The sequence below is a fragment of the Papio anubis genome, chromosome 8 (assembly GCF_008728515.1).
Source record: "Papio anubis isolate 15944 chromosome 8, Panubis1.0, whole genome shotgun sequence".
Taxonomy (NCBI): Eukaryota; Metazoa; Chordata; class Mammalia; order Primates; family Cercopithecidae; genus Papio; species Papio anubis.
Window position 1 is genome coordinate 92,572,667 of NC_044983.1, and position 144,179 is coordinate 92,716,845.

The following is a 144,179-nucleotide window of genomic DNA, read 5'->3' on the forward strand; positions in this document are numbered from 1 at the left end:
AGAACAAAGAACCCAGATATAAACCCTTACATATATGGTCAAATTATTATATTTTTGCAATTAAAAAGCTTACATAAAATTTAGTATAACACAAAATTTACTATCTTAACCATTTTCAATGTACAGTTCAGGGGTGCATCACATTGTACATTCACATTGTTATGCAGCCATCACCACCATCCATCTCTAAAACTCTTTTCGTCTTGCAAAATCGAAATTCTACTCCTTCAACATAACTCCTCATTCCTGACTCCACCCAGCTCCTAACAACTACCATTCTACCTTATGTCTCTATGAATTTGACTCTTCTAGGTACTTCATATAAGTAGAATCATATAGTATTTGTCTTTTTTCCAACTGACTTATTTCACTTAGCATAATGTCCTCAAGTTGCAACCATGTAATAGCATGTGTCAGAGTTTCCTTCTTTTTAAGGCTTAATAATATTCTATTGTCTATATATACCACATTGTGCTTATCCATTCATCTACTGACGGACACCTGGGTTGCTTTCACTTTTTAGCTTTTGGTTATTATTCTGGTACAATGCTGGTATATGGGTGTACAAGCTTCTTTTTGAGACCCTGCTTTCAATTCCTTTGGGTATATACTCACAAGTAGGATTTCTGGATCACATCATAATTCTATTGTTAATTTTCTGAGGAACTTTTATACTGTTTTTCATAGCAGATTCACCATTTTACACTCCCACCAATAGTGCACAAAGCTTCTATTTTCTACACCTCCTAGCCAACACTTATTTTCTGTTGTCGTTTTTTTCATAGTCGCCATCCTAATGGGTATGAGGTATGTGAAGTGGTGTCTCATTGTGGTTTTGATGTACATTTCCCTAATGATTAGTGATGCTGAGCATCTTTCAGGTGTGCTTATTGGCTAGTTGTATATCTTCTTTGGAGAAATGTCTGTTCAAGTCCTTTGCCCAATTTTTAATTGAGTTTGGTAGTTATGTTATTGAGCTGTAGGAGTTTTTACAGATTCTGGATACTAACCCCTTATCAGAGATATGCTTTGTAAATATATCCTCCCATTTCATAAGTTGCCTTTTTATTATGTTGATTGTGTCCTTTGATTCACAGAAATTTGTAATTTTGGTCTAGTCAAATTTAGTTGTTTTTTTTTTTTTTTTTTACTATGCTTTTGATGTCATATCTAAGAAATCTTTGACAACTCTAATGTCATGAAGCTTTTCCCATATATTTTCTTCTAAGGGTTTTATAGTTTTAACTCTTACATTAGGTCTTTGATACATTTTGAGTTAATTTTTGTATATGGCATAAGGTTAGGGTCCAACTTAATTCTTTTGCATGTGGATATCCAGTTTGCCTAATAACATTTATTGAAAAGACTGTTCTTTTCCCATTGAATGGTCTTGACACCCTTGTCAAAAATCATTTGACCATATATGCAAGCGTTTATTTTATTCTGGGTTCTGTATTCTATTCCATTGGTCTGTATGTCTTTATGCCAGTACTGTACTGTTTTGATTACTGGGGCTTTGTAAGAAGTTTTGAAAACGGGAAATGTCAGATATCTGTTCTTTTTCAAGATTCTTTTGGATGTTTGGAGTTTCTTGATATTTCATATGAATTTCAGGATGAATTTTTCTCTTTCAGTTTTGCTAGGAATTGCATTGACTCTGCAGATCACTTTGAGTAGCATTGACATCTTAATTACTGTTAAGCCTTCAATCCATGAATAAGGGATCTTTTTATTTATTTGTGTCTTCTTTAGTTTCTTTCATTAATGTTTCATAGTTTTCAGTGTATAAGTAGTCTTTTTCCTCCTTGGTTAATTTATCCCTAAGTATTTTTTTATGCTATTGTAAATGTAATTGCTTTCTTAATTTCCTTTTCAGATATTAACTGTTAGTATATATAAATGCAACTTTTTTTTTGTATGTTGGTTTTGAATCTTTCAACTTTGCTAAATTTGTTTATTAGTTCTAACAGTTTTTTGGTGGAATCTTCAGACTTTTCTACATGTAAGACCCATGTCATCTGTAAATAGAGATCATTTTACTTCTTCCTATCTAATTTGGATGCCTTTTATTTCCTTTTCTTGACTAATTCATCTGGTTTCAATAATTCTGAATATTTTAGAAGAAAAATAAACTTTGGAAAACATAAAAAATGAACAAAAATGTTTTTAATTGTTTACATTCACTTTAATTTATATTTCTGTTAAATACATTCAAAGTTTTCTACATTAGAATTCAAATACTTTTTAATCTTTTAGAACATTATTTTAAACAGACTACAACTATATAATTACAAATTTGTAATCACATAGATTATAATTGTGTTCTGGATTATAAGAACACAATCCATGATTTTGCTGAAAAGAAGGCAAGAAAAATAAATTTTATAGAATACACATGTAATAATTTTTGAATTATGTGTCTTTATTATTCATCCAAATATTACTAGCCCATCAATAGAATATCAGACATCGGCAATAATTATTAAATTCAACTATCTTTGGTATTTTTTTTACTTTTAGTCATTATGAGTGTATATTTGTCAAAGTACTTAGTTTAACAATTTGTTAGTCGTCATGTATAACTTTTAAATATTTAAGTATACTTAAAAGTTTTTCTGTCACAGGCAGGAATCCCAGAAATAGCCAGTTTGGGCTGATCTGTAGCTCAATGCTCTCCTTGCCAGAGTCCCACCAACATTAAGGACTTGGGTTTGCAAGTACACTCTTACAGTAGGTTTCTCATTTACAGAAGTTATTCTGATGGGATAACTGCCCTTCAACATTGCAGCCAGGATGGTGTTTATGTGTTACAAATCTGTCCATGCACTCCCCTACTTGGAGCCCTTTAGTAGCTCCCCTTCCCACTTGGGATGAGTTCATGATATCAGCTTTTTCCTTCCTAGACTCACTTTGTACTGCTCCTCCTCTCTTCAGCCAACTCAGGCCATGTTGGCTTTTTACCAGTTCTTCCATCATTACCCCTTCTGTACCAAGACCTTTGACCATGTGGTTCCCTCTCCCCATAATGCTGTCCCTTTACCCCTTCCTTTGCCTAGCCTACTCCTGCCTATCCATGGAACTCATCTCCAAGGTCTCTCCCTCTGGGAGGCCTCCTTTGAATCTTTCAACTAGATAGATATCAATTATAGCAAAAATAATTATTATGCTGGTCATGTGTAAAAGCTAACACTGACTGTTTGCTGTACAATGAAGTAGTAAGCACTTCATGTGTATTAACTCTTTTAATTCTCGCAAGAGTCTCCCCTCCAATTTTATAAATAAGTAAGTTAAGACTTAGACCTAAGTTAGGTCACTTGCCCAGGGTCACATTGTTAATTAGAGGTGGGGCCAAGATTTTAACCAAGACTGTCTAACTCCCGAGTTTATATACTTAGTCACAGTGCCATATTGGTTTTCTTAGCAAGGGTCCTCATTCATAATTTGGTCATTCATCCCAAATGTTCATTAAGTTTCTACCATGTGCAGGCACTCTGAGGCACTGGGAGTGTGGTGTTGAGCAGCAAAGTAGATAAGGTCCCTGCACTCAAGGAACTTTGTTCTAGTGGAGGAAGAAAGACCACAAAAAGTAAAAATAAGCAAATAAACAGACAAGATATTCCCATGGTGCAACTGGACAAGTTCTGTGATAGAGAGTAAGTAGGGGAAACTTACTATTGACAGAAAAGATTCAGGTGGTCTCTCTAAATAGGGGTCATTTGAGCTGAGTCCTCAAGGATGATGAGGTAGAGAGAGATGATTGTTTTTCAAAAAATTACCCTTTTATGGTAATAGAGGCCCTAAATTTTAGCTGGAGTAAAGATACTATATTTTCTTGCCCCACTTTGTAATCAGGTGTAGCGATGTGGGTCATTCCTGGAAGTGGTATGAAAAACTTCCAGGAGGTTTCCTTAAGAAGAGCTAAGGGAATGGGAGTGCTCTCCTCCTCCCCATCTTCCTTCTTGCTAGAAAGTTGTAGCATCAGCAGCAGATTTAGACCATGAAGTGAACTTGGGAATGGGAGTCGCACATAGCAGAAACAAACAGAAAGACGTGTAGGTCCCTGATACTCTGAAATACCACACCAGCTCTGGACTGACTACCTCAGATAAACTTTATTAAAAGAGTGCTTCCTACTGTAAGACGACTGGACTTCTTCATCCTTCTGAAGATTTAACGCTGCCACTTGCGAAATGTGGGGAATAAGCATCATGCACAAGCTTTCACCCACAGTAGTGATAAATTAAACATCCTCAGAAAGTCATTACAGTTGCCTCTGACTCCCAATCACAGGAAATGGCTGGGTTCTCTTTCTCTCCAGAATGCATTTGGAAGGTGTTTGGCATGCCGGGAGGGCTACTCGATCAGATGGCACCTGCCAAACTGACATAGATAAAACCTGCCACAAAGCAGATCTCTGAGAAGTGCCTCCATGACACATCAGTGATTTCACAAACACATTCGAATGCTCAGATAAATCTTTGATGTCCCTGATCTTTGCACCTCCAGATGGTGGCTGAACAAACAGAAATCAGTCTTCTTTGAAACCCTTCAAAGCGGTGAAATTGCCTAATCAGTCTGTTGACTATTCTTTGACTTCCAAAGGTCAGGAAGGCTTTCCGTTTGTTCATCTTTCCAAAGACACGTTCACATTCTCTTCTAGGTACCTTTGTTCTGGGAAATTTAAATCCATAACTGATCTGTTTGATATACAACTTTAAATTCCACATGAAGACTTGGCTGTTTTTTCTAAAGACTGAACATGATTATTTTCAAAACAGTTGTACAAACATTCTATTAGGAAATGTAAACAGAACTTATCAGCATGGAGGTAAATAATTAAGAGGAGAAACTGATTGTTTTACCAACATATTTAAAGCTCATGAAATGACAAATGTGTTACTGTCATTTCACCAGAATATTCTGTATACACTCCAGTGTGCTGAGGTTGTTATGTCACCATCTATGTGAACCAGGCCTTGGTCATGGTCCTGGCAGTAGGAAGACTATGTGGTTTGTACTTGTTTTTCAACAATTGTTAACTAAGTAATCAGCTCTTGAGGATGACTCTCACCAGGTAGAAAACACCATGAAAATTACCATGTGCAGAGATGAGCTAAGAGGCTGATACTTTAGGGTTTTCTCTGTCATTATGACCCTCATAATCAGGACTCTATAGATAAGAGACAAAATACATGTAAACTAACTGCATAAAAAAAGAGGAGATACTGAGGTATCACGTGAACTCAAGGTCTCAGATATAGTGAGGTTGAGGCTTCAGGAATTGAACGGGAGACTGCTGCCTGCTAAGCAGTGCTTTTCAACCTGCTTCACCTCACAAATATTACATAAAATGATGATATGTCTATGACCCATGGGGATAAAACAATGAGACTGCTCCAATGCAATCGAAAGTGACTTACTCCTTGTCATACTGATCAGCCATCCAGATTCCAGATAAAGCCCTTTACTCTCCCAGTTCCCAAGCTCTCAGGAAAGCCATGGCAGATATTTATGGAGACCCTGTTGTGTGGCAAGGACTATTCTAAGCACTATACCTGCATTTCATCACTCATCAAATCCTCACACAATCCTTTAAGTCAGCTATTATATTTTCCCATTTTATAGATAAGAAACTTCATTACTTAGGAGCTAAGCAACGTGCCCAAGGTCATGGGACTAGTGATGGAGACTGAGTTTGAATCAGTTTGGCTCCTGTTTCCCCTTAACCCTCAGTTTCAGTGCCCCAACGTTGGAAGGTAGTAAAGCTTTCTATAACAGGGAGGGAATTGACTGGCTGAGCTTGAGTTAGGTGCCCACTCCTTGACCAATCAGCCATGAGAAGGGAATGGCCTCACACTGTAGACAGCAACTAGGTGCTCCTGCTAAGCCCTGTGGAAGTGGGTAGGGGCAAGTCCTAGCAAAAGAGTGCTCAACAGTCACTCATAAGGATCCTCTTCCTTCTCTCCCTCCCTGAGTCCCTCAGGGACTAAGGTTGACTTAATCATTCTTTCTGTTCACAGCAAGCTGTCATTCCATTGCATCTCTTGCTTTATTTCATCCTATTTCTGTTCTCCACTCCCATTCTCCTCCTCCCAACCCCAAAGGCAACCATCCTACTTTGTTTCATAGGAATCATTTTCTTTTTATGTGTTCTTACATAATGTGTCAATATATATTGTTTTGTGTGCATGCATTATTCATTTACGTACATGACATTGGGCTACAGGTCCTGCTGTGTGTCTTCCTTTTGTCACCCAGTGTTACGTTCATAAAATCTATCCATGTTGCTGTGTGCATGTCCAGCCCATTGCTTCTGACCACAGCATGGACTCTATGATGTGCCAGCAACACGTTTTGCTTTATCCAACCCATGTCCTGTTAAGTCATGTACTAGTGTGGTCTATGGGCTGGCAGAACTGAAAAGATCTTCCTTTTCATGTAGCTTCCCCCCCTACTCACAGCATTGCATCACAGGGTCAAGTGTTTCTCCTCCATTTCACGCAGCTTGGGTGCCCTCTTGTCTGGAAAGGCCCTTCCCTGCCTGTTGCCTCCAGGCTGGGCTGGTTGTTGCTCCTTTGTGCTCCCGAGGTCCTCAGTGCCTGCCTTTATCAGAACAGAGGCCACAAGACACCTTGGTTAAACGTACAGTCTCTGGGACCAGACTGTCTGGACTCACAACTCTGGCTCTGCCATTTACAGATGAGTCACATAACCTCTCGGGGCCCCCACTTCCTTGCCTGCAAAGTATTATTAACCACAACTACTCAGTGGATTGGTGTGAGGGTTCAATAAGAAAAATCTATGAGAAGTGCTAATAATAGTACCTGCCATCAAATTATAGTTGTGCCTATAAAAATAACGTTCGTTGTATGTAATGAAATTGTGTTTACTTGTGTGTCTCCACCATCAGACTAAGACATCCTCAAGTCTAAGGACCTTGGCATTTTCATCCCAGAGCCCCACACCTTGCAAGTGCCCAGAGCATGGTCATTGGATGATGCTGGTTCCCACTTACCCTCTGGTTTGACATGGCTGCAGGATTTGCATATGGAAACTGACTGGGTTGAGAACAGACTCAAATAGGGACAGATTGGAGATGTAGGCTTAGAAAGGAGAGATTTCCTGAAGCTTTAATGTCATGCAATAGAAATATACAGCATCAACTTCCTTATACAACTAGGCGGATCAGCAGGTCACCTGTGGCAGACCCAGGAGGACATCCTCACACCGACAGGTGAGCTCGGCTCAGAGCATGGCCAGGAGCCAGCCCATGGCCATATGCCACCACTTTCTGGTCTTCTGTGTGTTTGCCTTAGTGTCCTCATCTGTAAAACAGGACTAATGGCATCTACCTCACAAGGCTGATGTTAGGACTTTGTGAGGAAACAGTTTTCAAAAGCTTAGAACAGTGTCTGACATGTCCTCAACTGGCAAGAAATGTCAGCTCCTCTTGGTGTGATGATCACCAAACCCACCTTTTTTTTTTTTTTTTTTTTTTTACAAACAGAGTGGATAGACACCATGTCATTTTCATTCTTGTTTCAGGATCTTGGGAATTTCTGTTTGTCCATTTATGCATTTGTTTTTGTCTTTATTTATTTAGAGTTCTGGTGGAGATAATTTGTTAGCAGGATTTTTGTTGGAAGGTGCAAGGCTTCTTCACTAGCCTCAATAAGTGTGTCCCTGTATGCAGAGGGGAGCAATATAGCTTCTCAATCTTCGAAGCCTTCCTAAGGACAACATCACGCTCAGGTTGGAAATTCTATGAAATCCCAGCTTCCAGCAACCCAGTTAGGTATTCCTAGGGATATGAGAGGGCTTTGTTCACAGTCACGGAACACATATACATGGAGATGAACTCAAATGGTTTGTTGTTTTGGTTAAAGTAAATAAAAGGGAAGAAAGACAAGGAAATCAAATACGGGTCCAGTGGGACCATCCTCAGCGTAATAAGAGCCTTTCCCATTAGCTTTCTAAGCAACTTTTAGGCTGCTGCTGTGCCGCAGAAAGACTTTTTAAAAATGCTTTGGTTTCATACAGGGAAAGAAGCCCTCGGGGTGAATTGCTGGCTGCCCTACATTAGAGGCCTAGCAGTGAAAACCATTAGTTCTAAAGAGAGGTTAATTATGAGGAGAACTCCCTGGCCTAAGCGGAGGCAGTTACAGTGATTCCCAGTGAGAGGCTAATCAGGAGGCCACGTTGGGTGGCAACAGCCCTGTCCTGGGCAAGGGCTTAATGGGAGTGTCTAATACCATTTGCAGTGTTTGGGTTTATGTGGGGACCAGGAGTCCTGTTGTGTTTGGGTTCATTAGCTTCAGAGATTATTGCCTCTGGGGATTCACTAACAAGTAGCAGGGGAAGGGGGGAAGAGGCAAGATGAGCTGGAGAGATTCAGCAAGACCTCTTATTCTATAAAATTAAGACCTTAATGAAACCCCAGACTTTGTCCACTGCTGGCTCCTTGGTCTATCTGGATTGGCAAATAGGTATAGACAACGTTTTACAGGATCTTATACCCCATGTCATCTATTCCAGATGATTCTGCAATCAGCTGTGCCTTAAAACATGCTCATGAAAGCTACTCTTGATTTCCAAGGAACTGCATGAGATTTACTTTAGAAGCCCTTGAAAACAAAGTTTGTATTTTGTTAAGAAAGTTTGTTTAGAGCCAGCAACACAATTTCCAACCCATTCACAACCCTCCATCAACATTCTGAGGGCAAATAGAAATCCAGGATGTACAAAATTTAGGAACTTTTCTCCGAGAGATATTTTGGCAAAATGTATATAAGCATCAGATTTCACAGTTACTAACTGAGCACCTACTATATGCTTGACAGTATGCAGAGCACTTTGCTTTGCTCCACGATTCCCACAATGCTTATTACTCCACAGGACAGGGGTATGATCATCAGCTCTGCAGATGGTGACACTGAGGCTCCCAGACTCACAAAAGGCCACACAATGAGGGCAGAGCCAGCCTCTGTCTTCCAGTTCTTTAACTTTTGTCATTTTTCCGTCTTCTGCCCTGCCTCAACAGAATAACCTAAATAGTAACCGGTAATGGAGATCAGCACCATTGTAACAAGTATTTAGCTTAAGGGAAGAAACGTTAAAATGTCTCTCCCTGTGGGTTACTGAGTGTGACACCCCCCGACCTCACCCACCCTCTACATGTTGGGGCCAGGAGCCCTGTTGTGTGTTGTTGTTTGTCTTCCCAACTTTTGAGTGAATAAGTGTGCAGATAAACCGTGTGACAAATATCAGGTAAATCTGAAGTGGCTGTTTATGTTGATGTTTCATTTTTATATGTTTGCCATATCTGTGAAAATTTTCAATAAGTAAATTTTTCTTATAATATCTTCAAATTGAATTATATTTTAAGAATATCTACTTCGCTGTGCTGGCACTGGATGAAATTCTACCATTTTGAACTTCTGCTCTTCATGTCCATGTGACAATTAAGGTAATTATATAACATTCTTACTGAATGATGATCTTGTCACAGGTTAATAAAAATTAATGTATTTCTATTCTTCACTCTTTAGTTTCTTATCAGCATTCAGCTGAAGCATTTTTAGCTTTTAAATATTGTACATATGGCAATGTCTATAAGACATTTCCACTTGAGTTCAGCCAAGGCAGAATGCAAATGAGGAGCTGACACTGTTCTGTAAGTCAGCAGAATGCGGTGGCTAACAGTCTGGTTTCTGGAGCCAGCTTGCCTGAGTTTGGTTCCTGGTATACCAACACTTCTGCTGTTGATCTTGGGCAAGTTACTGCACCCAGATCCATCTTATGTTCTCTGTAAAAATAAGATTAAACATGCCCCTGCCCCGTTTGGTTCCTGCAAAACCATTATTTATGGAAAGTGTTTAGAACGATGCCTGGAATATAGTAACTCTATATAACTAATTGCTGTTATTATCATTACGTAGGAAAAACAATGAATAGGACCTAAAAAATTTGGAAGGCAGCTACCAGGACATCAGGAATCAGGACTTGTGTATGCTGGGCCTCACCACCACGACCTTCCAGAACTGAAGATCTTGCAGTACTAAAGCACTTAATGATTATCTTAGTCCATCTGTGCTGCCATCACAGAATGCCACAGACCGGGTAACTGATCAAGAACACAACTTTATTTCTTGCAGTTCTGGAGGCTAGGGAATCCAAAACCAAGCTTCCTGGCATTGGCGTCTAGTGAGGGCTGCCCTCTGCTTTCAAGGCAGTGCCTTGTTGCTGTGTCTTCACATAGCAGATGGAAGGGCAAGAGGGCTGAACACTGTATGAAGCCTCTTTTACAAGGGCCCTAATCTCATTCATTAGATCTCCACCCTCATGACTTAATCACCTCCTAAAGACCCCCTCTTAACACTGTCACATTGATGAAGTTTCAACATACGAATTTTGGAGGGGACACAACCATTCAAACCATAGCAGTAATATAGTCATGACTCTTCTCCCCTAACTCACCTCTCAGGCCTGTAATGTTCATGCTTTTTTGAGAACATTCAGTCTATTCAATAAATCAGCTCGTAGTTCACAAAATATAGGCAAACAATCTTAAGATGTGAAAGTATAAATAAGTAGCCACTTAGCAAAAAGTATGATTCTCATAGGCAGAATTTATGGGATGTGTTAAGCTTAAGATAAACAGCAAGCAGAACGTGTGTGTTATACCCAGATAGAGTAGGATGAAAGGACTGAGAAATAGCTAATATTTATGATGCAGCTGAGTATTAAATATTTGTAATGTACTACATAGACATTTAGACATAAGGCTAAACACTAAGAGGTACCAAATAGACACGAGCATTTTAGATACATGATCTCCTAATTTGGCAACCTATTGGCTATATCTTTCTGGTCCTATGTGTCCTCTGTCCCCAAAAACAAATAGAACTTATAGCTGCTCATCTGGCTAATTGGCAAGCCATAGCTGTCATCAGGCATACTTGTCCTTATAGCTCTAGTAGAGCAGGTATGTGACATCAATCCAGCATAATCCATCTGTGGGCCCTATCTATATCAGGGATTCCCAAGACCACCCTCATGTTCAATGATTTTCTGGAAGGACTCACAAAAATCAGAAAAGCAGTTATACTCATGGTTACAGTTTATTATAGCAAAGGCTATGGATGAAACTTGGCAAAGGAAAAATATGCAAAGGGTGGAGTCCAGGAGAGACGAGGTCCAAGCTCCTAATGGGGTTGTATGAACAACACTTAATTCTCCCAGAAATGATGTGTGATACTACATGCAAAGTACTGCCAACCGGGAAGTTTAACCATGCTTTAAAGTTGGTGTCCTGGGTTCTTACTGGAGTTTAACCACATAGGCATGGAGTGCCCATGTAACTTATCTTAGCCGCTCAAACCCTAGCCCCCTGCCGCCCCCTAGAGGTCAAACTGATAGCATATGGCCCAAGTCTACCACCTAAATCACATTTTTAGCATAAACTATCTGGTATGGCCCAGGGCTCTGGGCAAACAATAGCACTCTTACTGTGTCCAGAATTGGTGGGTTCTCGGTCTCACTGTCTTCAAGAATGAAGCCGTGGACCCTCGTGGTGAGTGTTACAGTTCTTAAAGATGGTGTGTCCGGAGTCTGTTCCGTCAAATGTTCACATGTGTTGGGAGTTTCTTCCTTCTGGTGGGTTCGTGGTCTCGCTGGCTTCAGGAGTGAAGCTGCAGACCTTCTAGGTGAGTGTTACAGCTCTGAAGGCGGCGCCTCTGGAGTTGTTCGTTCCTCCTGTCCAGAGTTAGTCATTCCTTCTGGTGGGTTCGTGGTGTCGCTGGCTGATTCAAGAGTGAAGCTGCAGACCTTCGAGATGAGTGTTACAGCTCATGAAGGCAGCGTGGACCCAAAGACCGAGCAGCAGCAAGACTGATTGTAAAGAGCGAAAGAACAAAGCTTCCACAATGTGGAAGTGGACCCCAGCGAGCTGTCCCTGGCTGGCTCTAGCAGCCTGCTTTTATTCCCTTATCTAGCCCCACTCACATCCTGCGGATTGGTCCGTTTTACAGAGAGCTGATTGGTCTATTTTGACAGAGTGCTGACTGGTATTTAGGATCCTTTAGCTAGACACAGAGTGCTAGACAGAAAAGTTCTCCAAGTCCCCACTAGGTTAGCTAGATACAAAATACTGATTCGTGTATTTACAAACTCTGAGCTAGACACAGAGTGCTGATTGGTGCGTTTACAATCCCTTAGCTAGACACTGAGTGCTAGACAGAAAAGTTCTTCAAGTCCCCACCAGATCCAGAAGCCCAGCTGGCTTCACCTTCTGGATCCCGCACCAGGGAGGCAGGCGGAGCTGCCCACCTGTCTGGCGCCATGCACCCGCACACCCGCACTCCTCAGCCCTTGGGTGGTAAATGGGACCGGTCGCCGGTGGTAGAGGGGACGGTGCTCGTTGGGGCCCCGCAGGAGCCCAGAGCAGGGCCGGTGTGGGGGAAAGCTTGGGCATGGCTGGCTGCAGGTCCCCGGCCCTGCCCGGCGGGGAGGCAGCTGAGGCGGTGTGAGAATTTGAGGGCAGCACCAGCGGGCAGCACTGCTGCCAGTGCACCCTCTGCAGCTGCTGGCCTGGGTGCTAAGTCCCTCCCTACCCCTCCGGCCTGCGCCCCGGCCGGCTGCTCAGAGTGCAAGGCCTACCGAGCCCACGCCCAGACCCGAATTCTCCCTGGCCCGTGAGCGCCACGCACAGCCCTGGTTCCCGCCTGTGCTTCTCCCTCCACACCTCCCCGCAAGCAGAGGGAGCTGACTCCGGCCTCGGCCAGCCCAGAGAGGAGCTCCCACAGTGCCGTGGCGGGCTGAAGGGCTCCTCAAGCGCTGCCAGACTGGATGCTAAAGCCGAGGAGGCACTGAGAGCGAGGGCTGCTAGCATGTTGTCACCTCTCATTATCAGTAAGGATATTCCAAAGGCTCAGGAATTATCTCCCTGAACTAGTCCAAGGGCCAGTGGGATGTACAGGTTTGAACACCCCAGACCCACTGAGTTAACCCTTTTCTGTACAGTGGAGTCCTTCCACTCTACTTGTGTCTGATCCTAACTGCATTAACTTACGCCGTCTCTCGCCTCTTGCGTCTTACTTAAGTGTTTTAAATTGACTTAATAACCTTGTTATTTGCAAATTTTAATTTGCCTTTTAATGAGCCTTTCTGGGGTAGCTTGTTTGATGGTATATTTGTAGACTATCATTTCAGACTTATCATTTCATGTACTTGGAGCTAACTTCTCACCAGACATGTCCAGCCTTCATCATTTGCTTTACCCACGCATCATTAGGTGGGTAAAGAGAGGTGGTATATTAGTGTGTTTTCCTGAGCTATGCCATGGAGGCAAACAATACCAATGCTTACAGTGACTATGGTTATAAATTAGGAATCTATACAACCTACTACAGTGGGATAGAGAGGAGGAGAAAGATAAAAAAGCAGATTTGTGAGAGTATTATTATAGGTGTGGTCTTGTTCATTGCTTCTGGGCACTGCTGACCACTATTTGCCTACAAGTCACATTTAGTGAGTGCTCACTACAGACCAGGCACCATGCTAACCACTATAGATGAATTAGCTTATCCTCACAAAAACCTATGAAGTAGGTATTATTTGTATCTTCGCCATTTTATAGATGGGTAAATGGAGGCACAAAGGAACTTTGAGCTTGTGTGCTTTGTCAATAGTGGAGCCAGAATTCAAAGGCTGGCAATAGAGTTCACACTCTTAACCACTCTGCTAGGTTGTTTGGGCTCTCTCATTGGTTTGTCTCAGCTACCTGGCACAGAGTAGACATAACTCTTTTAACTATGAGTGGCAGAAACTCAACTCAAAATGACTTAATTGAAAAGGAATACTTACTCCACAAGCTTGAAAATTTCCAGAACTAGAACTGAAGCAGTTGGATCCAGGAGCTCGATTAGGAAGTTAGGATTTGACTGCCCTCTTGCCACCTCTCAGTTCTGTTTCTTCTCTGTTGGTCTCACTTTTCTCTCATGGCTGTTGGCAACTTAAGGCTGACATTCCCAAAGTTTGGCAATCCCAGCTGTATGAGAGACATTCTTTTCCTCAAGAATTCTAACCACAAACCAAGGAGTAGGAGTGGCTTTGGTTTCCCTAATCACTCCAGTCACTGGAGTAGAGCAGTGGCCTGGTGTGGGTGATGTGTCCATTCTTGGTGTTGGGTGCTGTGATCCCACTTGAACCACATAGATTAAACATAAAAGAGAGCATTGCCCCAAAGGAAGAGGAAACAGCTCCAGGCAGGCAAAAATAATCAATGCTCTTATTGGGTTCAGAAAATATATGAATATTGGAAGATGGATGAATGGATGGATGGATGGGTGGGAGAGTGGGTGGATGGATGGATGGATGGATGGATGGATGGATGGATGAATGGATAGACAGAAGGGTATATGGGTAAATGAATGCAAAATGTAATGCCCAAGACAAGGGTCTTTGTGATGAGAAATGCATAAGAAAAATACTTCTTATGCATCCAAACAGTAAGAGGAGTCAAGGTTAGGTTAAGTCAGTCAAGGTTAAAGAAACTTTGCTTCTCTTCCACAAAAAGAGACACCAGGATATTTGGGGGAAATGGTAGAGAAAGACCATTGAAAAAAGGTATATGAAACAAAGAATGAGAACGTGAGGTGGAATTTCTCTAATGGAGACAATTACAGTTTTAATAGGACATCTGCTTCGAGCAGTGTGAGTTTCTGGGTGCTGCTATTGTTGGTATATCTCTTTTTCTTGGTGCAGTAACTAGGCTGCAGTTGTCATGGGCAATTACAGCCCAGTGTGCAAAGTCACACGTCCCATCTGGAGAGACCGGTCACCTCAACTGGCACAAACCAGCAGGATCCTCAGGAAATATGAACTCACTCCACAGGGCTTCTCAGATTCTCTTTAACTTCCTAACTCAAACTGTTCTTTTAGGTTGCTCTCTAGTTTTCAGCCTTGTTTGTGTCCCCGTAAAGCTGCTGTTTGGAAAGCTGAATTTTCAGAATGGGATTTGGCAAGGCAAATAGAGCCTCAGTTGGGAGAGATTATCTGTCCTGCTGAGAAGGTTATGAAAAAGGACAGGACGATGGATTCCAGCAGCAGGTTTAGAGAAAGAAAAAAAGAGCGATGTACACATTCACATACATAAGCATCTTGAACTGCTTTTACGCAGAGCTTGGGTTCAGCAAGTCCTTAGCATATTTCAGTCCAAAACCCTTGTCTTATTTTGTTTTTTACCCTATGCTACATTTCAGGAAAAAATGTAATCTGCATCTTTCTAGTTCATCTGACTTCAATTTTGTCCTTTAAAATTATTAGCTGATCTTGTATTTTTTAACTCATACAGCTACTCTTATGTAACAACTCCACTCTTCTATAGCTAAGTAGATGTTTATGTCTTTTGTGTTTATGTCAGGGATTTGTTGTGAGAAAGCAGGGGGAGGGTTGCTTCCAAGAATTGGAATTTTCTTTTTCAACACAGAAGTTTCCAAGAGTCATGAGCATCTGCTCTGCTAGGCCAGAGGGCTCAAGTCTAGGGCGCCTTTTGAGGTATGATGCTTCATTCCTTGGGCTCTGATGTGGGGCTGAGTTTGCTTGCAATCTGGGACCTAATATCCTATTTCCTTCTGCATCAGGACTGGTGATGCCCATCTTAGGCCAACTTAGGGTTAAATGTAAGAAAACGTTTTCATTGTAGAATGCAATTTGCCAACCAAAAATTATGCCAAAACTGAAATCTGAAGGGAGAGAGAACAAAATGTGGTCGCTTTTACGAACTTTTGCCAACCTGGCTGGGCTAAATGCAGCACAAAGCAAGAGAGCTGGTTTTCTAACTGCACCTCGGGCAGGCACAGTGACAGAAGTCCTTTAGGAACCACACATCACCTGCAAGACATGGAGAAAGTGGAGATTCGGCAAGGAGCTGGATTCTTTGTACAGATAATTTCAAACTTGTCCTTTCCCTGCTCTTTCAACTGGTGAGATACTCTGTAAGATTTTCTGCCTCATCCTATTTTATTGCCAGCCTATCTTCACTCACTCCAGTTTTGCCCAGATATAATGGCAACAAGAGCTTTCCAGCCTACAAAATTAATATGGAAATGGCTGAAACAGTGTCTTGATGGCAGAAGGAAGAAACATTTCCTTATAATTTGCCATGCAAACAATTCGCTACATCCGTGACTGTGCCTTTTCACATGCAAATGAGGGAGCCAACCTGACATGTGATCTTAATTGGGCCACTTTAGGAAAGGAAGTCACATCTGAACTTGGCTTCAGGAACTTCTACCCCCATTCACCTTAGTACATAAGGTCAAATGAATATTTTTTAAATGAATGCCTCACTGTATTTCTTTCCCTGCCTTCCCCAGACTCTTCATTTGGATTCAAATCTCATAGTCCAGGCATTAATACTGACAATTCATCTGACTGTTTAACAAAAAAGAGAGATAATTTCTTACATACAGAAACAGATAACCCACTTCCCCAGATTTGATGAATTTAAATGCATAACTTCGTCTTAGAAAGAATAAAGCCAGTAATAGTGAGAGGAAGTCAGAAGTGGGCAGGGCAGACCAGGTAGGCCTTTATAAGCCTTGCTAAGCACTTTGGATTGGAGGGTTGAAAGCAGGAAATGATATGATTTGAATTAATACTTCCTCTTTTTATTTTATTTTATATTTATAAAGTTAGGATTCAAATTCTATTTAGGATGCTATTTTAAAAAGAAAAAATGCAAGACCCGAGAGAACCAGAAATCACCAGTCAGGAGCTGCCATATTATTTTCAAATATTCTCCTCTACAAGTGGAACTACCCACACAATACCAGCATACTCATTGGTCTTGCCACACAAGGAAGAATTTGTGAGAAAAGTCAAAATTCAGTTTATAACATTCTTTCTCCATAAATGACCAGAGGATATCAACTTTTTCTTTATGATATGACTTAGGCTAAGAACCGTGATCTTGGATGCAACTTAGCTCCCTTGGCCACCCTGGTTTCTGCCTGTGACTTGTTATGCTTTGTCATTGAAAGGTCCTGGCTGACCTTGGTCAAGTCACCCACCTTGCTGGCCTCACTTTGCCTCTTTTGTACCATGAGCCCAGACAGTATGATCTCTGAGGCATTTCTATCTGCCTCCTCATAGTTCTAAGTCTCCACTTTGAATCTACGTTTCCAATTAAGTGAGTGATCTGCGAGTGATTCAGAAGCAACATTCTAAAGGAGTGGTTCTAACCCTGCCCTGCCCTGTTCTCCTGAAGGTATCACACCAGTTGCCTCTTTTAAGTAGGAAGTGTTTGCTTACTTGCATGTTTCCTTCCCTACCTTCCTCTTGTGCCTTCCATTACAGTTATCTTTTCCTCCCAGCCCCCACACCCAATTGTAGCAATTGCCATTTGCTGGGTAGATGTTCCTAGAGCACCTCTAGGTACAAAGAACAACAAGGCCCCAGTTTCTGACCATCAGAGAAGGGAAAGTTAGTGACCAAAGGCGGAAATGCAAGATAGAAAGTTCAGAGGAAAAGGAGGTCACACAGCAAAGATTTCCTGGGGAAACAAACAGAAGCAGGAGGAAAGGAAGCTGACAGAAATAGCCTCAGGACATTTGCACATGAAAGGCTCTCACAGCCTATCTGTGCTGCTCAGTCCCAGCTTTGGTTTCATAATAGGTAACTCTGGTAAAAGTGAGAGGCTTGTAAAACCAGATTTCAAAGCATAACTCTCTCCCTTCCTCCAAGAAACAAGCCTCTAGTCCTCCATACACGGAAACACTTTCCACAAGGCTTTGCTTTTTGGGGTTCAGAAGAGAAATGAAATACAATAGGCCATTTGGAAGGAAAGGGTAGCAGGAAAGAGGGGGACAGCTAGTGGAATAATAACCAATCATCATAAACTAGCATTGAGCCCTAAAGATTCAGACCTGCAAACAGGGAGCAAGATGGCCGAATAGGAACAGCTCCAGTCTCCAACTCCCAGCGCGAGCGAAACAGAAGACCGGTGATTTCTGCATTTTCAACTGAGGTACTGGGTTCATCTCACTAGGGTGTGCCGGACAATCGGTGCTGGTCAGCTGCTGCAGCCGACCAGCGAGCTGGAAGCAGAGGCGAGGCATGTCGCCTCACCTGGGAAGCGCCGGGGAAGATCCCTTTTTTAGCCAGGGGCCGGACACACAACACCTGGAAAATGGGGTAACTCCACCCCAATGCCTGCGGCTTTGGCAAACCCAGGCGCACCTGGAATGTATCCCACACCTGGCGGGGAGTTTGCATGCAGGCCTCCCTCATTGCTAACACAGCAGTCCTGCGATCTACCGCGTAAGGCGGCAACCAGGCTGGGGAGGGGCACCCGCGCCATTGCTGAAGGCTTAAGTAGGTAAACAAAGCCGGGGGCTTCGAACTGGGTGGAGCTCACAACAGCTCAAGGGAAACCTGCCTGTCTGTAGAGTCCACCTCTGGGGACAGGGCACAGCCACAACAACAACAACAACAACAACAAAGCATGGGAAACCTCTGCAGGCCTTAAGCGACTCTGACAGCTTTGAAGGGGCAGTGGATCTCCCAGCAGGAGGTTGAGATCTGAGAAGGGACAGACTGCCTGCTCAAGTGGGTCCCTGACCCCTGGTAGCCTAACTGGGAGACATCCCCACTAGGGGCAGTCTGACACCCCACACCTCACAGGGTGGAATACACCCCTGAGGAGGAAGCCTCAAAAGCAGAATCCAGACAGGTACACTTTCGCTGTTCAGCAATATTCCTCTTCTGCAGCCTCTGCTGCTGACACCCAGGCAAACCAGGGTCTGGGTGGACCTCAAGCAATCTCAACACCACCACAGCTGAGGGTCCTGACTGTTAAGAAAACATCAAACAGGAAGGACACCTGCAAAACCCCATCAGATGCGTCACCATCATCAAAAGAGACCAGAGAGGCAGATAAAACCACAAAGATGGGAAAAAGCAGGGCAGAAAAAGCTGGAAATTCAAAAATAAGGAGTGCATCTCCCGGCAAGGCGCGGCTCATAAGCCAGCAATGGATCAAGCTTGGCGGAGAATGGCTTGACGAGATGAGAGAAGAAGGCTTCCAGTCCATCAAACTTCTCAGAGCTAAAGGGAGATTACGTGCAATTACAAAGAAAACTAAAAGTCTTAAGTGGAAAATTGATGGCTAGAGTAATTAATGCAGAAAGATCCTCATGAAATAGAAAGAGATAAAAGCTCGCAACACAAAATATGTGGCTCAATGCATAAGCTTCAGTAACCGACTCAGTCCAACTGGAAGAAAGAGTATCAGCGATTGAGGATCAAGCGAATGAAATAGGCGAGAAGAGAAACCAAAGAAAAAGAAAAAAGAAATGAACAAAGCCACAAGAGTATGGGATTATGTAAGAAAAGACAAATCTATGTCTGATTGGGGTGCCTGAAAGTGAGGAGAAAAATGGAACCAAGTTGGAAAAACACTCTTCAGGATATCATCCAGGAGAACTTCCCAACCTAGTAGGGCAGGCCAACGTGAAATCCAGGAAATGCAGAAGGCATGCACAAAGACCTCCTCGGGAAAACAACTCAGACACATAATTGCCAGATTCACTAAAGTTGAAATGAAGGAAAAACCTTAGGGCAGCCAGAGAAAGGTCAGGTTACCCACAAAGGCCCATCAGACTGGCTGAAGCAGATCTCTCGGCAGAGAAACTCTACAAACCAGAAGAGAGTGGGGCCAATATTCAACATTCTTAAAAGAAAATTCGCCAAATTTCATATCCAGCCAAACTAAGTTTCATAAAGTGAAGCAGAAATACAATCCTTACAGATAAGCAAATGCTTAAATTTTGTCACCACTAGGCCTGCCTTACAAGAGACCCTGAAGGAAGCACTCAACATGGAAAGGAACAGCGATTCTGTCATTGCAAAAACATGCCAAATTGTAAACACCATCCCGAGGCTAGGGAGAAACTGCATCAACTAACAAGCAAAATAACCAGTTAATATCATAATGGCAGGATCAAGAGTTCACACATAACAATATTAACCTTAAATGTTAATGGACTAAATGCTCAATTAAAAGGCATAGACTGGCAAACTGGATAAAAGTATCCCAAGACCCATCAGTCTGCTGTATTCAGGAGACCCACATCTTACTGTCTGAGAGACATACATAGGCTCAAAATAAAGGGATGGAGGAGAGGGTGACCAAGCAAATGGAGAACAAAAGAAAGCAGAGGGTTTGCAATACTGAAGGTGTCTGATAAAATAGACTAAACCATCAAAGATCAAAGAGACAAAGAAGGCCATTACACTTAATGGTAGGGATCAATTCAACAGGAAGAGCTAACTATCCTAAATATATATGCACCCAATACAGGGCACCCGATTTCATAAAGCAAGTCATGAGACTTACAAAGAGACTTAGACTCCCATACAATAATGGGAGACTTCAACACTCCACTGTCAACATTAAGACAGATCCAGCAGACAGAAAGTTAACAAGGATATCAGGAATTGAACTCATCTCTGCAGCAAGCAGACCTAATAGACATCTATAGAACTCTCCACCCCAAATCAACAGAATATACATTCTTCTCAGCACCACATGTCGCACTTATTCCAAAATTAGGCCACATAATTATGATAAAGCACTCCTCAACAAATGTACAGAACAGAAATTATAACAAACTGTCTCTCAGACCACAGTGCAATCAAGCTAGAACTCAGGACTAAGAAATCCAATCAAAGAAACGCTCAACTACATGGAAACTGAACAACCTGCTCCTGAATACTGGGTACATCACAAAATGAAGGCAGAAATAAAGATCTTCTTTGAAACCAATGAGAACAAAAGATACAACATACCAGAATCTCTGGGACGTTAAAGCAGTGTGTAGGGGAAATTTATAGCACTAAATGCCCACAAGAGAAAGCAGGAAAAGATCTAAAATTGACACTCTAACATCACAATTAAAAAGAACTAGAGAAGCAAGAGCAAACACATTAGCTAGCAGAGGCAGAGAAATAGCTTAGATCAGAGCAGAACTGAAGGAGATAGAGACACAAAAACCCTCCAAAAAATCCAATGAATCAGGAGTTGGTTTTGAAAAGATCAACAAAATTGACAGACCACTAAGGCTAATAAAGAAGAAAAAGACGAAGAATCAGAATTGGCCTTAATAAAAAAGTGATAAAGGGGATATCACCACCGACCCACAGAAATACAAAAGAAACTATCATCAGAGAATACTATAAACACCTCATAAAATAAACTAGAAAATCTAGAAGGAAATGGATATTTCCTAGACACTTACACTCTTCAAGACTGAAACCAGGAAGAAGTTGAATCCCTGAATATGAACCAATAGCAGGAGGCTCTGAGAGTGAGGCAATAATTAATAGCCTACCAACGAAAAAAAGTCCAGGACAGATGGATTCACAGCTGAATTCTGGAGAGGTATAAGGAGGAACTGGTACCGTTCCTTCTGAAACTATTCCAATCAATGAAAAGAGAATCCTCCTAACTCATTTTATGAGGCCAACATCATCCTGATACCAAAGCCTGGCAAGAGACACAACAAAAAGAAGGGTACTAGACCAATATCCCTGATGAACATCGATGCAATCTCAATGAAATACTGGCAAACCTTGATTCAGCAGCATCAAAAAGCTTATCCACCATGATCAAGTGGGCTTCATCCCTGGGATGCAAGGCTGGTTCAACGATACAAATCAATAAACATAATCCAGCATATAAGCAGAACCAGACAAAGAACCACATGATTATCTCAATAGATGCGAAAAGGCTTTGACAAAATTCAGCAGCCCTTCATGCTAAAAGCGCTCAATAAATTACGGTATTGATGGGGCATTACTACTCAAAATAATAAGAGTATTTATGACAAACCCACAATATCATACTGAATGGGCAAAACTGGAAAAATTCCCTTTGAAAACTGGCACAAGACAGGGATGCCCTCTCTCACCACTCCTATTCAACATAGTGTTGGAAGTTCACAGCCAGGGCAATCAGGCAAGAAGAAATCAAGGGTATTCAGTTAGGGAAAAGAAGAAGTCAAATTGTCCTCTTGCAGATGACATGATTGTATGACTAGAAAACCCCATTGTCAGCCCAAAAATCTCCCTTAAGCTGATAAAAGCAACTTCAGCAAAGTCTCAGGATACAAAATTAATGTGCAAAAATCACAAGCATTAAGTATACACCAGTAACAGACAGAGGCAAATCATGAATGAACTTCCATTCTGAATTGCTTCAAAGAAATAAAATACCTAGGAATCAACTGACAAAGGGATGTAAGGACCTCTTCAAGGAGAACTACAAACCACTGCTCAGTGAAATTAAAGAAGGACACAAACAAGTGGAAGAACATACCATGCTCATGAATAGGAAGAATCAATATCGTGAAAATGGCCATACTGCCCAAGGTGTTATAGATTCAATGCCATCCCCATCAAGCTACCAATGAGTGTCGCTGCAGAATTGGAAAAACTGCTTTAAGTTCATATAGGGCCAAAAAAGACCCCGCATCATGAGACAATCCTAGTCAAAAGAACAAAGCTGGAGGCATCAGCTACCCTGACTTCAAACTATACTACAAGGCTACAGTAACCAAAACAGCATGGTACTGGTACCAAAACAAGAGATATAGACCAATGGAACAGAACAGAGTCCTCAGAATAATACCACATCTACAGCCATCTGATCTTTGACAAACCTGAGAGAGAAGCAGAAATGGGGAAAGGATTCCCTATTTAATAAATGGTGCTGGGAAAATTGGCTAGCCATAGGTAGAAAGCTGAAACTGGATCCTTTCCTTACTCCCCATATGAAAAGAAATTAATTCAAGATGGATTAGAGACTTAAATGTTGGGCCTAATACCATAAAACCCTGGGAAAACCTAAGGTAGTACCATTCAGGACATAGGCATGGGCAAAGACTTCATGTCTAAAACACCAAAACTCTTGACAGCAAAACCAAAATTGACAAATGGGATGCTTATTAAACTAAAAGCTTCTGCACAGCAAAGAAACTACATCCAAGAATTGAACAGGCAACCTACAGAGATGGGAGAAAATTTTTGCAATCTACCTCATCTGACAAAGGGCTAATATCCAGAACCTACAAAGAACTCAAACAAATTTACAAAGAAAAAAACAAACAACCCCATCAAAAAGGCAGACAAAGGATATGAACAGACATTTCTCAAAGAGACATTCATATAGCCAACAGACACATGAAAAATGCTCATCATCACTGGCCATCAAATGCAAATCAAAATACAATGAGATACCATCTCACACCAGTTGAATGGCCGATCATTAAAAGTCAGGAAACAACAGGTGCTGGAGGATGTGGAGAAATAGGAACCACTTTTACACACTGTTGGTGGGATTGTAAACTAGTTCCCAACCATTATGGAAACAGTATGGCGATTCCTCAAGGATCTAGAACTAGATGTACCATATGACCCAACCATCCCATTACTGGGTATATACCCAAGGATTATAAATCATGCTGCTATAAAGACACATGCACATTATGTTCATTCTTGACACTATTCACCTAGCAAAGACTTGGAATCAACCCAAATGTCCATCAATGACAGACTGGATTAAGAAAATGTGGCACATATACACCATGGAATACTATGCAGCCATAAAAGGATGAGTTTGTGTCCTTTGTAGACATGGATGCAACTGGAAACCATCATTCTTAGCAAACTATCACAAGAACAGAGAAAACCAAACACGCATGTTCTCACTCATAGGTGGGAACTATGAACAATGAGATCACTTGGACTTCGGGAAGGGGGACATCACACGAGGGCCTATTATGAAGAATTAGAGGAGGGAAGAGTTTGCATTAGGAGTTATACCTGATGTAAATGGTGAGTAGTTGGGTGCTGGCCGAGTTGATGGGTGCAGCACAGCAACATGGCACAAGTATACATATGCTTAACAAACCTGCGATTGTATGCACATGTACCCTAGAACTTAAAGTATAATAATAATAATAAATAAAATAATAAAATAATAAAATAAATAAAAACAAACAAACAAACAAACAAAAAAGATTCAGACCTGCATTTAGAGCACAAAACAATTAGTTCCCACATAGACTTAGTCTTTACAAATATTTAAGTTGGAAAGAGAGAAAAGAAACAAATCCTCATTTTGATATTTGTAGGAAATATATGTTTCAGCTTGGGAGGCAACGGGGTGCTCTGGGGTGGGAAATGTCTTGAACAATTAAGGTGCCTGCTCCTGCCCTTCATCCAAGCAGACTGCCTTCCCATCCACCCTGAAGCTATCACTGGGGTGTCTACCCACTGTGTTCACTTCTGCAAACTTCCATGACAGAAGAAAGGGGGACTTGCAGCTGGACACTGCTCCCTGGCTCTTTGGAGCGGGTTCTTTACACCGTGCTTCTCCACAGCATGGACCATAGATTAATTGCAGGCATGACTCACAGAGAGCTTGCTAAAGAAGCAGGGTCCTGGCCTCCACCCAAAACTTCTGACTTTGAATCAGTGTCTAACATTTATTTATTTATGTACTTACTTGTTTATCTGTTTTGTTCACTGCTACATCTTAAGCTCCTAGAAAAGTATTGAGCATGGTAGATGCTCAATAATTATGTACTGAATAAATGAGTGAATTCACATATTACATTCACTTGACCACACAATCAGTATGACAGAAGAAGACCCAGTTCGAGGGCTCTTCTTGGGAATGAGAGCTATTCTTTTATTGCTGGCATGGATTAAAAAAACAGCGGGGTGATTTTTGCCTGAGAATAAAGTCAACAGAGAGAAAAATGGAGCCAAGAGATTGAGTGAGAAAGATGGACCCGATGACACTAAACTTCTGGAGCCAGCTGTGATTTCCTTGGGGATGAGAGGCAATAAATTCCTTTCTGCTGAAGCTGTACTGACTGGGGTCTCCATCGCTCACTGAGACCTGCCAGGCTTCACGGTGCTTCCCTGTCAGGATCACACACTCAGGCTGGGTGACAGCTTTTTCAGAGCAGACTTGATGCCTTTTCGTGTTTCCTGTATCTCTCCTTTTCCAACCTCCTGCTTTTGGGGGTCTTTAATGTGGGGCAGGGCTTTCAAGGCATGGCTATGATTGTTATGATTATTGTAAGAAACTTATTTTTGAAATGACTTAAGAATTTGCAAATCGTTTTGTATTTATTACCTCATTTGATCCTTTCAAGGACCCATAAATCAGCAGTGGACATGTAATCCTCGTCCAGTTCATTGATGAGAAAATGGACACTCAAGGAGATAAAGGCTCCAGTCCTGGGGTCAGATGACTCGTATGCAGCAGGGTCTGACCTGGATTCTCACCCAGGCCCTCTAATCACATAGCCTTTGCTTTTTCATTTTGCCTTTATGTCTCCTTTTCAAGAGAAAAAGAATAGACCTAAGATTCAGTGAGTTTTCCCTAATGAATTTATAGACTCAAGCCATAAAGAACACTTGAGATTCCCTGGACCTTGCAGGAATGTTTCTGCGTCCCACTGTTGGATTTTGTAAATGGAGCAAGTCTCCAACAGGATCATACTCGGGCCATGGGTGCTTGCTGGAGCTTCCAGATACTTTATGATGAGTGATTAGTTGAGTTCATGTCAGTGACATCTTTGCAGCCCATTTCCTGGTACAGATGGTGTGGACTGAAACACAAGAGTGTGATGGAAATCCATCCTGGTAGAGTTCAGCAGATAAATGACATATTTTAGAACTTGTGCCCAGACAACATCCCAAGGTACAAGACACCATTTCCCCTTCACCAATACCTAATGCTCACTGTTGAGAAGCCAGTGCTGACTTCAGCCTGGACACACACACACACACATTTATAATTTATTTATTGGGTGTTTTAAAACTGTACCCTTTAGGAAATGACTATGGATGAAAGCCTAGAAATTATATACCAGTAAAAAACAAATATAAATATGATACTAATTAAAACTATAGCAAGATATAAAGTTCACCCCGAAAATATCACCTTGTTGAGAAGAGTCTGTTTAAAGATACAAGTCAGAATACAAAGGCTGGCACCTTGTCCTTAGTGAATTAAAAATTCCAGAGTCCTTCATGGATTTGAAACTTGCCATTGGAATTATAAATATTGCCATATTGATAGATATACCTTATGATAGATATAGTTATGAATAGTAGTAGTAACAATAATGATGATAAATATGTTATCTGAAATAAACAATGACTAATACTTTATTGTTAGCCAAGAACTCACTCTCCATGTATTATCTCATTTGATAGAACAGTCCTGATGAAAATGTGGAGCTCATCACAGGCAGTTCAGAAACAATCCCATGCATTATCAACGGATGTCCCGAAGCATCGGCTCTCAGAACAAGAGCGACTCATTGAGTCCAGCTGGATCATTCTACAGATGATAACAATAGCCAACATTTGTTAAGCCAGACCCAGTGCTACACATTTTATGTTCATTATCTCATTTAATCCTCACCCCCAGTTTGCTGGTCAGGAAACTGAGGCTTAACAATGTTAAGCGATTTATGATGGTTACTCAACTAGCAAATGAGAGAGCCAAGCTGTGTGGTTTAAAGATGGTATCCTCGTTGCTCAAGATATGCTGCTAGTTCAGTCCTACACAACTTCATGTTCTTTACTAGCAGAGCTAAGGTATGACAAACTTTCTGCCTTGGAGCAAGGGGTCCAAAAGAAGACAAATGAAAGAGAACCTATACTAACTAGCCATTTGCCCTTTGGAAAATCAGTATACCCCCAGCCTTGTCTTCTGCAAAACGAGACCCTTAGACTGAATGCTCTCTAAAGCATCATTCAGCTCTAACATTTGATGATACCATAAAATATATCATGTATGGTAATAGGCAAGTGTGTTGGGAAGGGAAATTTTGCTATTAACAAAAAAAAAAAAAAAAAAAAAAAAGGAAGACAGGAATAAGCATAGCTACTTCTGAATTCCAGAGAAGCAGCAGAATTCCTCCCAGGGGACTCTTAAAATGCATCCTATTAGGCCTTTTTGTTGTTAGTCTATTTCTTATAAAAGTTTTAAAAGACCTCTGGTGCCCATAAGTAAGTGATTTCTGTACTTCAGAATCCTTCTCAACACAGGGCCCCAGGCAGCCACCAATAAATGATCAAAGTGGGCTTGCAAGATAAAATGCATTTTATATCCTTCCTACAAAAGTATATCTTGGTTTTAAAAAAGCATATGCCTTACAGACATCTCACGGTTATAGTGTAGCGGTCAAATGGTGAATGGGTAACAGCCCGTTGGACAAGTGCAAGGCCTGCTAAATGCAGTTGCCAAGGACAAGGTTAAAATGCATCTGGAAATGAGGTAGTCTAATGACCACAGTCCAAGCTGTGGTCATTGGTTGGCTTTGACAGTGACATTCATAAACTCTCAGTATTACAGCCTAACACCTCTGGGATAGAAACTGATGTATCCACTTTCAGCCAGGAGAGAAAGAGAAGCTTCTCGGGGAGAGTCCACACTGCAGACCATGGGGCTCCCTCTCTGGGAAGACAGTAGCTAGTCTCAGCATGCTGGCTCCCACAGGGCTCACAGACAAAACATCATACAGATGAAAGTACCCTATCAATCTAGTTTACTTCTCTCTCCTTTGGGAGTGAAGATGAGCTTGTGGGATCATAGCAACAAGCTGTAAATAATGGTTGCAGGGACAAATGGAGGACGAGAGCATCTGGGCAGGCTCCTGGCTGCTGCTGCATTCCAGGTCCGCCTGCTTCAGTCACCAACACGCCCAACTCAGAGACACTTCCCGAAGGGAGTGTGTGTCCTCCTGGATTTTATTTCTGCTGCACTTTGCTTTCCTATTCCTGCCAACTTCTGTTTGTTAAAAGTTGAATGATACAACCATAGCTGAGTGAAAACACAGCCAGCAAATCTAGCTTTCTTCTCAAAACTGGGCACTCCCATGAGGTTCTTTGATTCTCTGTGAGAAGAGAAAATGGTATCTCCTGAGATATCCAGCTGGGTAGTCAGTCAAGTAAATGCATGGAGTGGCCACTGAGTGCCAGGCTCAGGGGATGCAAGTGAATACAAGGGGTGGGGAGGGCATGGGTCTTATTTCATGGTCCTAGCAGTTTAGATGGAAAGACAACTGAAATAAATAACTACCAATAACAAATGAAAAAATGGCTAAGTGTCAAGTGCTGTGAGGGAGGACAGTGGGCAATGGGAGCTCTACATGAGGACCAACCAGGTCTGGGTACTATGTGGTGAAAGTTCACACGCACTCACTGATGTGTGAATATCCACAGAGCTTTGTAGCCATAGCTGCACCCTTAGCATCACTCCCTCTCTGCATCAATTTCAGGCATTTCCCTAAAAATGCACTCCCAAGTCTAGGGATAAGCCATGTTTTTCAGCTCCTAGAAGCAGTGCTAGCAGCAGCGGTGGTTGGGTCCATCATGGTGGTCAAGGCAGGACTCACAGCAAGAAGACTCTGGTGCTACAGCAGCAGCAGCAATGTGGTTCTAATGGCAGCAGCCTCTGTGGTGAACTGAACTCCCTGGGTGCATCATTTTGCCTTTGTCTCCATGGCCTGAGGAGCAGTATCAACTCTGTGCAGTTACTAATCTGTGGTTTCCCTTACTCTTCTCCTTATGCCATCTAGATTTTTCAGTCAATTCCCCAAATAGATTTCTCTCTGATTGAAATCTCTGGCATGTTTCAGTTTTCCTGACTGGACACTGATAGACACAGGGTGCAAAGATGTGTAAGAGGTGGCCCTGCCTTCATGCTCTGCTGAGGACAAGCCCTCGGCCTTCCCAGCAGTAACATTTGAGTTCTCTTCTCACTTCTCTGAGACCGATGGGGTAAAGAAGAGAAACCCCTTCACTATCCCCAACTAAATGTGTCCTAGCTTGACTCGTTGCTGGGACTAAGAGCTTTCTCTCACTAAATGTAGGTACCCCAAAGCTTTGTGAATTGCTGGAAGTAACTGGAGAAAATAGAAACCAGTGGAAAGCATGTGCTGAAGGAAACTTAGCCAGGGAACAGAGAAATATGAATGACAGAAGGCAGCCTACAGAGAGGACTCAGTAGGTTAAGAGTGAGCAGGAAGTAGGAAGAAGCAGAATTCCAGTTGGTCAAGGCCACCTCAGCCTGTTGGCCAGACTGGGTGTCATAAAGGAGGAATGAGCTCCCAGTCTGTTCAGGGAATTGGGATATTTCTGCACAGCCAATTTCAGTCTAAAGCTGGATTTATATCTGCAAACTCTCTCAAACATGGTGGTTAAGGCATGGCTTGTGTGTCAAATCACACACTAGCTACATGATTTTGAGCAGGTTGTTATATTTTTCTGAGCCTCAGTTTTTCCATCTGTTTAACAAAAAAATAGTAGAATGGGGGGAATGTGATGGTCAATTTTAGGTATCAATTTAGCTGGACCATGGCATCTAAATGTTTGGCCAAACACATCTGGATGTTGCTATGAAGGTAATTATTTTTAATTTGAGGTTAATGTTTAAATCAGTAGATTTTGAATAAAGCAGTTTATCTCCATAAAATGGTGAGTCTCATCCAAGCAATTGAAGGCCTTGAGAAAAAGACTGACCTCTCTTGAGGAAGAGGGAGTTCTTAGCCTTCAGACTTGAGTGGCTTCATCAATTCTTCCTTGGGTTTCCAGCCTGTCCTGCGGACTTTGAACTTACCAGGCCTCCTCCAATTGCAGAAGCCAATTCCAATTCTTGAAATTAATCTAAATTAATCTCTCTCTCTCTCTCTCTCTCTCTCTCTCTCTTTCTTTCTCTCTCCCTCTCTCCCCTCCCTGAAGAACTACTATAAGGAGTAATCATTCCTACATTACCAAACATGGAAGCCTGATAACTTCCGAGGCCGTTACTCAACCTCCTACAACTTGGTTCCCTGGGCTGGGCTGATGCCCTGAGTTCACAGGCATTTACACTATGCCCTGAGTAACAGCAAAAATCAAAGCCTCACTGACAGGAAGAGAGGTCATACCATGAGCTCCTGACACAGCCCACTTCCAGACCCAAGAAATGAATGAGGCTTGTTTGCTGAAGGGGGGACCCCATAATCTTTCCAAAGACTGACTCCTTGGCTGCCTTCCAGAAACTTAGCTTAAATCAGAAGAGGCCTTGGCTGGGCTCATTCTTCTGGGGGGAATGGGTAGGGGGAGGAATGGCAGAGTCAGCCCCAGCAGAAGTTTATACTGGCCCAGGAATTCATTTGGGGAAAACAGTCTGACTAATAGACCAATTAAAAGGAGGACTCACAGATCCTTTTTTCCCTAATCTTTGGAACTTTCTGTGCCAAGAAAAGCAGCTTAATTTTTTTGACATAGCAAACTTTTTCTCCCATGTCCAGCTCCACTCTCAAGGAGGAGAAAACCATCTATCTTCATCTGTGCTAGCAGGCTGCACAGTATGAAAATATGGAGGACTGAAATGATTGAGCCTGACAGGCAAGTCCAGTTTTCCTTTTGCATGGGGAACGGGGGCAGTAGGCAGGAAAATTCTCAACTTTAGCTCTCTCACTCTCTGGTCCTCACTCTGACATAATTGGCCCCTCACCGAACCTGCTTTCTTCTCTGTAGCTGCTCTACTCTTGGTCTACAGCTTTAGTCTCTCCTTTTCTCCTACAGCCCCTGCTTATTTAGCCCAGTGTGTGCAGATATAAAACCATTACTCTTCAATCTTTACTTCCCTGGTGATTCTTCTGAGAGGTGCCCTGCACAGATGCTGGCAATGCCCAACTCTATCCCCTCTGCATTTACCATCACTGTAAATGTAGCCCAACTCTCACCTGCCAATCAGCACCCATGATCCTTTGCGCTTTGCCCACAGCCTCGCTCTGTTAGAGCCCCCTCTACCCACGGTGCCCACTGGGGCCCACCCAGCTTCCTCTGCCCTCAGATAGGATGACTCCAAGGCCTGTGCTTTACGCTGACTCCCAGCGTTCCTCAGTGTCCACAGCGACAACTTGCCTGATGAGGGACTTTACTTGGCTGCCTTCCCATCTCAGTCTTACTGCCCCACTCCTCACCAGTGCTTCCTGCAATCACCTCCCGAAAACTACAGTAGTCCCCTTGTATCCACAGTTTCGCTTACCAGAGTTTCAGTTACCCACAGTCAACCCAGTCCAAAACTATCACGTCACTATTCTTGTGCTTTGGGGCCATTCTGAAGTAAAATAAGGGGGACTTGGACACAAGCAATACCATGACAGTCTGATAACTGAGAGGGTGTATTAGTCTGTTTTCACACTGCTATAAAGAACTGCTTGTGGCTGGGTAATTTATAAAGGAAAGAGGTTTAATTGACTCACAGTTCAGCATGCCAGGGGAGGCCTCAGGAAACTTACAATCATGGCAGAAGGCAAAGGGGAAGCAAGACACCTTCACAAGGCAGCAAGGAGGAGAAGCACCAAGTGAAGGGGTAAGAGCCCCCTTAGAAAACCATCAGATCTCATGAGAACTCACTCACTATGAGGAGAACAGCATGGGGGAAACTGCCCCCATGATCCAGTTACCTCTGCCTGGTCTCTCCCTTGACACGTGGGGGATTATGGAGGTTACAATTCAAGATGAGATTTGGGTGGGGACACATAAAGCCTAACCATATCAGAGGGCTACTAGGTGACTCAAGGTGGGCAGTGCCACAATGTGGAGATGCTGGACACATGGAGGATTCATGTCCTGGGTGGGATGGTGCGATATTTTGTCACAGTACTCAGAACTGAGCCCTATTCAAAACGTATGCATTGTCTGTTTCTGGAATTTGACATTTACATCACAATGCCTACATCACTCACCTCACTTCATCTCATCACGTAGGCATTTTATCACCTCACATCATTATAAGAAAGGTGAATACTGTGCAATAAGATATTTAAGAGAGAGAAAGACCATATTCACATGACTTTTATTATAGTATATTTTTATACTTGTTCTATTTTATTATTAGTTATTATTGTTAATCTCTTACTGTGCCTAATTTATAAATTAATCTTTATCATATATAGGTATGTATAGAAAAAAATGATATATATGTATAGGATTCTGTACTCTCTGCAGGTTTCAGGCATCCACCGGGGAAAGTATCCCCCCCTAGATAAGGGGGCTACCATATTTGCACTTGAATTCTTGCCTCGGGGTCTGCTTCTGGGAGAAATGTGAGCTGGAACATCCTCCTGTCATCTCTGGCACTGCCTGTATTCCCCACACACCCATGGGCATGAGCCTTGGAGCAAACTTTCCTATCTACTGTTATGGCTTCATATCCTGAAATCTGCTCACTTTGGTAATAGTGGGAGAAAGCAGATAGGGCCCAGCATTTCCTTGCTGTTTGTTGTCAGCCGAGATTGTTCGCTCCTGTTTGCTTATTATCTCATTTTTACACCTTACTTTAGCTTCTCCCACAATAAACACACACAGGCTTCCTTCTAGAAGATATTCCAAGGTTGGCTTATGGTAAGCCTCAAGTTTTTCTTGGTATTTTGCTTGTTTTTCATTTTTTAACCTCTCTTTCTCTCTCTCTCTCTCTCTCTCTCTCTCTCTCTTTTTAAAAGAGATTGGTTCGCGACCTCTGCAACAATTCAAACTCATCACATGACCTCCTTCTTCTCCCAAGCCAAGTGCAGGCAAATGGCTCTCCTAAGGCATCTTCAGTCATCACTTGTCCTCATTGCAACTCTGTCAAATCAGAAATTGACCTTCCTGAATCAGCCCTTTCAAAGCTGTTATTATTTATCTTTCTGGTCTCCGAATTCCCTCAATCTAATTGACATCATTTTAGTGCAGACAGGCTTGAACTATACCCAGGGTGGCTCGGCATCCATTGACTCGCATCCTGTCATTTCCAGCAGTGACAAGACCCCTAAGTCAGCTTTGCCCCAAAGTGAGGTCAATGACCTCGGTAATTATTGCTCCATGCCTGGGTGTCTCTCGCTGTGTGTGGCCATTAATTCCTGGCTGATAGTAATGCTTGTTCAGTGTGATTTAAGAAACAAAACCTAATACAAATAACTATTCCTGTTGCTGGTAATTGGATCAAACTTCCTCAATGTTATCCCTAACAGAGCCCAACTCTCTGGAGAAACCCTTGATTGGGATTTGGAAGAGAGAGAGGTCAGTGTTCAACTCTGTCCCTACCTCTCCAGGTCTTCCTTTCTGCCTATCCCATAAGTTTCTAAATGACTGTGAGGTTGGTGGGTGCAGGGAAGCCATGAAGGTCAATGCAAAGCTCCTGGGCTTTGAAATCCTGACATCCCGGGTTATATCTCAGTTCTACCATTTGCTCGGCATGTGGCTTCTAAACCAATTAACCACCACTCTAAGCCTCAGTTTCCTCAAGTGTAAAATAGGAATGATAAAATCTACCTGCACATTAAAAGAGACACAGTGTATCTAATTCATGGGTCAATTATGGAGAGGAGTGTTGAAATATTTCACTATGATTGTGGATTAGTTGATTTCTTCTTGAAGTTCTGATAATGTACACAGAGAACTTAGCACAGGGCAGGCATGGTCGGCACTAAATAAACACACACATTTAACAGGCAGAAAGCTAAAGTAGGGTGATAGATACAATATTTTATTTTTCGCAGCCATAAAAAAGAATGAAATCATGTCCTTTGCAGAAACATGGATGCAGCTGGAGGCCATTATCCTAAGCAAATTAACACAGGAACAGAAAACCAAATATTGCATATTCTCACTTATAAGTGGGAGCTAAACGCTGGGTACTCGTGGACATAAAGTTGGCAACAGTAGACAGTGCGGACTACTAGGGGGAAGAGGTGGAAGGAGGGAAAGGCAGAAAAACTAACTGCAGGGTACTATGCTCAGTACCAAGGTGATAGATCATTTGTACTTCAAACCTCAGCATCATGCAATACACCCATGTAACAAACCAGCACATGTACCTTATGAATCTAAAATAAAAGCTGAAAAAAAGCCATATGTGCTATGTTTGAATTCCAGCTTATGCATCTATTAGCTGTGTGAGCTTTGAAAAAACAAAAAAACTTAAATGAGTACTAGTTCTTCATTTGTAGAATGGCGGTAACAATTCTAGCTATATGATGGGCATTCAGTATTTCCTATTTTTCCTGTATTTCTTTTCAGCTACTTCCAATTTGAGGTAGTTAATAGTGTGGACTCAGTATAATCGATTAGGGCAAAATGTGTTTGTCATTTGTTGTTGCTTTGTTATGATTTTGCCCCATGTCTTCTAATGTTAAACTTCCCAATTAAAAACAAATAAAATATGGCAAAGCCTGAGACCATGCTTAGTTAACAAAAAGGTAAAATCTAAAGTTCTCACTGTCCTGTGTAGTAATGCCCCAGGTGGGGATTAAGCCACATATAAAAGATGTGAACCTTATCTCCTAAGATTCAATAAATGTATTTTATTTTGTTAGAAAGCAGTTTCCTTCAGGCTTAGGTCAGAATTTCTCTGAAATAAAATGGCAACATATCTCTACTTTGTCACTATTCTCAGTAAATCATTAGAGCTGTGAAAAATAAATTTCATTTTTAACAAAACATCATTCTAGATCAGGGTCAGCAAACTATATGGCCCGTGGGCTAAATCTAGTCCACTGCCTATTTTTGTATGGCCCATATTTTACATTTTAAAATGTCCTTTTAGAAAAATTAAAAGAAGAATAATATTTTACAACACATGAAAATGATACGAAATTCACATTTCTGTGCCATAAATAAAGTTTTATGGGAACTCAGCCACATCTATTCATTTATGTATTATCTTTGACTGCCTTCACGCTACGAGAATCGAATAGTTGCAGCAGAGACCATATGGGCCACAAAGCCTAAAATATTTTCTACCTGGCCCTTTATATAAAAAGTTTTCCAGCTTCTGATCTAGATTCTAGATCAATGGTTTATTTAAACTGTTTTAGCTCTAAAAAACTGCCTCCAAGTTACCTCGAGTAAGGGGGATTTATCATCAGGCTCCAGGTTTCCACAGAAAGAGCTGGGACAATCCTAGAGCAAGGTGCTAGCATGCAGTAGGCTGCCGTCCTTGAGCGGAGGCCTCACTGACAGCGATGGAGTTCCAGCCATGCTGCAGTTGCTCCAGCCACTGACTTAGAGACAGCAACCTGTACAGGCACCAGGCAAGAGAAGAAATCTGGAGATCTCAGTTAGACTGGGAAAATCTCTCTTCGATATTTCAAACCTTTCAAAAGCCAAGTCAGTTTTCATTTCCTTATCTTCCTACTGTTGACTGAGTTCTAGCTACCAGGTGCTGTGCTGAACACTTACATCCATTGTGTCCTTGACTCTTCTTAAGAGCTCTGTGAGGTCAGTGTGATTATCTCCATTTGATGGCTGAATAATCTGAGACTGAGAGAAATTAAACAATATGTCTGCTTTGGTTTGTCCCCTCTAAAACTCGTGTTGAAGTTTGATCCTCAGTGTGGCAGTACTGGGCGGTGGGGGCTAGTGGAGATGTTTGGATCATGGGGGCTGATTTCTCATGAATAGATTAGGGCCCTTCTTCTGGGCTGAGTGAGTTCTCGCTCTCAGGAATGGAGCAGGTTGCTAAAAAGAATCTGGCTTCTTCAGTCAGCGCTCTTGCTTCGTCTCTCTCCATGTGATCTCTGCACAGACCCACTCCCCTTCCACTTTCCTCCATGAGTTGAAGCAGCCTAAGGCCCTCAGCAGATGCAGCTGCCCAATCTTGAACCTTCCAGCCACCAAAATTATAAGCCAAATAAATCTTTTCTGTATAAACTACCTAGTCTCAAGTGTTCTATTACAGCAACACTAAACAAAGACAATGCCCAAGGTCACCCACCTACAAAGTGTGGATTTGAGGTTTTAAACTGGATTTTTTCTGACTTCAAGAGCCCTGGTTCTACTCATTTTACTCTACTACCTCATCTATGATTTTTTTTCTAAGAAATGGACAGCAAAAGCGTATACATTTTAAAATAAAGTCTGAACTCTTATCTGTTTTTCACTTTATTAGGGCTGTGGAGTGGGGTACAAATCCATCACTGTGGGATCCCAGATGCAGTTGGTTGATTACACCTGAAAGGTGTAATAACTTGCTTAAGTGAAGCTTCATTTCATAACCACCAGTGTGCACCCTATCTCCCAAGATGTCCAGTGATTAATTTCTCACACACTTGGGATTTGGGAACTTAAATGTGAGAGTGAGTGGCTCGGCAACCCTCCAAACTGGACTATGATGTGACTTTTCCCCTGGAGATGCCACCACCATTGTGAAAAGCATCAGTAAGACTCAATCTCCATGTAGGAATACAGCCCATTTGGGTTGTGTAAGAAACACAGTCTAGGATGCAGGGGTGTCCTGGATGTCCACTTGGTGCAGACTCCTGTGCAGCCCCCCTGAGAACTCAGGAACTTAGCCTGTTGCAGAACATATGATGGGCCCCAGGGAGAGGGCAGAGGGATCTTCCCAACATCCCTCAAAAGACCTGAAAGGAGACATTGAGTTTTATAAAGAATGATTGTTTTCAGGTAGTGACTAAAACTTAATTTTGCATCCCTTGGAGATCCTGATAAGGATTCTGTCTTAAAATCCTAAAAGCCGTCTTTTGGCAGACATTCTCCAACCAATATTTGTTTAAGTTTCAAGTGTAAAATATGAATGGCATATGTATGCTCATTTATATTAATGTTATAAAACTCATCAAACATAAAAAAGATGAAGTATATGACCAGTATTAGCAATTGGCCTAATCTATTTTTTAAAGTAGAATACAATATATGTCAAACACAAGTATCAGAAATAGACCCTCCAAAACCCTGTAAAATAACTAAGTAACTAGCACAAACGGTTACGGGATGCTGATCTATGCCCAGGGGCTAATAGTGAGGTGCAATCACAGATCAGGTTGGGGATAAACAGTTTATGTCAGTGAGGCTGCTTTGGGTATCTGGGAAACAGATCAAGCTGACAGAGGGCAAACGACTCTATGGAAGGAAGGCCCTGGGGATCTAGAGTCTGGAAAATCAAGAATGAAAGCATAAATGGCAGAGAAGAAAAAGCACCTCCCATCCTCCTGTCAATGGTAGATGGCAGACTGAATCATGCATTTCTCTGTTCTCCCCTCCCATTCCCTCCCTGTCCCCTTCCCCTGTCCCCAGTAACAACTTCTCCAAATAGTATCAGGATTTGAGTCACCAAAACCATTTTTGTGGATCTTGTTCTTACAATCCTCTCTCTTTGATTTAAAAAGAGATACTGCCAACCCCCACTTCTTATGATCTGCCGTTTCTTGGTGACATGCTGTCCTAGCACAGTTCCCAGGATTCTGTCCATAGTGGTGCCAGGAAGTGGGCACACTTTGGCCCTCTGGGTGTGACAAGACATCATCTTTACTGGGAAAGCAAGTCAGTTGTGGGGGAAGAAGTTGACTATTCAGCTGATTGTTCTGACTGCATCTAGAATCTCAGGACACAGAGTGAGGCTGGGAGGCCAGGAAGTGATGAGGAGTTCTGAGGTGGGGTAGAACGGGAAGCTATCACCTCTCTTCCAAGCAGTGACATGGCATGAAGAAATACCACCTGTGAGTAATGAGAGAAAGCCCAGGATGATTCAGTAACACTGCAGCAGCAGAGGGCGAGTCTCCCATGCTAAGGACAGGCCATGTAGCCATCTTCAATAACTCCATCCCACCCATCACCCATGCTTTAGCACTTGCCATTTCCCAGCACTGTGCTCAGCAGAGTACATATAATGAAAGCAAAGACAAGTCACACAGCACATAACAGGCACTTAGCAAATATTTGTTGAATGGATAATGAATGAATGAATAACTAAAGACAGTCTCTGCTCTCAAAGTTTTCACATTCCAATAGAAGAGACACAAGCATGGAAAATGTAGTGCTAAAACAACAAAGGTGTGAACTGGAAACCATACCAGAACACAGGGGTGACTAATTACTTCTATTTGGGTGGGTCAAAGAGGACTGAGTCTGGGTTTTGAAAGAAGAATAGAAGTTTTCCAGTTGCAACTCAGGCAGAGAAAATACTATATGCAAAAGTACAGAGGCTAGTATATGCAAAAGTATAAAATAGAATATGCAAAAGTATGACACACTTGGGGAGCTGGAGCTGTTCAATATGGCTGGAGAGGTAAGTATAGTACTCAGGATGAGGGGAGGATCACGACTGAAAAGGTCAGGAATTGAATCATAGAAGGCTTGACGTGTTATCCCAAGAAGTATGAAATACCATCCTGTATGGGATGCATACATCAGCATCCTGTGACCATTCACTTTAGTTATTTGTTTTATAGGGTTTTTGGCATCTTTTTTAGTATTTGTGTTTAACATATATTTCATGCTACTTTAAAAAACAGATTGGCCGGTCGCCGTGGCTCATGCCTGTAATCCCAGCACTTTGGGAGTCCGAGGTGGGAGGATCACCTGAGGTCAGGATTTCGAGACCAGCCTGACCAACATGGATAAACCCTGTCTCTACTAAAAGTACAAAATTATCTGGGCATGGTGGTGCATGCCTGTAATCCCAGCTACTCAGGAGGCTGAAGCAGAAGAATCACTTGAACCCAGGAGGCGGAGGTTGCGGTGAGCCAAGATCGCGCCATTGCACTCCAGCCTGGGCAACAAAAGCAAAACTCTGTCTCAAAATAAATAAATAAGTAAATAAATGATTAAGCCCATCGTTAATATCTGAATATATACTTCACTTTTTAATGTTTGATGAGTTTTATAACATTAAAATATGCTGCTCATTTTTACATGAATGATTTCATTTTTTAAGAACTAGCAACTCAATTGATTGGATTGGGTGGACTATGGTTATTCACTGGATGAGGAGAAATTGAATTTAGGCAAAACCTTCCTGTCAGATTTGGGTAGGCACACACTCAGCCAGCCCTATCATTTCAGCCTGAAAGAACCTGTCCTGCAGCGTGCTGTGACTAAGGTGCCTATCCCCTCTGGGGGTTCCAACATGGGGGTGTGGCTGGACTCTGGATCCCCCACGCCAGGCTGTGTGTGGACAGTGGTGGCTGGTGCCTGGTACTGCCATGCTGTTTTTCGCACTGGCTCCAGGTTTCCTCTCACATTCAGTCTTGCCTCAAGACACAGGCCAAATGGAAATAAACTGTCGCAGTTGGCCCCTTTCCCAGAGAAATTATATTTAGCCTCCAAAAGCAGCAGGCTTCGAAATGGCATGGTTGTCTCAGCTAAAAATGGCCATCCGGAAGGAGCTGGATTATGGGAAGCCATCCAGGCATGAAGAACGGGCCACTTTGAGGCAATGATTATTATGTGCTTCAAGGAGTCCTGTTCTCAAGTCTTCATGGACTGGGCCAAATTAAAACAGATGGGCACATGACATTCAGAAGCAACCACAAAAAGGGCTTATCTGCAGGGTCCTAGGACCAGAGCCAAGGCTGGCCAGGGCGAATTTCACCCAACTTCAAATGTATGCTCCACGACATAGACAGCATTTACTACGTCAGAATATTAAAGGCCTTTTAGGGCAAAAGATGCAAACAGACACTATACAAAGGGAATGATAAAAATGGCAAATGTATGTGTTTTAAAGCTGAATATTTGCAAAGAAGCAAAATATAAAATAATACCATTTTTCAAAAATGTTTTTAAGATAATTATAGATAATATTAGTGAAGTTTTGGGAAATAGGCATTCTCATACAATGCTGGTAAGAATATACTTTGGTTGAACTATTTAGAGTTTTGTTTTAGAAAAAGCACTTTGACTAAAGGGTGGAGAATGGATTGGAAGGGCTCAAAACTCAAGGCAAGGAGACCACTTAGAAGATAGGACAAAAGCAGAGGGGAGGGTAGCCTGAATAGGGCAGTGGCAGAGGGACGAAGGACGTGAACAAAATCAAGAAGTATAACTCACAAGTCTTGGGAATTGATTGGATTGAGTACCTGGGTGGACAATGGCCATTCACTGAAAGAGGAGACATCATCACCACCATAGCCATCAGTGCAAATCTTTATAGACTGCTGAGTAGGGGGAAGCACTGTTTTGAACACTTTAAAAGTATTAATGTGTAGGGCAAATACCTAATGCATGCAGGGCTTAAAACCTAGATGACAAGTTGATAGGTGCAGCAAACCACCATGGCACTTGTATACCTATGTAACAAACCTGCACATCCTGCACATGTATCCCGGAACTTAAAGTAAACTAAAAATACATAAATAAATGTATTCATGTGTTCATTTCTCACAGTAGCCCTATGAGGTTGGTCCATTCTTGTCCCCACCTGACAGATAAGGAAACCGAGACACAAGAATTAAAAACTTGCCCAACATTTATACATTGGCATTATTCTCTTCACCTTTGTTTATGATATTGTTGAAAATGGAAACAACTTCAAAATACCACAGTAGTATATTGATTATATAAATGGTGGCCCAGTCACATGATGGAGTGCATGTTTTAGAAGAACATTTAATAAATGGAGAAAGACATAGACCATAAGTTAAAAAGTGAGTTATAGAATTCCAGGTGGGGGTGGCTGGTTGCGATGGCTCACACCTGTAATCCCAGCACTTTGGGAGGCCAAGGCAGGCAGATCACGAGGTCAGAAGTTCAAGACCAGCCTGGCCAACATAGTGAAAACCCATCTCTACTAAATACAAAAAAATTAGCCGGGCATGGTGGTGGGTGCCTGTAATCCCAGCTACTTGGGAGGCTGAGGCAAGGAGAATCGCTTGAACCTGAGAGGCAGAGGTTACAGTGAGCCGAGATTTCAGCACTTTGGGATGCCAAGGCAGGCGGATCAGCTGAGGTCAGGAGTTTGAGACCAGCCTGATCAACATGGAGAAACCCCATTCTACTGAAAATACAAAATTAGCCAGGCATAGTGGTGCATGCCTGTAATTTCAGCTGTAATTTCAGCCTTCAGCAGGCAGAGGCAGGAGAATCACTTGAACCTGGGAGGCAGAGTTTGTGGTGAGCCAAGATCTTGACATTGCACTCCAGCCTGGGCCATGAGAACAAAACTCCATCTCAAAAAAAAAAAGAAAAATTCCAGATGGGAATATATATATATATATAAGGCTCCCATTTTCTGATAGGAAAAGATCACTTAAAGTAAATCCACTTAAAATATAAAAAAGTGTTATAATGAATAAGCAAGAAAAGATTTGATTAGGGTTATGTCTTTAAAATTAAGCTAAAATTATGAAAATTTTTATTTTGTCTTACATTTAACACTATATAGATTACTATTAAAACTTTGAGCTAATTCTTGGAACCCAGACTGAAAGGAGGCTTAGATTTGAGCTTTCTGAGAAACTATATAGTGACCTGAGTACCCCACAAAGTGAATCCTGAGTCAAGGACTTGTGTGCTGCTGGTTGACTCAGCAGGAGATCCAGTAGCATGGCTGAGGAACCAAGGAGAGGGAGGAGAGGAAGAAATGCAATGCAGGGTGCATTATTATCAAGGTCACTCCTGTTGACAGCTAGGGTGTAGCCTCCCCAGTAACCTCTGAGGAGGGCATAGAATGCGTCTCAGAGTTATCCACCTGGGGACTGACTGGAGGACTATTTCTGCATCAGCTCTTTGTCCACATCGCTTATGGGTTGTTCCCGAGGCCATTATTGCTCCCAGCACTTCTGGGCTACTTGTGTCTGTTTGGGAAGCAGTGCTGGTGTCTACAGCATAGAGAAGCCCAGGAGGGAAGTGAAGAGCAGGAGTCCTGAGTGTGGAAGCCCACAGCGAACTGCCTCCCATCCTGCAGCCTTGGCTGTGATGAGAGCAAAGAGCACGAGCACATGAATCTGGCCATCAGAGGTGGGTGACTGACACGATAGCATGACATCATAGCATTCTCATTTGAATCACAGCATGATCATACTGAGGACCTCTGCAAAAGCGTTGCATAGAAATCTTCATCAGTTTTCCCAAAGGTCTTTTGCATCCTTTAATATTCAACTCTTTTAAACCATCTTCCGTGCTGTGCTGTTTCTCTTAATTGTTAACTGTCGCAACCCCGCCAAACAATGTTTGTTGATGACTTGGTATGTGTTTTCTGCAGTTCTCCAACTCACTTTAATGAGCTTCACAAAACAATACATCTTTTGCAAGATTTGAGATTTCTCTTTGCAGTGAACTTGAAATGCATTTGCAATGAGCAGGCTAACTAACAAAGATACTCATGTGAAGATTGGGAGTATATACAGGGAAGGCTGGCTGTTAAGACTGATAATTAATTTACTCAATGGTCAGTTTATTACTTCTAGGTAGTGTCCTTCACCCACATCCATACCCTTACCCTTCTCCCAGTTGGTTGCCTAATGAAAATATCCCTTGGAAAGCAGAGGTCAATGCCTAAAGCATGGGAAATTCCTACCATACGAGTGTATATTTCCCTCATAGCCACTCCCAGAAGAGAAAAGCAGTGCAGGGTGTGTCCTCTCAAGCATCCTCTGCACCTTCCCTACCACCTAGTCATGACTGACTTCATCCTTGCTGGACAATTTCCCAACATGGACTTCCTCTGCCAAGGACGTGAACTAGGATTTCTTTTCATATCACCTTAGCAATATCTCACCGATATACTGAGACCTCCAGACCCTTAACCCTAACTTCACTGTTACCCTCAAAGCCTCCTGACCCCATGCTTCATTTTCTTTCACATTAGGAGGGAAAATGGTGGTATTATAAAAAAATGGATTGGAAGGGCTTTAGCACATCAGACACGTACCCCCATTCATTGACATGTGTCTTAATCTGTTTTCTGCTGCTATAACAGAATACCTGAGATTGGATAATATGTTAAAGAAAAGAAATTTATTTGGCTCATGGTTCTGGAGGCTGGGAAGTCCAAGATAGAGGGGCTGCATTTGGTGAGGGCCTTCTTGCTGTGTCAGTGCATGGCAAAGGCAGAAGGGCTAGAGAGCATGTGTCCACATGAGATAAAATGAGGTCAATCTCATCCTTTTATCAGGAACCCTCTCACAATAGCTAACCTACTCATGTAACAACAGCATCAATTCATTCATGGAGGCAGAACCCTTATGACCTAATCACCTTCCTTTTAAAGGCCCCAGCTCTCAATACTTTTGCACTAGGGATTAAGTGTCCAACACATGAGCTTTGAGGAACACATTCAAACCATAGCAATGTGGGTCATGAACATGTTCTCAGTTTTATGTAAATTGTGAAAAAGCGGCTTTAGGGCAAGCCTCTCAGTCATCCCCTTTGCCCCACAGTTGCCTTTAGCTCTGCTTAAGTGGAAATTCTGGCCCTACTCCTGACAGGGAGGGGCTTTATATTGCTTGGTCATTGTTAAATCCCAAGCAATAATGATTGGCAGCTCAGTGCTCCAGGTAAAAGCGTGAGTTCTGGTGTTTGAGCACCTGGCTTTGGGACCTGGTGGCACCATTTACAAGTCATGTCACTCAGCTGCTCTGTGCCTCATTCCTCCATCTGCAAAGCAAATATAATCATATCAGCTACCTCTAGGTAGATGAGGATTAGTGAATTCATTCATGAGAAGTACTTAGACCAGCACCTGACTTTGAAAAAACATGCAAACATTAGCCAAAGCTATTCTCCTGCTTCCAGTTTGAGACACAGAAATAATACTTTTCATGTGGACCAGATCTAATGAAAGAAGTCTGAAAGAAGCTAAGAGGATGACCATCAATTAACAACCTTCTTGGAGGGCACAGCTTTCCTCTACCATGTCTGAGAATGTAGAGAGGGCTTATCCCAGCTCCCCTGGTTAGCCGAGCCTGACTCAACTGAGCCTCTTAAGAAGATGAACAGATCATGGAAATTTATTAGCAAGCACCAGAACCATCACTGTGGAAGCATTTCTCCAAAAGCCATAATTGAAGACTAGAATGTATGACGGGGAAGCGGCAAGGGCCTGAATTAAACAGGGACTTTGTCACTTCATTTTTCAAGAGTGATGTGAAATCTGCACAGCCTCAGAGATCTGTGTCCAGAGCTCAGCGAGTATTCATCCCTAACCTGAGACCAGAAGCATCTGGCTGAGTCAGGCTGTCATTAAGGGTCACCGGGGGTGCTGCCTGCAGCTTATCAAAGGCATCCTTCTAAACTGAGAAAGGCACAGATGAAATAAACAGGACCTTGACCCCACTGGAAATGGAGCTTTCTTTGCAGGGGGCTGACCTTGTTTTTGTAAAAGGCTTTGATTATCAGTTGATCTGACTCCAACAGGGTCATTCTAGGGCAGAGGGAACCACCTCCAAGAGAACCGATGCCGGTGCCAACACACGTAGTTGGGCACTGCCCACTTTTGCTTATGTAACCCTTCACCTGCCAACTCCCTTCCCACCTCTGACACTATGGGGAGGTGGCAGACACTCACTGACACACCCATTTCCAAGGCCAGCAGGCCAGCGTTGTGTCCTAACTAACATAAGCACAGTTGTGGGGAGCTCCATGTGGCTATCAAATGACAAGTAACCATTCGTGTCCTTCAAAAGCAGCAGCCAAGCCCAGGGTCACTTCAGGAGGGTGCAGCATATAGACCCTCTTCTCCCACCATGTGAAATAAGAACTGCTGTTCACTGAGAGCTTATCCAGGACCACACCACTTCATCCACATAGGGATCCTGTGAGATATGACCATCTCCATCTACAAATGAGAATTAAGGCTCAGAGACGTTAAGTAACTAGCACAAAGCAGCCCAGCAAGGAAGTATGAGTGGGGATTCATACTCGGGGGATTGAATATAATCCAGAGGGATCTTTTCCCCACTATCTCTGAAGATCCCCAGAAGCCTTATTAGTCTTTGGTAAAACTGAGAAGGCAGTGAAGTTTATTTTTGGTTGTCTCTTGCTTGGCATTCAGTGTTTCTCCCCCCAAATGAACAGAGCACCTCTCTTTGTTGGGTGATCCCCTTGCCCAAACATGTGTATTCCCCATTGTCTTCTTCCCACCTCCATTATTCAATACACATGCTCTTCGCGTTTCTGCCTTCACTTCCACCTGAAACAAAGAACATTGATGAATGAAACACATCAACTCAACCAACCAAGGTTGATGATGACTGCTGCCCACCACACCCAGAGTTACTCAGGGTTACTCATGCCTTCAAAACTTAACTCCAAATAATGAATTGTGATGGTTCTGAAATGTAGCCAGTACGGGCTAGAAAAGGGGACTATGAAGCTTTGTCTAAATAATCCAGGCCTTGGGCCGGGCATGGTGGCTCACACCTGTAATGCCAGCACTTTGGGAGGCCGAGGTGGGAGGATCACCTGAGGTTGGGAGTTCGAGATCAGCCTGACCAACATGGAGAAACCCCATCTCTAGTAAAAATACAAAACATGAGCCAGGCGTGGTGGTGCATGCCTGAAATCCCAGTTACTCTGAAGGCTGAAGCAGGAGAATCACTTGAACCAGGAAGGCGGAGGTTGTGGTGAGCCAAGATCGTGCCATTGCACTCCAGCCTGGGTGACAAGAGCAAAACTCTGTCTAAAAAATAATAATAATAAATAAATAAATCCAGGCTAAAGGGCTATCTGTGCTTTTTTTCCTCTCCTCCACATGGTTCTTGAGACTCTATGAATAATCCAACTATACCCAGCAATTCCGGGGGGTGCAGACCAGAGCCCCTCTGGTCACAGGACTTTGAGTTATATCCACTTCAGGGGTTCTGGAGCTGATTCCTAGGCATAAAAGGTGACTAGGCACAGTGGTTAAGCATCAGATGCCTGAGTCAGGCAGCCCAGTTCATAGCATGCTCTGCCATTAACTAGCTCGTTTGCCATGCACACATTACTTAACAGCTCTGAGCTTCAGCTTCCTTATCTGTGGAGAGGTGCCAGCACATAGGAGGCACTCTATAAATTGATAGATGAATGGCGATAATAAAATGACCTTCTTCGTATTCTTCATAGGATTATTGTGGGGGATATACGTGTGTGTGTGTGATTTATATGTGATATATATATATATGTATGTATACACGTGTGTGTGTGTGTGTGTGTGTATATATATATATAGGCAGTATTTGGCTCCTAGTAAGTACTCAATAGATAACCATTATACTGTCCAAAGGTGTGACTTGCCTCTGATCCTAGAGATCTGAATCATATAAGGGGACAAAGGGCATGAATTCGAATGGTGGGTGAGACTCAGAAGTGGCCTGCTATAGTTCTGGGCCATTAGTCCATTCCTGTTAGGTGCCCAGGTTATGTTCTAGTGAACAGGAGAAGATCCAGTTTCCCCCAACTCCCTCTCAGTGAGGGGGTGGAAGTTAGCGAGCCAGGCCCTGTCCTTTGATATGCATGTCAGGGCTTCAGTCCGAAGAGAGAAACAGGGAAACCTGTTGTTGGTTGATGTGCCTCCCGGTCCTCATTCCTCAACACCAGACTCATTCCAGACCCATGCTAGTGCACCATGCACCGTGAAGCTCAGCAGGGCCCTACACCCAGGTTGGGTCAGGCTGGCTCAGGAAGTGAACTAGACTAAGGTGCCATGGGAGACATCACTGCTTTAGCTGAGATTCTGGGCTACTCTGTGGTCCTGACCCCAGGGGGTTCTGGGGACCTTTGCCACAGCCCTGATCACATGGCTGAAGGAATCAGTCACTCCCATCTGCTGAGGTATGGAAGCAGGGAAAATTGTCACACCATCCAAATCACTTATTTCTTACTCACGCCTTTATTTGTCCATTCAAAAATAATTACTAAATTACTACCTATGCCAGCTCCTGTACCAGACAGAGTGAAAATAAAAAGCCCCTTGGAATTTACAATCTGTTAGGAGAGGCCCAACTAAATGAACAAGTACAGTAAAACATGATGAATGCTATAATGGAGCAAAAGCAGGTGCCATGGGAACACAGCAGGGCAGCTTACCTAGGCTGAGCCAGAGAGGCTTCCTGGAGGAAGAGGCACTTCCATTATGCTTAGTGATTATAATATTCCCTCATTCTTAAATATGAAATACTATATATACCCCCAAATAAAGTGAGCTCTTTTTTCCCAAAAAATTATCTTTTTAAAGAAAAAGGAGAGAGGAGTTGCCTTTATCTGAGTTTTTATAGTCACATTTTTCATAGCAAAGAACCTCTCTCTAAGATTTTACCTACACTAACAAAGTTCTAGTAGGAGGAGGTGTGTTAGGCTACATGACCTCAGTCGATATTAGTTTGGGATGTTTATACAGATGACCATATAAATTTGGCTACAAATAAAGAAGGCAAAAGAGCATAACACAACTGTAGTGATTATTCCTGCAGCTGTGCCTTCACAGTTATGTTAGATATTGTGAGCAAGCATGACAAAGACACTTATGATATAGTGATAAGTGATTGCCTTGAAATATTTTCATGCATGCTGTCTTTGTCTTTTGGGGCTGCTATAACAAAACATCACAGGCTGAGTAGCTTATAGAGAGCAGAAACTTGGTCCTCATAGTTTTAAAGGCTTGGAAGTCCAAAGTCAAGGTGCTGGCAGATTCAGTGTCTGTTAAGGGCTTTCTGGTTCATAAATGGTACCTTCTTGCCTCACACGGTAGAAGAGGTAAACAAGCTCTTTCAGTCCTCTTATTTTATAACGGCACTAATCCCATTCATACAGGCTCCATCCTCGTGACCTAATCACCTCCCAAAGACCCCACCTCCTAATACCATCACCTTGGGGGCTGCAATTTCAACCTGTGAATTTGAGAGTGAACACAAACATTCAGACCATAGCATATGCAATGGTAGTTTGCTATCAGTGTCATATATGGATTCAAAAAGGGCTCTAGCTCAACAGTGCTCTGAAAAACCACTGCAAATGCAGCTCTGCTAAGAAAAAGACAGTGATGTCAAAGACACCTGCAGTGTAATGAAGTATTTTAGTAAAGTGTACTCCAAAATAAAATGCTTTATGTACTATGTGATTTTTAAATACATGTGTATTCCTAAATTAATAGATTAAGTACTTAAGTAGACATTTGACTAGTCGACCTACGAAGAGACTTCAAAAAGTGCATGGGAAAATGGAATTAAAAATGTAAACTTTATTTCTCAACATACGCTCCATCAAGTTTAAGACACTTTTGTAAGCAATGATGCCAGTCCTTTATTCCATCCCGAAAGAACTTAGGGTCCTGGAATTTACCCATGTCCATGCAGACTTTCTTACATTTTAACTGAAGAGAAATGGACGCCCTTTACAGATGTTTTTAAGATTAGAAAACTAAAAGAAGTCAGAGGAGCCAACTCAGGACTGTAAAGTGGATGCCCAATGACTTCTCATCTAAACTCTTAGAAAGTTGCCCTTGTTTGATGAGAGTAATGAGCAGAAACATTGTCATGGTGAAGAAGAACCCTCTGTTGAAGATGTCCTGGGTGTTTTTCTGCTAAAGCTTTGGCTAGCTTTCTTAAGACACTTTTATAATAAGTAGATGTTATTGTTCTTTGGTCCTCCAGAAGGTCAATAAACAAAATGCCTTGAGCATCCCACAAAACTGTTGCCATGACTTTGCTCTTGACCAGTCTGCTTTTGCATTGACTGGACTCCTTCAACCTCTTTGTAGTCATTGCTTTGATTGTACTTTGTCTTCAGGATTGTATTGGTAAAGCCATGTTTCATCTCCTATTACAATTCTTCAAAGAAATGCTTCAGACTCTTGATTCCACTTGTTTAAATTTTCCATTGAAATCTTTCCTCTGGTCTGTAGCTGATCTGGGTGCAATGGTTTGGCACCCATCAAGTGGAAAGTTTGCTCAACTTCAACTTTTCAGTCAGAATTGTGTAAGCTGAACCAATTGAGGTGTCTGTGGTGTTGGCTATTGTTCCTACTGTTAATTGTCAGTCCTCCTCAATTAGGACACAAACAGGATGATCTGCTCCTGCAGGCTTTATCTTCACCACCATCTTCTCCCTTCTTAAAACAAGTTATCCACTTGTAAACTGCTGATTTCTTTGGGGGCCTTGTCCCCATAAACTTTTCATAAAGTATCAGTGATTCCATCAAACTCTACCATAAACTTAATGTTTGTTCTTGTTTCAATTTTAGTAGAATTCATGTTGCTTTGATAGGATCTCTTTTTAAACTGATGTCTTATCCTTCTTAGTGCCTCAAACTAGATCCTCCTCAGATATGTTATAACATGGTAGTACAAGTTTATCTTGGTGCAAAATTTTTTTCATAAGATACATTTTCCATGAACTTTTTGAAAGCCACTCGCATATGCTAGACTTTGTACAATCAGATTGACAAGGAAAAAAAAAACACTTTGGGAAAAATCGTATTGAGGAAATGAAGACTGCCTTAACTTCTAGCTTGTCTCCTATTTCGGCAAGATGAGAAGTCTCTTTAGTCACTTGGTCAACCAACAAGAATGTGTTGAGTGCCTACCTGAGTATTGTGGGGGCTACTAAAGGGAAAACAGAGGCCTCCCTGTCCAAGAGTTTGCCCTCTCACGGGGGAGACAGGACAGAGTCAGGGAAAGGATCAGAGAACAGGACACAGTGTGGGGTGGGGATGGGAATCCCCTGTAGAACTGGCATGACCCATTTGTGAAAGCACGTGCTCCAAACGCAGGTCCACTGTGTCACGAACGTGGAAGCATCCCATGTACCTAGATACTTGTCCACCGGAGCTACGGCCCAGGCGAAAGGAGAACATTAACCCTGAAGTGTCCTCTATTACCAACGTGGCCTCCAAAGACATGGAGAATGTTCATGCAGGGGCCCTCAATAAGCCAATGTGTGGCAGACAAGGCAAGGAATCACAGGGAGCCACTCACCATGGGGTCCCATCTGCCATATTGCCAGCCCCTAGCCATCCTCTAGGTTCCTCTGAGGTGCATGAGGTTCCCTCCAGGGCCAGATTCTGACAATCCTCAGGCAGTCTGACAGTGCCAGTCCCCTGCCTGTGCTACGGCTCCTGGCGCTCCTATGGCTGCATAAATGCCATACCCAAAGCAAAGCCCAAGGTGCAGATAAGCTGTGCCTTTTGCCTGTACCCACAGAGCACCTTTGACCAGGCCCAGACCCTGCCAGTGGCCCTCTAACACTACAATGCTTCATCCTGAGTTCGCCAGCAGGTGCAGACATGATCACCTAGCCATCAGAGGCAAGTGCCTGGGCAGAGCAGGCAGAAACAAATTGCTTTACAGTCACTACCTTGAATCCAACACACATCCCTTTTCCAAAGTATGCACCTCATTGGCAACTTCTAACTGAAATTCATGGGAAAGTATTTAGCAAATCACATGCTGACATATTTATCTTGTTAGCTGTCAAAATGAGTAAGTACGCACATTGAATGCCATCATTCAGCCTGAACTGAGAAAGGCTACTACTCAAGAAATCTGACAATATAAATACATTTTCTAACCTGATTTGTCAGATTTATATTAATCCTTTGTTCAGACCTTGTCCTAATTGACCTTAAATAGACCTATGATTACCCAGGTGACTAGAGACCAAGAGCCATCATATGCCCTAGATATTAAAGCGACATGCTGCCCACACGGCCCTGCAGAGGGTGTGACGGAGCAGCCATCCAGCCAGCACCCACAGATATGACTTGCCTTTTAGTACCTAATTACCCTGAAAGTTCTATCAAAAACCATAGGTTCAAGCCTTGCCACAAATGCAAGCAAAAAAGCCATGGGGCCGGTGAGGCCATGGTCACATTCTCAGGGGTTCTGTCCACCCTTCCGACAGCCAGGGCAGAGTGTGGAGGAAATGGTAAGCGCATGGACGCTAGGGTGGAAATACTAATACTTCAGAGCACTAACAGACTTCAGAGTAATGTCTGTGACTGCCCACATCCTCCCCTGCCCTATCAACCCTGGTCTGGCCTGAGGCAGTAGATTAATTGCTGACTCATCTGTACAGGTGGAGGAGTTCCAGAGAGGACAAGCCCCTGCCCCCTCCCTTTTTCTAAGCCTTCCCTGAGGACAGCCTTCTGAGTGGCTGCCTTCCTCTGGTAACTTGAGATTACGGACCTAGGAATCTGTATGTGTTAAAGCTCCCTGGTACTGGGGCCCCAGCGTGCAGATGTAAAGCCCCCCCTCCCCCCGCAATTAGAGGAGAGCGGGCTTTCAGCCATGTTCAGAAAGGGCAAAGCAGACATTAAAAGCACAATTTATTTTCTCTGAAAGCTCTCGGTTTATTTTTAAATGTATTTTTTAAAATGCATAATGTTCTCGCTTTATTAAGATAATCAAACTTCAAAACTCTTCCCCAAATCAAAATGATTTCCCAAAATGTACCCTATTTATCCTGTGATCTTATGTACTAATAATAGCTAGAATTTCTGGAGCACTTATTAAACACTTGGGAACATCCTAAGAGCTTTACCTATCCTAACTCACTTAACTCTCATGATTATACTATGAGGAAAATAGCATTATCTGTATTTTGCCAATGAGGAAGCGGAGGCTTGAGGAGATTGTGTGAAATCTCACCCAGCCAGAAAGAAGCAGAGCCGGGATTTATGTCTGGGTTTGTTTGAACCCCAAACTGGCACCTTTAATCATTATGATTGGCAGTCTTCTGGTATGAGATGCACAATCCTAGACCAGAGGTTATTTTCTTCCCCAGTTGAGGATGGACTTTTAATGACACTCCTCCTCCTCAAAGGAACAATTATAACAGCAATAACAAACAATGGTATGTGCAAGGCCACTAAGTGAGTGTGTGGAAGGACTAGAAGTCAGTTCTCCACCATTCTTTACAGGGAAGGTGTGAGAGGTTCAGTGTGAGATGCTATTCAAGAGACGTGGAAGGAGGCTGGTAAAAGACCCTCACACCCCAGCCTCTCTTCCTGCAGAGCACCGACAGAGGGGGCTGGCAGGGGAGTCCACGATGGGAGGGCTATACACAGACATGCTACAGACAGATGTGATCTAGAAAGGTCTACGCCTGGAAGCTACCAGGTTCCATGGATTTGCTTTTGCATCTGAAAATGTGTATGCTTTCAAAGGGCACATCTCAAAGGAGGTTTCAGTGCCTGCCATCACCAAACATTTTTCTTCAAATTATATTTCCTTGCAGGTTCCCTCAGAGGAGATGATGTCTGAGAAAAAGCCTCTGGTCACCCTGAAAAGGGAAGTTCCATAAAGGTCCTTCACAAAATGCTGACTTGAATGTGTAGCTCAGCTGACAACATGAAAAATGCAAGTTAGCCAAAATAGATTGCAGTAAACAGGGACTATGCCTCCTTGATTCAGACCGCACCCTGCCCTTAATTCATCCTTTCACCTATGGGATATTTACTGAACATCTACTGGATAGATGCCATGCACTATGGTAGATGCTGTGGATACATAGATAGATATGCCTTTTATGATTTCAAAGTCAAATAAAAAAATGACACAAATGTCTGTCTACACTTAGAATGAGGAATATAAGAACTAATGGTGGCATGGCAATAAATAACAAGAGCTAGTAGTTATTGAGCACCTACTATACATCAGAGGCTTACTAAACCTTCGCTGTGTACTAATGTGTTGAAAATTTACAAACCCTTTAGGACAGATTCAATTATCATGCCATTTTACAGATGAGGGTATCAAGCCTTAGGAATATTAAATAACTTGCCTAGCATCTATAGCTGGGGCATTTAAAACCAAGCTCCTCAGGCTTTGGTTTAGAGCTATTTGGCTCCAGAGCTACAATCTAAAGGGGCCTGGGTTTGATCCTAGCCTGGTCACTTAGCAGCCATAGCACAGGTTGCAGTGAGGACTAAAGGCAAAATGCATGTGAGGTGTTGTCACCCACTCTAGTCATCTAGCCATGAACTTGAAGGTCTTTGTGTTTTCTATAGAGGTCTGGACACATGATTCTGCATCTAGCTGTAGTTCTGGTGATAGGTGGGCAGGCAAGGAAAGCATCAAGGAGGTGACCTTAAATAAGATTTCGAAGGAGCTGTACGAGTTTGCCAGACAATGTGTTGTAGAGAACAGAGAAGAGAGGACACAAGAAAGGATACTGTAGGCATGGAAATGACATGAGTAGAAGCAATTAGATATGGCTGGAGCCTATCTCAGGGCTGGGCAGGGGGCATAAAAAGAAGAGGCCAAAAAGGCGGACAGGCCACAGGTCAAGAGACCATGAATGTTGTGCTACCAGGTTACATCTGACCAAAGGTGACAGCAGGGCAGTGGAAAGATCACTCTGCAACAACATGCAACAAGATGGAAGGTGGTCACAGCGGGAGACCTGGGTGGCAGCTGGAAGCTCAATTAAAGAAGTATTGACATAATTCAATGAGAGCTTCATTCATTCATTCATTCATTCATTCATTCATTCATGCAGTCTATTAGCCAGGTAATAGGCAAATATTTGAAGATTGTCTTACAGCAATTCTCAAATTATGACATGGGGACCCTTCGGAGTCCTGAAGACCCTTTCAGGGGTATCAAAGAGGTCAAAACTATGTTCTAATACTACTAAGACATTATCTGCCTCTGTTACTCTCATTCTCTCACAAGTGTCCTGTGGAGATTCCCAGAGGCTGCACAACCACAGATAAAAGAACATATTGAAGGCAGGAGCAGATAGAAGAATCCCTAGCCTTTTATTTTAAGTCAAACAGTTAAAGAGATTTGCAAAAATGTAAAACAAGGCCACTCTTCTTAATACATGTTTTTGGTTTTCAAAAATATAGTCATTTTTTCATAAAAACAGGTTCTTTATGTTAACATGTAATGGGTGTGGTTATTTTAATGAACTATTTAAGAGTATAATAAATATTTATGTATTTTTAAATAAGTATTTTTAGACATTATGCTTTAATTTCTAATATGAAAATCTTGATAGATATAATCCACCAATAAAAAAATTGGAGAGCGTAGAAAGGGTTTCTGAAACAAAAAGTTTGAGAGCCACAGGTATAGTACATACTGGGTACTGTCCAGGACACTAGGAGTAAAGCAGTGAACAGGCCTCAGTCAGTCCCTGCCCTGTGGGGTCTCTCATTCTAGTAAAGCAGCTAACAGGCCTCAGTCAGTCCCTGCCCTGTGGGGGCCCTCATTCTAGGTCCATAAATAAACAGTGAACAGCAAAGAGCAGGGTAATGGGTGAAGAGCAGTGAGTCACGCTCACCTTGCTGTCTTTGCTTGCAGGTAGCAAAGCCCTGGTCCCACACCTCTTCTCTTGCTTTCACTGAATGCCACAGTCCCCAAGGGCATCCATCCTCTGAGGGCATATTAGTCCGTTCTCACACTGCTAAAAAGAGATTTAATTGGCTCACAGTTCTGCAGGCTATACAGGAAGCATGGGTGGGGAGGCCTCAGGAGACTTACAGTCATGGTGGAAGGTGAAGGGGAAGCAGGCACGTCCTACATGGCTGGAGCAGGAGGAAGAGCAAAAGGGGAGATGCCACACACTTTTAAGCAACCAGAACTCATGAAAACTCACTATCACAAGAACAGTAAGAGAGAAGTCCACCCTCGTGATCCAATCACCTCCCACCAGGCCCCTCCTGCAACACTGGGGACTACAATTCCACATGGAATTTAGACGGGGACACAAATCCAAACCATATCAGAGGGCCTCTCATATGACGGCAGTTTCCCTCCCATGCCCCTCACAGCACAACCAGCCCTGGTGCTGGGGAAAGGGTTCCTCATGTTCCCACTGCCTCCTCCAGTCCCCCTCCCTCTTTCCTGCTCAGGCATTGATGTGTTGTTAGAAGCTTCCCAGAGCTGGGGTTCAAAATCATTCCTCTGATACACTCACACCATTCATCTCATAGATGAATTCCTCACACTGTCCTCCTCAAACGCCTCTTCCCTGGCCTCACTCACAGCTTCCTCATCCATGGGGAAAATGGAAACAATCCAAGAAGAACCTGCACCTTCACCCCTCACCCAGTCTACCCTAGTGCATCTACTGTCAGATGCTCTGGCTTCCCTCCCTCACCACTCTGTTACCAGGAGTGAACTCTCCTGCTCCTGCCACCTGCCCTGCTGGGCATCCCACTGGCTCCTACATTCTCCACTTGCCCCTTCACTCTCTCCTGCATCAGTCGTGTTTCACTCTTTACTGAAAATTTCCTACTAGCAAAATAATACAGTATTTCTCCCACTTAAAAAAAATATATTTACCCCACATCCCTCTCTATTCTGTATCCATGTCTGTATTCTCTATCCATGTCTGTATTCTCTCTTTTAAATCAAAATTTGTTAAAAGGGTTGTCTTTACTAGCTATCTCCAATTCCTCTCTTCTCATCCATTCCTGAACCCATTCTGGTCATAATTTCTCTCCCACCATCCCATTGAAACTGTTTCCCAATGACACCCAAGTCACTAAATCCAAGGTCAATTTCAATCCTCATCCTGCTTGACTCTTTCAACAGCACCTCACCCAGTTGATCATGGTCTCCTCTAAAGCACTTTTGTTTTCTTCCGTTTCTTGGGAAGGAAAACCTGAGAGTGTGACTTCCAGAACGTCCCACTCTTGGGTTTTCCTTCCTTCATGAGCTACTTATTCTTGGTATCCTTTGCTGGTTCCTCTTCATCTCCCTGAATTCTGTTAGAGTGTCCCAGGGTTTAGTGATCAAAACTCTTCTCTGTACTATAGTCACCGCCTGGATGATTTCAGTCAGGGTCAGTGCTTTAAATGCTCTTGGCCAGGTCCATGGGTCAGCAGTCTCCATGGAGCCAAAGCGTTATTGAGGACCATCAGGAGAAAGTAAGACACTTGCAAACAAGATTTCCACTTTCATGCAGTTGTTTTATACAGTATCATACACAGCAGCATGGCCATGGCGTAAAGTGTTGAAGTGGGCAGGAGGAAAGCATCACTGCAGGGATGCTGTCAGTGTTCTGAGCGGCCGAGGCTCTTGTCCCTGGATGTTAAAAAGGAAAACAGCCACAGTTCTTTGTGCATCCTTTATCGCCCCATTTTTGTTTATGTATCTGTCTCGTAGGCTAGAAAGCAAGCTCAACAAACACAGGAACCGTGCTCTACACAGTACCTACCACAAAGCCTGGTATATGGAGTTACTACATAAATATATTTGGTGCTTTTTGAAATCAAAATAAAATGATAACTTCTGAAGAGGCAGAGAGATCGCCAGATGTAGGCCTTCACCTTAAGAAAGGACTGATTGTTAAAATCTCCTAAAACCAAGCTGATCCTGAGTCCTGTGGCCTGCATCTCCTGCAGAGGGAAATGTCTCCTCTCAACTCTCTCAGTCATAATCTCAGTCTGCCCCTCATTTAGCCATTTAAGAAGACTGCGCCATGAGCTCTGCCCTGTGAACGTCAGCTATGTTCTCCCTTAGAACCACAAATCCAACTTCATTCTAATCCTCACATACTTATTGAGCAGCTACCATGTGCCAGATTCTGCAGTGTTGGGGACAGAACAGCTACCCACATTCCTCCCTTTCATATTGGTGAGGACTGAGAAACCCGGGTTCTAGCAGTAAGAACAGTGTTTTTCTCCCAAGAATAATTTATTGGGAATAAGTTGTTGTTTTGGACTGGGAGACTGTCTCTCTAAAATTCCAAGTAAGCACCATGCTTTGCTGAATTTCAGCAAATGGAGCCTGTACTGCCTTTTTAGTGAGGATTTTGCCTTACTAAGCTGGATTCCTGCTGGTTCTTTTTCATTATTGCAGCAGAACTGGTTCACATGGAGCACTTTCTTCCATGTAACATTGATCTCTTAAAGACCGAATCTAATGTGCAACCACTTGACATAATGACCACAGGAGAAGCACAGAAAATAAATGGAGAGCTTTGCATTCCTGCTGTCACTGGTCATCTCATCCAGGCTGCCTAAGCCTCCTTGGAAACCAGAAACCTTGGAAACATCAACCCATCGCACCCCCCACCACTGGTCAAAACTTGAGTTCAAGGTGTCAGACCATTCTCATTCATTCTTTCACAAATCTGAGTTTATTACAGCCCACATCTCAGAGGAAGTACTCCATATCCTGAGTTTATCACTATCTTTATTCAGCCTCCCAACAATTGTAGCTAAAGCTACCCACCAAGCCCTCTCTTAAATTCTGCAATGTGGAAAAAAGAGATACCATTCAATGTATTAACTCCATTCTTCATTTATTCATTCACTCATTCATTTCTGTACGAAGCTCAGTACACATGGTCAAGCAGGGAAGCAGAGATGTAAAGCAACTGAAAAACTGCTGAAATGGAGACAATACAAGGTTAAGTAGAGTATCTGCTCTTTCATGCCAGTGTTTTTGTACACGTTATTCTCCTTGTTTGAAATTATAATAGCTAAGATCTAAAGAGCACTTAGTAATATGTCAACAACCATGTACAATTTATTTTTCCTTAACTGAACAGAATAGCTATTTAACATCTTTTTGCCTTAGTTTCTCTTCTCAAAGACTGTGGAAGAGTCTTAAGTTGACAGGCATGAATCTAACGTAATTTTATTTTTTTAGGACCTGCAAGTGGCTATACTCTGTCATTTTAGCTATTAGAGAGTGTTTGTCTTCTCACTCAGGACTCTGTGCTATCTATTTTAAAACTGCAAGCTTCTATTTGTTTCAAGGTTCTCCTCCGACCATCCTGCACTGACTGGATTTATAGCTCCTCTAGTCCCAGGTCATGGGCAGGGGTGGGTTAGGATTTGTATTTTTACCACCTCCCCTCTGCTGTCTCTTCCAGGGATTTACCTTCTGGCGTTGGGCAGGGAGAAGAAAGGGGCAAGGCACCTTCTTATGTGAGTGCCCACGCTGAGGTTGTTGTCCTATTTTAATGTTCATCCAACTCCAATCCAACTCATGGTCTCCAGACTTGGGAAGTAATGATGGTGGTCTCACACACTCTAATGACAGGCCTTCATCTCATGTGACTCCTTATCCCTCAATGGTCACTTTCCTTTTTTTCTTTCTTTTTTTTCTTTTTGGCAGAACTCTCACTGCCTTCCTCCGATGCATAAATCTTTTTGGCCCATTCTGGAGCAGACTCCACAGTGAAGCAGTCTCATCCCATCAATCCTCTGCAGGGTGACTGGGGTTTCCCTTTCCACATGACTGTGCCCTCTGACTTCTTTTCCCAGTCCTCTGATGAGTTGAAGGAGCAAATCATGAACCCAGGCTGGATTGGGCAGGGACCAGGCCATGAAGGGCTGGTAATGGAGTGAAGCATTTATGCTTTAAGCCAGCTGGAGCCACCAAAGAATTTTGAACAAGGGAGTGATATGATTAGATGTGTATTTTATTACAATCCTTCTTAGAACACAGTAGAGAATGGACAGGAGAATATGAGACTAGCAGCAGGGAGACTAATAAGGGGCCAAATGCCATGCTTTTCCACTTGCATATTTTCTGCAAACATGGCCAATCTTGATCACTCTTTTTGCTTATGACATAATTTAGAAGGTGATTCAACATGACTTGGGTGAGTCGGTCCTTTCTGTCTATGGAAGGCTGTAGTGGGTTGAATTACATCCCCCTCAGAGGTATACTGAAATCCTAACCCCTGGTACCTGTGCCTGTGACCATAGTTGAAAATAAGGTATTTGCAGATGTATTGAAATTAAGGTCATGATGGATTAGGGTGGGCCCTAAATCCAGTGACTGGTGTCCTTTTAAGGACAGGGGAGGTTTGAAGACACACAATGAAGAAGGCTGTGTGAGGAGAGAAGCAGACATTGTAAAGATGCAGCTATAAGTCAAAGAATTCCAAGGATTGCTGGCAACCAATAAAAGCCAGGAAAGACGAGGAAGGATTCTTCCTGGAGTCTCAGAGGCAACGTGGCCCTGCTGATACTTTGATTTCCAGAATGATGAGAACATTACTGTTTTTTTTAAGTCACCAAGTTTGTAGTGATTTATTACAGCATCCCTAGGAAATGAACACAGGGCCAAATAATTACAGAACATTAGAACCATCTCCATCATCAAACAAGAAAGCTGAGGCCCAGAGATGTGACACGGATTCCCGAAGTACCCAGAGGATTCATGGCAAGTCCCGTAGATAAGGAAGGTATACTTGGGGAAACAGGGACCATTTACTCTGGTTGTAGTTTCTGACACTTCCTTGTTGCCCGCATTTGACTTCAGACCCTCAGTTCTTTGCCTAACCAGACCCTTCTTCTCATCCCCTACCCAAGCCGCCCTCAGTCCCCTCTCCCTGATCATCCAGTTTGCAAACTGTCTGCCCACTCAGGACCTAGCTAGAGTCAGCTCTGGGGATCTGACTCAACACCTGCCTGAGCCTGAGCCTGACCCATCCCTGCTGCCAAGTACAGCCACTGGACTCTCCAAGTCATCTCATGAGCTGACCCTGGGGGATCTCTGCAGCTCCTAGACCCAAACATTTATTACACTAAAGGCAAGTCCACATCATTTTCATGAATCTCTTCCCACTAGACTATAAGCTCCTTGAGGAAAGAGACCACTTACTTTTACAAATCTTTCTTTTTTATACCCAGCACAATACCTGATCCATGGTGAGCTCTCAAGAATACTGAATGACGTTATCGATTGAGTCATTTCTTTACAAGCTGTGTAACATGCCTCAGCCCTATGGAGAGAGACTGGAAGGGCCCCAGGGTCAGTTCACATGGGAAGTTCCCACCCCATGAAAAACAGTATGTGCAAAGAGATCAGGCAGAGTTACCAGCAGTTAACAAGTATTCCACAAAAAGAGAATATTGCATGTGCAAGTAAGTTTTGGGAGGGCTATGTCATAAAGAGTTAAACCTCTGTCTTTACTATGGGACCTAGAGGGGTCTTGAATATGCTAATATGCAACTCTCCAAGATGAGTATCAATAGGAATCATTCTTCCTCTGCATAACACCTGACTTGCACCAGGTGTCCCTTCTTTTCTGCTGATGGATATTTGGATTTCTAGTGAATTTGTTTTGTTTTTAAGCAGAATATGAGCCAAAGTCATCCTCTTGTGAGCTGTAAGTCTACCCGCTCAGTTTGGAGATGTTGACATGGCCCTAAATGTCACCACACGTATATTAAAATCTTTGGCTTCTTCCCAGTCCACAGCGCCTCTGGGCTCTTTTGCCAGAGCGCTTTAAGGGGGAAAATAGGCAGACGAAATAGAGTACCGCAGTGTTGCGTGGCAGTCACTAGGAGACCAGCTGTGCCTCTCAATTCGGAGTGCAGCCCCAAATAAATGAGACCCCGATGTGCTAGCTGAGCGGAATGCTCCTTGAGCATGGGGACTGTTGAGAACGGAAACACTTTGAGCCTCCACTATGTTAGAGAGGAAGAAAGTGGAGCCCAAAGAAGTGACACGGCTTCCAGAGCATCACAGAGCCAATGCTTGTCTTGTCAAATGTAACTCTCAACCAGTTAAAACTGTAACTCAACCACCAACCAGTATGAAGTGCTGCATTTTTAAAACTTGCTTCAGAAATAAATATATGCAGTCTGGGGTCCTAGTGTGGGCATAGTGGGAAGGCCAGAAGACAAAGAAAGCCATCGTTAGCCATTAGGATAGCAAGAGATTCCTAGGTAGAGGTGATGCAGGTGTGATTTGTCTCCTCCAGTTCTCAGCTGCACTTATTCCCACGTTTTGCTCACTCCCAGGCAACCACAGGGGATCTGGGAAGGAATCCTCCTCAGGTTCCCCGGGAGATTCCACCCCAGTTTCCTGAGCATTTATGGCTAACAATTCCAAGGAGAGACAGGCACCCGGCCTCCTCTCTGAGGGCATCTCTCTTCCCTGTGTTAAACCTGCAGCAGCAAGCCCAGCTGAGCACCTCCCACACCTGCCGACACAGTCCTCCAGGGGACACAGCATCAGGGACAGAAGGGGAAGGGAGAAAGTGTGATGGCTTTGTTCTCCCCTTCACACCCCACTCAGCATCCATTCACCTTCTCGAAGAGCACCCCGATCCCTGATTTCCTCCTGGTTTGAATTGTAGTGGGATGGTAAACCCAGGCATCTGCCCTCCAAATAAAGCAATCAAAATCTCCTTCCCCCAGAGCCTCCCTCAGTACCCCAGTGTCACAGGGGACAGGTATGGGACCACACTCAGTAGCAGGGGCTTTCCCATCTCTGCATCTTGAGTGGGTGTCCCTAGGAATGGTGATATGTCCAGAGTGCTACATCCCTGTGGTGGCACCCTGGGCATGCAGTCCTGCTAGAATTCCACTCCTGGGGCTTTGCTGCCTCATATTCTAGGGCTTTCTCACGTCTTGCTTGTCTCCTAGCCTAGTTTTCCAACATTCCCTCTGATTCTATAAGCACCTGATCTACCTCCCCATAACCCCATTCCCCTGGCCAACCAGAGTCACTTTGTGTTGCTTGCAATCAAAGAACCCTAAGGATACAAAATTCGTGCACTGATAATCCTCATCAGATGTAGTAAATACTTAAACTCTCACCAAGTGCCAGAAAGAGGAAAATGTTTGGGGAGAAGTGGGAATGGCAGGGGAAGAAATCCAGGAAGCCTTCGAAAAGGAGGAGATGTCTAGGGATTAGAAAGATCCCCTACAGGGTCAGGAAGTGGCCTAAACACTTAGGCAAGTGCCGACAGGGATGCTTGTGCACAGATGGAGCAGCTGCAGGGAGAGGAGAAAGCAGAGCATGTCCCAGGTGCCCCCTCTGCTGCTGCTTCTGCGGGACAGCCACAGCTGGGTCCCCCCACTGCACCTTCTCCCCAGAACTGAGATGCAAATGCAGCCACACAAACACTGGCACCCACCCCTTCCTTCCACCTCTGGGCAGGGGCCAAGGGGAAAGGGGCTGGGGTTTCTCAGTGGTGACAACAAAGCCAAGCCAAGGAGGCATCTGTGGCAACCTTGCATCCTCATAAGCGTCTTTCCTGAATGCCCAAGCCCAGAGCTTCCTCTGAGCACACCTGGGGGCCACTGCAGCATTGTGTTCTAGTAACTTCTTCCCCTCTCTGCCGCTCCCACCCCTAGCTTACTGGATAAGTTCCCTCTTCGTGTTTACAATTCTCCATTTCCCACTGGGCCATAATGGCCCATGCTCCATAAGCGTGGAGACTATGCTTATAATGCTCTGCATTAGTCATTTCCACAGAGATTCAAGCAAAACAGCAAATCCAAGTGAATTAATTCTGACAAAACTCTGCCAAAGAAAAAACAAAAAAAAGAAAAGAGGGCCAATTGCTTATTATAGTCCTCAAAGTCAAAACGAGGGGTTACGGCAACTTATCTGGTGTTCCCTGGTGTCAAGGACAAAGGCGAGATAGGACTGATCCTCCCTCATGCCTGCCTCTTTCTTCACGGGGACATTGGAAATAAGGAACGTCTGGGAACAATTTGTTCAAGGTTTGAGCTGTTGGCTCCTAAACAAGGAGCGATCTTGGGGAAAAACATTATAATGCAATTGTAACGAAAATCTCTTTTCAGTAGAAGATTTGCAGAACATTAAACACTATCCACAGACGGTTTCAGATGCAGTCCCTAGCTGACAAGAACACAGCGGCTTTTGAATCTCAGTTTTCTCCCTGCCGTACCTGAGAAACCTCTCCTTCCATTTGGGGTGTTGCATTTGAGGTTTTGGAATGAGGTGGCATTTCCTTAAAAGGAAAAGAAAATACATATTTTGGTGGCTACGGCTCAGGTAGCACATGTTTCCAGAGGAAATGAAAGTCTTTGAAAGGAATGTTTGCCTCCTTCAGTCTAAATAATGTTGATTTGTGGATGTCTTAACCTCTGTTTGGTGTTTAATGAGCAAAAACGTATCTTCTCAGACATGGAGCACACTGGATCCTTTTTAGTGGGCCACACTGGGGTCAGTAAAGATGGAAAGAAAAGCATCATTGTGACTCCAGTGAAATGCAGTGTTCTTCACGCAACTACTCTGAAGTTTGGATCCAGGCTGTTCCTAGGGAAACATCAGCTCCTTCACTGGTATTTTTCTTTTTCTGTTTTTCTTTTTCTGCTTGCAAATCATAACCTCTGGACATTTTAAATTACTTCTTTGTGCTTAACAAATTAACTAATTAGATGATTTCATTTGGACATTGCATAATATGGTAGAATTAGGGATTGGTCAAGTTCCTTGATTTGATTTGAGAACCAGTTCCAGGAGTTACTGGCTGATGGATCTCCTGAAAGCCACTTTTCCCTTCAAATCCTCAGTTACCACAGGTGTGAAGGGGGGTGATATACCCACCTGACCCCCTTCAGCTATTATGAAGATCAAATGAAATAATGAATTGAAAGTGCTATAATGCAGATCAAATAAAATAACAAATTGAAAGTGCTTTAGGAAGTACAAAGCACATCACAATTATAAGAGAGGGAAGGAAAATGAAGTCACAGTTTATTGTGCACCCAATGTGTACCAAGTCTTTTGCAAACTGACTCTCGCAATAGCCTCCTAAGCCCTCTCTATATCTCCAGTCTTACCATGCTCACCCCAATCCATCCCCTAATGTCAGCCAAAATGACAGAAATCATTTTCAGCTCTAAAATCCTCCTGTCTCCCATTGCAATTATAATAGTATCCAAGCTCCTTGCCATGGATTTATGAGACTCTACCTGACTGCCTCCTCTCTCCCCAGTGCCTGCTTCTCTACTTGGTCATACTGGTTCTTCTGGTTATTGGGCCATGCTCAATTTCTTTCTGTTTTGGGGCCTTTGCATATGCCTTAACCTGGCCGAACCTCTTCCTCCTTTGCAATTTGCATGTCATTTGCTCCCTCTCAGTCAGAACTGCCATATTGGCCAGACCTGTTATGTAATATACATTTCCAGGGGGTGCCATTCACATAGACTACAGTCTGCACAACAGCACATGGTGGCCCTGTTCTCAGCCTCCACCACCACTCCTGCTATACTCTTGACTTACACACTTCTCCTTCACAGCAATTTACACATTCATAATCATTTATTTGTTAAATGTCTATCTTCTCCACTAGTCCATCAGGGTAGGGATCATGACTTCCCTGTTCACCTAGAATCCTCAGCACCTACAACAGAAGGTACTCAGTAAATGTGTATGGACTGACTTTCCATGAAGTAAAGATGAGTACATATCACGCTGTCTCAGCACAATGTCACAAAATAGGCATAAGCATTGAGGCTTGGCAAGTATCTCAGCAGCTTCCCGTTGTCTGTCTCCATTCCCAGAGCTAGCATTGACCTGGAAGCTAAGAAGTCCTCATATACCACAGGCCAGGTGTAGAGGACCTCAGAGGAAGAAGGACAAGGGGTCACTGGGAACTGAGTCCTGCCTTCTGCTGCTAAGAGACACATCCCTGCCCACTAGAAGTATTTAGTGTCTCTCTCCGGAAATGAACTACTCCAAGGAAAAATGTGTAAGAGCAGACTCTCAAGTTCTGTAGATCTGAATTTTAATCTTGCCCTATAATGGGTGAGCTGATGATTATTGGCAAGTAATTATAAAATGTTCTATCCTTTATCCTTGCTAGGATATTTTTTAATTAAACAAGGCACTTTGTAAGTAGAACCCTGAGCTCTAAGGCAGAATGACTCTAATAATGTGATGCAGCATTGTTATTTTACAGTCGATTAATAAACCTCTCAAAGTATGTGGTTGCCATTGCTTCCCTCTCACCTGGGTCTTAGCTGTGTCTAGCTTCAGTAATAACTTGTTGATTAATCAATCACAAGGGATTTAGAAACAGAAGGTGATGCCTGCTCTGTGTTTTGCATAATATTAAAATAAATAACCCTAGCAAACTCAGTACTCTTTTTTGGTGAGACCTCATTCATTGATTCTTAGAGCAAACATTTATCAAATGTCTTCTCTGCACCAGGGGTTGTGTTATGTGTTGGAAAATATGTGTTTCCTGCTTTAAGAACCTCACCAGCTAGTGCAGGGGGTGAGGGGAAAGAGTGACCCAACGTGCAAGCAAACAGTTGCAAGTAGAAGGTCCAGTCTGTTCTGATGGAGGTATGGACAGCATCTCACAGCAGCATAGCAGGGAAGCTAATCAACTCTGCCTGGGCAAGAAGACAATTCTCAAGGACACCATCTTAGACAAAGCTACTCTAGGTCTCATGTAGATACTCAAGGGAGAAGAAGGTGGGAAGGCTTTTTGGAGTGTATTAGTCCATTTTCAGGCTGCTGATAAAGACATACCTGAGACTGGGTAGTTTATAAAGAAAAAGAGGTTTAATGAACTCACAGTTCCATGTGGCTGGGAAGGCCCCACAATCACGGCAGAAAGCAAAAGGTACGTCTTACATGGCAGCAGTCAAGAGAGAATGAGAGCTAACTGAAAGGGAAAACCCCTTATAGGACCATCATATCTCCTCAGACTTATTCACTACCATGAGAACAGTATGGGGGAAACCACCCCCATGATTCAATTGTCTCACACCAGGTCGTTCCCACAACATGTGGGAATTATGGCAGCTATAATTCAAGATGAGATTTGGGTGGGAACACAGCAAACCCTATCATGGAGCTACTCCTGGACAGAAAGAACCAATCAGATTCCTTCCAACTTCTAGTTATCCATTTCAAGACTCCCCATCATCTGATTCACATCATCTGAATGCACACAGACCCACAGGAAGGAGAGAACAAACAAGGAACTGTTTGCAGAATACCAGCCCCAGTCCTCTCCAGGTAGGCTTGTTGGCAGGAGGTTTGTGGGCAACAACATCACTCCAAATTCCTCTTGAATGAGGTTTGGCAGAGGGCACTCTGCCTAGTGCATTCTCCTCCTCCTCCTCCTCCTCCTCCTTCTTTTTCTTCTTCTTTTTGTAAATTTATGTATTTCTGATGAAATTTAATTCTTAGTAGTCTCACTTGCTTACATTCCAAAATGCCATTTTTTATTCAAGGTGTAAGAAGCCTCTACACATCCTTTCTTTCCAAAAATGTTAAATTTTTAAATTCCCAAAGTCCAGAATGTAGTCTCCTGATTTAAGCCTGGAAAGTCAGTGGAAGTTTGAGTTACAAGCGCTCCCATCTCTGACTCTTTGGGACTTCCACAGGGCTAGTGGTGACATGGTATAGGGCATTAAGTTCAGTGGACAGCAAGCTTGAGCTGGCTGTGACCATCACATCTAGGTTGGAGTTGGGGGCTGGCTTTTGTTGACCAACTGAAGTTCCATGGAGCTTTAGAAGGGTAGGATAGATCAGAAAATATTTTGATAAGTTTCCTGGAGGAAAGATGAGAGTCAAGGAAACAAAGGGAATAGCTAAAGTTGCCCACATCAGAAACATAAGTGACTAATAAACATATTTTAAAATGCTCATCATCACTAATCAGAGAAATGCAAATCAAAACCACAATGAGACACCATCTCACACCAGTTAGAATGGCTATTACTACAAAGTCAAAAAACAACAGATGCTGGTGAGGCTATGGAGAAGAAAGAACACTTACACACTGTTGGGGGAAATGTAAACTAGTTCAGTCACTATGGAAAGCAGTTTAGAAATTTCTCAAAAAACTTAAAACAGAGCTACTATTTGATTGAGCAATCACATTTCTGGGTAGACATACCCCCCAAAATAGATAATTCTACCAAAAGACACATGCACTCTTATGTCTATCACCTAGCTATTCACAATAGCAAAGACATGGAATCAACCTAGGTGCCCATCAGTGGCGGACTGGATAAAGAAAATGTGGTACATGTATACCATGAAATACTATGCAGCCATAAAAAAGGATGAAATCATGTCCTTTCAGCAACATGGATGTAGCTGGAGGCCATAATCCTAAGCTAATTAATGCAGGAGCAGAAAACAAAATACTGCATGTTCTCACTTATAAGTGGGAGCTAAACACTGAGCACACATGGACATAAACGTGGGAACAATAGACACTGCAGACTAGTAGAGATGGGAGGGAGGGACGGGGGTATAGGTTGAAAAACTACTTATTGAGTACTATGCTCCCTACCTGAGTGCATTATACCTATATAACAAACCTGCACATGTACCCCCTATATCTAAAATAAAAGCCAACATTAAAAAAATAGAAAGAAAGAAATGGGCAGAAACCTGGGGGCAGGGGAGTGAAAGGAAAAGACAGGAGGGAAGATGGGAACAGAAGAGGTGAGGACCAGGCAACATGAAGGGGTCCAAGGAACTTTTGGAAGCAGAATTGGATGACCCTGTGTTTGAGTCAGTTTCTAAGGCTGTGGTATAATTCCTTTCATCTTTCCAAGCCTTCAGTAAGGTCACCTACACACACAAAAAAATGCCTATGGAAGAGGTTTGTTTGGGGAAAGTTAGCAATTGACTTACTTGGCGAAAGCAGTACAAGGTCAAACACAGACTGAAATAAACAGACCTACCGAATCCCTCAGTCTCCTCCTCTGTCCATGTGAGCCCCAGGGCTGGTTTGTTTACTTTAAGTGGGAATTAGGATGGCATTTATCTCTTTGCTGCTTGGGCACCATATTTGGGTGAGACAATACCTAATTGATTAATTTAGTGGAAGGAGGAGCTCAAAACCCAAGGTGACCAACCACAAACATGTAATTTACCCCAAAACTCCTGTGACTCTGGAGGAAGTAACTAGAAGTTCCATAATCTGTAGTTCAAGGGTGCAATAGTTTGTCCCCTCCCAAACTCATGTTGAAACTTCATCCCCAACGGAATAGTGTTGGGAGGTGAGGCCTTTTGGGAGCTGTTTAGGCCACGAAAGCTCTGTCTTTGTGAATGGATTAATCCCACCATAAAAAGGGTTTGCACAATATGTCCACATCACATAATGGGACTAGCTTACCACCACCCCCACCATACAAAACAAAGACTGCCAGCACTACAACCAACACCTCCATTCGCCAAGCACCAACTGTGTTGTGTACCCAGCACCATTCCAGGCAATATGCAGATATCCACTACTTTCAGGTAGTTATTCTTACATGAACACATGGGTGCTTAGAGAGCAGACATAACCATATATAGAGATCACTCAACAATTCTCATAAACTTACCTTTTGGGTAGTCTATTCTTCTGATAGCAAAACCTGTTTATGAGTTCTGCCATCTGTAGCCTGAAGTACGGAAAGAACATAGGTTTTGGAGCCTACCTCTGACACTTGCTGTGTTAATTTGGGAAAATTCCTCAACCTCTCTGAGCCTCAGTTTCCATCACAGATCTAACACTTTCTTCCTTGCAAGATTAATATGATACATGTAAGGAACCTAACACAGCTGCTGCCATGTAATCAGCACTCAATAAATCATAGCTACCATTTTAAAAAGGCAGTGGCCAGGAGGTCTTGAGGGAGTTGAGAAAGTGGGTTGGCTCTCTTCCACTCTTCTACCATGTGAGGAAGAGTGTTTGACCCTCCTGAAGGATGCAGAATTCCAGGCACCATGTTGGAAATGGAGACCAGGTCCTTAGCAGATACCAACCCTACTGGTCCCTTGATTTTGGACTTCTCCGCTTCCAGAACTGTGGGAACTGAATTTCTTTTCTTTACAAATTACCCATTCTCAGGAATTCTGTTATAGCAGCAGAAAATGGACTCAGAGAGTTTGAACAATCTCTTTTACCCCTTAAGGGGCAAAGAGACCCCAGCTAAATCTAGGTCTAGAATTTTATTTTCTCATTTGATCATGTAATAAATAAAAATAATTGTCCTATCTTCCAAAGGAAAAGTCCCAGAGGGTCTTTTATTTCCCTAAGTCCCATACCTAATAATTTAAAAATCCAGAATTTGAATTCAAGTCTTCAGCTGCAATTTTAAAAAATGTTTTGTTTAGAAATTTTTATAGACTTACAGGAAGTTGCAAAAACAATGCAGAGAGGTCCAGTGAACTCTTTACCCAGTTTCCCCAATTTTTGGGAATTCTTCTGCAATTTAATATTCTTCCCTTCACCCACTGAATTTAGGGATGAAGAGCTGAGCTGCAGGGACGAGTTTTGTGCTACAGCAGCCTTTTTAGGTTTACAGATCATCAGGCCCTGGGTCTCTAGCTGGGAATCAGAAAGTAAGAAGACAAAAGAGTTCAACCTAAAGAAGTTCAAGTCCCAGAGCAGTGGATTTCAGCCCTAGTTGCACATAATCATCATCTGGAGAGCTGTTTAAAATATAGGTTCTCATATAATCTATTAGTTCTGGGAGTTAAGCTTCCATGTCTTCTGAAGCTCCTTAGGAGTTTCTAACAGGCAGATAGCGTTGACCTGTGCCATTGGTACTAATAGGCTCCAAAGTGAGGCCACCCTCTATTCAGAGCGTGGTGTCAAGCAACTCTCCTTCCTAGGATCCCATGGCTGACACCAAGATACCTATAAGAGGATCCTGCGAGTGGAGAGTCCTGGGGTAACCTGGCAGGGAAATTTGTCTATTGTGTTTACTGAAAGGCATTGTAGTACTGCCACTCAGAGCTGTGCTTCCCTTTCTGAAACAGTCAAGCAGTTCCGGGCACATCAAAGGAGATTATCATTCCTCTGGCACCGGCTTTGTTTTCTGCTGCCTCTAAAAGAAACAGGTCCACTTATCTCCAGAATGCTTTCCCAGAAAGCTCAGTCCCTGCTGGGTGAGGTCACCAGTTCACAATTTGCATCCATCACACCTTGTAGAAAGTGGGGAGAAATTGGCTTGCTTTGTTTTTCAGCACTGGGGAAACAGATTTCTTCTTAAGCTTCACACAATAAATTGTATTAAATCCTTTCAGCAGGGTTTCCATGGCTATGTGAAAGGAAAATCATACAGTAATTGTTTTAAATAATACAGCAAAGCAAGCTGGAGAGTACATCTTAATTTTTGTCATCTGTGCTGTGTTCCTGTTTGTATGAAAATGTTCCCAAGGCAGAGGAAAGGTTTCTGCATTCACTGGGAGTTGCTTGGTGAATGTAATGCAAGGTCAAATACAAAGCAAAATAAACAGACCTACAGAATCCCTCAGGTTCTTCCTGTCCATGTGAGCCCCGGGGCTGGTTTGCTTACTTTAAGTGGGAATTAGGATGGCATTTATCTCTTTGCTGCTTGGGCGCTAAAACTGAGCCTTCGACTGTGTAAGCTTGATTCCTGCTTCTCCCTCAGTCCTCCATAAGGAAAGAGAGTTAGATGTCTGCTCTAGACAAAGGTGATGCCTAAGAGGAACACGTGAGTATAAATCTGTCCCCCAGCTTCCTGGTACCTGGGGAATTCTGTAGGGTTAGGTCTCCACCAGTGTTAGAGCAGTGATTCGCAAAACATCACACATAAGAGTCAAGGTCCCGTAATCCCAGCACTTTGGGAGGCTGAGGCGGGTGGATCACCTGAGGTCTGGAGTTTGAGAGCAGCCTGACCAACCTGGAGAAACCCCATCTCTAGTAAAAATACAAAATTAGCCAGGTGTGGTGGCGCATGCCTGTAATCCCAGCTACTCGGAAGGTTGAAGCAGGTGAATCACTTGAACCCGGGAGGCGGAGGTTGCAGTGAGCCAAGATCGTGCCATTGCACTCCAACCTGGGCAACAAGAGCAAAACTCTGTCTCAAAAAAACAAAAATAAAAAAGAGTCAAGGTCTTCATAATGGACTGTCCAAGATTCTGAGCCCCAACAACCAGGCTGTTGCAAGCTGCCTACTCTCTCTGAGATTTCATTTCTTCATCAGTAAAATAAGGACGGTGAAACCTATGCACCCAGAGATTCTGACTCTCAAAGCAGGTAAAGGATATAAAGTCCTTATCCTAGTACCTGACAAAGCATCAAGGCTCAATAAACAGTAACAGTGTTTTGTCACCATTATCATTATTAGTATTTGAAGAGACGGCCTCTCTCATAACAAGGTGAACCGGAGAGCTGTTGCCTGCCTGGGTGGTATCCAGATTAAATTCAACAAATACTACAGAGCCCCTTCCAGATGTCACAGAGCTGGCCAGTGTTGGGAAATTGGCTTCCTGCCCTGAAGGAGCTCTCAGTGTAGAACTAGGACCCTCACCAACTGATGCTGATGAACATTACACTCAGATTGTACTTGACCATGGCTGGCCCATGTTGTACAATTACTCCAGGGAGAAAGCAATTCCTAACTTAGTCCTAGACAATCAGTTGGGTAAGGAAATAGAGAGCTCTACACTGTCACTAACAGAAAATGTCATGTTGAGTCCCAATCCTCTGTAGGCAATTCAGCTTCTAAATAGGGATACAAGTAAATTCCCTCAGCCAAACCCCAAACAGAGTCAGGGCAGACTGCACCCCAGGGCCTAGTCCTTTGACCACAATGATGCTGATGAGAACCTCATGTGGCCAGGAATGGGGAGGTGGAGGAAAGAAAAGACAGGGGTCGAGGAGGCAGAGGCTCACCAAGTAAGTATGAGATCACTTGGCAGACAAACCAACATTGAAAGGAAAAGGACATTGGCTCTAGTCACAGTCTGCCATTTTGAACTCTGGAAGTTTATTTTAGCTTTTTTTTAAAAAAAATGTTTTACAGCACGGACAATAAAAAGTAAGAGAACGCGTTAAGAAGATTCGCCCACACAGAAGTCATCTGTGGAGCCAAAACCAAGACATAATTGAGATACTTTGCTTTAATCTGTGCCTGTGAGAGACACTTGCTCTCTGCAGGCCCCACGGGAGTTGTGGAACAGTCCCACCAGATTCCAGGGCTGCCTTAGAGCACGCCAGTCTATGGCCCCTAGAGGCCAGTGTGGCCCTGTCCTTCAGTGCCTCTGGTCTGTGGCTTCTGCCTACAGCTCACTCAGTCAATCCCAAGCCTGTCCCTTTTTCCAGACGCAGCTCATGCCTCACTTGCTTCCCCGTTTAGAACTTTATCCCAAGGTGGAGTAGGTTGATGCCAGAATTGGAGCCCCTCCTCTGCACTCCCATGTTGCCCTCTACTGTGGTACTTACCCCCTGGCCATACTTCCTGTTTACCTGTCTGTCTCCTCTGCTGGTTCATGAGCCCCTCATGATCACAGGGGAGAAACCGTCTTTTATGTGTCGTGCATCCCCAGAGCATAGCACAGGGCCTGGTGCATAGAGGTATGCCATAAATGGTTGTTGAATGAGTGAATGCCTATATAAATAAATGAATGGGTGGCAAAGCTCACTGAACACATCAGTACAGTGATGTGCTGAACATCAAGACATTCCTTTAAACCTCTCGGCTTGGGTCCAGCCTCTTTAAGTTTGCCCTCACCCCATGTGGAATTCTAGCACCCACTCACCCATCCACATGCACACACAGTGGACAGCAGCAGCATCCTAGGCCTCCAGGGGGCTTTAGAGCCCCATCTCCTTCTCTCTAGGCTAGTGCCTCTGGTTTCACTGTAACAAGGACTGGGTCTGCTCAGCTGCTCACTGTGACCTTAATGAGCTAGGCCTGCTCAGCACATGTGGAGGTGGTAAGTGCTGTCTATGGAACCCTAACAGCCCCATTTTAAAAGGCCAAGTGTTTCTATTTCTTTTGAGCCCGGGATTTTTTTCAGAACACTTCCCCCATGAATCAAAATCCCCTATAGTCCATTATAGAAAAATGGACAGCAAATACAAAGATGCTAATGACCTAGCCTTACTCTCAGGTCCTTAGTAAAATGACCAGGTTCTTAAATTAATTCTTCCCACATGGCCACAAGCATCTCACCTACCTTTCAACAAAAACAGATGACTCACACTGATTTACTAACCATAGTGACTACCTACTGACCCACTTTCTCTCTGTCACTGTACTGTTGCTTTTCATACATTCTCTCTTTTAATTCCCATAACAAACCCATTAGGTGGATTCTGTTTTGATTCCCATTTTATAGATGAGGAAAATGAAGCTTAGATATTTTAGACGACTTGCCCACATCACATAGTTGATAAATGATGAACTTAAGATTTGAAACCATGACTGTTGACCTCTAATATTTAACCTCATCTGGTTTTCTCTTGTTACATAACAAACCATCATCAAAATTTAATGGCTTAAAACAATTTACTATGATCTCTCATGGTTCTGTGGGTTGACTGGGTCAGGTGGGAAGTTTTCACGTATAGTCTCACGCAGATGCAGTCAAACGGCAGCTGGGGCTGCAGTCATCTGAACGCTGAACTGGGCTGGATGTCCAAGATGACAACTCCTATGGCCACCAGTCAATGTTCGCTGAGGACTGGGAGTTCTTCTGGGGTTACTGATTGAGCATCTATATGTAGTTTGTGTGGTTTGGGCTTCTCACAGAATTTAGAATCCACAGAATGGTGGGATTCTAAAAAGGAGTATTCTATGAGAAAGCTTTTCAAGAGATCCAGGCAGGAACTGCAAGGCTTCTAATGCCCTACATTCACAAGTCCCAAACTTCACTTCTTGTGTATTCTATTGGTCAAGCAATTTCCCAGGGCCAGCTTGGATTCAAGAGAAGGGAGATAAGACAATAACTCTTAACAGTAAGAGGGTCAAAGAATTTGCAGTCATCTTTGTCACAGTCTGCTCTCTGATTGCATATTATTTTCATTCCTCCCACATGGTAAATACACATATCTCCTCCTAAGACCCAAAAGTCTCATCCCATTATGGCATCCACTCAAGCTTGAGGTCCAGGATTTTATCACCTAAGTCAGATCTTGATGCAGATGAGCCTCCTTGGGGTGCAGGTCCCTGAGTACAGCTCTTCTCAGTCTGAAGACCTGTGAGATGAAGAGACAAGTTATCTGTCCCACACACATAAATACAGTGGTGATACAGAGATAGGATAACTTCACTAAAGCTTTTATTCAAAAGGGAAAGAAATGGGAGGCACATCACAGTCACTGATCCATAGCAATTCTAAACTCCAGCCAGGTGCATGTTGCCAGATCCTTAATTAGTGAGTTCCCAGTCGTGCCTCTCTGGGAATGATTGTAGCTCTTGGCTCCCCACTCCTACTGGGATTTTGATTCTGCTCTCTGAATCATTCTTCCTTTTCCATAAGAAATGGCCATGTTTGCAGCTTAGTAGCCTACTTGTCCTGCTTCCTACCCATAGAAGGCTCTCTACAGTTTGAACTGTCTCTTTCCTATTTAGTTCAGGCTGATGGTGCTTTTGCATGTACAATTCTCTTAAATTTTTTGTAAGTTTCCTAAAGACTCTTTCAGGTTCACTCCATTAGTCAAAATACATACCTACAAATCTCTTCAAGATATGCCACTTTCTGCTTGTGCTGACAGGTGCTATGGAACAATGCCCTTCAGAATCCTTCAAAGTCTGTGAAATAGACTTTCGCCTCTCCGTGTGGCCTGGGCTTCTTACAGTATGTCACCTTCAAGGTTTTTAAAATCTTAGCGAGCATCTTAGAGCCGTATCTCTGAGATGATCATTACCTTATATCATGTCTTACTTTGAGAATTTTTTTTCCAGCTGGAGAGGCTTAGAATGGAAAATAGCTTTCTTTCTAAACCCAGTAAGTCTGGCTTCTTATATTCTATCTAAGTTTTGCTTGAAACTGAATAGTTCATTATGGTAGCAGGGAGTTCACTTCCCTATATTCATACCTTACCATACTTGCCTAAGAGAAACCATTAAGCATGTTTAGCATTCTGCCTGGAAGTCTCCTTAGCCAAATCTGCCATTTCCTAGATATATTTTCTGTTTTTCATGTTACCAAAAGCAACGGTATACCAAATTACCCATCATTACAAAACAAAGGATGCCTTTTTCCAGCTTCCAATAACAATGTCCTCATTTTCCCTCTAGTTCTCATTAATAGTTTCCTCAGGGACCTCACAGCTTCTTCCTGCTGCTTGGACGTTCCCAAAGCCAACGTCCCACATTTTAAGTTTTCATTATGGCAGCACTCCAGGTACCAAATTCTGTTCTAAGTATCCATGGTTCCATAGAATGCCACCCAAAACACAGTTGTTTAAAACTGCAATTTATTATTTATCATGATTTTATGGGTTGACTTGGTTCAGCTGGATGATTCTTATTTGGGCTTTCTCTTACAGTTGCAGTCAGATGTTAGCTGGGACTGCGCTCAGCTGAAGGCTTGATTGGGATCCGTGTCTATGATGGCACACTCAGATAGCTGGCAGCTGATACTGGCTGTGGGAGGGAAGCTCAGTTGGAGCACCTACTTCCGGCCTCTCCATGTGGCCTGGGCTTCTTACAGTATGCCACCTGGTTCCAAGAGGGACCGCTCTGAGAGGGAACGTTCCAGGAGACCCAGGCAGAAACTACAACACTTCCTATGACCTAACCACAGAAGTCCCAGAACATCATTTTCACTGTATTTTATTAGTCAAGCAAGTCACTATGGCCAGCTTAGATTCAAAAAGGGAGGAATTAAGGAAAGGAGAAGACATAGAGACTTGCCTCTCGTTAAGAATCCATCTCTTAACGAGAAGCAAGTCGGTGTCCTCTCCTTTCATACTATTCTACACAAATTATGGGTCAGCTCTGCATATCTGGTAACTCCTTCCTTTAAATATTGATGCTGATCCTGCTCCCAAGGCCATCTTGTCTCTTACCATAAAAAAAAAAAAATGCACATATCCTACAAATATATAGACTCAATCTGATATTCTTCTGAGCTTTATATTTGAAAATATGTTAACTTTTAGTGATCCTCCCACCTCGGCCTCCCAAAGTGCTGGGATTACAGGCATGAGCCACCACGCCCAGCCTTCTCTTCTCCTTAGGACACATGAAAGCTAAAATTGACAATGGCTCTGTCAAACAGCCATCCATGGAGAACCTAGATCAAGAATATTGCCTCTCAATCCCCAGAGCTCTCTCACTCCACTTGATGGGGCCCCATGGGGCCAGGTACTGAGGGGACTCCCCTCTCTATACCCCACCCATCACTAGCTTCCCCCTTCCCCCGGAGGGGCCCCTAAACTGGGCACTGGCTCACTCTCACAAATACTTTAAGGGGGAGTGGAAATGGAGGGGGTCATTGCTGTTTTGTTTAACTGGAACTAGAACAGGGATCATATCCTATTTTAGGACAGAAACGGGAAAGGATATCAGGATCTCACTTCTGCACTGGCCACCACCACTGTCACTCATCACATTGAGTGGATGTCCCTCGAGAGTTTGTATAAATTCAGGTCAGAGCTGCAGCTACACAGCCGTCCAGTGTCATAGAAAAGTAATTCACGGATGACTGCTCTCTCCATTTGGAAGGATGCAGTCTTCATGTACAGTGATGAGAAACTCTTATTTTATAATCTTTTCATTAAAAGCTTGGCTGAAAACCAAAAAAAAAAAAAAAAAAAAAAAGACTCTCTTTAGACAATTTCTTCATGAGCAATTAGCTGCCTGAAACAAAGAAGAAAACACCCGGATCAAACATGTTTATAACCTTCAATTAATTACCACTGCTAAGTGGCAGACCAAAGTGTAAGTCTATGTCCAATTACACACCTTATGGGCCATTGCTTTTGTTCGTGTAATAAGCCGTCAGCCCCCTTTTGCTATCTTCATCCTTCAGAATGGCTATCTGATGTGGGTGAAAGTGAGTGGTCATTCTCCACTTGTGCTTCCTCTACCTCTGTCAACAAGCATGACAGGTGGGAGGAGGCTGTTAGGGAAGAGGAGAGGAGGAATGGAATGCACCAAGGGCCTCTGCAATTTTATAACTATGACAGAGAATATACACGCCCCTGCTCAAATGATCATTTGGCAGTATCTCCCACCTTGCCAAGAGCCAGTATAGCTTGGAGAGAATGGGCACGAGCTCTGGAGTCAGGGAGCTTGTATCTGGTTCCTGGCCCTTCCATTTAAGGTGCAACAATGGACAAGTTATTAAGCTAAGCCTCTTTGTGCCTTATTTCCTCAGTTCTCAATACTCATCCCGTTTCTCCTGTTAGTCGCATGTAATTACCCAATCACTCCCTCCTTCTGAAAACACCCAGAGTGACTGAAGAGTCAGGGAGAGCTGACTTAACACTGGGCAATCAGGTGAGCACATCTGAGGAGGTGGCATTTAACCTGAGCCTTGAATGACAAGAATAACCCAGCAGACTTGTAACAGTCATGGCAGGTGTATTAGTTTCCTGCAGCTGCTGTAACAAATTACCACAAACTGGGCAGCTTAAAACAACAGAAATGTATTCGCCCATAGATTTGGAAGCCAGAAATCTGAAATTAAGGTGACAAGGCTGCCCTCCCTCCAAAGGTTCCAGGGGAGAACCTGTTCCTTGCCTCTTCTGGTGGCTCAGAAGTTTTTTAGCTGTGACCACATCTCTCCAGTCTCTACCTCTGTGGTCACATTGCCTCCTCCTCTTCTCTGTGTGTCTTCTTCTCTGTGTGTCTGTCTTACAAGGATGCTTGTGATTGCATTTAGAGCCTACCTGAATAATCCAGGATAAGTGCCTCTTGTCAAGATTCTTAGTTGAATCACATATTTTTGCTATGTAGGGTAATATTCACAGGTTCCAGGGATTTGTAGGTGGACATATATTTTGGGGGCCACCATTCAACCCACTGCAGTGTGGTCAAAATATAAAAAGAAAATCAGACTGGATGGGGCCTTTTCAGCCTGGTAAGGGGTATAGTATTACTAGCAATGAGAAGTCATTAGAGATCTCAGGCAGTTTATACTGAGATATGTGTGTGTGTGTGTGTACGTGTGTGTGTGTGTGGTTTTTTTTAATTTTTTCTTTTAGAGGCAGCATCTTGCTCTGTAACCCAGGCTGGAGTGCAGTGGTGCAATCCTAGCTCACTGTAACCTTGAAACCCTGGGTTCAAGCAATCCTCCTGTACCTGAAACTACAAGCACACACCACTGATAGCTAATTTTTACATTTTTAATAGAATCGGTGTCTCTATATGTTGTCCAGGCTGGTCTCAAACTGCTGGCCTCAAGTAATCCTCCTGCCTTGGCATCTCAAAGTCCTGGGATTACGGGTGTGAACCACTGTGCCCAGCCTATACTGAGATATGTCTTATGATGATCACTGATCACTCTTGCTGCTTTGTGAAGAACGGATTTGGAGGGAGAGTAGAAGTAGAAACATCAGTTCACAGGCCATTGCCAATCTGAAAACTTGAGTATGGGGCAGATCTGATATTCTCCATGTAGATTACAGCCAAATAATCCTTCATCAAAGCTTGCAACACAATATTGCTCATAAGAACAATTTTTTTGATAAAGCAACTTCTCATTCTAAATCCTACAAAACAGGTCTATGTCCTGGCCCCACTTTATTTTACCTTTAACCCAAATAATTTACTTCTGCTATTAACTAAAATGAACTCATGCTCTGTTTTCCACAGCATTTGGGGACTTCCTCCATTATACTGATGACATGGTTTTAGAGTCAGGAACTCAGAGTGGCCTTGAGAAGAAGCTAAAACATTTGGTAACAACAATCAGAAAGAGCAATCTCAGGTCAGCCACACAAAAGTGAAAATATTGGCAGCGGGGAGCAAGTGGGTAAGTAATAGACTGAATCCTTCCTGTCTCAGGCTGGTCAGGTGCCATAACAAAGTACTGTAGATTGCGTGACTCATCAACAACATAAACTTATTTTTTACAGTTTTGGAGGCTGGAGGTCTGAGATAGATCAGGGTGCCAACATGGTTGGGCTCTGGTGACGGCCCTATTCTGGGTTGCAGATGGCCGTCTTCCTTTTGTATTCTCACATGGAGGAAAGAGAGCAAGCTAGTTCCCTGGACTCTTCTTATAAGGGCATTAATCTCATTCATGAGGGCTCCACCCTCAAGACTTAATTACCTCCCAAAGGTTCCACCTCCTAATATAATCGTATTGGGATTAGGGTTTCAATACATGAATTTTGGAGGAACACAAATAGTCCATTGCACCCCTAGCCATGCCCCGCAGGCCTTTCTTTCATGACATGAAGGTTTCCTTGCAACCAACTCAGTTGATGGGTCCATTAGCTTACGGATGAGTCCAGAAATAGACTTTCTGCAGAGATGAGACTGAGCATTTTTGTGATTAAAAAGAAGCAGTGCTTTTATTAATGTTGCTTTTCAGGCCATAGTTGTCTATTTCATGCATAGAGCAGATATCTCTGAGGTCTTAACCAAATATACATGTTTTGTGTGATAAAACTAGCCATTGAAATAGAACACTGATTCTATTTCAAAAACAGATGTTGGCTCTACCAGCAGTTATCCCTGCAGCCACCCTCTGGTTTTACCTTGCCTCACAGGGAAAGGGAAGAGAGGACCAACCATTTATTGCCACCCACTTTGAGGGGTCTCACTTTGTGGCAGAGACTTCTGATTGTCCTTCAATGTTCACCCTTCCTCCCTGTGCCCCTTCACCCTCTATTAGTAATAGGATCCTTGATTTTTAACTAGAGTTGCCAGATAAAATATAGGACATTCAGTTAAATTTGAATCCCAAATGAACAATGAAAAAAATGTATGTTTCAAATATTGCATGAGACATACCTATGCTCAAAAAATTATTGTTTATCTAAAATTCTGATGTAACTGGGTGTCCCACATTTAACTGGGTTGTACTGAACAAAGACGACATTTCTCACCTTTCCCTGAGGCTAGGTGAGACCTTGTGACAAAATTCTGGCCAAAGGGATGTAGATAGAAGTGTTCTTAAAAGAAAATAATATGCCCTCTCCCTTTCTTCTTCCTGCCTGCGTGCTGCGATGTGAAGGTAATTCGGGAACTCCAGCAGCCATTTTGGACCATGAAGGGATCTTGGGAATGGAAGCCATTCATGGTACAACACGCTAGAAGGAGTCTGGTCCCTGGTCTGGAAGATGAGTGAAAAATAAACTTCTACCTTATTGAAGTCACTGTTATTTTTGTTTTTTTCTGCTACTTGCAGCTGCAGCTAATAGTACCTACTACACGACATCTTCTAATTCTCAGTTAACCTTGAAAGGCACATTATTCACATTTTGGCAAATAGAATCCTGAGGCTGAGAGGAGCACTTGGTCAAGGTGGTCACATAGTAATCACTGAGTCAGATTTTGAAACCCAGTCTATGCGAATGGTATCCTGGGCTCTTATTTTTCTACACTACATTACTTCTCTGGGTAATCCTTTTTATCAAATTCCTAAGGTTTCGTAGTATAATATTAAATTTGCTTCTGCATGTCTGCTATCTAAAGCATTTAGCCTTCTCCCTCACCAAAAGTACAGAATGAGACATTTCTGCTGTCAATGTTATAGGATCTAAAACTCCATCCCTAGATCTGATATTTGAGAGATCTGCACCAAACCACACATTATTTATTTACTCGTTTCCTTTGGGGTTGCTAAAGAAATGTTTCTAGTCTGTATTAGTTCCCTGCAAAAATGTCTTAAGTGAGTTATGATTCAGTATGAAGCGCTCGCTTTTATAGAGCATCAGTATGAAAAGGTCTATTTGTCTATAGCTTTTCAAACTTACTGGGTTGTTCGTTGTTCCTTGTAAAAGAGAATTTTCATGCAATAAATTTCACACTGAATTTAATGCCAGAAAAAAAAATTTTTTCAATATCTATTCAGGCATAATTCTTTGTTTGTTTGTTTGTTTTCATTTTTGTCAAATATCAAGAGAACAAGAGAGCTTAACAGTTACTTTTTTGCTTTGGTTTCTAGGAATCCTGGAGTTAAATCTCATGTTTATTTGTGGTCATTCAATCATTCCAGATACTAAAATATTTATTTCTGATTTTTTTCTTTTTTAAAATCCATTTTTTCTTTTTCTCCAACAGTTTTTTTTCTTGTCTCTATGTTTCCATTTTAAGATACATTTTTATTATAACTGACTATTTCAAATCTGCCTTCATTTATTTCACAAATGCTTATTCATTGCCTCCTTTGCATACCATACTTGCCTGAAAGAAGGTAAGCTGCAAGCTATAAATTCCTAACTGAGCCTTTGCTTATAACTCATGAAAACTATTTTCTTTTGAAATGGCCCTACAAATCTCTACCAAATAACTTCTTCCAGAATTAGATGAAGATCAACAGTAAACCCAATATTTTCCAAAATTTACATTCTTTCCTGTTTAAAAAACGAATATATTAGCCCCATCATTCTAGTCTTCTGACAGAAAGCACGTAGCAGTCACAAATTTCAGGTACCATTAATAGGACCAATCCTAGAGAAAACTGTGGAGGGAGCAGCGTTTTGACAGCGCCATCTCTTGTGCAAGTGGGGCTTTGCTCTGGGTTCCCGAACACTGAGTACTTCTGGGCCCTCTTTTCACCCACTTCTAGCTACCAACCCTCTTCTCAAAGGATGTCACAGGCATTCATTATAGCTTTGTGTGGATGTCACTCTTTTCTCCCCCAGGGGGAATGGCATCTTAGCCCTTATAGCAAATTAGGAAGTGAAGGGCTTCATCCCCATTAGAGGAACTGTATACACTGTTGAATAGGTTTGGAGAAGGGGGAGGGGCTAGGCGCGGTGGCTCAAGCCTGTAATCCCAGCACTTTGGGAGGCTGAGACGGGCAGATCACAAGGTCAAGAGATCGAGACCATCCTGGCCAACATGGTGAAACCCCATCTCTATTAAAAACACAAAAAATTAGCCGGGCGTGATGACAGGTGCCTGTAGTCCCAGCTACTCAGGAGGCTGAGGCAGAAGAATTGCTTGAACCCAGGAGGTGGAGGTTGCAGTGAACCAAGATCATGCCACTGCACTCCAGCCTGGGTGACAGAGTGAGACTCCATCTCAAAGAAAAAACAAACAAAAAAAAGAATGGGGAGGGAGGGTGAAAAGCAAGACTTGAGGGCTTTGGAGACAGTAAGAAGCTGGGGCCTTCCTGGTGTCTCTGAAGTGGCCATGCAGTCGGCATCCACATGTCTGCTTGTCCTGCCCAGCAAAGCACCTGGCAGGTGCATGTCTCCATGGTGATGCAGCCCATTCTGTCAAATATTACTGAGCTTTCAAAGGGTGGAAAAAACAGCCAAGCAGAAAATTTGAGCCTTTCTGCTAGACCAGGGAGGCAGAATTGGAATTTTTATTTTCTTGCCCCCGCCCCCAACTGTTAGAAATGGTTGACCTCATCATCTAGGATAGCCTGAGCTTTCTGCTCTTTCAAGCTGAAAAGAGAGACCAGCAATGGTCCATATTCCTAAAGAATCTGTTTGGCTCCTCCATGACATTCCCCTCCCTCACACATGGGGTTTCCCCTCTGCCCACAGTCTCTTCTTGGAGGAGGCTCCTGATCCAGTCCCCTCCGGCCTCACAGAGGGAAATCATGTGCAGTGATTCGCAGACGTGATGGCTCACAAACCCCTTTCACGTGCTCCGCCAGGTAGGTTTATGACCTCTGCATGCCTGCTGAAGAAACGAGCTCAGGAAAATTTAGTGGCTTGTATAAGATTTACAAAAAATGAGAAAGCAGAGCTGGGACTAACAGGTCATAGCTCTCACTCCAAGACAAGAGTTATTTTCAGTTCTCTTCAGCGAATGTGTCTGCGGAGAGCCAAGCAGGTTGGCCTCTTCTCAGAAGCCTCCCGCTAGCAGATGCTCGGTCCCCTTTCCTTCACTCCCCCAGTGCTTCACTCACACCTCTTCCATTCTAGGCGGCTGTGGATATGACTCTGTTCCTAGGCTGTGAGTCTGTCAATGGCAGGGACAATGTCTGATTCAACTCCAACTACCACATGCCTACCACCATGAATGTCAAATGAAGGAATGAACTCGGGGCTAGACCCTTACTGCTGTCACGCCAACATAAGAAGAATACTCTAGTCCTTGTGGCACTCTGTACAGAAAAAAAAAAAAATCATTTTTTTGACACAGTCATCCCCACTGTACCATTGTTGTGTTCCTTGAATAAAGGAGCAGGCTTTAGGTGCTGTGGGGCATTTTAGTGGGAAAGATTTAAGGCCCTGGAATAATATCTGCCTCATCAAGTCCACATCAGAAAATCAAACAAACCAGAATATAGTCTTCTTTTTCTGTTTTTGTCTTAACGGTTTTGGAATTGTGGTCAGTGGAAACAGCATAGTTTGCAGTAAAAATATTCCTGGCTAGCCAAGTGACACATCTGGTTAGTCAAGGACGAGGAAGAGAACAAACTCTTTCATTTCTCAGCAGCTCAGAAGAAGACATCTGGGTGGGTCTGCCCATGAGAATGTTTGTGAAGTGTCATTTGAGAAACTCTAGCAGAGCGAGGATGGTGAATTTCATAACTAAAATCAGGAATCAGGTCCAGAATAAAGTTTGGACAATTTTATAAAATTGTGAAGTAGATAAGATCCTACATGAAGACAATTATTCTGTCCCTCCCCTGCTCTTCAGGACAAGACTGAAATCATCCTAGAAAATTTACTATCTTTTTAAAAATCTCTAGAATAGGAATTTCTTAAAACTTTCCTGGATGAGCCTTTTAAATACCTCACAATCTTTATGGGAAGAAAAGTTTTCCTTCTTTCTAACCCAAATCCTTCTTGCTGAAATTCAAATCCATTCCCTCTTGTTTGAGGATCAGCCAAGCATTTAATGCCTTGATCAATTTGCGTCAATACATGCAATAAACTTATTGGTTTTTTAAGATGTGTAAAGTACACCTATTAGAACTCTTGGTTGCAAATAAACACCCAACTTACAGTAACTAAAACCATAAAAGAAATTACTTGATCCCCATAAGTGAAAAGTACAGAAGTAAGCTGAGTCTTGGCATATTAATAATGTCAATAAGGGCCTGGTTTATTTCCTATTATCTGCTCTGCTTACCACAGTGTCAGAGTCATCCTGAAACTATTTCCCTCATGGTGGCAAAATAGCTGCAGTAGTTCCGCACCTCGCAGGCTTATACTACACCTTCCCTTCTGCTATAGTTTGGATGTTTGTCCCCTCCAAGCCTCATGTTGACATTTGATCCACAATGCTAGAGGTGGGGGCTAATAGGAGGTGTTGCAATCATGGGGGCGGATCCCTCATGAATAGATGAACGCCCTCCCTCAAGGGCGAGTGTGTTCTTACTCTATTAGTTCCCTCAAGAGCTGGTTGTTTAAAAAGGACCCAGCACCTCCCCATATTTTCTCTTATTTCCTCTCTCATTATGAGATCTCTGCACAGGCCAGGTCCCCTTTGCCTTCCGCCATGAGTAGAAGCAGCCTGAGGTCCTCATCATATGCCCATGCCCAATCTTTAACTTTTCAGCCATCAGAATCATGAGCCAAATAAACCTTTTTTTTTTTCCTGTATAAATTACCTAGCCTCAAATATTCTGTTATCACAACACAAATGAACTAAGACACCTTCTAAGCAACAGGTGCTAAAATTTCCCCAATGAGACTTGCTTGGGGTATGTATCCACACTTGACCCAGGAAATGTAATATACTTGACCGGTTTGATTTAATCAGGGTTCACCCCAGACCTGGTAATAGAGGGTCAGCTTTCCAGCAGCACTTGGGCTTAGTGGGAAAGAAGACGAAAAGGAATTGAAATCTTGGTACTGTTGCAAAGGGGATGGGTAAGATGGACAATTGAATACTTGGTAGTTGTGCAAACAGAAATGCACCTAAGGTTGAAAAGCATGGTATGATTTGTTTTGCATGTAAGACATCTCCCCAGACCTGTGGCTTGTCCACTTAGAGATGGGTTTTATAATCCTCATATGTCAGTGTTTCCCACCCTTCCCTGATGATGAGAATCACTTGGAGAATCACTTGAATCACCTATGAAGCAAAGCCATAGCTTCTTAGGTTCCTCCTGTGGAGCTTCTATTCGATGGGTCTCGGATAGGGCCTGGGAAATTTTTAATTCGAAACATTCTCTAGGTGATGCTTATGAGACCAGTCCCATCCACAACCAATTCCAGTGCGTGCTCCTTCTACTCCTAAAAGCAGGGCAGGTACACTGTGGCTGCAAAGATCTTCGGGGTGAGGAGGGTATGCTCAAATCATGGCAGTTCAGTCTAAACAAGATTTTAGGAAGGTCTTTTCAGACTTGGTCATTGTATTGGTCATGAGTCTGTAAGTGGTGAAGAAAATAGTTGCTAATCCTTATTGAGTACTTAATCTGTGAAGGATGCTGAGCTGAGTGCTTGGCATGAATTATCTTCTGTAACTGATGCATTTCTTTCTCTGGAGGATTTTTAGCTAAAGCAGGGACTCTCAACCTTCTAAATCATTCTTATTAAGCATTGACACCCTTATCATGTATAAAAATCAAGATCTCCCACAATAACCATTTTATTTTAATATCCATTATTCAGAAAATATATAATATCAAGAAGTGACTTTTGTCAAAGTTTTCTTTTTTTGAAATTATGGAAACCAGCATGAGCTACCATGATCAATTTTTAACGTATTGGAAAGACTTCTAGGATACTCAGAGGCAATGCTGGGAGGTAAAAGCCAGAGCCGGAGAGCAGTCAGGGTCTGACTGTGCATTGCCTCAGTTTCTATTTCATGTACTCGCAACACTCTTTCCCCCCTGCATCCCTGCTTCCCATGCTGAAATTGGGGTGAAGAGGAGGTGGTACCATCCTGCAGTTCCCGGTTACATATTATCACAGGGCCACTCACCTGCACCAAAAAGCTATCTTTGAATTCCAATTTCAAGTTTCTAAAAGGGAGAAACTTGAAGTTGGCTGAGCTTAGGCAAGGCGTCTGCCCTGGATCCAATTCACTGAGACTGGGGAGAAGGGGCTCATGTGGCACAAACACGGGCCGGAAACCAGGGGCCAGTTTCTATTGGGGGAAGGAGCTTAGTTCTTACAGAAAAGAAGTCTTTGAAAGTTGAAGAGAAGCCTCCCACAAAGCTGTTGATACAACGACCGTGAATCAATAGCTCTTGGATTTTTATTTTATTCATCCCAGAAGCATCTGGAAACATTTGAAAAATTGTGGTGCTGGACGTGCTTGTGGCTTCCTAGACCTACTGCAGTAACCCTTCAGCCCTCCCAGGGTCCAAGGCCAGCACATGGGAGGCAGTGTGTTAGAGGAACACGAATAAACCAGGTGATTCTTAGGAGTCCTTGGCCTCTCTGGTTACATCCTTGGAAAGAAATGGGGGACAGAATGCTTCACCTGCTAGAAGTGATTGCATGAAGAACAACAGATTTCCTCCCGGGCCTCCCCCAGGGCCCTCCCTCCCTGGCCTGCCTCAGAGCAGGCCCAGCCACTGAGCCTGCCTAGCTGGTAGTAACATTTCAGTCTTCGCTGGCAGCTGACTGCCCACTTCCTGGCAGCTCCAAACTGCAGAAGACTAATAAAACAAGCCCTAACGAATGGATGGCACTGCAGTAATAGTGAACACTCAGATTTATTCTTGTTGATAATTTCAGTGGAGTAGGCCAAAGGGACTCTCAGCAGTATAACTAGGAGATAAAATTCTGATGAATGAAGTAATACCTTGTTGCTTAAGGAATAGTGCATAATTAAGAGGACTGTTGACCCTAATTGAAATGATGTTGCCAAGGTAAGTCAAATAGCACTTCTGGACCAGAGAGGGAGTTTTCTGCCCAGGGCAGACTCTTCTACAAGCAGAGCAGCTAACTTTGATTCTGGTAACGTTAAGAAATGAGCTTTGTTAAGGGGGCTTTTAAACCTGGATACGGAGCTAGATCTGAAGAGTGCCAAGTGCCAGATTCTACCTTATATAAGCCTCCTGGCTAAGAGGAAGGGACCAAGATAGAATCCAGGTGCCTGCCCATCCCAGGCCTCCACTCAGGGTCTGCAGTTGCTCTTCTGAGGGTCCGGGTGAACAGGGCCAGGTGGAGACTTTCAGAGAAAGTTTGCATAAAAAAATATAACCTGCCCACAATACATAATCTAAAATATAGTAGCAAACCTCAAAATTAATTCAAGGAATGCTAAGACGTACTGATTTTTTTCCACCATGAGGACTTTGATGTGTTTTTTAGAAATATCTAGTTCTTTCTTTTAAAGGTCTGGGGCACATCTTAAGCATATTTCAGGGCTCCTCTTGGGTAAACGGTGATGAGTCAGAGAAAGAGGCAGGACCAATAACCAACACGCCTGAGTTTCAACGCTGGTTCTGCATCTCAAGCAGCTCTGGGACCTTGGGCAAGTCATTTAACCTTCCTGGCTCTCAGAAAAGTCATTCAGAAAATGGTGGTTCCTCAATAGGCAGCGGAAAGAATCAAATGAAATGTCAAAGTCCTTTGTAAACTTAGAAACACTGTATAAATATAAAAGGAGGGCCCTGTCACTGGAGCGTTCATTATGCAAGCACCTGAAATACGGTATGGCACAAGATGGTGAAAGGTTTCATATCTCAAAAATACTCACAGATCTGTCCCTACTCCAAACCTCCTTACAATTAACACAAGCACTCATTCTTGCCAGAAGCACAGGTCTGTTCCTTCCCAATGGTCTGATACCCACAATATCTGACCTTATTTGCAAATGCTGTGCAAATATATGGCAAAATGAAATTGCAAATCTGGTAATAAATGGAGGGATTTCATGAGGTCAGTGAAAGTGATGTTGGAGGCTGCGTTAATTCAGGCAGCTAAGCCACTGACCAAGAAGTATGGGCAGAGGTAGCCAATTCCCAAATAATGAAAGAAAAATAGTAAGGTTAGTGATGCTTCAAAATAAGATTTTAATATCAAAGACTTAAAAGAAGCTCTTGCAGAAAATAATAAAAATTCAAAATACTTGAATTTTATAAAAAATTTTCTTTTGGGGATTGTGCTACAAAAGTTAAATGTGAAGAATTTGGTATAGACAATCATAGTTTTGTTGGAAAATTTTCACATATAAAGTTTATTGTATTCATTCTTTAAGAATTAGCTGATAGTTGATATTACAACTTAAATTTTGTTCAACATAAAATAAGCTTATTTTATAGCTTTTAGTTTTATTTTCTAGGCAAAATCATAAACAAAACATTTGTTGTGCTTTTTTGTTTGTTTATTTTTTGCTTTTGGGTTTTGTTGTTGTTGTTTTTGCTATTTCCCACAATCTTTTTGGTCAGTGTTTTAGGTGGAGTCACTTTCAAGTGACTTTTATTTCTTATGATACGAACTAGTCTCAGATAATAAGGAACCTTTACAGTTATTTAAGTATTATTGCTGATTTTATTATTTCCCAGTACTCTTCAGTGGAAATGGTGTTGAAGTCTCCTTAAGCACAAGAGAGGGAAAGGAATGAACTCCCAAGCCTTTTGGAAATGTGAAGGTCCAAGAGCTGCTCTTTCAGAGAGAAAGCCAACATGGCTTGGAAACCATACATGAGCCTAATTTTCTAGAAATGTCTGACGTTGGCATGCCAGGCCGGTGCAGGGTGTTCTGGGAGAGGAGCGTGGCAGAGACCGGACTGCCAGGGCCTCTGTACCCCACCGACCACAGGCTGGACTAGGCTGCTCCGACTTGCCAGGCATAACGCACATCCCCATCCTCTCCAATGGCTCCATTTCTCCCTCCCCAAAACTGAGGGGGATCAAACCTTAATCAAAAGAGTTGAAGTTTCAGGACGCCCTTGATAGAACCTTCACAGAGAACACAGACACTGTTGTCATTGCCCTTAGAAACAATAGGGCCCACCTTACCAGCAGGTTGCTCGAGGAATTCAACATGCCAAAGTCCTTTGTACTCTGTCCCTCCAGGACCTGGGCCACCATCCCGAGAAAATGTGCGGCTGGAAGATAAGATTGCAGGGTGCTGCTAGGCAGACCTGGGTTCAAATCATAATTCTGCCACCTTACTTGCTGTGCAACCTCAGGTAAGTTACCCAAACTGTCTAAGCTTGTTTTCCCTTTTGTAAAATGGAAAACGGTTCACTATAGGTCTACCTCACGGAGCTTGGGGTGTGTCCTAGGTCAGATACCTCAGAAGAAGATCCTGAGATGAGGATTCAAATGCATGGGGTTTATTTAGGACATGCTCCCACTAAGGGAGTCGGGGAAGTGGGCAGGGACCAAGTGAAACCAAGCACAATACAGCTTCCCAGCCTGATGCCACGGGGCACTCTGGAGGATGTTATTCCTCAGAGTTTGTCCTGACTTATGTGAGCGAGCTGGGCTTCCAAACTCCTGCACTGATCACTTATTGGCCGAGGGCTAGGTGCACCCAGATACTCTGGCTGTCTGCACAGTGGGCAAAGAGGCCCAAGAAGCGCTCAGGCAGAATCACAGGTGTGAACCATTAGGAGCGTTATTATGGTAAAAAAGACCCAAGGATCTGGGCAGAGTAGAAATAGTGTCTGCTACAGCACTGGGTAAATGACATAATGGTAAACCACCCAGCACAGTGCCTAGTGAGGAGGAGGCATGGCACGTGAGCCATGCCAGCTCTTATTGCTGCTGGAATTATTAACAATATGACTGTCATCCTTCTAGGCCCTCTGCATCAGGGCATCTGTACTATGGGCCGCACCCAGGGAGTTAGCATTCAAAGCCTCCACGTGGGTAGATCGCACACTCTAATGGACAGCAAAGAAGGGGCACTAACATTCATTGAATGCTTACTGTTCAAATGTCAGGCACTGTGCTGAGCACTTTACAAGAGCTGTCTTATCTAATCCTTATAACAGCCCCATAAGATGGAATTCTTATTTTTATTTTTATAGCTACAGAAACTCATCCAGAAAATCAAAATAAATTGCCCATTGTCACACAGCTAAAAAGCAATAGAGCCAGGATTCAAATGCAGTTATGTCTAGGTTCTAAAGCAAGAGTCCTTCCACATAAGCTTCAAAGGCTGCCCCTAAAAGATGATATGGCACAGCCTGCCTGTTCCCTGCCCAGCATATTCTGAACAGCAATGTGCCTAGCTCCAATAACACACACATCAGCTTCCCTTGCAATTAAGGATGGCCAATAAAAGAAAGTAAAGTCATCTGGTGGGGCTCCTTTAAATAAAATGGATTCCATCAGGAGGCATTCTTTTTGTTCTTCCCCATCCTTCTCCTGCTTAGAAGACAGATGTGATGGCTGGTGCACCAAAAGCCATCATGGGCCATGGAAGCTACAGACCTATGGATGAGCTCTGAATTTATCTAAGACTTATTTATATGAAAGAAAACACACCTTTATATTACTTAAGCTGCTGTTATTTCCGGTTTCTGTTTCTAGCAGCTGGACCTAATCTTAACAGACACAGATCACATGATATTTATGATCTCCTTTAAGGACTTTACTACCTTGAGTCAAAGTAAATTACCCACTTGCCCCAGGACCTGGAAACATGTTGATGTATCTCCATGCTACAAAATTGAACCCATAAAGTCCCAACATGTTGCTTTGTAAACATCAACAGATAATAACAATAATAAACTATGAGTGGTCTGGGGTTTCAGAATTTCCAGGGCAGGTATGATTTCTTACCTTTTGAAACTGAAGAAACTTGGACACATGCTGAGAGACAAAGCCCTGATCTGACAGTGTTCTCTAAGACCCTGGAATTACTACCACTGGCACTTTGACATACATGCCTCCCACACATTCCTCATAGGAGCTGCGCCTGGCTTCTCACCTGGGAAGCAATGGCATTTTGCTCTGTATCTTGCAGCCCTTTAAGTGTCCCACTATTCAGTGACTTTTCTAACTGCAGTCCCAGGAAACAGTGCATGACTGAAAGCCTGACAAGGTCTTCAATCTATTTCCTGCCATTTTCAGGAATAGTTGATGAGAAGCTTCAGTTGATAGCGGAATCTCCCAGTCTGGAGCACAGCAGAGGACTTACATAACCAGGGATGGTTTGTCAAAGCAAATTTCACATGCAACTGATTCCATCACCCTGGGACACTGGCAGAATAAATAATCACCATACACATTTTGTTAGCTACGCCTCGTTAGAGATGGATTTTAGGAAGTGGCATCCTGAAGGCTGCTTATCTGTCAGTGCTCCTTTAAGCATGGTAAGCTTTCCAGATTGGCTTTTCTAGAAAATTAGACTGTTGCCATGGCCAGGTGCCACCTGTCAGGGTTACTGGCATTGTGGGAGCCAAAGGGAGGGATATGAAGGCCTGAGTTCACCTTCAGAAAAAGTGCTGGCAGAAAGCTGGGAAGACATTTCCTTGCAGAGTGAAAGCTTGATCAGAACTCTTGCCAAGAAGGCTCTTGACTTGAGCATCAAAGAATTCCAGCTTCAAGTCACTGTGTATTTCTACACCTTTCTCCCACGTCTCTCTTACCACACTTATTCTATCTTGAGTTGGATCCCACTGAATGGAATGTTGGATGGACTATGCCTATGATTCTGCCCTGTTTTCCATGTTTCTATGATTACAAGGGATGTGGCCTGGGCACCATGGATGTTCCAATTGTATGTGATGTTCCAATTGCATTGAATTTGTGTACCTATTGTGAACCAGGTGCTGTATTTTGTCTGGGAAATAGAGGGCTCAGTGACCAGTCCCTGTCCTTGAGTGGTGGGACCCTAAGGACAACGGGGCCCCTAACAACATCCATTCACACAAAGGTCCCAGGGTGTGGTTTAGGGATCTTATTTTTAACCTAATTTGGCACCTAGCATATCACGAAGCCACAATCTGCATTCTTAATTTTAAAGCCTATATCTCTTTTATCTCTGTGTACTCCTTAGCATTTTTTCTGCTCTAATTCTTATATCTTATGCAGTCTTGTTTCCTAGGCCACACAAGCCTCAAGAAAAAAAAGCTCTGGGATAATTAATAAGTTGCTGGCTTTGGACTCCACCCAATTTTGTTAACAGGTAACTACCCCTTACCTCACATTCATGTTACATACCCCACATCTACTTTGTGTCACACGAAAACCTCTGTAGGCCCTAAACCACTCCTATATCATGTCAACCATATTTAAATACGCCCACAGCCTTCATTTAAAGACACATAGGCAGATGGAGAGAGTCACAGAGTTCTATACATAGTTATCTATATTATATATTATTCTACATTGTTTTGCTATAAATTTTTGAAAGGATGTTCAATTTTTATACATTTGAGTTTGTTAAGAATAAATTATTTTATTTTTATGATCCAAACATTTCATATTTACCTATAGTATATGAGACCTATACATAATCCATTATTACATGAATGGCCTAATGTTACATTTTGAAAACACCTAATTATTCATTTATTAATTTTGGCTTTGAAATTTTCTTTATGTATTAATAGTTAATAAATATTTTTACAATACCTGAAAGGTTTATAGGTGTCTGATATGTTCACCTACAAATAAACAACTCTGTTCTTCTCCCTCTACTCCCAGCACTACCTCAGCCAGTCCCAAATTCCCTTTGTAATGGATCCCAAAAACTTCCTGCTCCCATATCCTTGCAACTAGCTAGACATTGCTACTGGGTTCCTATTTCTGTTGCACTGGGTTCCATGGTTACCTGAGATGACCACACCTCCCAGTGAGCTCTTTATTCTCTTAAGGAGTAAGGTTCCCTCTTAAGGAGTTTCTATCAAGTTTCCTAACCATTAGGCCACAAGATTACTCTTGTGGCTTCTCCATGTGCCATTTTACCCCTTGCCATAGAACATGTGTCTCAAAAGGGATGCCAGAACCTGACTCTCCCCTACATTGGGGTTAATTCCTGACTCCCTCAGGGCAGCCTTCACCTCCTCATCTTGCATCATAAGTCAAGCCCGGCATCTCGTGGTCTGACTCTAAATACCAATGCACTTATTCTTCAAAGAGTCTGGAATCTTACAAATCTGTCTTGGCATCCCAGAGTGACCCCATATTCACCTTCTGATAACACTTTACACCCTCCAAAGAATCTTTATGCAAGATAAAAGACCTTCGACTCAGAAAGATGTTCTCTCCTAAGGATATTTTGACTCCTAAGAATAATACCATTAAAACCAAAATTATGTCATCATGGACACATTTTTGTACTGAAAGGATTTTCTGGAGAAAACTCCATTAAATCCATTTGACTCCTTGATCAACCTTCTTAAAATAGCCTAGTTAAATCCTCTTTAATGTTTCCCATTTTCATTCAAATTTTATTTCACAGAAGTTATTTGATTGGGATTTTAATTTTTTCCTATGTCAACTTTATATAAAGCTTTGACCCATTACTCAATTGGTTTGTTTATATCAAATATTATGGTTGTAACTTTTGCCCTTGAAAACTTACTATATAGACATTGTTATACAAAGTTCAATATTCCCAAGTCAGACTGCACAGATTAGATTTTAACCACTAAAGGCTTTAAATTCTGTTGATCATTTCTACCAGTGATATTCATTATGAACCATATAAAAGAGCTGAGAATGATGTCTCTTTCCCAGCAAAGCCACACACTCATGTCCTTAGTTAGATCTTCCAGAGCAGGCCTTTCATTTATGGCTGGATTGCAGTACAGTGAGTGAATAAGGCATGAGCTCTGGAATTGAACTGTCTGGGTTAAACGGGGCAAATATTTAATTTCTCAGTTTTCCCATTTGTGAACTGGGGTCATTATTAGTACCTAAACCACAAGGTTCTTGTGAGGATTAAAGCAGAATTCACACAAAGTGCTTCACATAGTACACTGCGTGGAGACACAATGTAAGATGTGATAGCTCTTACTACTCCAACCACCTTAAAAATTCTCTGTTATCTATTACTACAGTTAACAAACCAGCCCAAAACCTGAGGGCTTAAAATAACAGCAATTTATCACTCAGTAATATTTAATTGTATGGGTACAACACATTTTGCTTATCCATTCATCAGTTAATGGACATTTAGATTGTTTTCACCTTTTGGCTATAGTGAATAGTGCTTCTATGAACATTGCATACACATATTTGAGTGCAAAAAAAAATGAAGTAGTGATACATGCTACAACATGGATGAACATTGAAGACATTATGCTAAGTGAAGGAAGCCAGTCACAAAAGTGTCTCCATAGAGACAGGAAGCAGATGGGTGGTTGCCAGGAGTTAGAGGGGACGGGGAATGAGAAGTGACTGCTTAATGGGTACAGGGTTTGCTTCTGGAGTGATGAAAATGTTTTAGAACTAGAAAGAGGTGGTGGTTGCACAACATTATAAAGATACTAAATGCCATGAATTGTATACCTTAAAATCATGAATTTTCTGTTATGATGTATTTCATCTCAATTTTAAAAATCATCATAACAGCAATTTATTATTTCTCGTGACTCTGTAGCATAGCTGGGAGGCTCTGCTGGCTTCACCTAGGCTCCATTCAGCAGGACAGTTGACTGGGAGGGCGGGTTCTCTCTTTCACCTGGTCTCTCATCCTCAAGGAGGCCAGTTGGAGCTTCAAGCAAATCTCCGTGAGCAACCACTTACCAAGTCTCTGCTTGGGTCACATTAGCTGATGTCACATTGACCAAAACAGGACACATAGCTAAGCCCAGAGTCAGTGTGGGAGAAGACTACACAAGGGCATGATATCAGGAAGTATGATTCACTGGGGGCCATTATTGTGATAATCTCTACAAGCATCATTCTACTCATCTACCCCAACTTGACTTGGTCTGAAATGACTCTTACATCCTAACACAGAATAGAAAGCATGGGCTGCATGGCTTTAGAAGAGTAAGATGCAAGTCTCAAATGTATTCAGAGTCCTCAGAATGAAAGGAAACTCGGCTTCTTTCAGCATTCCTTTTTTTCCAGAGATCCCCCTGTATTTAAGTTCAATGTTTTTGATCAGAGACCTCTTGTTATGATCAATTTAATGTGAAACAGCTGAATGAAGGGCAGTGGAGATGCAACACGATGATCATCTTCACAGTGTCCAACTGTAAGTGCTCTGGAGTCACTACCCTGACATTCCTGGGGAGTCAGTCCTATCAGAAAGGGCTGGTGGCAGCTCTATTGGGAGGGGCTCCCACAGCCAGGGCTGCCTGGTAGACAGAGTACCTACAATGCCCTTAAAGATAACTGTTGTTTATGGAAGACAGCCGCACCCACTACCTTACTTTTAAACCTGCGAGTTGGTACTATCATGGTCCCCATTTTGCAGATGAAAAACGTGGTAGGACAGGAGATGCACTCCCCAAATGCACTCTCTGGAGGGAAGGACTTGCCTCCAGCTGTCAGCTCCTTCAGCGTATGCTTGCTGTAGAGAGCTGCTTTGCCCAAGGGCATCTCTTTCCTTTCCGGGTAGCCCAAGTGCAATAGCTAACAGTGGCAGGGGTACAAAGACCCATGACAGGACACCTCTGTGGGCTGCATATGCTCCAGAGCTCCCAATAGCCTCTGCCCCATTCTAGCCCCTCCTCCTACAGTTCACACATGTTGATCCATAACAAACACTTGCCATTTTCCAGTAAGTGAATCTGGGCAAGTTGCTTTGTCTTCCTGTATAAAGGGTGTGGTGCAGGCTGTCCTGCCCACTTCACAAAGTGTCAACAAGATGTAGAAATGGTGGTGAGATTAACGCAAAATATGCTGACTCCAATATCTGCTCTTTGATCCACCAACATGTCAATATCCTTTCTTGGATTCTCGGATACGCTCACCCCTGGTTTCTTCAAATGGTGATAGCTATTCACTGTGGTGATAGCATTACCATGCGCCAGTCACTGTGGTGATAGTATTACCGTGCGCCAGTCACTGTGGTGATGACAGTATTACCGTGCACCCAGTCACTGTAGTGACAGTGATACCCGTCGCCAGTCACTGTGGTGATGACAGCGAGTATTACCATCGCCAGTCACTGTGGTGATGACAGTATTACCGTCATAGCCAGTCACTGTGGTGATGATAGTATTACCGTCGCCAGTCACTGTGGTGATGATAGTATTGCGATGCGCCAGTCCTTTGTGGTGGTGATAGTATTACCGTGCGCCAGTCACTGTGGTGATAGTATTACCGTGCGCCAGTCACTGTGGTGATGATAGTATTACCGTGCGCCAGTCACTGTGGTGGTGATAGTATTACTGTGCGCCAGTCACTGTGGTGATAGTATTACCGTGCACCAGTCACTGTGGTGATGATAGTATTACCGTGCGCCAGTCACTGTGGTGATAGTATTACCGTGCGCCAGTCACTGTGGTGATGATAGTATTACCGTGCGCTAGTCACGGTGATAGTATTAATACCGTCGCTAAAGTCATGCATGGTGGTGATATAGTATTACCGTCGCCTTCAAATCCTGTGATAAGTATTACTATGCGCTAGTCGATGGTAGTGATAATGTCCCGATGCGCTAGTCCACTGTGGTGATGGTATTAATCTGGTCACTTGTGGTGATGGTATTGCGATTGGCTGGTCGCGTTGGTGGTGATGGTATTGCCGTCAATTGCTGGTCACTGTGGTGATGGTATTGCGTTGCGCTAGTCACTGTGGTGGTAATACATTACCGTGCGTACTAGTCACCGTGGTGGTGATGGTATTGTATTAAGTAGTCGCGGTGGTGGTGATAGTACGTGAAATTTAGTCACGTGGTGATGGTATTACCGTCAGCTGGTCACCATGGTGGTGATAGTATTACGTCATCAAATCCACTATGGTAAATATAAAATATTACCATCACTTCAATCTACGTAGTGAAGTAATAAAATGGCTACATCCTTCAAATCCTATGTGATAAATATTCTGTCGCTAATCCACTATATGGTAATCATACCATTACTAAATCCACTATGGTGATAGTATTACTCATTCATCTCTCATCTCTAGTAGTGGTAGATTTGTTATTTTTCTATTCCACTGTTTTTAGAGACATTTAGATCTGGTGAAATCTGTTAAGCAATTCTAGAAGTTTGGGTTTGCAATACTGGGAGTAGGACATGGGGAGAGCTGAACTGCACTGTGCATAGAGGGAGAAGAATTTGGCATGCTGAGAAATCTAGGAGGACAGGAGTAAAGAAAGATGAGGAGAAAGAACCGTGAATGAGATAATAAGCTGCTTGTTCAGTATCCCCAGATTGTCCATAAGGTATATTAAGCTTGCAAAGTGCTTGCTATGAGTGGGTTTTGTGGAAACCGAGGCAGGAGCTGAGTTTTGAGTATGGGCTGATGGAGGCAAAACAGGCCACAGCACTGATTGGTAGCCGGGACAGAGGACTCCACATGGGCATAAGCCCTATTTCTGGAGCAGGATTTGGGTTTCCCTAAACTATGGCCTGTAGGTCTGAGTCCGAGGCATTGCTTTCAAAATCACACAATATTTTGTGTGGCACGAGAGGTCCTGAGCCTTTGTCTGGGGTAGGTATGATTATGGCTGTATTAAAGATCAAGAAACTGGCCCTCAGAAAGGTCAAGCTATTTACCCAAAGTCATCAGCGGTCAGTGCTGGGGCCAAGATTCAAACCCATATCTGTCTTGTTACAAAGCTGGTGTTCCCGTGGCTACCCCAAAACCATCGTTTTCGTTTCTCTGCCACCACCACCACTCTGCCCCAAGCCCACCATGCTCTGCCATTCTCACACAGCCAAGCATGGTTTTCCTGCCAGGTCCCAGCACAGACCAAAAGGTGGAGCCACCAGCCCGCAAGAGACCGTCACTGGGGTACGGAGACAGGAAGGCCAAGAAGACAAGTGCCACGGCACCTCCTGTGGCTTCACCATTCACCTCCACTTCTAGCCAGCCTCTTGCCCTCCCCACCTACAGCCACATGCCTCCCACGCAAGCAGGCAGGAAATCCCCCGGGAAAAGAGGTAGGTGGAAAGGGTGGCACCGTCTTTCACAGGCAAAGGGAGCTCATGCTGGGCACCCGGGATGCACTGCAGCAGGAACCCTTTAACAATGGAACTGAGAGCAAGGGCTCCATGGTGGGCCAGACTCCCAAACAGAAGACAGACAGCCCAGGCGCTGCCAAGACCACACGCCACAAGAGGGACCACTCTCCACCACTTCCTCTCAAATAAACAGTAGCGCAGCACTGCCCAGGGCCAGGGCCACAGCACAAGGGCTGCCAAAGTTTCCATTAGGAAGCCCCCCTTTTCTGTGTTGAAAATACAGCTTTCAGAGTTTAGTCTGGGTTGAGACCCCTGCATCATCTTGGGAGCCGGTTTCAAACTGACTTTTCCTTCATTTAGATTCTCCAGGGATAAAGAACTTCCTCACTACCCACTCCCCCAGCACACACCCTTCACCAAATAACCAAACAAAACTCCTAGTTGTTTAAAGTGGTTTTACTTTTTGTTTTGGATTTTTTTTTTCTTTTTCTTTTCTGTGCTATGGAAATCAGAGAACAAATCGCTCCTCTAGGTAGGGCTGAGACTGGAGTTCTCCATTGTTTACAGGTGAAGGGGCCTATAGGAGTTTCCTGTAATGCTGCCTGTTGGTTCTCCAGCTAACTCCCAGCAGTAGGAGGAGGAGGAAAAGGAGGGGAGGAGGAGGAGGGGGAGAGGGAGACTCCCCTGTTGAAGGCATCGGCCCAGAGTCCTGGGCTGCCCCGGCTGGCCTCACATTCTCTTTGAGCATCACTTCGTCACCCCGTCCTCCCACAGCTGGCTGGAATACAGAGCTAGGCTTGACCACAGACGAGGGAAACTGAGGCACTCAAAGGGCTGAGATAACTGTGCACAGTCCCCTGGGCTCTGCCTTGGCACAGGAAAAGTCTACCTTTTCTGGGGGGTCTCTGTTTCCTTCTGCTCTTCACCTCATCCTCAGAGCAAAGCTTTCCCTCTTCCTTTCTCCCTTTGCCCCAAGGCTGGGCACCCACTCTGGACTCCTTTGATTGCTAAAGGAGGAAACTGTCTTTTCTGCTTGGACCCAGGCTCCCCACTTGGACTTGGGGGTGGAATCATCTGGACACCCACTTCTCCCAACCTGATTAACCCATTTATGTCCTGCCATGACGGCTTTCCTTTTCTGTTATCCCACATCAAAGTCTGGACACCCCAAGCCCCTACATTTTGAGCAATGCATCTAAAATTCTCTTAATTCCCTTGTACCCATCTCCTCTGTCACCACAGTCCAGCCCAACCCAGAGGGATGTGCACCGAACCACCACCACAAGCACAGTCCATGTCTTTCTCTGACTCATGTTCTTGGAATGCGTTTGTGTGGAGCATTTCTCACTAACAATCTTTTCCCCGGTGTTACACATTCATTCTAGTTCTGTCCTGCTCTGTCCAGAGGTGAACCCTGCCATCTCTCTGAGCCTCGGACACTTTACCTATACAGCCAGTCTTACATCCATCCCTCATATGGCACCGTCCAGGGCTGGAAGACACCCCTGCACCTGTGTGTCCCTCTGCCACCCACGTTCACGAGGCATATCCTGTGATGGGTTATCCCCAGGGGAACAGAGCCATTATGCAGAGAGTGAAAAACTCCCAAGCCTCCCTCAAATATGAACCCTGTGGTTCCCAGGAAAATCCCATCCCTGATTCTCAAGGTGCCAGCCTGTATCACTGGACCCTGTGCGTCTGCCCCTGAGGAAGCCCCTTCATCTGTCAGTAGTGGCCGTTAGCCTCACTTTTTGGACTTCGCAGCCTCACATGCCCACAGACAGCAACCACTATCTGGATTATCTGTAGCCAAGAGGCACATCAGAAACACAGAGGGAAAATACCAAAACCTTAAGAAAAGTATAATAGTAATTAAACAAGGTTTGATGCCTTGAGAGTTGAAAACATATGTATGTCACACTAAAGCTGCAACCAAATTTCTATCATATAAAGACTGTGCTACTGTGTAGAAAGGCAGTGTAGGGAGTTGCTGATGCTCGATGCCTGACCCTGGCCCGGATCCTCATAAATCAGTGTTTTTGATTCCTGTCCCTCCCACTTCCTTATTAACAAGGATGACCCGGGAATGGAGTGCTTCTTCAGTGGGCATCTATTGTTTTGGCCTGCCCAGCATCCATCCCCCATTCCTCTGGTATTAGCACCATGATTTATTTTCATTTGGAAAAAAAATCACCCCTTTCCTATTGTCCGTTCTTGTAGCTCGGGTGGGGCTGACCCCTTTCCTGGCTCCAGGGCTGGGCAGTGACCCAGTTCTTAGCAATTGACTCAAGTGTTTATAATGACCTAATAAGCTAAGAGTCAATCTCAGGATTTATTTTTTTTTCCTTTGGTACTGGCAAGGAAGAAATACTTTCATGCTTTATTAGGGTTACTGAAAGGGTAAGCTTTGCAGGCCTAGAGCATCGAGAAGCCATCTTGCCACAGGGAGGAAAGTGTCTGCCCCTGGATCAAGTCATATCTGAAACCCAGACTGCCCCTGGACTTTTCAGTTCTATACATAATTTGAGCCTTGTTTTTTTTATAACTTCCATCTAACTCCAAACTTTTATTCCTCTTTTACAGATTAAAAAAAAAAAAAACACTTAGAGAAGGTAAGTAACCTTCCAGGTTCCAGGTACCTTCCAGGTACGCTAGCTAGTAGCTCTCAGAGTTTTGATATGAACACAGTCCAACCCTTTTTTTTTTTTTTTGAGATGGAGTCTCACTCTGTCGCCCCGGCTGGAGTGCAGTGGTGCAATCTCGGCTCATTGCACCCTCTGCCTCCTGGGTTCAAGCAATTCTCCTGACTCAGCCTCCTGAGTAGCTGGGATTACAGGCACCTGCCACTACACCCAGCTAAATATTTTTGTATTTTCAGTACAGACGGGGTTTCACCATGTTAGCCAGGCTGGTCTCAAACTTCTGACCTCATGATTTGCCCACCTCGGTCTCCCAGAATGCTGGGATTACAGGTGTGAACCACCACACCCGGCCTGATTCCAAGTCTTAGTTGTCATACTCTACAACCTTCCATTATATTTCTTCCCTTCACTCTATGCTCCAGACCCAACTCTAGTAAACATTTAACAGACAACCATTCTGGAACATGTGGTGTCGCCATCAGGTACCCAAAGCCAGTGACTCCAGCCAGGCTTACTTGTACCACCGTCCATATCCACTGCGCTTTCTTGGTTCCAACTGGAGTTTCAGTTTGGGTTGTGAAGGCCAGGGCTTTCAAACACAGACTTCAAGCCAGCTACAAGGTAAGCATGTTCTGCAAACTGCATTTTACCATTTTTCTTTAGCCAAGAAATTCACATCATTTTCCACCAATTGCATGTTGACCCAGAAGCTACTGGAGCACTCAGGGAATAAGACCTACCCATGGATGACTGTTTGGCAGAACTGTCTCTTTCAAAGCTGGCTTGGGGCACCATGGTTCCAGCTCAACTAGGGCCGAGGAGCATTTAAAATTACTGAACAAGGTGAGGTGAGACTTCAAAACCCTTACATCCAACTCCAATTAGAACAATCCCATGAAAAGAGAGCCTGAGAAATGCACGGGCCATACCATGTTGGGAATGACTCTCCCTGTTTTCCCCTAGCCCGCAACTAAGAAGAGGCTGAGATAAATAAGATAAGCTTTTCTGGAAGGATAATATAACAAAAGTCCAACAACAAAAAGAATGGCCCCCCAAATGGTGATCTTTAGCAAAGTTACTGGGCTATGGGGAAAGTTCTCCATCTGGAGGTCTAGAGCAATCATTATTTGGGGGATTTTGGGTTTCAAATGATAACTACTCCTAGCCAAATTGTTATAGAATCAACACACAATCATCAGCAAAGTACGGGCTTATGTTTAATCTGCTCACAGGATTACTCTAGAAACTGGGGCCAGATTGAGAAAACTGTCTTTAATCAGAGGCCAAACTAAAGTTTTGGCTGCTGCTGTAGCATTTTGCATTATTCAGATGCCTCAAATGTAACTGTTGAAATAAATGTTCATGCTTAATTGGAATGCAAGGTGACACCACTTTATTTTCATGCTGCTTAGATCCACAGGAAATCCATCAAAAAAGTCAACCATATATGGTAAAGCTACCAGGGCTGATACTTAAATTCATAGCTGGTTCACATCTCTTGCCAAAGCACCAAATACTTTTTCTAGGAGGCCAACAACATAGATTTAACACCTAAAAATAATTTCCTTGACCAAAAGTAGCCTCTAAATCATTGAGAAATATTATGTATGTATTTTATTTGGAAAGAAATAACAGAAAATATAAAATTAATCCCATTGATTAAAAAGAATTTAAAGTGCCTCCACTGAATCATGAGTGGGACAAAGAAACTCCCAAAATCTTCCAAGAATTTGCTGTATTGCCCTATGACCACTTGGTCATATGCTGGCTTTTGTTAAATTTTTGTTTCATGTTTTCATTGAACTGTTCATATATATATATATACACACATATATATACATATCTATATTTTAATCTATCTATCTTTACTCTTCCTATTTAGATGAAACAGTAAGTGCAAGCCTGTATTCTACAGGTCCTTTGACCCTATGGTGCCTAACTCATGCCTGAGATCACAGAAGGTACTAAACAAGCAAGCTGTCTGAATCGATGAAAAAATGTTGACTATTCTCCCTTCTCCAAGGTATTCTAGCAATGGTGGTCATGGAGTCCGATGAGTCCCTGGCCTTAGAATTGTGTGGCGAGTGCCTATCTAACAGCGATGCTCCTTCTTCCTTGCAGTTCCCAGGGAAATAGTCCTGGTCAGCCCAAGCCAGTCATGGCAGTAACAGTTTCCTTTGCCAGCAATTTGTCTAAGGGTGAAGACTCATTTCTGCCCAAAAAGATAGAAAGTCCATTGGGAGGCTTCAGGAAATATTTTCCTCCCCAGTAAAAGAGACGGGGTTCTAGGGGAAAAGTCCTTGTTTGCTTCCTTTCCTAACTTTCCTGTTTTAAACACTGTATTTGTGGATATGATGCCTGGAACAGAAGCAGTCATCTCAGGTCCATGGGACAGATTTGAAGACAAAAAGTCTTTGCCAAATCCAAAGATGTTGGAGGGGAAGGACCAGAAGGATGGAAAGAATCTGGGAGCTTGATAAGTTAGCAGCTAAAACTAAGCATAGGATCACCTACCTCCAGATTCCTTACTACAAAAATAGCGTCTGTCCTTATTTCTGGGCCTAAGTGAGGGTTTCTGTTACTTGCAACTGAAAGCATTCTAACTGATTCATATCACCCATGTTAAAAACAGGAGTAATTGTGTCTCCCCTCTTCTAGGAGGGCGTCGTATCTCATCTCTTCTAGGTACGTTATAATTGAGAGAACAGAGGTTCAGAAGCCAAACAGACGCCAGTCAGACAGAGTTCTGGCTGAGTAACCCTGAGCAAGTTTCTTAATTTTCAAAGCTTCAGTGTAATTAACTATAAAATGTAGGTAACAATGAAGACTTCATAAGCTTGCTATCGTAAAAAAATAAAATAATGACTGTATATAAGTCACTTACGCATGCAGTAGGTGCTCAATGTTAACTCCTTACTTTTTTACTTTCCATATAATCCCTGTGTGGAGTAGAAGGGTCAAATTGTGTGAAGGGGAAAGCACACTCCCATGGTAGTATCAAGAAACCTTGATTTGATTTTTCATCATCTTTCTTATTCCAAGACAAGACAAATGATAGGGATTGCTGTCCATGTGGGAGGCTGGAGCTCAAAGAACAGCTTCTAATCAGCAGGCCTGCCTGCGTGGCCTGTATACAGACAAATCCCTCATTTAGGAGCTGTTCTTGCCTTTTGTTGAGCCTGATGCTATCTTTGACTCAGCCTGATCAAACCATCTGCTTAATACCTCTATTCAGAAAGGCCCCCACATGCTGGGCTTCTTTGGGCCAGGAGGGTCTCTATTTCCCACAACCTGCCCACAGCTGGGAGCCTTTAAAATGTGGACCCAACTACCTCAGTGGGCAGTGATCCCTGAGTGAGTGTGCATCTGCCCTGGCAGCTTCAGGATGGTGTGGGCCTGAGGACAAGCAGCAGGCAGTCAAAGCTGGCTTGCTGGCCACTCTCATGGCCTTTCTGGACACACACCTAGATATGGCCCCCACACACGTGTGACACACTTTCCTCCCTGGTGATTAGGCACAGTGATCGTCAACCCCTGGAGAGCTGAGAACCTATCTATAGTCACACACTGTCCTTCCTCCTTCCTGAAGGCATGAGGACGATGTTAGCCTAACTCACAAACTCACACTGTAAACCCCCACCACAGAGGCAGTGCAGAATAATGGTTAAGAGCCTCTACCCATAGCTCCAGGAATTACAACTTATGTAACCTTGGCAAGTCACCGAAACCCTCTTGGGCTCTTTTATCTCATCTGGAAAATGAGTGTGAAAATAGATTTGTTGTGATAATGTGTATAATGTGCTTAGCACTGTCCTTAGCATGTGGTACCCAATCAATAAAATGGACTCTCCCAGGCCACTTGTATATTAGGAAGGGATCATCTCCTCCTGCCAAAGGACAATCCTAAGGCATGGCCCACCCAACCTGCCCTCTTAATTGGCTATGGCTCATAAGATCAACACTTGCACTAGTCCAAAATATTTGTCAGATACTTCCTATGTGTGGGCATTTGGGATCCAGCAGCAAGGATCTTTGAGAGGTTACAGTCTAAGGAAAGAAATAAACTAGAGACAAAATCATAGTCATGAATTGTAAATCCCATCAAGGAAAAGAGGGAGCTGTGAGAAGGAGTACAAAGTGAGCAGCAGGAGTGGGAGTATCATTTTACTGAAAGTCAGATAAGACCTCCTGCTGAGAGAATGGCATGTAACTTGTAGGGACTCAGTGTCCCTCACATAAATGCTAGAAGGAAAATATATTGTCCTCGGGCCAGAGGTGGCACTAGTAGCAAGACAGGTTCTCAAAGCACAAGATGAAGAGATATCCTGGTATGGTGGGGCCCCACCAACCTTGCTTCCTTAGGGACAATGTGCCCTGTAATTATAACCACCTCCAGAATGTGCCTGGGCTCAAATGCCTCACCTTGCACCCTTGTCCCCCTCTAAGTGCCCTGAATTGTCTCATAAATCATCTAGTCCCACAGCACTTGGCAAAGTAGCACTGGGGTTTGATGACCGTATTTTCCACGTAGTCTTGGAATTCAGGCTACTTAGTACTGAAGCTCAAAATAATTTTCCGCTAGATTTACTCACACTGTTCCACTCTGCAGGTTAAACTCCTGTCCAGGTTGCTTTTCAGTGAAACCACTTTTAGAGATTGTTTTTGTTCTACCCCAATTTTCTGGAGTCATTTAAATTCAAGGGACCTCTTAGAAGATCGCAGATTATATATACATACCTACGTATAAAGACAGAGAAAGATCCCTGTGAAAGTCATTGTCCAGAATCACATTGGCTTTGCTTTTCCTTGTTTTCAATTACAGACTCATGTGCTGTGGAACATTACTAAAGCACAGTGTGCATGGCACATTTCCAACATTTTTCATTTGCTTTCCTGCTGTCTTCCATTTCCCTACTTGATTTCCAATGTGAGAGTGATTTGGTGCCACTGTGTTTTTTGCCCAAAGCTTTGTGCAGGTAATAGCTTCCCTCCCCCATCTCTTTAAATCCATTTCTATTAGGTTCATGCTTCTCCTTCACTTGAAGTTATTCCCAATCTCTGCTCCTGGGCTCTTCTAACCTCTTTGTAGTTGGTCACTGATGCCTTCATCAATTTCTAAGAACCATTCATTTGCATTCATTCAGTGCTTAATGAGCACCTACCATGTGTAGGCCACTGGGCTGTGGGAATACAAAAATGATTACCACCTACTGTTTGTTATTCTTCTGTGATCTAAGGATCACATAGTCTCTGGTGGGAGCAGGCAGGTAAACAGGTAAGTACAAGTCGTTACATTAGTTACCGCAGATTGAAGAGTGGACAGAATATTGTGGAAATAAAGAAAAGGGAAGGATTAATTCAGCCTTGAAAGATTAAAAATAACATCACAGAACAAGCATATCTGAGCTGTATGGGAAAGGGCTTTCTTGCTGAGCAAACAGCTTGTGTAAATATGAGTGTTCAGAGAATGAGATATGGTTCATACTGGCTAAAGCACAGTACAGGGTGGCAAGGGGAGATAGTTAGAGACAAAGATGAGAGGAGTTTGGTAAAGGTTGGTTAGGGCCAAAATACAGGTCAACTGAACAGCTGACTGTAACTGACTATAAATATTAAATAAATGAAAATCCACACGCTTGTAGTGACAGTAAAGAAATCATGCCCTTTTTGAGACCACTGGAGGTTATTATTATACCAACTTCCGATGCTGAAAATTGGTGATTAAAGGGAAGGAATTAAGTCTTTACACTGCCTTTTTAGGAGAAAATGTAGTTCCTTGCCAGACGATGAGGGAAAGACCTCCCTTATACCAGAATACCAGCTAAAGCACGTAGTAAGAATGACAGGATTATAAAATCACCATTTTGCAACTGACAGTGAAATATCTGACGTGGGCAAAAACCATCAATGGCTGCTAAAACCTTGGGATGAAAAGTTTTAGGAAACATAATATTCTCCCAGTAACAGAGAACCATCTAGAAATTACCTGCTAACTGGAAAGGGAAAATGCATCTTTACAAAAGAGAGACATGGTGATCACCATCTTAACCAAAAGATCAAACTAATGGTACAAACGTGGGACAGCCTCTCACTGTGCACTTTCTGATGTGACACATATGAAGTACACAGCTTCACTTAGGTAGTATCTTAGGTAGTTTCAACGGCATCTTTAGTTTAAAAAAAGAAAAAAAGGAGATAGAGGAAAAAGTTAAAATCAAAAAGCAGCAATTGGACAAATCTAGAGTATGGGGCATCCTACAAGACAACTGCCCTAACTTCTTCAGAAAGTCAATGTCACGAGTGGGAAGATTTTAAAAGGTGGGGGGGGATTATCTTGATTTTAAAAAGACTAAAGAGATGTAACGGTCAAATGGAATGCCTGAATATTATTAAATCCTGATTGTGAAACTAACACGATAAGATAACCTTGGGAACAATAGGGACATTTAAAGATATTTAAATATGGACTGGATACTAGATGGTATTTGGGAACCAATTTCTAGTCTTATAATGATCTTGTGATTATGTGGGAAAGTATCATTTTTTTTTTTTTTTTTTTTTTGAGACAGAGTCTCACTCTGTCACCCAGGCTGGAGTGCAGTGGCACGATCTCAGCCCACTGCAACCTCTGCCTCTCAGGTTCAAGTGATTCTCCTGCCTCAGCCTCCCAAGTAGCTGGGATTACAGGCGTCTGCCACCACGCCCAGCTAGTATCCTTATTTTTAATGAGATACACGCTGAGTATTTAGGGATGAAGCATCATGCAACTAATTCAAATGGTCCAGCAAAATATATGTACACACACATAAATAGACAAACTAAGTATGTCTGAAAGTTCACAATAACTGAACTTAAGTTGTAGGTATACAGGTGGTCATTGTACTTTTCTGAATATTTGAAAGTTTTCATAATAAGGAAGTTTGAAAGAAACAAAAGGAAAGGGCACCTAATGGAGGGCTTGTTATGAGCTCCTTGGGATTCTGGATCCTACCACTGAAGGTTTCAACCAGTGGTTGATATGATCAAATTTACATTTTAGAAAGCTCATTGATGTATTACATTTACTCAACCAGTATTTATTGATCACCCATATCAAATGTTGAGCGAACCCTGAGGTAAGTGCTGTGGGAGATACGAAAACCAAAAAGGCATCATCTGGCAGAAAAGCATTTACCATGTAATAGAGGAAATGAGACACAAAACACTAAGCACAAGGTAAAGCTTTCTTGTCACAAGGGGTAACTGGGAGACTTGGGGGGGAAAGGCAGATGCACGGTGCCTCCAGGTGTTATCTGGTGTTCAACGTCCACAAAATTATCTCAGAAAGCATAAAACTACAGGTGACTGAAAATCACCTGTCAGCTCTAGCCCCTTGAACTTTCCTTATTTCTAGATGGCAGAACTCTAACCCCATGAGAGATACTGGAAAATGCAAGTTTTCCTTGAGGTAGGGTGTAGGAATGTGACCCATTTCTGACCCAAGGGACCTGACTTAGGTCTCCTGAAATCTACCAGGGACTACTGACAAAGATCTTCTTTCCTAATAAAAACAGAGACATGTAAGAAGGCCCCCTCCTCCTCCTCCTTTCTTCCCACCTCTGAGTGCAGTTGGGTGAGGCTACGATGCTTGCAGCTGGAGAATCGTGAGGGGAAAGCCAAGGGAAAGAAAGAAAAGATGGCAGACTCAGATCCCTAATATCATTAAGCCTCTGAAGCCTACAACCTGACAACCTCCCATTACCAGACTTCTTCTTATAGAAGCAAAATTTCCCCCTTTCCAACTCATTTATATGCAGTTGTTGATATATACGGCCCAAAACCGCACTCAGTCCTCATCAGCAAGCATACTATGTCTACAGCCAATCCTAACCTTTGAACAATGCAGTTGAAGGAAGACTCACCCACCGAGTCAAGTCGGTCCTGCCCCTAGTTATGACCACACGCGCACTGTAGTTAGGGATGGTAAAGAAGTTTCACATTCATATGCCAACTCAGATTAATTGGCAGCAACTGGATAATCTGCTGTGCAGAAAGTTAAATACAGGTTCTGTGGAAAGTGTCTAGATTCATAGTGTCAGACATCTGCCCTGGGCCACATGCTTACCGTCCCATGGATGGATGGAATTTGGAATCAGAAGACCCAAGTTTATAAGTCCTGGCTCTACTACTTTTGTGATTTTGGTCATTTAACCTCTTTGAGCCTTCTTATGGGATAGTTGTTATAATCAAGATAATATAAGTAAATGTGCTTTGTTAACGATGAAGTGTCACACAGATGGTAGTTACTTTGTCTTATATTTGTCAAACCTCAGCTGAGGAGCAGGTTGACAGGACGGAGGGAGAGAAGGAATTCAAGGCTCGAGTCCTGGATGACCAGTAGCTGAACACCTGACAGGAGGGTCTAAGTCCAGAGTTTCAGGTGAAAGTGAATGAGCAGTAGTGAGTTGTGACCCTGAATAGTGAAATATAGTTGGAGAAGATTCCAAAAGCAGAAGTGAAGACGCTAAGGGCAAATAAAGATAGAAACCATTGACTGGATAGCCTACACTCCACTTTTTTATTGTCCCAACACCTGAGGGATATGACCCTACTCATCAGTTACAGTGGCTCCCCGTGACTAAGGACTTCTCTGAATCTTCAGAGGGGCAAGCAAATTTGCCAAATTTCCCTCCCTAGGTGGTTCTAACATGCCTCCCTAGGGCAGTGTGTCTCTTTCCTCTGTTGCAAACCACTATAGTAGACTAGAATAAAGAAGCCCAAAGTGCAAGAATAGACAGTCCAAAGCTGGTAGAGATCTTTGGTAAGCTCAGGGTGGCAGGACCATTTTATTTTTCTCTCCCCACTCACCTATGGCCTAGCACAAACCTACCACATTTCAAAAAAAGCCCAGGAGGTAACAGTTAAAAAATCAGAAGAGGCCTTTTTATAATAAAAGTCAACGCTAAAAGGGGTCCAAGGGCTCTCAAGATAACTAGAATGACCCAAGAGGCCCTCCCTCTCCAGGTTATGGAAGGCCTGAGTCCCTTGTGAAGTCTTACCTAAAGGCCAAAGGTGAGGGAGGCTTCCTTTAGCCCCCTCTTCAACCCACATGGACCTAAAGCATTCACCAGCCCCATGCAGGAAAATGGAAAAAACGAGATTGACTATCAATCTCTTGACGGTGAAAAGGTGAAAGCTAAGAAGAGATTGAAACCTATGGTGGGTGGGTGGTGGGGTGGGGTGCAGGTGGGGGAAGAAAAATTCAAAGTTGTGTTTGTCCACAGCTATATTTCCAATGTCTACACCAAGGATTAGTTCATATAAGAGGCAATGAATGAATGAGCTGATGGAGAAGTAGTAAATCCCAGATTGAATGGGGTTGTCCAAGGAACTGAAGAGAGGTGTTTGAAAGAGGGCCTGGACAACAGAGGCTCTGCACCCACAGGGAAGCAAGTGCGTAAACGGAATTGAACTGGGCAGACAGCCCCTCCCAATTCATAATCAAAGCAGACTGAATGAATCCTGAGAGGAAGATCAGGCCTAGAGAGGCTGCTCTCCATCCCTTCTGCATTCCACATATCAGAAAAACTCCAGGGGTTTAAATTTTGTTTAACATGAAAAATTAGGAGATTCTACACAAAGATACTATTGATAAACTGAAGATTATTCCTACTTGAGTCAAGTGCTATGTGTGTGCATTCTTGAACCAGACTGCCTGAATTTAAAGCCTGGCTCATTCATTACCAGCATGATCCTGAACAATTTACTCAACCTCTTTTTACTCCATTTCCTCAACCCATCCCCTCATTAAGAGATAATTATCACTTGTCATAAAGACTCAATATATTAATCCTTGTATAACACCTGCAATGGTGCCTGGCACATGATATGCCTCAATACAATTAACTACCATAACGTGAGGCACGTATGTGTCAAAAGAATACAAGTTAAGATGTTGTTAGGGGTTAAATTGCCCCTGCCCTCACACCAAATTCGTATGTTGAAATTGTAATCCCCAATACTTCATAATGTAGCTGAATTTAGAGACAGGGTCTTTAAAGGGTAAAGTTAAATGAGGTCATTAGAGGGGCCCCAGTTCAAGATGACTAGTATCCTTATAAGATACTAGGACACGGACACACACACACACACACACACCCCCATGTGAAGACAGAGAAGAAAGCTATATATAAGCTGAGTGAGGTCCTCAGAAGAAACCAACCCTGCTGATACCCTGATCTTGAATTTCTAGCCTCCAGAACTGAGAAAATAAATTTCTGTTGTTTAAGCTACTCAGTCTGTGGTACTTTGTTATGGCAGCCCCAGAAAACTGATACAGATTTTCTTATGAAACAAATGTGGCCCACTTTACAAATTACCAAATTCAAATGCCCTGAGGCATCTGAATATAAACGGTGCTTTAAATTCATTCATTCATTCAACACTGGAGCACCTACTATGCCCTGAACACTGCATGTTTATTTATTAAAACCCTTCGTCATATAAGCCCATTTTATTTTCTTGTAACAACCCACTTCTAATTTTGTCCATTTTCTGCTGGGCAGCTTAGTGTGCCACTTGGTTGTCTGCCACTGCTTCTCCTGATTAATGGGAAATGATCCTTGTTATGGATCTGAAATGAACAGCATCAGAGGATGTAGTTCTCAACTCCGGCTAAACACTAGAATCACCTGGGAAGTTATAAAAATATCCACACCCAGACCTACCCTTATCCCGTTCTGATTTAGTTGGTCTTTGTGTGGAGCTCTGACAGTGTTTCTGTAAGCTTCCCAGACAATTCTAGTGTGCAACAAAAGTTGAGCACCATTACTCAAGTTTAAAAGGGCCTTCAAGGTCACCCCCCCTTTCAGCCGGGTGCGGTGGCTCAAGCCTGTAATCCCAGCAGCACTTTGGGAGGCCCGAGGCAGGCCGGATCATGAGGTCAGGAGATCGAGACCATCCTGCTTCTTTGGTGAAACCCGTCTCTACTAAATACAAAAAAAACTAGCGGGGTGAGGTGGCGGGCCTGTAGTCCCGAGCTGCACCGGGAGGCTGAGGCCGGGGAGAATGGGCGGGAACCGGAGATGAGGCTTACAGTGAGCTGAGATCGGCCACAGCACTCCAGCCTGGGTGAGGCGAGACTCCGTCTCAAAAAAAATCACCCCTTTCAATTCAAAGTGCAGTTTACAAATCACCAGCACTGTCATCATCTGGAAGCTCCTTAGAAATGCAGAATCTCAGGTTCCATCCCAAACTACTATATCGGAATATATATTTTAATAGGACTCCCCACACAATTCAGATGCACCCTAAAATTTAAGAAGCAATGTATTCCTACTAGAATCTAGATGATTCACAGAATCTAGATTATTCTAATGGGAGTTCACTGCTTCTGAATCAACTAGAACGCATGTTAAAAACTAAGCTACCTGGCTTCCTCTGAGAATCATAGAATCTCAATCTTTGGGAAAAAGGCCTAGAAATCAAAATTTTATGTGTTTTTGTGTAGCTAGCCACACAAGGGTCTGTGGCTTGGGAATCACTTACCTAGGGCAATGTATATACCCTTTCAACTGCCCAGCCTCTGTTTAACAACCTTCCAATTCTTTTTTGAAAATCAGAAATATAACAGAGATACAGGTTTTTATTTTTCCACCACGCATGCAAACTTACAACTATTTATACTGTTTAGGAACACAGAAATAATTGCGTTATTAACAGGGTGTCAAATTACCAAGTACAACAACCAGTTACTAATTATTTTGGGGGAGGTTATTTTCACAGAACACAGCAACAATTTCTAAATTATTCTTCCAAAACCAGAGTTATGAGACCAGTACAAGCTGGTAACAATGCTAACGGTCACACAAGTTTCCATGTTACACAGAAAAAAAAGATTGACATTCTGCTGAAGGGTCTCAAGTACCTTATCATATCAGAATTTTTGAAAGAGTTTTACAACAGAACAGTCTCTCTCTTGTTTTGTGGATGCAAGGGAAAGGAAGCATCCCTCTCATTTCTTTTTGAGACTCCTTGTTAATTCTTAAAACACATTTCTAAGGCCCATCTCTGGAACTTCGTTAGTTAACATTAAAAGCAAAAAGCAGACCTGATGTGATTATGATAGTGCACCCCATCACTATCACCATCAAAAGAGACTACCAATCTCCCAAAGTAGTCACGGTTGCATTGGCTTAGTGTCTTGGATTTTCAATAAACAATACAGATGAAAAAGAGGCAGATACAGATGAAACCAGGTTGACCATAACTGATAAATGATGCAGCTAGGTGATGGACACATGGGGTCCAAGGACCATCCTCTCCACTTCTATGCATGTCTGAAAATGTCCATAACAAAGAGAAAAAAAAATTAACAACAAAAAAAAAGCACACTTGCACAGCTCTATCTTCCCATTAGACTGAAATGGGGAAAGTGGTAAGACTTTAAAGGTAAAATGTACAGCATATAGCACTCTTCTGCATGTACAAAGCCACACCTAGAACAAAAAAGAAAGTAACCAAAGTAACATCATTCTGTTCCTGGTTTGTCTCTGTGGCTTATAAAATCTACTGATGATAAGATTGGACAAAACCTTGGAAACACCCTCAACTAGGCATCCTATTTGTCCATAACCTCTTCAACTCTCCTTTTCCAAGCTAAGGAGGTCCCTCCCATACTCTATCACTGAGAGACAGGCATGCTCCCCCTGCGGCTTTTCAAGCCATTTCTGTCTGATTTGCCAGGCCCACACCGTACCAGTATCATGCCTACTCGATGGTTTTGCTCCAAATCCCCAGCCTGGCACACCCCTGCTACAACTTTAAGTCAAGGTCTCTCCTGAGGAACTTAGAATGAGGTCTCCCTAACAAAAGAGAAGGCAGGGAAGAACGGTCGTAGATACAGTCCTTCTTCCCCACCCTCAGGGATAAGAGAGGGAAAGGCCCAGCTCCGCTTTTAAACCCACTGGAAATAATCTGGAGATCTAAAACAGATTCTGCCCATCCCCATCCCCATCCCCCAGGAGAAGCTTGAGATACTCCATAATGGAGACTAAAACCCACTCCTGGGGCTATTTGAGGTAGAAGCAAAGAGAGCAAAGGACTGCTGAAAGTGGGAAAGCTGGGGGTTGAGGTCCAGATGGCCAGAGGCTACCACAAAGGAGGAAACAGCAGGAGGCACTTGAGTCTTAGGGAGTATTAAAACAAAGTCAAAACAAGAGTAAACACTAGTCTATGATATGGCTGCCTTGGGGTTTATCACTCGAGCAGACGCTAGGCATGAAACGGTTTTTCAACTTCAGAACTGTAGAGCAAGCCCGGGAGACAGGTTCAGGGTCTGCCAGCAGATCCACTTGGCCTTCTGGTTTCCTCAACTCTCTTTCAATCTAGTATATGTGCGCAGTGCCAAGTTCTCAGATATCTCCCTAGCTGTATGTAGAAAAATGTGGTTTTTCAGTTGTTTTCTCTGTGGTACTATTTAAACAAAATAAAAAGGAATAAGGAAAAAAGGAAGGGGAAGGTGCAAGGGGAGGAAAGGAGGCTACCAAGAAAGGGAGGGAGGAAAGAAGAATGAGGGAGGAAATGAGGGATGGAGGAAGGCAGGCAAGTAAGAAGTGTGAGTGACCTGAAGTCAAGCAAGCAGAGGGCCACAAATCAGAAATACCTCTTCCCCAGAACCCCTACTATAGCACTCTGCTCATGTCTTAGAAGGGAATAAGGGAAGTTGACAGCGGTATCTGGATTCTATATAGGCCCAGTCCTCACCCTCACCTGCAGCCACAGCATAATGACGGTGAACACATGTCCACACATACCAGCCCGCCCATCAGTCTGGCAGCCAGTAGGGTTCCTGGAAAGCTGGGGAGGGTAGGTGTGTGTCTCATGCACTGGTAGGGGGCCTCAGTCCACAGGCAGTTCTTGAGGTCCTTGTTGACCAGGAAGCCAACTGGGGCTGACAGCAACCCAGACAAAACTTAATGGCTTGATAGTGACACGGCATGGGAAGATCCTGATGAGATTAAAGTTCACCAGTAGAAGGGCCCAGAAGCAAGCAGAGACACATGATGGTACAGAACACATGGCATACTGCTTCTTGCCCTTAACTTCATGCATGCCCAGCAGTTAAGTGCCATTCTGCAGAACATCAAGCAGGATGGGTCTCACGGACCACAGGCCAAAGCCAGAAATAAAGTAGGTGACATCTTAGCTGGTGACCCCAGACCCACAGAACAGTAAGTTCTAGGTGATGACTAATACCATGTGGACTGGCTTCATTCTGCAGTGGCAATGGAAACGCTTGCATAGATGACATGCACGGCCAGCATGAACACGAAGCCCAGCAAGTCACCGGACCTGAAGGAGCAGAGCTTGAGGATGCACTGGTGGTCCTGGAGGATGACTCATGAGTGTCCATGTTAAAGACAAGTAGGAAAGGCCAGAGCCAAGAACAAGGTCCAGGCAATGTAGATAAAAGGCAGCACACATCTAAAGTACGTGTGCTTAACATATGAACAGTCCGGGTGTGATCACATAACATGTGACACTAACGTAGAAAAGCAAGAGGCTATGGGAGGCAAAAGAACATGATCATAAACGCCATATTCTTGTAACTAAAGTCCAAAGGGTCTATAGTACACAGAGACCAACATGAAGAGAAGGCAGAGCGCCAAATATGTAGTCAACCAGGAACAGCCCAGCAGGAGGTAGCAGGGAGACTTGTGGAGGATCAGTTGGACTGGCTCACCCCAGGCTGAGTAGTCTCCACTGGCTGCTTTCCTGGACCTTGCCTGCCTTCTTTTTCCTTTCCTTTCTCTACACGAGCCCCTTCACTCAAAAGGTAGAACTGCAGGGGATTGGGCCACAATTCTTCGTTGATTATCTCCACAATCTTGTCAGACTCAATGGAGCTGTGGTTTGAAAACCAACCAAAGAAGCTACGGTTGTTTTCTGGGTTTCCCTGGCTTAGGGACTGGAGATCATGCCCTGGGAGCCACTGGATTGGAGTAGAACGAGACACCACCTGGCCAGAAGGACCACAGCCATATTCCTTGATGAGCACCTTATTCTGGAAATATGGGTTGCGATCGAAGTAGAACTTGATTTTGTAGCCCAATCTGGCAAGGCCGAGCTCTTCCACTTCCAAGCTGTTTAAGTAGCTCAGTACCTCTTTCTCTTGGCTGTTCAGAAACGATGCTAGCTGGGGGTGGTTCTGAAATGCTTGCCCCCAGAAGCCCGGGATATTTTGGATGAGGTGGTTCCTGCGCTCCAAGTGCTGCAGTCGCAACTGCCCAAACTTCCTGGAGAGCCGAAGGTAGGCCCTGTCCGCCTGGGCGTTCATGTTCTCCAGCTTCAGCTGCACGTTCTCCAGCGTATCCATGCTGCCTTCCGTCGCTGGGGGCCCCGACCCTGCATCCCTCTCTTCCTTCTTTTCCTCCCCAGCTGAGACCGAGGTATTCTCCCCTGCCGGCCCTTTCTTCTGCCTGCCACCAGCTATGACCTGAGGCCCCCTCCCCGCGGTGCTACAGGTTTCTGGGGCCTTCTTCCCGGCAGGGCCACGCCGGTTTCCAACGCGGGGGGCATTTTTCGGCCTTCCCACGGTTCCCGCTGTTCCCACGAAGACAGTGTCTGCGGCCAGGCGCTCCGAGAGAGATGCGGCCTTTCCCGGGCCGGGCCTGGCCGCGGCCTGCCCGCGGTCCCCCGCAGCTCGGGCCCGCAGCGCGAGGCCACAGTCCAGGGGGAGCCGGCAGGCGGCCTCCTCCCCCAGCCGGAGGAGCTGCGCGGACGCAGCGGTTTCCAGGCCACCCCACCCCGCGCCAGCCTGCACCTGTGCCGCCTGGGTGTCTTCCCCGAGACTCTGGTACTGTGAAGGGTCCGGGTCGCGCGGGGCGTCGTCCGGAGCAGGGCGGACTCGGGCTTTGGCGCGGCCTTTGCCCCGGTTTTTCGCGCGGGAGGACTTTCGACCCCGACTTCGGCCGCTCATGGTGGTGGCAGAGGCGGCTTCAAAGCCACGCTGTGACCCTGCGGCTCCTAACGCCAGCTCACTGTCGGGACCGAGCGGGTCTCTCCACGGCAACCGCCGACGTCACGACCGTACAACTGTACCGTCGCGAGAGGACGGGATGCGCCCCGTGATTGGCGCCGCCGCTGCGGCTGCGCAGGAGACGACCCCCGCGGGCGCTCCCACCCCCATCTCGCGCGGACTCGCTTTCGGTCTTAGCGAGTTTCTCTGATACGCGCCCGGGGGATGCTGCTCTTTCATTTCTTCCCCGCGGTCTCATCGTGCCCTCAGGGTCTCGCTGAACAAGGCAACGCTAAGAGCCATCACCACCTGTCCCCCATCACCTGTTTTCTAAACTAAACATCTTCAGCTCCTCCAGTTATCTCTTGTGACATCTGTCACGAAGAAAGTGCTCAGGCCTGTGTGTCTCTCTTTGAACACCTTTGCTGAGGGATTTGCTCTGGTACCTTAACTCCAGAGAACGTAAAGGTGGATGCTCTAATGCCGGGCGTCAAAGCGATTTGGTAGGTAGTGGGATGGTAGTCGAAATTACAAAAATAATAGCAACTAGTATTTTGTATCATTTGTGCCAGGCACTTTACTAGGTGCTTTAAATGCATTATCTCAATTTACAAAGGAGGTGTTGGTATCATTCCCATTTTCCAGATAAGAAAACTGCAGCTCAGAGACACCCAGGCGCATTCCCCAGGTTACACAGTAAGGGATGGAAGCACAATTCAAACTCAAGCCCATGGGACTCTGTATCCTGTGCTTTATATTAGGAAATGGCAAGTCCTTCCAGATTTGTTCCACTGTCAGTTACTGGGCTGGCTCTTAAGAAGTCAGCCTTGCTCCTTAACAGACAGGCTTCCATGGACCACCTGACCACCTCTTCTGCCTGGGAACATCACCCAAGTCCCCCAGCTGCCTCAGTTTACAGAACTGAGGTATAGGTACCTATCACTAGGTATAGGATCAGGAGTGAAGACCTGTATTAGAGCTCCTGTCATTGGAGTAAGACAAGAATGTGGTCAGAGGTGAAATTATTATTCAGGGAGCAGATCGAGGTTCCGAAGCAGAGCCTCCACGTGGCACTGCAGAAGCCCTAGGAACTTCTTACACTGTGCATGGAAACAGCCAGACAACCTCCCTCATAGTCCCGGAGGCAGCTCTGGACCACGCTCTTACTAGCGAGGTAATAGGACCATGAATAGTGAGGGGACGCATGGCTAATGTAAAAATATAAAGAAAAACCTTTTGAGGTGGTCTTTTCAGGCTCAAAGGGAACAAAAAGGCCCTTGTAACCAGCTGGTGGAGAGATAAGCCAAAAAGCCCCTGGGACTTCATTACTCAAAGTGTGGTTGTGGACCAGCAGCCTGATATAACCTGAAAGCTTGTTAAAGATGCAGAATCTCAGGTCTTTCCCCGGACCTACTAAGTCAGAATTTGAATTTAACAAGATCCTGGGTTATTTGTATATACCCCTAAGTTTAAGGAGACAATTTAAAGAGGAATTATTTTTATACAGATGGCCCTATTTTAATCCAGCCTAATACAAGTGATCTCTCATTTTCTCAAAAGCTCCAGAATAGCCTGCAAGGCGCTGTATGATCTGGCAAGTCCCCTACCTGCCACTACATGAGTTACCTCTCTGACCTCATCTTCTCTCTCCTCTCTCCCACCTCTAGCTACAGCGGCCTTGCTGTTCTTAAACTCACTAGGTAAACTCCGGCCTCAGAGCCTTCGCACGGGCTCTTCCTTCTGCCTTAAATGCTCTTTCCTAATGTGGTCGGTGGCCTTGGCCTGCTGCCTTCACACTTTGCTTAAATGTCACCTTCTCAATGACCATCCTATTTAGAATTGCCACCCTCCCCATCCCTTTTACCCTTCTCTACTTTTTCTTTATTCCAACACACTATACCAATTATTTATTATGCTTCTTAACTCTCTCTTCTCTCTAGAATGTCAGCTCCATAAGGGAAGAGATTTTTGTTTTGTTCACTGATGTATCCTCGGTGCCTGCAACAGTGTCTGACATATGAAGAGCACTTAATAAATACCTGTTGAAAGAAAGAACCAATCAGCAGAGTTTTCAAAAATGGATTTGTCAATGATTGTCTGAAGTTCAGAATAGCTCCCGTTTTCCCACAGAAGCAATGCTATGGATGCTGTAGTCTCAGATGAACTCATGGAAACCTACTAAACTCATAATTTAGCCAAAAAATAATATTTTGTTACAGAGCACCATTCGGGGACAGTCTGTAAGTAAAAATTTAGAGTGACAAATTTAAAAATTAAGTTGGGAGAATTAATATTTGACTTAAAAGGGATTAATTAGTTTAAGGATTATCTTAAATTCTTATTGAAAGCCCTTTCATAATAATTTCTTCCCAAGGCCTTCTGTGATCACCCCAGACCACAATAAGCAGCCTTGTCCTTGATCTCACAGAGCACTTGTTAACTGTAGTATTCATTTGGCAGTGGGGCACACCCTGTTTTGTACCAGTTATTTTACAAAATTACTTTTAAAGCTGGATAATCACAGCCTGAAACTCTCCATAAATCTCAGAAAAAAATTAAAAAATCAGCTGATGCATTTGCCATCCCTCTGTAGACTTGACATTGATGGGTTGGCCCACTTCTTAGAACACTCACAGATCACCCCATCTCTGTTGTCAAGAGTCTTAATCCAGCGTCAGCATCTGCGTCATGTGGCAGTCACCAATGGCTAAACCACTGCAGGATTAACACAGGGCTGGGCCATTGCAATGTGTTTATTATACAATCTGCCTTGAACCTTTTTTCATCATGTCAAAGAGATAAGCATCAGATGAAGGGAAATAAATGTGAGACCGACACTTTTTATAAAAATGCCCCTCTGCTCTAAGTCACCAGTTCCCCATGGCTTTTGTATTTGAAAGTTTCGTCTGTGCTGCTGAACTGGACTGTGTGTTTTCTTCTTGGGTATTAATATTTAACTATGTGGAACTGTAGTTTGTGTTCCTAATTGGATAGTAAACTATGTAAGTGTGGAGACCGTGTCTCTTTTTACTTTTATCTCTCAGAGCACCTAGCATGGGGCCTTGCACATACCAGTAATTATAATGAAAGTTTACATTTATTTCATACTTTATATAGTGCTATGCCTTAACTCATTTAATCTCTGCAGTCACCCCATGGGGCAGGTGCAATTATTGTTCTCGTCTTGGAGAGGAAGTTACTGCCACACAAAATGGTTCAGTAACTTGCCCAAGGTCACACAGCTAATAAATGTTTTTTGCCAAAGCGATCTGACTTCAGCACCATGCTCTTAATTAATAATACATGACGTAAAATTATGGCTTAATAGATTAAAACTCTCTCTCTAGTGGGTAAAAATACCTTTTAATGTTAAAAAATTATGTATATTAAATATATATATACACACATATGTAGATATACATATACACATAATACATACATCAATTAGTTATGAGTCATTTATTTATGGGGTATACAATATACCTGGCATAGCAATACTCAACATAAATTTAGTTTCAACAGCCCATGATGAGAACGAAGCATCTCTATTTGCACTGCATTTATCATAAGCATCCTGTTAATATTATGAAAGAAATGCAAGTTTACTGTCACGAACTCAGAGATCCGGGAGTGTTGTGAACTTCCTCCAATATCTGCAGGCTTAAGTTCATGATAATATAAGCATTTAGTTGATTATTTCTAGTGTAATATTTCTTTATTAGCAAATATTTATTAGAAATTCGTGAAATATTTTTCAAACGTTTATGTGTATTATGTCTATATGTATGTATATGCATATGTGTTTGTGTGTATGTAATTCAAAGTATTAGAACAAAGAGTCTTCACTTTTGTTCTCTGCATATTGTGCTTTCTCCATTCCTTTTGATATCTGTTTTCTTTGAATCATAGAAATTTACAAGCTGGGAAAAAGACATTCGTCATCCAGCCTATTCCCCAGCGAAGGGAAAAACATTCCCCATCATTTCTCTTGTAGAGCTTTAGGATCCAGACTTGACATTTTTAGCCACAGGACTTTTCTATTCTTCCCCAAGGAGATAGTTTAAGTCTATTAGATAGCAGTGAGTATTGCTTACTGTGTGGGATTTTGCCAACCAACCCTCCCAGGTCACTAAAGGGCATGGAAAAGAAGGCAGTGTCCTAAGAAATATTTTCATAGTCAAGGAGGGAGGGAGAGAAAAATCTGCCTCTTATGATAAATTTCAAGACTATTTGAGCTTAACGTCTTGAGAAATTTGCCTAGCTTCTTCCCAGTTCCTCGCCAAAGAGCAAAATTTTATGGTAGACCACCTAAGTTATTTCAGTTCATATCCTGTATGTAGCTATAAAATATTTTAAAATATTTCCTGATGTATTCTTTCTTCTTAGCATTTCGTTTTTATCCTGCAACATCTTAACCATTAAAAAAGATCTTAGGCTAAGGCTTTTGTTCTAGAAAAGGGAAAAAAGACAAAGAACCCAGCAAGCAGAATTTCAGCAAGTCAGATTCTTCACTTTGAATTTCAAAATTGGCTCTTGAGAGGGTAAGACACGATAGCATGGAAAGAGAAAAATATATATTTGATATATATTTGAAGAGTTAAATGTGCGCATGCACACACACACACACTGCCTCTACTGTCACTGTGTGTGAGAGTGTGTGTGTGTGTGTGTGTGTGTGTATTTAGCTCTCCAAAGATAAGTAAGTCCTGGAGCACTAACAGCATAGAGTTTATAACATTAACCATAGAAGAGGAAAAACGTGATGATATACAAGCCATTTCTCTGCTACACAAAGAGGAGATAAGAACCTTTTCGGGTCTGGAGTCAAGGAACTTGGAAACGATTCAGAGAGTGAATAGTTGGTGTAGAGTCTTGAGAAATGCTTCTCACAGTGACCACAGTGACCGCCACATGGGTCAATACCCTTGGAGCATCAGTAAAGACCACCTTCTCTGGACAAGACAGAGGTATGAGAATAGGGAGAATTAGTTCCCAGCTTGACAATTGAAACTCAGACAAGAAAGGGCTTTTCTCAGAGGGCTCCACACCATCAAAGGGCAGCCAAGGCAGTATAAAAGTATGTACAGGGTAACAAAGTTCTGAAATGGCCTCTCTCATCCTCTAAGCACCCCACTCCCAATCTTTTGCAGTCCCAGAATGAAGTGGAAGGGCAGCCATATGTTCCTCAGGCTTGCTAAGAGAGGTCCAGAGGTTGGCTAAGAGCAGATGGAGTTCAACTGGGTCTTGCAAGGTAGGTACAGAAGTTGCAGAGTAAAAGTCTTGGTCATCAGATACCATGGTGATGTGCCACATCAACAGACACAATAAAAGTAGAGGCAGATCCCAAAGATTAGGCAAGACCAGCTAAGCTTCAGCAGAGGTCAGCAAAGACAGAAGATGAGATGCACACCAGAAACCTTTTCACCAGTTATGAGATGGATAACCCTTGGCCCCTAAGAAGATGGAGAAAAGAAATGGGGAACACCCTAAATGAGTATATATTTGCCTCAAAGAAACTAGAATTTCAAGTAGTAAGTTACCAAGTTACCTGAATTGCCATGGTTAAATTCATCTAGATGTTATAAATTGTGATAACTATAAAAAATTATATTCACTATAATAGTATTTTCTGGACCAGACCCAGTATCTGATGGATGTAGCCATATAACACTAAAGCTGAAGAAACTCAAGAAACAAGTGACTTTAAAACTCCCTAGAAAATAAGTCATATTAATAATTTTAGAAAATAGCAAAATGTATTAAAAGAAGACTTCATAAAATATGATTGCAAAAAATCAAGAAATCCGTGATACTCGAAATATGAGCATTTTTTACTACAGTTAAGAGTAACTTCAAAAGCAAAACTGAGTGCTCTCCAAGGAAGTCTTTCATTCATTGCTTATGAGTTAAATTTAGAACTGTGGGTACACTCCATTTATTGCAGTTACTACTTTTAGTACATAATTTAGTAATTTATCATACACTTAAATTCTTCTCCAATTGGGTTACATATGCAAGCCTTTTACCTCCAACCAGACCAGAAGCTTCAGGTTGCAGAAACTGAACTTGCTTTATATGTAAGCTGCACAGTGCCTTCTTCCTGAATTATTCCAAAGCCATTCCTGCACCAAACAAACCTCATCAATTTCCAAACCAAAAACAAGTTGTTCTCAGTCAACACCACCACGTGTTTTCTAGTGCAGAAAACAGCAGGGATGCAAGGTCTTTCTCTTCCCTACCATCTCTTTTTATGCCACTCAATAATGCTGATACCATATTTGTTTATATCTTTACTGTTATACATACATACAGATACACTCTTACCCCTCTTTTTTTCTCCAAATACAACACATCAATTACTAGTGTAGAAATATACTAAAGAAAAAAGTGAAGTTGCAAATTTTTCACTTGGAAGATTAATTGAGGGGTAAAGATCCCGACAGGACCTGAATACGCCAGATGTCGTTGAGAAACAGCAAGATGGAAAACACAAACTGGAATCATATCCACCTCATGTACTCTAAGGTCCTGGATGGTTTTGAGAGTGATGAAGGCAAACTGCTTCAGAGAATGGCCAGGACCTGCATGGAGTTAGGGTCCTGGGGTAAGGTCGGGGAGTTAGATAACCTGCGACATCCCAGACACCAGCCAAGCAGCTTTGGTGGCGAGAGAAACCAATTAGAAGACCCTCCCCTGACTTTATCAAACAAGTCATCGTTTCCATGGAGCTAGGAGTTTGTACCTAGGACATAAGAGAAATGAACAAAGATAAAATAAAGTTGAATTTAAAATGAATGGGCAAGCATTGTGTTCAATCATATGTGTAATCAATTAGTGTCCATACATATGGGGTTTCATGGTTCCAATTTATTTTACCTGGGCTAATTTAATTGAAGATACCCCTTGGCTTCTGGAATGCCCACTTTAGTTATTTATTCTGTATTTGTATAACACTTGGTAGCAATAAGACATTTTTAAAAGCACTTAAAAATGAATATTCAAGAAGAAGGACAAAGGAAAATTAAGGGCTGGGAAATCCAGAAAAGAACAAAACAAAGTAAAGTGCCAAATGCATTCAATTCTATTGTGTTTGATATACTTGCTAAAAGCAGGCCACAGATGGGACTCTGACCTTTTATCCAGCAGTGCAAAGACAGAAATCAGATGTGGTATAACATTTATAATGTTTGTAATATTAAGAAAGAAAGGAAAAGACAGATTCTCAGGGAAAACACATTTATTTACAATGCTTAACCCAGAGAGGAATGTCAAGATTGAAAGTCCCAGTAGAATCCTGACACTGCATCCAGCACTGTGGGCCCGTCCTGTGGCACTTGCCTTAGGCTGGTGCGCAGGACCGAGAGCCACTTCATAAAAGCAGTTCCATGGTGGTTTAGGTCCAAAACTAAAATGACTCAATCCAAGGAAACAGTTTGTATAATTTAGAGGAGACAGTGGACATATATCTCAAAGTCAGCCTCTGCAAACACTGCCTTCTTCGATTGACATTACTCTCCCTGACAAGTGCCTGGAGCCTGGGTATTGTCTGTGGTACCCAGACATTCAATGAACTGTGCTGAATTTCATTCTGTTTCCTGCACCAAATGGGTACAGAGTTCTCCTGAGAGCCATGCCGTCCGTTGCTTTTACAAATGTTTTCCCACTTCAAGTCCTCCCCATCTCACATTCAGACTAAGCTAGGTCTCAGTGGAGTAGAACGTTTTTCCTCTCAGAGTGACTCTGCCCCTTGGTTTCTCCATAATGTCAGAGGTGGTTGTTCAGGTCAGGGTTCAGGTACAGGGTCATGCAGGTGGTGGAATAAATAAAGTGACCCCCCAGTGCAGTCCTCGGGAAGTCACGGGGGGTGGAAGGGAGTGCGGGTTATGCCTCATCTCAGGCTGACAGTTGCCACTCAACTCCAACTGATTGTTGCCATGAAGAACTCTGCATTTTTATGTGAAATTTCTTACTTTTTAAAATCCCATGAGAGCCAAATGAAACAATTCTGCTTGTGGGCTCCACGGTGCAACGCCTGTTCCATTCTCACATTCTTTAAAAACTAAGTTTTTCAGTGAAAACATGAACAAATGTCTGGAAATTATTTGAATTCCCCTAAAGAACAGAGATTTTTGTTCCTGTCACTCCAGAGAAGCTTTTGAAAATAAATAGCGGTAATATGATTCAAGGTAGGACTCCGCCTTGTGTTGTTAAAGCAAGGAAGGAATTGATGGCAACTGAAAGACAGCTTTTACAAGTAAGGGATATTTTTGTCAAGCAAGATTTTTATTCGTTTTCATTTTAAACATCAAAGATGATGATTGTGTGGGGTTTTTTATTTTTATTTTTTCCTTTTTTTTTTGAGATGAAGTTTTGCTCTGTTGCCCAAGCTGGAGTGCAGTGGCATGATGTCAGTTCACTGCAACCTCTGCCTCCCAGGCTCAAGCGATTCTCCTGCCTCAGCCTCCCAAGTAGCTGGGATTACAGGTGCCCCCCCACCACGCCCTGCTAATTCTTTGTGTGTGTGTTTTCAGTAGACATAGAGTTTCACTATGTTGGCCAGGCTGGTCTTGAACTCCTGACCTCAAGTGATCCACTGCCTTGGCCTCTCAGAGTGCTGGGATTACAGGCGTGAGCCACCGTGTCTGGCCTTATTTTTTTACTTTTATAGAGACAGAGTCTTGCTTTGTTGCCCAGGCTGGTCTCTAACTCCCAGGTTCAAGCAATCCTCCTGCCTCATCCTCCCAAACTGCGGAGATTGCAGAAATGAGTCCATGCTTACCCGTGATTATGCTACCTCTGTTTTCTTTTTCTTGCTTGCTTTTTTTTTTTTTTTTTTTTTTTTTGTGAGATGGAGTCTTGCTGTCGCCCAGGCTGGAGTGTGATGGCGCGATCTTGGCTCACTGCGACCTCTGCTTGCCAAGTTCAAGCGATCTTTGTGTCTCAGCCTTCTGAGTAACTGGGATTACATGCGCCCACCAACATGCCCAGCTAATTTTTTGTATTTTTTTGTAGAGAGAGGGTTTCACCATGTTGGCCAGGCTGGTCTTAAACACCTGACCTCAGGTAATCCGCCTGCCTTGGCCTCCCAAAGTGCTGGAATTACAGGCGTGAGCCACCACACCCGGCCTGTTTTCTTAAATATGTAGTTTAGACTCCCCAAACATGTTCTTCTCCGTACAATACAAAGGCTTTTCAAGACCAACTCAGACACATTCTTGCTGCTTGCGGCCCTCAGCAGTGGGATCTGCAGATCTTTACTGAGCAACTAACACACTCCTGATGGGAACGGCAGACTGAGTGACTAACTCTGCCTCTTTGGATGATTTTTTCCCCCATCTTAATCAATACCTACATAACTGATCAGGTGAACCAGATGGCCCTTCCGCTTCACAGATTAAGACAATTAGGACACCAGACAGGTGTTCAAGCTGACATTTTTCATAACTAAGACAAGAAAAACCTAACACTTTATCTTCCTCGGAAAAAGGCAAGCTCCAGCTGGTCTTGGACATGAATCAGTACTAATTCATACGCTATCTAGCTAAAAATTGGTACAACCATATTTAGACAAAATACGATATAAAAGGGAATTATGTGTCAGTAAGTTTGTAAGAGCTCCCACCACAGAATCTGGATAGAAATATCATAGTAAAAACCTAATAGAATACTGAGAACACTGTGTGTACCAACATTTTGCAGACACTCTAAGAGAAAGAGGCTGATTGTGGAAAGTAACTAGACTCCCTTCTCTAGGACCAAATCTCAGAGAGACGAAGAGCTCTGAGACCGGGGGAGCCGCACAGCTATGAGCTCTGAAATGACTAGGGGGAACAAAAAGACCTAGAAACACAAGGCGAGGTGTAAGGAAAGATTAAAGATCTATTTCTGGAACCTAGACTTACAGAGGGTACTCCTCCCATGCCACATGCTATTTCAATAGGAGAGAATATGCAAAACAAGTCGCAGTTTGAACAGGGAATGGTCATTTTATTCAGAACCAAAGAATATTTACCGTTCTGTAGCTAAACATAGGACTTGTATTTCAAGAGGCCAGGGGATTTATGCTTCCCTCTGTGACATGTTCTCTTAACTCCAAGCCCCGGTGTTCCATTGCAAGAGTAGTAGAGGGACTCGGCTGTAGTGGAGGGACCCCACTGTAGCAGGGATCATCCTAGAAATGACACTGAACACCAAGCAGGCTCCTGCAGAAGATTTATAAACATGAGAGCGACTCCGAAATACCTGGGCACCCTACCCGCCACACAGAGGAGAACTGAAAAATAACAGAAGTGCCTCTGGGAAGGAGATAGCAAATATTCCTCCTGTGTCTTGCCTTCCGTCACTCATACCAATTAAAAAGTAAAACAAACATAGCCAATGACAACAATCACTTCTCCCAGTTTATAATCAAAAGAGATTTCAGCAACCAAGAATGTTGCAAAAAAAAAAACTATTACCATAGGCCTTGCATATTTCTATAGTAAATAAACTCATTCATCATCAAGAGAGTTTATATGATATTCTCTTGATGATGAAAGGATTCACTTATGAGAAGAGAATTCTGGAAAAAGTCATGTTAAGAATCCTGCAGGTGGAGAATAGCTAATGGATTCAGGGCTCAATACCTAGGTAACGTGTTGATCTGTGCAGCAAACCACTATGGCACACAAAGATTACCTATGTAACAAACCTGCACATCTGGCACATGTACCCCTGAACTTAAAATAAAAGTTGGAAATTTAAAAAAATTAAAACTTTAAAAAAAAAAAATCCTGCAAGCATAATTCAGTCTGGCCTTCTGGCCTTGATTTTACTATTCAATAGTAACTGGAAAATATCATGCATGACAAACCACCCCCAAAATTACACACAATTAACAAAATAAAATGTCATTTTAAAATTAAGATAGAAAATTTGTTGATTTTTTGAGATGATATTTGCTGAATGGGATAGGTGGGACTATGTGGGATGGAGGAGGGGGTTGGCAGGAAAGAGTGGCCACAGGCAGGCTGCTAATTTATGAGTCAGCATGCATGAGGATCTAAAGAAATCTAATCCAGGTTTTTATAATTTTTGAACTCAGAAAAACGCAGCTACCTGCTGACAAGAAGCAGCAATGCTGAAATAAGAGAAAAGGGAATTGGGGCCTGAATTTGTTTCCTATTGCTGGTTTAACAAATCACTACAAATTTTGTGGCTTACAACAACATAAACTTATTATTTTACAGTTCTGGAGGTAAGAAGTCCAAAATGGTCACACTGGACTAAAATCAAGTTGTCGGCAGCTCTGTTCCTGATGGAAGCTCTAGAGGAGAATCCGTTCCCTTGGCTCCTCTCTCTTCTAGAGGCTGTCCGCCTTCCTTGGCTCTTCCAGCCAGCAGTTACTTCACTCCTACTTCTGCTTCCATCATCACACTTCCTTCTCTCACTCAGACCCTCCTGCCTCCCATTTTCACTAATAAGGACCCTCATGATAACACTGGGCCCGCTCTTGTAACCCAGTATCATCTCCCCATCACAAGAAACTTAACTCACATCTGGAAAGTTCCTTTCTCTATATAAGGTAACACATTGACAGGTTTCTGGGGATTCGGATTTGGGGATGTTTGGAGGTCATTATTCTGCCTAATACAAGGCCATAAACTATTGAGTTTCATTTCTAACAGAGAAGTGTCAGAAGAAAATGAATGATCAATTGTCATGTTTTATAATTGTTCATCTCCCTCTCATACACCCCCAAACCTTTTTATTCCTGTGCCCTATCTCTATTTTATATTAGAAATGGCTAGAATTTGTTGGGTGTTTGTAAGTGTCAGCTACTGTGCTAGGCAACTTACTTGTATTTTCATATTTAATTGTCTCAACAATCCAATGAGGTAAGTGCCATCCTCATCCCCGTGTTGTGAATGGGAAAACTGAGGCTTACAGAAGGTAAGTCATTTGTCTGAGATTTTACAGCTGAAATTCAAACCTAGGTCTGTTTGAATTGAGCTAGGGCTCCTAAACAATAAGAAAAAAAAAAACAAAACAGAATATATTGAGGCTTACAACAAACAAAGGTCTCTTCTTGCTCGTGCTCCATATTGGACACTACGTGTTCATCTGGGGCCTGCTGCAGCCTGCACATCATGATCATTCTGAGACTCTGGCTGAAGAGGCAGCCCCTGCCTGGGAGATTGTCCTTCTCAGATGCTGCTCTTCGTTAGCAGTGGGGAAAGACAGGGATGGAGTGGGACTTCTTGGAGGCTTTTAGGGTGTTAATTTGGAAGTGATGTGCCCCATTTCTGTTCACATCTCATTGGCCAAAACAAACTCAGTGACCAAGCCTGATATCCATGTAGCTGGGATGAATCATTCTGTCACCATGCAGGGCAGCAAATATTTGGAAATGATAATACACTCTGCTATGACTCTTAGCTCTGTGCTCACTGAGATGAGAGGAAAAACAATAAACTATTATTATCACAGAGAGTCAAGATGACTTTGGACTTTCCTTAGTGGCACAGCACTCACCTCCAGGCCAGATGGACTCCTGGGTCTATGTAGAAGAGGCCACCTGTATAAAGGGAGATTCTGAGAACCTGAAATTTTCCTTCATCCAGATACCCAAAGTGTCTGACACTCCCCCAGTAGAGATAAAGTTGTGCTGCCTGAGGATAGCTGTGTGCTACTAGCAGTTATGACGTGTTCTTCAAGGAGGCTTTCTCCCAGCTGGTAGGACTCTTGTTATGGAGCTCCCTCAAAGCAGCAGATGAGAAAGAGTAAGGGCATTCTAAGGTCCTCTTTAGTCTGAAGGCTTTGTAGAATTCTAATCCAGATGAAGAACACTCTTCTCTGAGGACAGTTCCTAGGGCTCAAAGATTGGGAATGATGATTACATCTTGTCCAGTGTTTCTGAAACTGTGCTTCAAAGAGCCCTTGGTGTGCTATAAACGTGTCTCAGAAATAGCAAGAGAGAGACACATAACCACTACACGCCCTTCTGCCCTGGAGACTTGACATACACAGAAGCTAGGGCTAGGATAAGAAAGGGGGCTTTCAGTCCATCAGCAAACAAATGGATAAAGAAAACGTGGTATATGTACACAATGAAATATTATTCAGTCTTGGAAAAAGAGACCCTGCCATTTGCCACAACATGGATGGACTTGGAGGATATTATGCTTGCTAAGTGAAATTAGTCAGACATAGAAAAATAAATATTGCATGATTTTACATATTGTGGAATCTATTTTTTTAAAAGCTCTAAGACACAGAGAAAATGAAACAGTAGTTATCACAGGTGGGAGTAGGGAGAGGAAATGGGGTAATGTAGGTCAACGGATACAATATGGCAAACACGTAGGATGAACAAGTATATAGATCTGATGTACAACATGAGGACTGAAATTAATAAAATTGTATTGTATTAGGGATTTTTGTTAAACGAGTAGATTTTAGCTGCTCTTATTGCCAAAAAAGTAACATGTGAGAGGATAGACATTAATCTGCTTCACTATTGTAACCGTTTTACTATCTACACGTATCTCGTATCATCATGTTGCAAACCTCAAATATACACAATAAAATTTATTTTTTAAAAAACAAGAAATGGAGCTTTCAGGACTGAGATTTAAAGTAGATTAACAGAGAGAAGTATTCTTTTTGTTATAAAAATACAAGACTGTCTGCTAAGAGTGGCTCCATCTTGGGGTCTAGAAGATCTGTCTGTCAAGTAGATACCTGTGGTTCTAACGGCTCTGCATGGCCCACCCATAGAGGATGGAGCTGAATGACCATCTGGCAGTGTATTAGTCTGTCCTCCCACTGCTAATAAAGACACACCCCAGACTGGGTAATTTATAAAGAAAAAGCGGTTTAATGCACTCACAGTTCCATGTGGCTGGGGAGGTCTCACAATCATGGCAGAAAGTGAAGGAGGAACAAAGGCTTATCTTACATGGTGGCAGGCAAGAGACCATGTGCAGGGGAACCACCCTTTATAAAAACATCAGATCTTGTGAGACTTATTCGTTATCATGAGAACAGCATGGGGGAAAAACCACCCCCATAATACAATTACCTCCCACTGGGTCCCTCCCATGGCACAAGGGGATTATGGGAGCTACAATTCAAGATGAGATTTGGGTGGGGACACAGCCAAACCCTATCAGGCAGGAAGCAAAGAAGAAGAGGGTGATCATAAAGGTCAGGGGGATGGCAGGGATGGGGAGGCAGGGTGGTGAAGGAAGCTCAAGGGCTGCTTCCAGGGGAGAAACGAGGAAGAGAGAGGGTCAAAAGGGGAGGTTTGTTCTCTGTGACTCCGAGAAGGGCTATGTGGGTGAGCTCCGTGCAGAAGGTTGCATGGAGGAAACTCACACCTCTGATGCCCCTACCTCTTTTTGAATTCCTTGGGATGGACGTGTGAGCTGAAATGGCCACCAACAAGGCTAGTTAAAAACACTTACTATATTTTTACTTCTTTCTGTCACAAAAGCATTGAGTGCACAAACATAAAAGGCTTCCACTTAAGATTTTTTTGAATGTTTAAAAACAAAAGCGTGAAATGCCACAATTTAATCCAGTGTGCTTATCTCATGGAAAAGGAAATGGGAGCCCAGATTAAAAGACTAGTCTAAGGTCAGGAAAAAAATGGGTAGAAAGTTGAAGCCACAACCAAGACTTGGGGCTCCCAGTCCAGTGCTCCCTCCCCTACAGTCATATATCCCTCAGCTCCTGGGTTCCCGTTGTTGGTGCCCACAGCCTACTAAGTGACGGGTGGCAACCCTTTGCTTTCCCTGGGTAACTTGTGCAGGCAGGATGAGTTATTTATTTGGATTCTGCAGCAGCACCACTCGGCTTTGAAAGCAACCAAACCCTCATCTCCCAGAGTTACTGGGCTCATCTGTACCCATAAGAGCCACAGCATAGGAGAATGTGACCTCCTGGCTTCACCTGGGTTCCCATTGTCTCATCACATCTGTTCTCTTGGCCTCCTCTTATGGACTTTTGAAAGGCCTCTCCTGCTTGCCAGTTTGGGGCAGCCTGTTAGCTGGCTACCAGTTGGATTTTTCACAAGTTTGCCACGTTGCAGTGACAGGACTGTGTTGAGGCCCAGATGCCTCAGCATAAATAAATAACACATCTGGGATGTGGACGGGGTCCAACTGCATATTATAGAAGAAACTGGGTGGAAACAGAGCCAAAGGATACACATCTGGAAACAGTTAAGTTAGGAGTAAGCAGGGAGTAGGATGTAGTAGAAAAAGAGAGAAGAAAGGTTGGGGGGAAAGATCAAACTAGAAATTACTGTTGTCTGGAAGGATCTGAATTAAAATTGCTAAGAAACAGAACCATGGTTTATATAACAGCTGAATTAAGAGCATTCCTATAAAAATGATAGTTTATAATAATTGATCTCAATGCAGAGAGGCTGAGCAGGACCAAGCAGCTGGAATCCTGGATGTCTGATTGCTTGGGATGTAGCTAGAAGGGATGGTTCCCCCCTAGCTATTTGAATCTATAAATGGCTTCGCGGTGAGCAGGGTGAAGGAGTTCAGCCCTGCGTGGATGAGAACCCTAGGCCTCCCTGCCCAGGATCACCCAGCACTTGGGAGGCTTAATGAGTTCCCAGATTCCTGGGCAGCCTCCACTTTACATGCCTGTTGTGAATATACAGAGCATTAAAGAGGAGTCCTGGAAGGAGGGGGATGTGCAGTGACACCACTTCCTCCCAGCCAGAGACCCAAGCAGATGATTCACCTAGATGAATCAGGAATGGCTGCAGAGGGAACTGCTCACACCCATGCCCCCAGCAAGCAACTGAAAGCTACAGTGACATCACCACACAGAGGACAGAAGTCTAAGTAAAGAGGAAATTAGGACAAAAAGAAGAGAGAAAAAAATATCCTTTTCTCTCCCTCTCAATGGAATTCAAGTGTATGGATTACCTTCTTAATGGATGGCCTGATTTAATCTCCTGGCATAAAAATATTCCAAATTAAGCCGTCATTAAGAGAAGCCAGAATGCAGGCTTTCCAAGCAAAACACAGAAGCACAGGGCATTTCTTCCAGCCCCCTTTCACTGAGTCTCCATTTCGTGACAGGTAATACAGGCTGGCTCGTAAGAGAGGCTCCAACTGACTTGGGACTGAACTTTGATGGTGGTAAAATGTAAGCTTATCATTGTTTAAATAAAAGCAGATGACTCAACAAAATGGACCTACCACCATGGCAACTTTTACACTGAGATTCCAGGTTTTCTACTTGTGCAGGGAATCTAAAAGAATAAATGGCTTTCTTTGGGTCTTGGTTAGAAACAGTTTCCAATTGGTGATGATTGTACTTTAAAGAACCCTCAAAATGATCAAACCATAACACTAGTCTCAAATACTAATCCTTAGTTTGTAGGTTCTCAGCATTCTAGTGGAGGGGAGAAACCAGTCAATCTTCCCAATGTCATATGCCTTGTGACTCTGAAATCTTTTAATAAAACGTAATTAGGGAATATGATTAGAACTTGGTATGATTCAGTTTTAGATCTGTGCATAATTTTAAAAGCTTTGTTCGTTCAGGAAATATTTACTGAGTCTTCTAAGAGCCTGGCATTATGCTGGAAGCTGATGGGTACACTGCTGAATGAGACAGAGCCCCTGCTCTCAAGGAGCTTGTAATCTGGCCACCAGAGTTTCTGCAACCATCGTAACGGGGAAAACACAGCTGTTAATTCTGTTCAAGTTAATTTTCTGGAGCACTAGTGAATTCGAGGGCAAAAGAAGGCTGCATAGATCTGCAAATATTCCATCCTCAAAATAAAAATAGAACTATATTTAGAAAATCTTAATTTTGTGGCATTTCAAGAGCACAGAAACTACATAAAGAGAGATAAGCCAAAATTATTTCTGTAGCCTGGTTATTAATTTGCAGCTTAAAATCTGCTGCAGGAGACTCCAAACCAAAGTGATATTTTGTGGAAGAATTGGGGAGGTTGAAAATAATGGTTGAATATAATGTCTTCTAAAAGTATCTCCATATTCAAAATCCACACAATTCAAGAGCAATTCTGACCAAGGTGAGATAGTTTAGGTGCTGTTTACCAGCTAAAATGGCATTGTCTTGTGGCCAGAGCATAAACACCATTTATAATATATCCTGCCTGTCTGTTTTAATTTATATGACTTGGGGCTCAATTGTTTGGTGAGTTTGGGGGTAAGCTGGATTTTTCTGTTTGTTCCTCCAGATCCATCTCTACTCTGCCCTGTATTCCAGGAAGTCCATCTATATGGACTGCATCAACAGGTTCTTTAGCCTTCTGGCTTCCAGGCACATTTCACCAATGGCTGGCACTTGTAAGAAATCAGGGAGATGGAGGAGAGAGGTCAGTCTATCTAAGTCCAGGGCTCCCTCTCTGCCAAGTCACTGTGGGTCAGTTGCATCTTCTCCCAAAGTCCCCAGCTTCTGTCAGGTGGCCTTCTTCACAACCACTCTCCCAGGGGCTCATTAATGACTCATTTCCCTTGTCCTTTCAGAACCGAAGGGGGTACAAGTACTATTCCGTGTAGTTTCCCTACATCCTCCTCACACCTTTATAAGCAGTCATTTTGTCCAATTAAAGTGTGCCATCTATTTCCTGCTGGAGCCATGACAGATACAGGGGATTTCACATTATTTTAAGTTTTGGACCTAAAAGAAGGCTTTATTATTATTTTCATATTACAGGGTTTCAAATTTGCGTAGTAAAATTTGCATGAAAAAGCATTAATTTCAACAGATCCCCATGCCCCTCTCTATCAGTAACAGTAGAAAATTGTTTACAAGAACCTGCCTTAGATTTTCCTTTCTAGCTTAAACTATTCTCATTTATGACTTTGGGCTTTCCTTTTCCACTTTACTTAATTTAGCTTAAACAGTAGATGTAAGGTTGTCCAATAACGATTCCTTCCACCCTGGCTTCATTCATTCCTTGGCAAAAGGACAGAGTTTACAGTGGACACATTAAGGCAATCATCCCTCTGCCTTTCTAGTCATTGGAAATCCATTCTCAGGCAACAGCAAGCTCTGAAATATTTAGAACAAGCATGTGACATCTCTCCTTCCACTGCAGCACAGGGTTTAATTTTTGTTTTGCTTGATTTCATCATTGCAGCCCTTCTTGCTGGGTCACTGATTCAGCAGTAGATGGTTTGGCTTCCACTACAGCTCAGCGAAGCCAAGGCACATCGTTTGGCCATGGGGCAAATGGGTGTCTGTTACCAAAAGCTGTGGTACATCTGCAGATTTATGGGCACAGCCCATCATTTCAGCATTTCCCACCTCCGTATGGCACTCCCCATCCATCCATTCATTCTTATTCATTGGTGCTATTTCCACTTCATCATTTGCAAGGAAATGCATTCTGGAAGCATGGTGGGAACGGGCAGGCAGTAACTCCCTGAGATTCACGTCCAGGGAACATAGGTTTAAATGAAAAGGCAGGGATGGACAATGACCCACCTTCAGATGGGCAGATGATCAGCATACTGGCTGACAGCATTGACTTTAGAATCAGATCTGAATCTTCTGCCTTATATTAGCTGTGTAACATGGGCCAGTTGCTTAACCTTCTTCTCTATTAATACCTACCTCAATGGCTGTTGTGGAAAGTAAATGAAGTAATAGCATAAAGCTCTTAGCACAGTGGGTGACACAGTGGGCCCTCAATAAATGGTATCTAGTCTCTAACAGTGAGTCCTCTTGGTGGATTCCCTCCCTCTTAATTCCTTCAGATTCAGCACACCTTCTACCTTCCATTGCATGGTTACAACACGTAGGAACAGACAGAATTTTCCTTTTTTGTTGTTTAGATTTGCTAATCACTTTTGGTTACATTTTCCTGTCTCAAACAGACCTCAGTTCTACAAACCCACTGTTATGAAAAAGGGCAGTGTCATAGGCACATAAGGTTTTCCCCTTTTAATCTCCTTTTAAAGTCATTGTTTTTGGGGTGAAGGGTTAGGCTGAGCCGTACTTCTCTGATGCCTTTCTGAATCACGAAAGCCCAGAAAAACACCATTTAGCCCGTAAAACGACCTAGCAGTTAATCCTTCCAATTTTCCTACCTGCTTACAACTCCTGTATTGGAATTGTTTTTGTTTTCTACTCCTTCCTCTCCTATATCTATGAAATTCAAATTTAATTCCTCAGGTGAATAGATATCACTGAAGAATTTTAAGCAAATAGCATTTAGACTTAGATCCTCAAAAGATCATTCTGGGGGTGTATAAAGAGTAGAGAGGGAGGGCTCATCTATCTCAGTGCTGATGGAACATTAACATGCATCTAATCACTGTAAAAATGCAAATCCTCATTTGCGGTAGGCTTGTGGGAGAGCCTGGAATTCTACACTTCTAATCAATGCTGCTGGTCCATGGGGTGCACTTGCGTTCCAAGGAGCCAAACCATCGACTAATACAAGCTCTGATAGTCCATGTTCTGATTTAGGACAGTTGCCCATATCCTGCCCCGTACAACTCCTAGTATAGTGTTCAATATAGTTAACATGCTTAATAATTGCTTTCTGACAATGTTGATGTCAACTGCTGACAATCAAAAAATGAAGAGAAATTAAATTATTGAAAACGTGCCCAGAAGATTTTAAATGCTTGGTTTTTGTTTGAGGGTAGAGAAAAACAACCCTAAGTTTATCTACCTTGGTTTAGGTTTTGCTACACAATTTAACAACTTCAGATGAATTTTTCAGTTCAATAAAATAATGGGTCAATTAAAAATAAAAATCTGTCACTGTGGTTCTCTGGTAGCACTGACAGGTTAACCTAATGCCCCTTGTAGAGAAGGACTGAGTGTCCAAATGCCTCAAGTCCTTTTCTCAGTCAACTCTTCTTCCTCTCCCTGGTCTGATGTGGAAACAAAGTCACTGGGGCTGCATCACCTGTTCTCTGTCACTCACACTTCTCTAAGTCACTCAAATCACAAACGATTTGCTTGTTCAGGCACAGAGTGACTGATCCAGCTCAGGGACTCTCATTTTCCCAGATCAGAGGTTCTCAAAGTGAGGTCCTGCACCAGCAACATTAGCATTACCTGGGGACTTGGGAGAAATGCAAATTCTCTGCCTGAACTTCAGCCCTATTGGATCAGTGATTCCGGGATGGGCCTAGCATTTTTTTTTTTTTTTTTTTTTGAGACGGGGTCTCGCTCTGTTGCCCAGGCTGGAGTGCAGTGGTGCCATCTCGGCTCACTGCAAGCTCCGCCTCCTGGGTTCACACCGTTCTCCCCCCTCAGCCTCCCGCGTAGCTGGGACTACAGGCTCCCGCCACCACGCCCAGCTAGTTTTTTGTATTTTTAGTAGAGACGGGGTTTCACTGTGTGAGCCAGGATGGGATGGTCTCGATCTCCTGACCTCGTGATCCGCCCGCCTCGGCCTCCCAAAGTGCTGGGATTACAGGCGTGAGCCACCGCGCCAGGCCAGCACTCTGTGTTTTAACAAGCCCTCCTGCTGATCAAGTTAGAGAACTATTGCCCTCAACTTGGGTTTCCTGATGGAGGAATTTCAGCTAAGCAACCCTCCTGATAATTTTTCCCCACCATAAAGAGAAGATCTATGTCTAATTGCTGAGTGTGCAAGGAGAGATTAGACGTTCTAAGTTTGGCGCCTCCTGGGATCTCTGATTCTGATCTTCCTTTCTCCAGGGAGGATCCACTCTGCTTGCTTCCAGTCATACTGGAGGTGGTCTGCCCCAGTAGGGGAGGCCTGTGTCTGTCCAACTGTACCTGAGACAGGGTGTAGAAGTTTAATTCTAAGAAAAGTGTCAGGAGACCCACTGTGGATAATGTTCACTTCTCCAGGGAACATTATCCATGATAAAGCTGATATGTGATCTCCATCTGTTTGTTTCCTGTGTGTTATTTCTCAAAGGATCCCAAATTTGGAAGGTGAAAAAGGATGCTCTTTATCGTCTCTCTAAAACCCCAGCGTATTGTTGTCTGAATTTAAAAACCCGGGAGAAATAATAACAGTTAACATGGTTTGCTATATGCCTATTTTCTAAGCCTTCTCCATGTAGTAATTCACTGTGTCCCCACAATTCTCTGAGAAACCCCCTGTTATTATCATGACTTTTTACAGATGAGGAAACTTTAGCAGGGAAAGATTTGAAAACTTGTCTGAGGTTTTGTAGTCTGGACCTGTGAGAACTGTGACTTAACCCCAGAGAGTCTGGTCCCAGGGTCTTCCCTGCTATATTGATGAGGATTGCTACTTTGGTTGACAAGAATTGCTGCTTGGGTAGAAAATAATTCACTTACTGAAGCCAAGAAGTCTTGATTCAAGACTGGAAGCTTTGGGGTTTTTGACTTAGTCCATTCAGGCTGCTATAATAAGATACCATAAACTGGGTGGCTTATAAACAACAGAAATTTATTTCTCACAGTTCTAGAGATGGGAAGTCCTAGATCAAGGTGCTGACAGATTCAGTGTCTGGTGAGAGCTCGGTGTATTGTTCACAGATAGCCATCTTCTTGCTGCGTCTTTACATCATGAAGAATGAGAGAGCTCTCTGGGGCCTATTTTACAAGGGCACTAATCCCATTCATGATGGCTCCACCTTCTAATACTGTCACCTTGGGATTAGGATTTCAACCAATGAATTTGGAGGGTCACAAACATTCAGACCATAGCAGCTTTGTAAGTGTTCAAGTAAAAAGAGAACATGCAAGTTTTTTAACTTGGAAGTTAACAGCAGCCTTTGCTGTAGCTAGGGGACTGCCTCATGTAAGTATATTCACTTTCTATTGCTGCATAAAAAATTAACACAAACTTAGTGGCTTAAAACAGCAAACATTTATTATCTCACCCTTCCCGTGGTTCAGAAGTCCTGTCATAGCTATACTCGGTCCTTTGTTCAAGGCCTCACAGAACCACAATCAAAGCATTGGCCAGGGCTATGGTCTCATCAGAGGCTTAGAGTCCTCTTCCATGCTCACATAGTTGCTGGCAATATTCAGTTCCCTGTGGGCATAGGACTGAGGCCCGTGCTCCTAGAGGCTGCCCCTTTCTATAGGCAGTACATAGCAGGGCTGTTTGCTTTTCCTAGACTAGCAGGAGACTCTTGCTTTTAAAGCTTTCACTTGATTAAGTCAAGCCCACCCAGGATCATCTCCTTTTTGCTTAGTTCAAAGTCAACTGAGCGAGAACCCAGTCACAGATATGACATGACATCTCATTCACAGGTCCCTCCCACACTTCAGGGAGGGACCTGTATACTAGGGGGCAGGAATTTGGGGGCCAGAATCTTAGAATTTTGCCTACCACAATAAATAATGACTGCGATGTCCTTTGAGGTTGTCCTTGATGTGACCTTGTGGGAGCACTTCACACCTGAGCAGGCATGGCTGCAGCAAGAATTTGATTTTAGGGAAAATAGAAACTTTTGGACTTAAGTAATCCTAAAATCAGCAGAGCTATAGTATACAAGATTTTTGGACACTAGGATATGAAACAATTTCTTTCTGCTTGTGTTGTGCTTCTTAGACATTTCTAGATGCAAGGCGTTTAAACTACAAAGGCAGCTACGTTATTCCTGGATGGAGAGCACAAATGTTCATTTTATGCCAGTCATTCGTAGACAGTGCTAAGTCAGCTACGCAGCACGCAGTTCTCCCTCTGTTGTTTAGAACTGTGTTCAGGCACAAGCGGGGGAAAATGTGGAAATAGGTGGCAGATCCACAGACTCAAATCACCCACAAGCTTCAGTCTCCAATTCATTCTGAACTTGCTAACTACATACACTCTGGCCCTCACTTTACATTCCAGGGTCCCTGACTTTGGTGACATTCCAAAAGGGTGATAGATTTCACCAACAAATGTATCAATAGGAATAGGCAATCAATTTATAGAGAATATTCCAACTCTTTGGGTTTAAATAAAGAAAAACAGACCAAAAAAAAAAATACCCTCAAAAAGCTCAGTGAAATTAGTACAAACTCAAAAGCGAAGAGAGCAATTTAGGCGGTCTGAGCCTGAACGAGTTTCTGAAAGCAGATCTGTTCGGAAATTCAGGGAGGAACTGGAATGATTGTCCAAATATGCTTCTGTCTCACTATCTAAACAAGGGCAGAGAGAAAATTAAAGACAAATAAAAGCAGATGGGCTGAGTAAGCCTGGGGAAGAGAAAAAAATTCCTTAGAAGAAAGATTGGACTTTTAAAGACAAGATAAATGGGTATAGAGGGGATAAAGAGGCACACCCAGCTCTAACTGCTCATAAAGAGAAGATTAAGAAGAACAGCCACGAATCTAACACAGCCAGCTGCAACAACCCCTCCTCTGCCCTCACCCTCAAGGCATCTCCAGTTCTGGACCCCATGGGGAGGCATGCTCTTGCAGCTATAGGAAGAGAGTTCATCATGAGAGCAATCGCAGAAATCACACACGGGAGACTGCACTGCTCTGCCAGGTGATCACAGAAGTTTTAGACAGATTGAAGAGGGAAAGATCCAACTAAAATATTCAAAAGAATTACTGGGTGAGTTTCAAGGTAGAACCATTATTATAAGTAAAGGTGAAGTATTGTCTCTGATCTAAAGGAAGATACCAAGAAATCCATGAAATTTGGACAAAGAAAACCCCAATGAAGATGAGACCTTCTGAAAGGAAGCAAAGCAGGAAGAAAACAGTTGCAGGCCTCAGCTTACATATTGGTCTGATGGGACTATACCTCCTAGGCTGGAGTATCCCATATATGGAATTAAGGTGGAAAACTCGTGTTTGAACAATGAATGCTGGGAAGATCCAGAAATCTTTGACTCCTTAGCTCTCAGCATGAAGAACCCCAAAGACAAAAATCTAGAGGGGTTAAAAAAGACAAACACAATCCTAAAATTTCAAAGTTATGGCCAGGGAATGGTGGCTCAAGCCTGTAATCCCAGCACTTTGGGAGGCCAAAGCAGGAGGATTACTTGAGCTTAGGAGTCTGAGACCAGCATGGGCAACATAATGAGACTCTGTCTCTACAAGGAAAAAAAAAATAGCTGGGTGTGGTGGTACATGTCTGTAGTCCCAGCTAACTGGGAGGCTGAGGTGAGAGGATCGTTTGAGTCTGGGAGGTCGAGGTTATAATGAGCTGTGATTGCACCACTGCACTCCAGCCTGGGCTACAGAGCAAGACTCTGCCTAAAAAAAGTAAAATAAAATAACATTTTAAAGATTTGGTTTGCTTTACAGGAGAAAAATAAGACCCTGAATTAGGCTTGGTGACTAGAGCTGCCACTGTTGTGAATTTCTTTTTTCCTTTTTTTTGAGTCGGAGTTTTGCTCTTGTTGCCCAGGCTGGAGTACAGTGGCGCGATCTTGGCTCACCGCAAACTCTGCCTCCTGGGTTCAAGCAATTCTCCTGCCTCAGCCTCCTGAGTAGCTGGGATTACAGGCAGGCACCACCACGCCCAGCTAATTTTTGTATTTTTAGTAGAGACGGGGTTTTTCCATGTTGGTCAGGCTGGTCTTGAACTCCCAACCTCAGGTGATCTGCCCCCCTTGGCCTCCCAAAGTGCTGGGATTACAGGCATGAGCCATCGCACATCCGGCTGTGAATTTCTAAACTTGGCAAGAAAGCAGGAACACATCAACATTCAGTCCCTAATGAAGAAAATGGTTTCCACGTGTGTTTTCCACACCCACCTCCAATATGGTTAACCAGTGCCATAAGTCACCTCTTTATAGAAGATGTCTCCCAGCTGAGTTTAAATTAAAAGGTTATAGGCTATGGACAAGTATCTTAGGTAGAATGGTTGGCATTTTGATAAAGATGAAACTGAAAATTCCTCTTTCTCATTACTACGGTCTCCATGGCATTAAATCTAGACTTATGGGGATATAGTTTGGCCAGATATACCTGCTGTAGTATAGGGGTCCCCAACCCCCATGGTGCTGGCCTGTGAGTAACCTGGCTGCAGAGCAGAGGTGAGTGGCATGACGGTTTGGTGAGTATTACTGACTGAGCTCCGCCTCCTGTCAGATCAGTGGTGGCATTAGATTGTCATAGGAGTGTGAACTCTATTGTGAACTGTGCATGTGAGGGATCTAGGTTGCGCACTCCTTATGATAATCTAATGCCTGATCTAAGGTGAACAGTTTCCTTTGAAACCATCCCCCACCACCACCATCCGTGGAAAAATTGTCTTCCATGAAACCAGTCCCTGGTGCCAAAAAGGTTGGGGACCGCTGCTCTAGAAGATGATAATTTGCTTATAGTCTTCTAGGAAGTGGTAATTTGTTCTAGAAGAAAGTAATTGATAATTTTGGGTATCCTATTAATTATTTGGACTTATTAAAGTAAGAGACTTTGTGCTGAATTAATTCACTTCAAAGGCACCAAAGGAAACACACATTTTCCACTCAAAGGAACTGCACACTCAGGCCCTGAGAATCCTCCTGGTCCAGCCTGAGCCAAACATGCCTGAGAATGGTTCCAACCATCAGACCAAAGATGCCCCAGGAAACTTACAAATCACATCCTTGATGCCTTTCTCACCCCAGCTGTCTTCCAGCATCTTCTTCTCCTGCCCCTGACTCCCATCTCCCCAACTGCCATGCCCCGCTCCCTCCCTCTTGTTCCCTCTCTGACAATTAGCCTTCTAGATCCATGCTGTCTACTATGATAGCCACTCTTGAAATGCAGCTCTTCAAAATTCAAATGTGCTGTAAGATTAAAATACATGCTGGATTTTGAGGACTTGGTATGAAAAGAAATAAAATATCTCATTAATAGTTTTTGTAGTAATTAGATGTTTAAATGATAATTTTGGGGGCTAAACATAACATACTAAAATTAATTTCATTTATTTCTTTTACCATTGTTTCTCTTTTATTAAGTTGGTGCAAAAATAATTGCAGTTTTTGCTGCTGAAAGTAATGCCAAAGGCTGCAATAACTTTTGTACCAACATAATACCTTTTCTAAATTAAAAAATTTAAAATTACCTATGTGGTTCACATGTCCTTCCTTTCCTTTTTTTTTTTTTTTTTTTTTTTTTGAGACACAGTTTTATCCTGTTGCCCAAGCTGGAGTGCAGTGGCACTATCTCAGCTCACTGCAACCTCCGCTTCCTGGGTTCAAGTGATGCTCATGCCTCACTCTCCTAAGTAACTGGGATTACAGGCGTGTGCCACCATGCCGAGCTAATTTTTGTATTTTTGTTAGAGATAGGGTTTCGCCATGTTGGCTAGGCTGGTCTCGAACTCCTGACCTCAAGTGATCCACCCATCTCAGCCTCCAAGTGCTGGGATTACAAGCGTGAGCTACCACACCCGGATGTTCACACTATATTTCTATTATGAGTCTGGTGCCCCAGGCCCCAGCCATCTTACTCCATCCTCCCCTACTCCTGGTGTGCTGAGGCACCCAAACCAACCTAACTTTCCTTCTTCTGTAGGAGCATAAGAGTTTGGTGTTCTTAGTTGGAGAATTATTTAATAAATGAACCATCACACCATGATCATAATGGTTGGCTATGCTTACTTTTGTCTCTCCACTTGTACTTTTGAACACCTACCATGTTTATGGATTGTACTTGCTGTCAAGGGGGCATACCAAGGAAGACAGGACAGCCCCTGCCATCCAGCAGCTAATAAGCTGGCAGGGTGTCGTCATTTAATTAGAGTAATCCAAAACACTGACATATCCTCCCATAAAGGAATGAATCAAACAGGAATTCTAGGTACCATGGAGGAATTAGGAAAACTGTTTGTATTATGGGTTATAAAGAAAGTTTCACGGAGCCCTTCAATTCATACCACGTGTGTCTACATGCTTCCAGCCCACTGCATTGTCAAGCAGTTGTAGGCTTTTGGTTTTTCGGGGGTTTGGGTCCCCGACAAGAATTGCGGGATATCTCTTTCTCTGGTGCAGACAGAGAAGAAAAGTAAGTGACTTGAGCCAAGTTAGAGAAATAAAACAAAATGTCAAAATATCTTCTATTCTGTCTCATCCATTTGAAGACACAGGTGTCTGGGAGCTGTGCCTTGATGGGTTCACCCTACAACATTTTCTTCCCATTTCTGCTCAGAGCAAAACCAATTAAACAAGAGCCCCACTCAGAGAGGAAATATGTTCTGAGAGAATGGTTATTTTGTCTCTTTTCTCCTTTCATTGAGGAAGGTAATCGTGCCAGTTCAAGAAGCCAAGGATAATTTTGTTCATAAATTGTATACTTTGACCTCATGGTTTTTAGCACAAATTAAAGATGGGATTTAGTTTCAATTCTCTTTCTTTTGAATTGGATTATTTTAAAAGAGGAATGTTTTCCCTGAAGTATTTAGTATTTGCAACCCAAACATTTTCTGCTCATGGCTGTCTACAGGGCTGCCTTTTGGATATAAATGTTCCTAATAGATCACAGTTTGAGGCTTAAAATGTCCATGTTTATCCCAAAATGTTTATTTCCTTTCTCCTTCTGCAGACACTGTAGTCAATTTCTTTTCCAACCCTTTTTATCTCAAAGAAAACAAGCTTTATCATTCGAAAGTATATCTCATGCCATAAAACCAGGTCAATATTAAGAGAAGAGTGTAATCACATAGATCAGTATCAGACACCAAATGCAGGATTTAGAGTGGAGAAAGATGAGATTGTAATGACCACAGTAATTAACTGCAAAGAATGGAGAAAATAGAGCCCAAGCTTAACTGTGGAGATCTTATTTATTGGGACCTCAGTCCCTGTGCCCTGGGACTGAGATCCCTCCAGGCAAGAGAAAGAAAGCACTCTACTCTGTCTACCTTCAGCTGCCATAGTTAAGTCTGAGTGCCAGGTTCTGGTTATAATCAATCACTGATTTATTTACCATGCTGTACAGACATTCCAGCCCTGAATTCACCCACACGTCCTCAAGTCACCTGTTTTACAAGGTTCATGATCTTTGTGCCTATATGCCTCCCCTCACACCAGCACCATGCTTATCTCTTTCCCTGATCATCCATGCCTGCCAACCTGTATGTCCTCCCTTCTCCCTACTCAAGAAGAACCTCCTCCGAAACGCCTTCTTTTTTTTACTTTCTCCTCCCTTTTGCTTCTAAAGTTTGAGTATTTCCAGAGTCAGGCTTCTCATCTCAGTCTCTGCAGTATGTATCCAATCGCAAGAGTTCAACAGCATCTCTGGATCTTTTGTCTCTCCTAATAAGGCCCCTTTGTAGCACTTGGTTTCAATCCTACTTATCTAACTCTTCCTGGAAACCCTCAATTTGTCCCTCAGGATTCCTAAACAATACGTTCAAGTTGAATTTATCACCCCCATGTCTCCTGAACTATCATATGCTTACCAGCAATGTCTCCCACTTTGAACCACTTCA

At 43.1% G+C, this 144,179-nt stretch overlaps 1 protein-coding gene across 5 annotated transcripts; it reads right to left on the bottom strand.

The window, feature by feature from the left end:
* Nucleotides 1-6,584: 6,584 nt before the first annotated feature.
* TSPYL5 (TSPY like 5) lies at nucleotides 6,585-115,945 on the bottom strand. Of its 5 annotated transcripts, XM_009213389.3 has the most exons (3): nucleotides 113,614-115,945; nucleotides 88,191-88,279; nucleotides 71,197-73,431 (listed from the first exon to the last, which is right to left on the bottom strand). In XM_009213389.3, exon 1 carries the CDS (start codon nucleotides 115,820-115,822, stop codon nucleotides 114,569-114,571), a length of 1,254 nt encoding a protein of 417 aa, XP_009211653.2. In that variant the 5' UTR covers nucleotides 115,823-115,945; the 3' UTR covers nucleotides 71,197-73,431; nucleotides 88,191-88,279; nucleotides 113,614-114,568. The 5 variants fall into 5 exon arrangements, with proteins under 5 accessions (XP_009211655.2, XP_009211653.2, XP_017817669.2 ...); XM_009213391.4 differs by lacking the exons at nucleotides 71,197-73,431; nucleotides 88,191-88,279 and adding an exon at nucleotides 6,585-6,603; XM_017962180.2 differs by lacking the exon at nucleotides 88,191-88,279.
* Between the last annotated feature and the right edge of the window lie 28,234 nt (nucleotides 115,946-144,179).

What these genes read in the sequence shown, in the direction of transcription:
- TSPYL5 (XM_009213391.4), bottom strand. Translation starts at nt 115,822, where the DNA reads ATGAGCGGCCGAAGTCGGGGTCGAAAGTCCTCCCGCGCGAAAAACCGG.